The sequence below is a fragment of the Ixodes scapularis genome, unplaced genomic scaffold (assembly GCF_016920785.2).
Source record: "Ixodes scapularis isolate PalLabHiFi unplaced genomic scaffold, ASM1692078v2 PGA_scaffold1__304_contigs__length_218370807, whole genome shotgun sequence".
NCBI lineage: Eukaryota > Metazoa > Arthropoda > Arachnida > Ixodida > Ixodidae > Ixodes > Ixodes scapularis.
The window spans coordinates 194,593,859-194,737,722 of record NW_024609846.1 but is presented as its reverse complement, the minus strand read 5'-3'; the positions used below and the strand labels follow the sequence as shown (position 1 = coordinate 194,737,722).

The 143,864-nt window shown below is 45.7% G+C and overlaps 4 protein-coding genes, 2 long non-coding RNA genes and 3 pseudogenes across 11 annotated transcripts; 3 read left to right on the top strand and 6 right to left on the bottom strand.

Annotated features, from left to right (window-relative positions):
• Nucleotides 1-36,926: 36,926 nt before the first annotated feature.
• LOC120842374 lies at nucleotides 36,927-57,063 on the bottom strand. Of its 2 annotated transcripts, none has more exons than XR_006077827.1 (3): nucleotides 56,696-57,063; nucleotides 43,566-43,665; nucleotides 36,927-36,980 (listed from the first exon to the last, which is right to left on the bottom strand). XR_006077827.1 is itself a non-coding variant. In XM_040213471.3 (3 exons), the coding sequence occupies exons 1-3, from the start codon at nucleotides 56,768-56,770 to the stop codon at nucleotides 39,484-39,486; spliced, it is 564 nt and encodes a 187-aa protein (XP_040069405.1). In that variant the 5' UTR covers nucleotides 56,771-57,063; the 3' UTR covers nucleotides 39,461-39,483. The 2 variants fall into 2 exon arrangements, 1 of the variants encoding a protein (XP_040069405.1); XM_040213471.3 differs by lacking the exon at nucleotides 36,927-36,980 and adding an exon at nucleotides 39,461-39,872.
• Nucleotides 50,824-52,608, bottom strand: LOC115315807. The gene is made up of 2 exons (XR_005715916.1): nucleotides 52,427-52,608; nucleotides 50,824-50,966 (listed from the first exon to the last, which is right to left on the bottom strand). It is a non-coding gene; the product is annotated as an uncharacterized LOC115315807 (long non-coding RNA).
• Nucleotides 57,064-58,448: 1,385 nt separating the features above from the next.
• LOC120842344 (tigger transposable element-derived protein 6-like) lies at nucleotides 58,449-63,011 on the top strand. The gene has a single exon (XM_040502096.2). The coding sequence runs from the start codon at nucleotides 58,607-58,609 to the stop codon at nucleotides 60,161-60,163; it is 1,557 nt and encodes a 518-aa protein (XP_040358030.1). The 5' UTR covers nucleotides 58,449-58,606; the 3' UTR covers nucleotides 60,164-63,011.
• A 13,125-nt stretch (nucleotides 63,012-76,136) lies between these two features.
• On the bottom strand, nucleotides 76,137-83,256 carry LOC115324566. Of its 5 annotated transcripts, none has more exons than XM_040213493.3 (12): nucleotides 82,963-83,256; nucleotides 82,694-82,879; nucleotides 82,442-82,618; nucleotides 82,097-82,180; nucleotides 81,936-82,004; nucleotides 81,364-81,432; nucleotides 78,451-78,546; nucleotides 78,328-78,378; nucleotides 78,176-78,214; nucleotides 77,897-78,099; nucleotides 76,872-77,028; nucleotides 76,137-76,800 (listed from the first exon to the last, which is right to left on the bottom strand). In XM_040213493.3, the coding sequence occupies exons 2-12, from the start codon at nucleotides 82,875-82,877 to the stop codon at nucleotides 76,685-76,687; spliced, it is 1,245 nt and encodes a 414-aa protein (XP_040069427.1). In that variant the 5' UTR covers nucleotides 82,878-82,879; nucleotides 82,963-83,256; the 3' UTR covers nucleotides 76,137-76,684. The 5 variants fall into 5 exon arrangements, 4 of the variants coding, with proteins under 4 accessions (XP_040069427.1, XP_040069432.1, XP_042146952.1 ...); XM_040213498.3 differs by having other exon boundaries at nucleotides 78,451-78,519; nucleotides 82,963-83,254; XM_042291018.1 differs by lacking the exon at nucleotides 81,364-81,432 and having other exon boundaries at nucleotides 78,451-78,519; nucleotides 82,963-83,254.
• Nucleotides 83,257-86,554: 3,298 nt separating this feature from the next.
• On the top strand, nucleotides 86,555-88,435 carry LOC115324579. Its single transcript, XR_005715922.1, has 2 exons — nucleotides 86,555-86,590; nucleotides 88,240-88,435. It is a non-coding gene; the product is annotated as an uncharacterized LOC115324579 (long non-coding RNA).
• Nucleotides 88,436-92,114: 3,679 nt separating this feature from the next.
• On the bottom strand, nucleotides 92,115-102,222 carry LOC120842390 (annotated as a pseudogene).
• A 1,129-nt stretch (nucleotides 102,223-103,351) lies between these two features.
• LOC120842513 lies at nucleotides 103,352-106,837 on the bottom strand (annotated as a pseudogene).
• An 885-nt stretch (nucleotides 106,838-107,722) lies between these two features.
• LOC120842521 lies at nucleotides 107,723-108,631 on the top strand. Its single transcript, XM_040213654.1, has one exon. It carries the CDS (start codon nucleotides 107,723-107,725, stop codon nucleotides 108,629-108,631), a length of 909 nt encoding a protein of 302 aa, XP_040069588.1.
• Nucleotides 108,632-133,917: 25,286 nt separating this feature from the next.
• LOC115329618 lies at nucleotides 133,918-135,454 on the bottom strand (annotated as a pseudogene).
• Nucleotides 135,455-143,864: the final 8,410 nt, after the last annotated feature.

The window sequence follows — 143,864 nt, the reverse complement described above, 5'->3', positions numbered from 1 at the left end:
CTGAGAATAGAAGTACTGGAATTACTAAATACGACTTATTAATATGACGTTACATAGAACTAAACGTTTGTACGGAAAGAATTAAAAAAATAGGATATTTTAGTGACCTCAGAGAGACAGCCGAACGTTGGCAGTCGCTGTAAGTCTCACACAAGCGTCGTTCTAAAGTTATTGCACAAGTTTCGACTCTTTCTGCACTTTGCTTAAAGGAGCTATAAAAATATTTCTATACATTACTAAATACTACTCAGGATAACTCCCTAACGTAATAACTGCTTGAACTTGGCTTTGCTCTTTTTTCTAGGCAATGGCAGTCGCCAAAAAATTCGAAAAATATGAGCATCGTTCATCTCCTCAACTCGGAGCCAGAAGCGGCCACGAGGCCTGGTGCCTATCTTATGCCGCCAACGTTAATCATACCCCCGCGCTGGAATTTTAAAGGAAGAAAACGCGTGCTCAGCTCCAGGCATTGTTAGAGTTTGGCTATCTTCATCACCGCAGTGGTTGGACACGAGCCACTACCCAAATGCCTGCCAAGACATTGAGTGTTACGAGCCGATGTACGGTGCTCACGCAGTCCTCCTGTCCAATCCATGAGCCAACCTCGACTGTCGTCAGGCGGGTGGTTATGATTCTACAATAGCGACATCAAGCAAGCAGGGAAGGCAAGACTAAAAGAAATAGTCTCATTTAATCCTCGCAATTTCACCGCGACAAAGAAGCTTCTGAATTGGTGGTGGCCTGTGCGAGTATACTTGGGCCAGAGGACCAGTACGCCTCGGAAAAGTCATGAACATTCCAACCCGATGTCGTTTTACGACCTATCTAAACTTCACGTGGTGCAAAATGAAAGCAATGAAGGGTTGCGGTTAACAAGTGTCAAATAAAATTGTCGAATGAACACACACAAATGGAGGAGGCAATTCCTCAGAAATACTTTCAGCCTTTCCACTGTGGCGACGAAGGAAGACCAGCGAAGCTGTACTGTCGTGGGAATGAAGGAATGGCCGCCCGCAAGTCGGCAAGCCCGAGTGGAAAGGCTGGACAGCTACCGCTATCTATGAGCGACGGTGGCAACCAGACAACCGACAAGTCGGTTGTCTGGTTGCCGTCGTCATTTATAGATGGCGGTAGCTGTCCAGAGTTTAGTGTCATCATTTGTTTGCTGACGGTCACGACACTGAGGAAGCTAGCCCTTAACAGCTCTGCTCTATAAAGAAGTGCGCGCGTGTGTGTGTGTGGGGGGGGGGGGGGGGGTACCCTAGCAAAAATTCTAATAGAAATTTCTAATAGCCTATCGGTTTATTGACACTTTGTATTAGTCTATTAGCTCTATTAGCCTATTAGTTGTATTAGTCTATTAGTAGTATTAGTCTATTAGTAGTATTAGTCTATTAGTTATATTAGCCTATTAGTTGTATTGGTCTAGCCTATTAGTTTTAGTTATATCGGCATGCTATTTACCTACTGCATTACGTGGCTTGCTAAATGAGAGTACACGGTGTAGCTTGTTTAAGATAATACAATTTATTCTCCCATTCATACAAATCTCACGTTCACGCAAACCTCTCAATTTAAATCAGCAATCTTCCTAGCCAGAAGCTTGTTCATCCCTGCCTTGCAAACCTTGCGTGTTGTCTCGTCGGTGCAGGTTGTGTCCACATAGTGCCCAAAGAAGCCTGAAAGAGATAATGAATTTGCAGTTGAAAGTGACAGTATCCATAAGAGATAATTTGTATGAGCACCAAAAGGCTATCACAAGGTGGTCCAAGCCAGAGGGACACAAACTGTTTGGGCCTCCGACCACTAAAAACAATTTAGCAGCATCCGGTAACCCTCTTTCGAACCATTTCTGGGCTAGATTTGGAAGCTCTCGCAGGCCCCGCAACCTCCACTTCATGCACCTGAGTAAGGAGTTCTGGCAAAACAACCCGAGAAGCAGCTCGCATTGGGATCACTCGACGAAAGAAACCACCGCTCGATTGGCTGACAAACGCCGTTTGGCAACGGTTCGAGTTCTGTGATATATCGCAGAAAAACTGATTATCACATTTTAATACGAAAATCGGTGGCGCAGGATTATAATGTTTAGGTTCTTGGGATGCACGACGCATGACCAAGAGTGGACTATCTCAGAAACCTCTTTGGTGCCCCTTTAAGGGAAACTCGCAGCGCTAAACTGTTTAGACTATTTGCAAATAATTATAACTTAAAAAAAAAAATACTATTCAATTAAGATTACAAATTGAGAGCAATATTGAATCTATTCTCAGAAATTTTAATTTTTGAGCATCCCTACTCGATATCAACTAATTATATTTTAGACTGAAATAGGTAGAATTGGGCCTCCGACCACTTGTAGTTCAAAGCAAATGTTTGTATGAATTCTTTTCAGTTCCTTTACCATAGTACACTATTTTCAGCTTGACAAAGATTTACAGAGGAAACTGCTACGGCAGGTAGTTAAGAAACCTGATACATAAAATTTTCGGGAACAGCATGCACATTTCGAAAGAAATACCTCCGGACCATCATCCCTAAGAGGTCTTTCATACGTTTTTGCCATTCTTTTTGTACCAAATCTACAGCAACCTCACAGAACCGCTGAGAAAAAAAAGCACGTCGTAACTGCGAACGGAACAGGCACTCTAGATACTACAAATGCACCGCACACTAAGATAAGAGGTATATATATAGACTAAATTTCATGCTTTGATACTTACCACGCATCTTCATGATTTGGGCTCGAAAATAGCCAGTTGATTGGTGTCCTTCCACCACACGTCGTACCAACGGTTGGCGTTGAAGTCCGTAAGTCCAACTGTGCTCAAATTCTTTATATCGTTACACGGAATAACGACGTTCGCGTCGCCGTCCTAAAACCAGACGTAAACATGCATGTTTCCGCACAAGTAGACAGGATAAGATTTTTCCGACACACGTGTTACTTTGCATTTGGGGGGATTCGGGGGATTAAGGACTGCTGTCAATTTGAAGTTTTGAAGGATGTGCAGTATGCTGCCGCTGCGGCGCCACCAGTGCGACAACTACCGTCACGTGAAAATTCACGTGTTGGTACGAAATAATCTTAAAATACAATTTGCATTATAATACTTATGAACAAATTTTGCTAATGTTTCAAATGCCGCCCTGCAGCCTCCAATTAACTCGCAGCCGCAAAAACGAATGCCAGCAGTGCAAAGGTGACAGGGATAATAGCAATGAAATCCATTCTGGTAGCCACTTCTATCCATAGCCATAGATCTTCCAACAAGGAAAAATGGCGGACAATTCGGGCGGTTCCGTGGCGGTTGGCTCCTCGGATGTTTCAGGTCTTTCTCGTTCACACCAAAATGCCCGCGTATGCAAACGAAAAAAGTACCTGGAGCCTGGCGCCGAATACCGAGAACAACGAGTACAGCGCAGGAAAAGAGCAAGCGCTGCCGTGCCGCAGGCAAGCGCAGCGGCAGTATACCGATATCGCAAGAATGCGACGGCGAATCCGGCGTTCACGGAGCCTACAGCCACAGAGCCTACACATCTTTTTCCTTGTAATTTTTTTTCCTCTCTCTGCTGTTATTGGGCACAACTAAGTTTCAATTTCGAACTTGCCGGTTATTTCTGGAACTCGTGGTTCTCGAAATTAATCAAATCTTCCAGGCTTTCCCCATGACACATATTCAAAACTTTTATAGAGCCATAAATGCTCCAGGTAGTGACGTTTTTAACCCATTTTGTATAGCGTTCAAGTGTTTCCTTAATTATCACTAGAATTTTCGTACCCCATTTTTCTATATGTATATTGAACTCCATTACAAAGGCAAAAAAGCTGTTCATGAGCACGAACAATAAATGGATGGATGAATGAATGAATGGTCCATCTTCGTTTTTTTGAGTTGTAGATCCAATGAAGACAATTTGTTGTGAACATTCACTCCTGTTTGATAAAAAAAATTACAAAGCAGAAACCTCTGTTTGCCAGCAAAGTATCGGCGGGGACGAGCTCACAATTAAGGGTTTCCACATTTAATAAATCTCAGTTATTCGTTCATACTTATTTGGTGGTGTCGAGTTTCAATTGTTCTAATATGCCCATTTAATATTGTAATAGAATATCTGTGCTACAAGTAGTCTAATGAGCATTCCATTTGTTTATTAGAATGTGTAAATTTGTCTAATTATTATTCTATAAGACTAACAGAATGATTGTATTAGTCTATGAAACTTTGTATTATTCTAATAGAAGGCATACATTAACCTAATAAATATTTCTATTAGACAAATACAGTTTTGTATTAGTCTAATACACATCTCTACTCATGTGATAAAGATGTATATTAGTCTCATAGAGATTCCTATTGGTCTCATACAAGTTGCTATTAGCCTTATAGGGATTCCTATTAGTCTCATAGGAGATGTTATTAGTCTCATAGGCATTGCTATTAGTCTTATAGGAGTTCCTATTAGTCTCATAGAAATGTCTATTAGTCTCATAGATATTCCTATTAGAATTTTTGCTAGGGTAAGCGGGAGAGGGGGAGTTTTAAAAGCATACTGTGTTGTAAAGGTTCCTCTTCCCTGCATCTTTGGCGCAGACCAAAAAGCGTGACTCCGGAAGCTACTTTGCTTGCAAAAACGCTCGTACCAAAAAGCACGTTTTTGACGTGCCAGACGCTCGCGCCGTTCCTAGTGAAAATCGTCTGACTCGCAACTAAAGGGTTGTGGGATCGAATCCCACCAAAAAATTCTTAATTTTTTTTCGTTAAGGCGAAATAATTACTTTCAAAAGTGAAATTATTTGAGACATACGGCGACCTTTAATTCGCATTACATGTCATGTTTTAATCACTCTCATTCCACGCGTGATGTCACGTTTCACATGAGCATTGTGGGAAACTTGAAATTCTTGCGCGAGGGTATGCAGCTCTCACCCCATGAACCTATCGACCCATCAGGATTTTCCAGTCACGCCACCGACGTCAGCTTTTTTGCGACATGAGCTCCTTAACGCTGTCGAGTTAAAATCATCAGTTAGCAAAGGTGATGCTCATTTGCAAATTAAATTGACCGGCATGTTGTCAAGAACAAACCTCAACTGCCAGGCTATGCCAGTTTGTTCTGCAGAAGAAAATATTCACTTGGGCAAGCGCTATTTTGGGCCAGATTCGATCTGAGTGTGAAGGTGAGTATAAATTAGAGTGAATAATTGCGATTACTTCTTGCTGCATGATTAGTCGCACGCATGCGGTGCTGAGTGTAAATAATGTTTGGTTAGAACAACAAGCATTTGGATTGCCGCACGGTGTTTCTATAAAAGAAATAGACTGAAAGGAATTATCCTAAAACTTTTGTAACATTCTGAAAATTTCATTGCTTTTAGCTCAGTTGTGTCGTCATCATATAAATATATATTGTGGAGTGTATTTTGTAAACCTTATTTCATAAGTAGCATGAGCACCGAGGTGCTCATTTCATAATTTTATGGGATGTAATTAGTTCCGTAGTTCAAGGACAGAATCGCGATTTCATTTTTAACACTGCGACACAAATTTGTACCAACCACGGGTATTTTAGGCGACCTACCACACTTTGCGACACCATTTTATACCGTGTAAATAGATCAGCTTGAACTTTAGAATTTTAGTTAAACACGAAGAAAGCACAATAAAATACAGTATAGTTCTAAATTTGAAGATGATGTATCTACATTTGTGTACCAACCAGCTCAACTTTTTACACTTGTACTTAAACATTTTGATTCAGGTAAAATATATGTTACTGGTAAACAAAGGGATGTTGAGTCGTATGAACACGACGTTATGTACGTTAATGTAGATTTTATTCCACTCTTGCGTCAAAATTAAATAACTGAATTTCATATTTTGGTACCTAAAACAAAAGTAAATTGGACAGACGATCGAAGAAACTATATAGCTTATCGTTTCCCGGCGCAAATAGTGTATATTGCAAGAACAACGCGAAAAATATATTCTCAATTTAGCGGTTCAAACCGGTTCGAACCGGTTCGAACCGGTTTGAATTGATATTTTTCCTCCCCGGAACTGAACCGGAACCGAACCGAAAGCCGTGAACCCGAACCCGAACCGAACCGATAAAAATTTCGGTTCGACACTCTGCTTCTGAGCAACCTTGACTAGGCTTGGGTACAAATGACTACCACAAGTCTCAAACTACTCCAGTGGCCTACCTGAGCGAAGTAACAGAGGGGCACTTAGGTAGTCGGTCACTTGTCCAGCAGCAGGTTGATGTGCAGTCTCCTGGTGTGCACTGGAGCTTAAAGAGGCAAAAACAGCCCACACAGTACTTGAAGCGGTTGCATTGTGACTTGGGCCTGTGCTGCTGGGAGAGTCTGGAACATGCTCCTGCAGTGCTGGCGCAAGCTCTTCTGCTGTGGTCGTGAGCAAAGCTCTTGCCCATTTCTTTTCACTCTCTGTGATGTAGCAAATGTTCTTATACCGTGGGTCGATCAGCATTGCAAGTGCAGGCACAGGGGACATTTTCAGATCAGGAAACCTTGTAGCGAGACTACGTGCAAGACTGTAAGCAAATGGTGCTGCTCCTTCACCTCCGGTTTTGTGCTCTTGAAGCACGACATGTGTACAGTGAAGCAATGGAATCACTTGTGAAAGTGTGGTATACCTATCAGCCGACAACTGTGCCATGGCCTGTTGCAGGGGATGCAATACTTTTACTACAGCAGCAATTAGTTTCCATTCTTTTGTGCTTAAGTTCTCCACGGAATCCGACTCAAAAAGTTCTGCGGAAATAGGGGCACACAGTTTCAACAATTTTTCCATCATTGAATGTTTGCTATTCCAACAAGTGGGGACATCCTGAATCACTTCCAGAGCATTCATGTGCATGTCCTCCTGGATCTCGATGAGTCGCCCGCGAGCTCGTGCGCTTCTCTTGTAGTGTCCCACAATGCATCTTGCTTTTGCACAAAGCTGAGAGAAGATAGCAACTTCTTTTTTTGCGTCGTTAATGCACAGTTGCAGCGTGTGTGCAAAGCACTGGAGGCCCAACCATGGTGACCTAGCGACGGCTGAAACAAATCCTTGGATTGTCCGTGACGACAAAGATAGGGATGCTGTCAGGAAGATCCCACTCTTCAACGACTGTTCGGAGGAAGCCCTAGCAAAAATTCTAATAGAAATTTCTAATAGCCTATCGGTTTATTGACACTTTGTATTAGTCTATTAGTTGTGTTAGCCTATTAGTTGTATTAGGCTATTAGTTGTATTAGTCTATTAGTTGTATTAGCCTATTAGTTGTACTGGTGTAGCCTATTAGTTTTAGTTATATCGGCATGCTATTTACCTACTGCATTACGTGGCTTGCCAAGTGAGAGTACACGGTGTAGCTTATTTAAGATAATACAGTTTATTCTCCCATTCATACAAATCTCACATTCACGCAAACCTCTCAATTTAAATCAGCAATTTTCCTAGCCAGAAGCTTGTTCATCCCTGCCTTGCGAACCTTGCGTGTTTTCTCGGCAGTGCAGGTTGTGTCCACATAGTGCCCAAAGAAGCCTGAAAGAGATAAGGAATTTGCAGTTGAAAGTGACAGTAGACGTAATTTGTATGAGGGCCGAAATGCAATCACAAGGTGGTCGAAGCCAGAGGGACACAAACTGTTTGGGCCTCCGACCACTAAAAACAATTTAGCAGCATCCAGTAACCCTCTTTCGAACCATTTCTGGGCTAGTTTTGGAAGCTCTCTCAGGTCCTGCAACCTCCACTTTGTGCACCTGAGTAAGGGGTGCTGGCAAAACAACCCGAGAAGCAGCTCGCATTCGGATCACTCGATGCAACAAACCGCCGCTTAATTGGCTGACAAGCGCCGTTCGTTGTTCGGCAACGTTTTGGGTTCTGTGATTAATCGCAGAAAAACTGATTATCCTATTTTATTACAAAAATCGGTGGCGCAGGATTATAATGTTTAGATTCTCGGGATGCTAGAGCCTCTAGAATAACGCATGACCAGGAGTAGACTATCTCAGAAACCTCTTTAGTGCCCCTTTAGGGGAAACTTGCAGCGCTGAACCGTTTATATTTGCAAATAATTATAACTTTTTTTTTTAATACTATTCAATTAAGATGACAAATTGAGAGCAATATTGAATGTATTATCAGAAATTAAAATTTTTGAGCATCCCTACTCGACATCAACTAATTATATTTTAGGCTGAAATAGGTAGAATTCGGCCTCCGACCACTTTACTCGTATTTCAAAGCAAATGTTTGTATGAATTATTTTCAGTTCTCTTTGCATGTTACACTAATTACAACTCGACAAAGATTTACAGGGGAGACTGCTACGGCAGGTAGTTAAAAAACCTGATACATAAAATTTTCGGGAACCGCATGCACATTTCAAAAGAAATACCTCCGGACCATCATCCCTAAGAGGTGTTTTACATGTTTTTGCCATTCTTTTTGCCACCAAATCTACAGCAACCTCACAGGGTCCCTGAGAAAATCGCACGTCGTAACCGCGAACGGAACAGGCATTCTATAGACGATACAAATGCACCGCACACTAAAAGAGAAGAGGTATGTATATATATATATATATATATATATATAAACTAAATTTCATGCTTTGATACTTACCATACATCTTCATGATTTGGGCTCGAAAATAGCCAGATTGGTGTCCTTCCACCACACGTCGTACCAACGGTTGGCGTTGAAGTCCGTAAGTCCAACTGCGCTCAAATTCTTTTTATCGTTACACGGAATAACGACGTTTGCGTCGCCGTCCTCAAACCGGACGTACACATGCATGTTTCCGCACAAGTAGACAGGATACGATTTTTCCGACACACGTGTTACTTTTGTTCAACGTTCTTTTGTTGGGGGCATTAAGGACTGCTGTCAATTCGAAGTTTTGAAGGACGTGCAGTATGCTGCCGCTGCGGCGCCACCAGTGCGACAACTACCATCACTTGAATTCATGTGTTGGTACGAAATAATCTTAAAATACAATTTGTATTATAATACTTATTAACAAAATTTGCTAATGTTTCAAATGCCGCCCTGCAGCCACCAATTAACTTGCAGCCGCAAGAACGAACGCCAGCAGCTAGGCACCAAGTGCAAAGGTGACAGGGATAATAGTCAATGAAATCCATTCTGGTAGCCACTCCTATCCATAGCCATAGCCATAGATCTTTCAACAAGAAAAATGGCGGACGATTCAGGCGGTTCCGCGGTGGTTTACTCCTCGGAGGTCTCGCTCACGCCAAAATGCTTGCTCATGCAAACAAGAAAAGTTCTTGGAGCCTGGCGCCGAATACTGAGCAACAACAGAGCTACAACGCAGGAAAAGAGCAAGCGCTGCCGTGCCGCAGGCAAGCGCAGCGGCAGTATCGATATCGCAAGAATGTGCCGGCGACGGCGAATCCGGCGTTCACGGTGCCGGCAGCCAAAGAGCCTACACATATTTTTCCTTGTAAATTTTTCTTCTCGCTCTGCTGTTATTGGGCACAGCTAAGTTCCAATTTCGAACTTGCCTGTTATTTTTGAAACTCGTGGTTCCCCAAATTAATCAAATCTTCCAAACTTGCCTCATGACACACATTCAAAACTTTTATAGTACCATAGCTCCATGTAGTGACGTTTTTAACCCATCTTTTATAGCGTTCAAGTGTTTCCTTAATTATCTCTGAAATTTTCGTACCCTGTTTTGCTATATGTATAATGTACTTCATTACAAAGGAGAAAGCTGTTCATGGCGTACAAAAAATAAAAGGATGAGTGAATTAATGAATGATCCATCTTCGCCTTTTTGAGTCGTACATCAAATGAAGATAATTTGTTGTAAACATTCACTCTTATGTTTGATAAAAAAATTTACAATGCAGAAACTTCTGTTAGCCAGCTAGAAAGTATCAGTGGGGACGAGCTCACCTATAGACAATTAAGGTTTTCCACATCTAATAAATCTCAGTTATTTGTTCATATTTATTTGGTGGTGTCGAGTTTCAATTGTTCTAATATGCCCATTTAATATTGTAATAGAATGACTGTGTTACAAGTAGTCTAATGAGCATTTCATTTGTTTAATAAAATATGTAAATTTGTCTAATTATTATTCTACAAGACTAACAGAATGCTTGTATTAGTCTATGAAACTGTATTATTCTAATAGAAGGCATATATAACCTAATAAATATTTCTATTAGACAAATATAGTTTTGTATTAGTCTAATACACATCTCTACTCATGTGATAAAGATGTCTATTAGTCTCGTAGAGATTCCTATTGGTCTCATAAAAGTTGCTATTAGCCTTATAGGGATTCCTATTAGTCTCATAGGAGTTGCTATTAGTCTTATAGGAGTTCCTATTAGTCTCATAGAAATGTCTATTAGTCTCATAGGCATTGCTATTAGTCTTATAGGAGTTCCCTATTAGTCTCATAGAAATGCCTATTAGTCTCATAGATATTCCTATTAGAATTTTTGCTAGGGAGTGCTAAACGTTCTCTGCAGTGTGCTCTTCAGGCATTTCCTTGCAGGCTAAAGCGTGTGCTGCACGAAGTCTGCATCCAGTACGTGAACGGTCGCGCACACATAACTGTTGCCTGCTCTCGAAGTCCACCCATCAGTTGTCAACGTGTAACACTCGACTGCACCTTCGAAGATGGCTCGAATATGCCTTTTCAGTTAAGATTTTTTCGCAGCGTACTAGTCTGGAATGACAGTTCTTGAAAACGTTTTTCGCGACGGAACAACATACTCTGGAATCGCGTACTTGATCATGTCTATGAAACTTTTGCCTTGAACCACTCTGTGTGGCTGGAAGGTGTAGAGGGCGTGTAGGCACAGTGAGCTACGGGGCGCCCTCTAGGGTGTAAGTAAAAAGGGTGTGCATGAATAGACAGGGGCTTTTTCCGTCCGAGCACTCGGAGCGTCAGCTGTGTCACTCTTTCCTCCGCGGCCCTCGGCTCTGGCCATCACCTCGGCCGCCTCGGCTTCTTCGTGCTGACGGGCTTGCACCAGTGCGTCGTCCAGGGAGAGGCTCGGTGTGCGGCACAGCTTGTCCGAGAGACGAGAATCCGCCAAACCCACGACGAAACGGTCGCAAACAAGACGGTCTTCAACGGCTGGTGACGGATAGTTACACTTGCGCACCATGTTCCGAAGGGCCGTGAAGAAGCTGTCGACGGTCTCGCCTGGCTGTTGCGTCCGCTTGTGGAACCGGGAGCTCTCGTACACCTCGTTTATGGGGTGCACGAAGTAGCTTGTGAGCCGGCGGGTGACTTCTGCGTAGGGCTGGTAGGCCTCTTCGTCGGACATCAGCGAACTGAGGACGATGCGTGCCCGTGGACCCATGCAATAGAGGAGGGTCCTGACCCGTGTCTCATCCGGCGCCACGTGCATGTCGGTGGCGAAGGCGTAGTCTTCGAATTGCTGCAACCACGGAAGCCACTCGCCGGCATTGTCGAAGGAGAACGGGGCCGGACTCTGGAGACTGGCGGCAGAAAGGGCAGGAACCGGAGCGTCCTTAGCAGCCATGTCGAACCGCGCAAACAGGGCACCCCACTCCTGACACCATGTAGTGGGCGGGTTCGAGCCGAGGCGGCTCGAACCCGCCTCGGCTCGAAGCCGAGAGCCCAGAGCCGAGGGCCGCGGAGGAAAGAATGACACAGCTGGCGATTTTCTTGGTCATTTCCTTCGCCTTCGGTGCCGTTGGTTGTAGCTTTGGTTTGAAGACAGGAAGAACTTGCTTTTGTTTCATCTTTTCTTGTTGTCAGGCCCTGGTTCTGCTGACGCTGAACCTAGTAGGCTTTGTACTTGCCAGGATGCCTCTTCAGATGAGTGACCAACGTCGTGGTCGTCCCAGTGAGTCTTCAAAATTGATCCACAGGCTTGCAGCGTGCGGCACCCTTTTCGGAGAGCTTGGAGTAAAAGCTCCAAATTGGGTTGGTGTACGTCGAGCACGAGGCGGTGGACTGAGAATTGCGTTCGTAGGGCTCTGAACAAAGCCGATCACGCTCTGAAGAGCACACCATCGACGTCATTTTGGCTGTTGAATTGGCAGAAGTGATGTCGCTGGCAATCGGTCGCCAGATGTGTACTGAGTTCGGGTGAACAAAATGGTCGGAAGCTTGCGCCACCTGGCGGGAAATCAAAGCCTGAGTATTCGGAAAGGTAGAATAATTCAATATTTTCGAATAATTTGATTTTGTCGAATACTTAAATCCGATTCGAGGTGAATGCCAAATAGAACAGAATTCGATGGGCTATTCGAAATAACTGAATATTCGCTCATCCCTACATTCGAGCCTTGTTTTTTTTTTAAAAATTTAAATAGAAACGAGCACGCCGACAGCTAACGTCGTCGCAGCCTCCACAGGGCGAATGGAGCGGGTTGGGGAAAAATTCTGTCCTCGCCGTGACGTCACCCCGGTTCGCCGTAAGGGGGCGCCACGCAAACTTCTCTGGGCTAATAGTATGCATAAAGCATGCGCGCGCGCGCGCGTTGATGCTCGCTGCTGGGAAGTGTGTTCGTCCTTGGTGTGGGTTCTCCTGCTGCGGTGTTTTTGGAGAGGATGCGATTGCTGCAAACTTATTACTGCGTAAGAATCTGACTTTTGAAACATTGTAGAATTGTCACTCCTAGGAGCCGCTCTACACAATGCCACACAAAGGAGGCTTAGACTGCAGTGGAAGTGACTCGCGTTGACGCACCTGATCAAGTTTTTCAAAGTTCGGATTTAAGTACATGGTAAATAGGGCTGATGGCAACTGGCTAATCTACCGAAGGAACAACAGGGACTATCGAGCCTAATCAATTACTTGTTTATATTCTATGAATTTTGCTTACCCTCTGTGTGACGAAGGTTTCGTGCCACTTCAGCAAATCACGGTACATGAAAACGGCATGATTACATCTAAGGTATACAGCTCACTAAAGGGCATGGGTGCCACAAACGAAGCTTGAGCCATTCTTTTTCTGAAGTGACTGCACCGCCTACTGCAAAACCCTTCGCAAGCCCCATATTTTCGAGAATTACAGAATTCGTGAAAAATAAAGGCACGCGAACACCTCAATTGTTTTGAGGCCAGAAATCAAGTCTTCAGAATTCGCAAAAGTTAGCGGCCGCGAATAGGTTCCAATGCCTAATTTGCAAATAATTGGTATCGCAAAAATAATGGATTTTACGTATGCAGTATTTAAAACGATCAGGAGGACGAATCATGCGATTTTCTCAAAGATGTATCCGGCCGTTGGGGTGCACGAAATTTCAATCGTGGCATTGTTAGTGAGTTTCAGATCGACAGTGTGGTGATCCCTGTTGAGAGCCGACGACTGCAGTACGTAACTCCGCACGTGTAGTCTTGTCAACGTGGTCGTTAGGGCCGCAACGCTGCACTCAATAATGTGCCCGGCATTTACAAGTTGTTCGCCTTCGACAGGGCATTGCTTTTCATCAGCAATGCACTCCATAATAGTATGCAATGGCATTGAAACTGAAACAAATAACCGCATCACGACAACCACAGTACCAACACTATACAGTATAGACTACTTACAACGTAACCGCTTATAGTGCAGGACCGGGCTTTTTTGCAACGCGGCTTTTTTAAACCACCGGTTCGCCTCCCATAGAACTTCATGTAATTACATACCGCCTAAAATGCAGACGCGCGAAGGGAAATACCTGTTATAGTGTGGTTTTTGGAACAGCGCGCCGACTGACCGGCGCTGCGAGCTCGCTTCTCTGTGCGACACTAGATAACGGCGCGAGCCGCGAGCGGCACTCACGGGGCAAGGAGGTTGCTCGAAGAAGCGGGGAGAAGCGAAGAGAGAGGTTTCAGTTGTTATAGCGACGGAGGGACGCACGCACGTGTCGTTCACGTGCGTGCGTCCCTCCGCTTCGTTGGAAACAAACAACCGCAACGACAGACCAATCGCAGGTCGTGGAGAAGTGTTAGCGCGCGTTGCATGCCGGTCACGTGCCGGCTGCTTCTATCCGCGAACATGGTGTCGGTTGTGATCGTCGACGTAGATGGCGTGGTGGAAGCTAATCGTTCCGCGTAAAAGCGCTATCCTTGACTGTGAATTTTCGTTGTGTGTCGCTATGATAACCCAGCACGTACTAGAAGGGAAGATCCACCTACTCGTGCGGCAATGTTGTAACGGCACTCTCAAGACGGCAGCATTTCATGCCTGTCACTCTCAAGACGGCAGCATTTCATGCCTGTATAAATGATGAGAATTTTCACGTGTTTTCATCGCCGGAGAAAAGTAATTAGGGTTAGCAATCCTGAACGCTCGCAACGTCCGTCCGCAACCCGCAACGCCGTTAAAAGGCTGCGCCAGGCAAAAGTCACTCATTTCTTTCAAAATGTGTGACACACTTGAGAGGGAACTGTACTAGTCTGGTGAAATAAAGACTTTCCTCAAACTAAGCTTTATTTTTCATCTAACATAAAATAAATTCTTTTACAAAGGTAAGTTGTCTGATGGCATGTATTTTGGCCTGAAAAAGTGATGTTTTGGTTATAGCGCAGTACCGCTTATAGTGCGGATTTTCGCGACTCCCGCGACATACGTTATATGCGGTCTGCACTGTATAACCATCTGGCTTGGCATTCCTTGCCTTTGCGTGTTTCCACTCTCCGGAAGAGATAAAATCTTTTCTAAGAAACAAGGATTCGCAACGTAAATAGCCAAACTTCGTTGTGGGTATAGGAAGTTCAAGGATTGTGTGACCGCAGGCTATTACAATAAATTTCCGCCCAAGGCGGTAGTTTGGAGTATCGAAGGAAATGTGTGGGGGAAAGTCAGCTTGCCTGGATGGCAATGGCAGTGCAGCAGAGCTGCAGTACAATGGACTTTTCCTGCCCTTGTTCCAGACAGAACCGTTTATTCTACGTATTCTGCCCGGAATAGAAAAAATTGAAAAGAACACAACGAAAACAAATTCTTCGAAAACTCCTAAAAAATTGGCACCAGTCTACCCGTAAAAGAAATGCAACTACAATACAACACAACAAAACACAGGAATTGCAAAGAACATTACCAAGTATGCCAATCATGTATAAAAAATTCAAGTAAAAAAAAAAGGGGTGGTGGGTGAGCCTCCCAACCAACCGAGATGAGTGATGGAGCTATGCCTTCATGAACCGGTTGAGGCAGATGAGGGAACCGACCAGGGCACGCGAAGCGAGCCAGGCCATGTCGCACTTGGAGATACCTAGGCTGGCTCCTCCTCGGACTGTTCCCGTGCAGAGCATGCTGCGAGCCCCGAACGCCAAGCCGACCGCTGTCACGACCTTATCAGGGTACAGTGGCCGCAGGCAATCGTACTTGGCACTCTTGAACTCGCACATTTTCCGCAATGACTGTGGGCGATCGTCCCACGAGACTGCGACGTCCGCGATAATGACCCTGTCGCCGTCTGAGATGATGATGTCTGGCTTGAGCCTGATGCCTTACGGGCTCGTGATGAGTTGTTCTGTGTGGATGATTGCCTCATAATTATGCTTGCTAACAAGCCGGCATACTTGTTTGCAAATGAAGTTGTGACGCTCCATCCTCGGGAGCTTGATGGACACACACTCCTGAAGGATATGAAATGGGGTTTCTAGTGAATGGTGGCACCTCCTGCAGAGTCGGGCGGATGGATCCGGGTTTTGATGGTGAAGCAAGTTGCGGTCGGGTAGGTGTTGGTCCGCAGACGCAACGCCTTGATACGGTCTCCGTCCTTGAGGTGCCTCGAGTCGTGCTGGAGCCAGGTGTTCCCCAGGGGCTGATCCTGAGGAGCGAAAGGATCTTTGTTCTGGTAGGCCGCCTGGGTTTCCCTCCACCAGTCCTTCCTGGACTGCCCCAGTGCTGCGGTTAGTTCCTTGGCGTCTGTGAGGTCGGGTGGCACTCGCAGCTGGGAGGCGAGGCGGCAGTGGTACGGCCCGAGGGTGGTGTTGAGGAGGTGGTCGACGGCCCTGCTGCCTAGGCGAACAAGTCGTGCCAGTGCCTTGAACTGCACCTCCTGGGCCACCTTCTCTATGTTGAGGCAGCCTAGACCTCCATCCCACGCTGCGAGGTGCATATGAGTGTTGGGAAATGACAGTGGAAGATGGAGTAATGTCTTGATGTGGATGCGGAGTGCTTTGTCAATGGCGGCTGATTGCCCGGATGAGCCCAAGATGGAAGAAGCTGCGTAAAGGTATTTGGGCATGATGAGGGTGTTGATGCAGCGCAGCTTCTGGAATGGTTTGAGTGACGATGATTCAATGAAAATGAGGTCGTCCTCGGCATGCTGTGAATGAACGACGGGCCGCTTGTTGATGAAGAAGTCAATGCCGAGGTACCGGATGGGTGAGTTGATAGGGGTTGGATGAACGGGGGTGCCAGCCACGGTGATTGATGGGAGGTCGTAGGTGATTGCCGCCGAGGGTACTCTCCAGCCAAAACAAAGGGTCTTGGCTGGGTTGAGGAAAAGGCCCACCTCGGCCAGGTACTCCTCGGTGGACTTGAGAAGGGACCTAAGTCCTTCATAGCTCAATGAGGTGAGGATGAGGTCATCTGCGAAGGCGAGCGCACCGATGGTGCTGTCCCCGACGTCCAGGCCGGCCGAGTCGCGGTTGAGGTTCATGAGCAGGGAGGGGGTCCAGGACGCAGTTAAAAAGAAAGGGCGACAGGGGATCCCCTTGTTTAATCCCCTGTTTAATGGAAACCCTAACACCGTTCGTGACCCCCCCTGACCAGAATATTGTTGATAACCGTGGTATAGGTCACGAACCACATCGATGTACTGAGGTGGCAGTCCCCTTCCTTTGAGGACTTCAATGATGGCGTGATGGCTGACTGTATCGAAGGCCTTCCGGACGTCAAGGCTCAGGCTAAGAAGCTTTGGCGTGCTTGCTTCCTCGCCTTCATGAGTGCCTGGAGAATGATGATGTTAGATGATGCGCTCCGGTCGTCTCCGAATCCACCCTGAAGTTCATGGAAGACGTGGTCTTGCGAGAACCGCCGGAGCAGCGCCCTGGTGTAAGGGCGCAGTAGGATGGATGAGATGGTGATGGGACGGAAGTCCCCGCCGCTAGTGGCCGAGCGGGACTTGGGAATGAAAACCCTCTTGGCCACCTTAAGGTCGTCCGGAAGTGAGCGAAGGCCAACCAGTTAGTGAAGATGATCGCGAGGATGGCTGGTGGAATCTTGGACACCTCCTTAAAGGCGGTAGCTCAAAATTTTCTTCAGCGTGGCAGAAGATTCCCCCTCTTTTCTTTTTTTCCTCCTCCCCTTTCCTCCTCTATTTTCCTCCTCGCTTTTTACGGCCTTCTCGCACGAGTGCTAATGGGCTTACCGGCCCCCCGACAAAATCTCTGTAACCCTTCAAGGTTCTCTGCTTCAATCCCAAACACCAGGGATTAGCTAGGCCGGCTGGATATGAGCTCGGAAGGGTTCGGCTGGCTCACTTTTCTTCTTTTTTTGCTCTTTTTCTGCAGCTCTAAAACACACTCAGATAGTCAACAGCAGCTAGCCCAACAACAAGTTCTTTTACATTCAGATACTTCCGCATGCGGCCACACACGCTACAACACCGCATATTTATCTCGAGTGAACGGAACTTGAACCTCACAGCAGAAGGAAAAAAGATGGGTATTTTTATCCGAACTTTGAGCTCTACCCAGAGAGTTGAACATTTGTCGTTCTAACAACGGCACACTGAAGAGTGGTTGTATCACTATTGTGTTTTTGTTTTGTTTTTTTGTTTTTTGTATAAAGTAATAATCATGAGTAATTACAAGTCAAAGATATTGCAGTTAGAGGGACACAGTCTGACCATTTCTGGGGCATAATATATAGGTTCGTACTACAGGTGTTTTCTAGAGTGACGGCCGCCTCGCTGAAGCTACTAAAAAGAGTAAAAACAAACTTCCATAAAAACTGAAACGGTTTATGGTATATTTATTCTATCTTCAGCCTTTGAAAAAAATTTCTTCGTGGCCAAATGTGCATTTAGTTTCTGTCAGCAAATGTAACTGAAAACTTGACACCCGGCAAATATCTTGCGTATCAGCAAAGAGAACGGGAAACACGGAGATTGAACCGCAAAATCACAATTTTCTTTGCATAAAATAGTGCAACTAGCAATAGTAGCCATATTATGCCATTTATTAAAAGACAGCAGGTATTACGATGTTTTCATTCTCTTCTGTTCGCATTTGTTCGCTGATGAAGAAATGGAATGCCCCTGCAGCCTTTACATAATTGTTTGCGGCTTTGTCAGGGTGGGCGAAGGCCATCTCCAAAAAAACCCAGGAGTTCGGAAGGTGTACTACTGCAAGTTTTGGGGCTGCTTGGCTAATTTAGGCGTCTGGCGTTCTCTACTTAGAAAAGAAGCGGAACAGCGGTCAGCTCAACGTCTTCACCAAGCGGGAAATCATGCCGAAATGTGTCCTTGAACACGTGCGAGATCTTTACCCGAACCCAGCCGGGATTCGCCACAATTCATCTAAGAAAAAAAACTATAAAAAGTGGTAGGCTTAAACGATTTGGCAGTTTTTGAATATAGTCATGCGAACTAACTGTCCACAAGTACGGAAAGAAATGCAGTAGAAATGCAGAGCTCTATTGTGTTCTTTATGTCCATACTTGTCTTTCACGCTGTACGCCAATTAAAATGAATTCCGCAATATCTGTAGATTATGCCTGGTTATGTTGTCTTTAAAAGAAAAGTAATCAAGCAAGTTTGGTATCGCACCACAATTTGTGCATATACAATTTTAAGTGGAATTCAAAGTCAATGTGTTGTCCCGTCCCCTGTTTTTACGTATATAACTCTTTCTAAACCTACATCATTACCAACGCGCTCACTAAGAAGTTTTTCAAAACAGTACTTCCGCGGGAAATAATGCATCCGTCGTTCTTTGTCTTCCTGAAGCTATGAACTACCGATCTCGGCTACAGGACTTTTGGGTCCACAAAATATCATATCAGTAGAAAATTCGCCTTTTCTACCATAAGTACTGGAAATCATTTATTTTTTAAACAGGTCGGGTAGTGATGCGTGTTTGAGTGTAGGACCGTTGACTGGGCACTGGTTTGCGCCAAAAGTGCAGTGCTTCCTTTCATGCTGCCCGCGACGAGTGTTGAAATTTGAATATAGATAGAAATAAAATCAACTGACACCCTTAGAATTATTTTAAACTTGCGCGTTCTTCAGGCATTAAGATTTTGATCGTACCTTTTATTCATTGTCTTCGATGAGGGAACGACTTGCCGAGGAGGCCGCGCTGTCCGCGTACGCGGCTTGACAAATAAGGTCTCGAATGCTTTTCACGAATCTTTAAAAACCAAGCATAAAAATGAAAGACGCAGCCACTTTACGCCAATGAAACCAACTTTATGTTTTGGGCAGACGTCTTGAGAGAGTTGCAGTATTTTTAATTATGCCTAATAATTTAAATGTTTAGGACGAAGTACCAAACTTTTTTAAATGTATTAAGAACCAAAATGTCAATTGGAAAGTTCTAGAGCTGCTTGAGAAAACCTTGATTAGCTGTTTGCAACGTGATACGGCTCGCGTGGCTTCCTTCTGACTAGTAATAAAGCTTATGAAACATGACAAAATACCCCGTGATAAAGCGCTCGCCCCATCATAAACTCAATTTCGAATGTCCCGAAATTTGTTTTCATAGACTGGAAAAAAAAAAAAGAGATGCATGCAAGTCTCGTGCCACACGCTTTATTTATATCAGAAAAGAACTGCCCTCTGTTTTATATACAACGTTTATTTTTTTATTTTCACCTACTAGATATTAGAAAAAACGTGGAAATTAATGTTTTGTGGATGTGAGCTATACGGCCAGGCGAAGATTGGGTTCAAGAAAGAATGCAACGAAAACCGACTGATTACCTAACATTTGTTAATGAACTTTTTGATTATAAAAGAAAACGGGATAGTTGATTTATAGTGTTGTTGGGCGTAATCGAAAGCCACCAAATTGTCCAGTGAAAATTAGCGCCATTGCGGTTTGTGTAGGTGAGCTATACGGCCAGGCGAAGATTAACTTCAATAACGAACGCGACTAAAACCGACCGATTGCCTAAAATTCGCTAATTAACCCTTTAATTTGAAAAGAAAACGGCATCTTGCATTTAAAAAGTTGTTGGCCATAATCGCAAGCCACCAAACCGTCCATTCTTAAAAAGATGTAATGCGCGTACACTATTATACGGCGTCCTCCTAATTTGGGCGCGAAAATATAGTTCTGATTTTATGTGGGCTCCATCTCCGCGTGGCACAGGCTAACGCCATGAAGCCAAAGCGACAAATCATTCGCATCGCTGTGACAACGCCACTGTAGAAGGGGCGAGGAGTGCGGTGGCTGAAAAGATTGCGGTAACACGATTCGCGTCCAAATTAGGCTTTTTAGGACGCCGTGAGCCGCTTCACGTCCACTACATCCCTTTAAAAATGAATGATTTGGTGTCTTTGATGACTACAGATAACGCACAAAGCGCAATTGCATAACTCTGACGTCTTTCTTAGAAAAATGACTAGTGGTTTAAAAAAAAATCTCTCTGTATAAGCACGATTGTAGGGCAGTTCTTTACGTCCGGCGACATCATTACGGCATGGAAGGAGACGTTGACCACATACTCTGTGTATGATCTGTGGTCACTGTTTTTTTGTGTTTTTTTTTCTTACGAGAAGGAGCAAACATTTTATACCAAATAAAATAGATTTAGCATTCACCAAATTCGGTTTGTTTACTCGATTCCAATCGATATTTGATTTGATTACACTTATTTTGTACCCGCACATGCCTACTTTATTCCCTAATGCAGTGGTTCTCAGATGGGGGTCCGCGGACCCTTTGGGCTCACCGAGGTCATTCTAGGGGTCCGCGAAGCCCTACCTCATCAGTCAAGCCCGCCAATAAAAGTTGTCTTTTTTTCAGGTCGAGAAGAAATGTTTCAGTTTTCGGGCGAGTTTTATCGTGTGTATACGTCAATAAGAGAGGTCTACTTCACACTAGCCCTTAGTTATATCCATTTATTAAGTCACTATTATATTTAACCCTATACATTTCCCCTGTCCTCACCACGAACGGGGTCCTCCATCATCTCCGCCGATCCACAAGGGGTCCGCGAATTATCGACGGTTGAGAACCGCTGCCCTAATGAGTTACAAGTGATAATTACATTGTTTTTTTTTTTGTCGTGCGAGGTCATCACAATTTATTATTAATAATCGGAGCTATGCGATTACGCGGAGGAGGCGCATTTGAAGATATTCAAAATTGTTCTGAATACACAAACAACTTCAAACGTCTTGCTGTTTGGGTCCTTTCCTACACGCAGGACCAATAATAAAGCCAAAACTTTATACAGGAGACTATCTCTATCAACTCAACGCGCAAACACGATGTGAAGCGTGTCTGCGTACGTTGGAAAAGAGATACCGGCGAGCAAACTATAGCGTCGAATGTCCATGCATCAAAATGTCCGTGCACCGAAATATCCGCGCACCGAAAAGTCTTTGTAGCAAAAAGTCCGTATACTGAAATGTCTGTGCACCAAAAAGTCCTCACCGAAATACCCTACAGCAAAACGCTCTACACCGTAAAGTGCTAGACCCACTACGGATGGAATCCTCAGTCACCTCTGCCGGTTTACGAACCATGATGATTCAGAACCACTGGTCTATGGAGCGCCATCCCTGATATACAGAAAACGCCGCTCGTGCTTCCCGTTGTCGCCATGAACCTAAACAACGAAAGATGCCAAATCAGATATTTATATTAAAATTGATACTTCAATGACTACTTCTTTGAGCAGAACAAGGCATTTGTGCTCTCACAACAGCAAAGAATCGTCTTCCAAACCAATGCTAAAAAAGAGCCAATGCAACTCGTTGGGAAGAGCAAGTGCCAAGCTCGCTCAAAACAGCTACTCGGTTGGTTCAGCTCCTTGTCGCAGGTGTGCCGGCTGGCCCTCTGGATAATCTTTTCAAATCCTCGAAGCTTTCATTTCCTCCACCCCAAACTTGTAAAAAAAAGAAAAAAAAAAAAAGGCAGCTGGCAAAAAAAAAAAAAAGTCGGAAAATGGCGAGGAGGAAACGAGAGGCGATTTCCTCCTTTCACAGTGGCGAGAAGGAAAGTGAGGGTCGGGTTCCTTCTCTCTGCTTGCGGGCCGGCCTTTAAGGGTAAGGCCATCTGGGCCGGGGGCAGTCTTCGCGCCTGTGTTTTTGAGAACTTCTCGGAGTTCTCAATCGGTGAACGGCTCGACCTCGATGTTGAGTACGGGGTCGGATGTTATGAACCCGTCGACCGGTCTTGATGGCGTAGACATGAGGGGGCTGTAGACACGGTGGAGCTCTCCGAGGAGGACTGCTGGATCAGCCCCGTCCAGCCGCAACTCGTCAACGAGTACCTTAGGCCCCAGACTGTACAGCCGTTGATGTTCTGCGTAGAGCTCGCGACAGCGCTGGTTTCGGTTCTTGGCTGGACGACGCTTCCTCTTCTTGCTGCCCCCGGTGCCCCCCTTCTTCGTTGATGAAACGTTGAAGTGATTCATGATGTTAACCTCGGCCATCCCAGCTGGCTGGCTGTGGGGTGCTTCCTCAAGCCTGGCGTTGTTGATGCCTACTCTCCGCAGGTCTTCTTCTATCTTGATAGGGTCCAGCAGTCCATGTGTGATGGTGACAGGGGATTGGGAAGTAGGCTGGGTGCATACGCCGGTAGAGCTGGCGCCGTGAATATTGCCTGGTTGGATGGGACCCAGTTGCTCGGGATCCGCCTCCCTCAAAGTCGCCAAGATCCTCTTGTATCGGCGTGTGCTCCGTTGCCCCGTTATTCCCTGCCAGGATCGGGTGGTGAATGTTCTGGCGAGAGCTATAGTCAGTTACAGGTTAAGAAGGTAGCGGCAAATGCCCCTCAAAGGGAATCGGATATCCCTCCGCCACCTTTGCATCCAATAGCGTCCCGCCGTTTCCGTGACGTCGCGGACAACGCGCGAGGAGGGTCTTGCCTTTCTGTACATATTTGCTTTATCTTTCGACTTTGACTTAGCATTGTGGAAGCCACGAGAGGGAGATTAGAGTTCTCCCCCACCGACGGAAACAAATACGACTTTCGGGGATTAGCTTCCCCCCGATGGATACAAAGGCTGCTTTCAGGGGCTCGGTTCCCTCTCCGATGAATACAAAGGTCGCTTTCTTAAAAAGTGGGATCGGAGACAAGTGGGAATCCATTGAAGCGGAACAAGGAGCGTTTCCAGTGAACTCTTCTTTCGACTGCGGAGGGATTTGAAACGGGCGCATCACACTTGTGGGAGGAGCTTCTACCTTCTTGACTTGTAACCGACTATAGGTTCATGTGAGGGTGGTTTCCACATGCGATCTCCGCCCTGGCCAGTGCCGTCAGTTCCGGCATCGTCCACCGCGCGTGCAGGTTGAACTCTGCCGGTGGAGGAGAGTTCACAGTCTCGATGCTCGATGGGACCTCTGCGATGGTGGAGGCAGTAGATGGAGCAGGAACGACGACAGCTGGCGGGGTGCCTGGCGAGTGGGTGCAAGGTGATGAAGGCATGAGTGAGGGCAGCGCATCCTTTTCCCGTTGCCTCTCGAGCTCCCTACGCATTGCCTCCGCATACTGGGGCGTCTGGCGGTGGTCTCGGACGCTCTGCCATGATCTTGGCACCAAGGCAGCGAGCTCCTTGTTACTGCGCATGCACGAAGGTGCCTGGAGCTCGCACAGCACAAGTGCTTCTGTCCCTATCTGTCTAGGTCCTTGTGCCTGGTGTAGGGGTGATTTCTCGGGGGGTGCCAGTTGCTGGAGAAAAATCCCTCGAACTCTCGCCTTGTCGCTGTGGTCTTGGCGTGCTGACGGGTGACGAGGATGTGTCTGTCTGCACGCAGGAGTCCTCCTCTACTGATGGTAGTGGTCCCTTTGGAGTGGTAGTGTGGGGCTCGCCCTGCGTAAGTACCTCCGAGTCCTGCTGAGGTAATCTGCGTCGCACCTGTTCCTGCTGCAGCACGTCTCTATAGAGCTTCCGCCCCCTGATACCCTTGATAGTTTGCCAGGATACCCCTTGGCGAGTTCCTTGTTAAACTTCATTTTGGCGGGCACCGTCAATTCTTGGACCGCCAATGTTCTGACGTCCTCTATTGTCCATTTGCCTGCTGGTGGGAGACGCAAAGCAGGGGCGCTGCTCGTGGACGCATCGACATGCCCGCCCTGTCGGAGCCTCGGGAAAGGTCTAGGTGCTCCCTCTCGGTGCGACTTGGAGGTGAAGGAATGGGCGGAAGCCCGTTGCTGGCTGCACTGCGCGAATCCTCGTTCGTCCCCATGGTTGAAGCGGGTGAGACTAAAGGTTTCTTTCGACACCTGGTGTAATGAGATGACATGGAGGTGCTCTTGGTATATGTTTTGGTGAGGCAAATGGAGCATCTCCAAACGAAGTGACAACTATGAGTGTGTTCGTAGTGCTCCCCCAGAGAAATGCGGGAGGTTAATCGTTTGTCGCGCAAGTGGCAAACGGTCTCCTCTGTGGGATACAGCCTCGATGGTTGATAACGCACTAGGTGATGGGTGAGTCCCTGACATGCTGAGATGCTGAATTGAAGATAAAAAAATGAAACACTACTTCTTCCCCAGCCGCGTGCGGCAAAAGGGGATTTCTAATTAAGGGTAGGCTATAAGGCCGAGTGGGAGTGGCTGGTAAGGTGGTCTGTGTTGTACAGGCAACGATAACTTGTCCAAAGGGTACAAAAGTTACCAGAGCACTAGACTATACAGTCGTGCAGACTACGCCACTACATGTAGTGAAAACCAGCTAGTGGCGCCCTGCATAGCCCCGTAGTGTAGATCCGATCTACAGGGGTGCATGCCGAAGCACACACAAAAAAAAGAGTAAAAGAATTGCATTTTTCGCGGCAAAGTGCCGAACTGCCCTTAATTACGAACGACAACCCCCCAGGAAAGAAAAAAAACAAAAACTCTTTGGTGGTTAACCACTTACCCCTGCTGGTCAGACAGAGGCGGTGAAATCCACGAGAACGGGTGGAACGTACCGGCCCCTGGTGACCGCCGGCGCAACTAGACACAGTCGCGGGCACACTCAGTCCGCGCGCAAAATTCGGATTAAGAGCCGGCAAAGCTGCCTTGAAAAAAAAACAAGAAAAAAAAAAAACTTAAGGCAGTGGAACCAGTGTCGTTTTTGCACGGTTCAACGCACTGAGACTTAAAAAAAAACGTTCAAGGTACCAACCAACTACCAACTAGCACAGAGCACTAACTCCGGCAGCTAAAAACTAGCAACCGCTGAGGGGTGAAGGGGACCCAACGGCCAGCTGCTCACGGTTTTGGAGATGTGCTAAGATTGTGCGTAGTGGACTTGGTAGCCTCTGAAAGACAGCGGGGGTAGTGCGGCGGTCTCCGGGTGCACACAACAGTCTCGTAAGGGTGCAGACCTGTCTGAGGACACGACCGGCGGAAAGTCGGCGCGCGAAACAAGCGCGGCCGACGCGAAGGAGATCGTGACTGAACTTTCGAATGGTCACTGCCACGCCAGCACCGTAGGGGTAGCGGGCGGACACGTGGCCGTGAAAACAAAACCCACCAAGGTTCCCAAACGTGGGCACAACTCGCGCCGCGGTGCGGCCAGAAAATTAACTTAAAAAAAAATTCCCACTAAATGTCACCTAAGCGAGAAATCCTTGAGGGCGCTTTAAACCAAATTGAAAGGCGATTAAGGAACAGTTAATAAAGAAAAAAAAAAATCAAAAAGGAAGGGGAAAAAAGATTTCCCCGCTGCTGGTCAGACAGAGGCGGTGAAATCCATGAGAACGGGTGGAACGTACCGGCCCCTGGTGATCGCCGGCGCAACTAGACACAGTCGCGGGCACTCTCAGTCTGCGCGCAAAATTCGGATTGAAAGCCGGCAAAGCTGCCTTGAAAAAAAAGAAAAAAAGAAAAAAAGAAACTTAAGGCAATGGAAGCAGTGTTGTTTTTGCACGGTTCAACACACTGAGACTTAAAAAAAAATGTTCAAGGTACCAACTAACTACCAACTAGCAGAGAGCACTAACTCCGGCAGCTAAAAACTAGCAACCGCTGAGGGGTGAAGGGGACCCAACGGCCAGCTGCTCACGGTTTTGGAGATGTGCTGAAATTGTGCGTAGTGGACTTGGTAACCTCTGAAGGGCAGCTGGGGTAGTGCGGCGGTCTCCGGGTGCACTCAACAGTCTTACAATACAATAGAATACAATAAACTTTATTTTTCCAGAAGTACTGGAGGGGTCCCCAGACAAAAAGCTGCTAAAAGCAGCTTGACTGGGTCTGGGTCCCCCTTATACATGGCAGCAGCTCGGACAACAAACATATAAAACACTTTACCATGGTGATAAGAAAAATAAAACAAGGTCACATAACATTGGAGTAGCAGAAGAACAAAATTAGCTATGAATAGTTAAAACAGTAGGTACGTAAGTCTTTTTTGCCAATTGTGCAGATGTTTATGTTGTTCGTGGAACATTTATTTAACACGTACGGTACTTTGTAATGCAATGATTGGAGGTTGTAATTAGTGCGGCACCGAGGAAGGAGCCAAGTGTCGACACGGCGTGTGTTTAGATTACTTTCACGTTTCTCAAGTTCAGAAATAAAATACAAAAAATCTATGAGTGTTGGCGATGAGAAACGAAGGGTACAGAGTAAACAATAATTATATACGCGTTCTACAGGAAGTATTTTATATCTAGAAAATAATGGTGCAGACCCGTCCGAGGACACGACCGGTGGAAAGTCGGCGCACAAAACAAGCATTGCAACCAGAAGCTCGCTCTGCGCCTTTGTAGCATAATATTCAGCGTTCGCTAGGAGCAATGTCGTGCTCGCGGTAGCCTGTAGTAATGCTATGTTAAAGCTGCCTATTTAAAGTCATCCGTGTTTTTAGTGGTTTAATTTATTGCTCTATCAGAATGAATTATTTTAATATAGTGTACATTTGTGCGCCATGTTATTTGCAGTGTTTTAACCTGCCTCGCCGAAACTGCCCGTTCTAATCTCGTCACGGACGAGGCTAACACAGACATGCTTAAAATGGTTTGAGCATTTCTTTATATGCCTTTGCAATTACCTGAAAGCAAGCACACATATTCAACCTTTAAAAAGTGCATGAAGCAAACGGTCATGTTCCTTGTAACGGCCTTAAAATATACCGTTCCACGACCAGTTTTCTCCTACTTAGAATAAACTTTTTGTAGACCGTAAGCTGCTGTACATTACTGGTGGGAGCATTTGCCGTTACATTGAGCACAGATTGAGCTGGCGACGACAAGGCCAGAAATGATTTGCAGTGTATGGAATAGTTAGGGTTCCGCGTTTTCGGTTTCTATTTTTTCAAAATTCGGCGTACATTTTTCGGTGTTTATTTTAAAATTCAATTTTCGTTTTTTTTTGGCGTATATTTATGCCCACCAAAATTTATCGGCTTTTTTCGGTGTATATAAAATAAACACCAACGGACACCGGATCAGATGATCCTTGTAGCTCTGATATTTTTTATCACTTAAATAATAACGGCACAGATATATTGAGAAAGAAATGGACACTTTATTTGGCAAATGTGTGCAACTGTAAAGAATCAATAAAAAAAAACAAGTAAAAACAAGTCAGATATGAAGCCTATGCCCAAAAGAACATGGAACTTCACCTTCTGTATATCAGTATTACGTGATCGTATTACAGTACACACACAGATGTACTCTCCCAGATTCTTTTCGTTGATCCGCACTCTTTCCTGTTAATATGACACTGAGCTTCGAGAATGCCCTCTCAACGCTAACACTGGACACTGGCAGGCTGAGGAGATGAAGCGCTGCCTGACCCAAAATCGGCCAATCAACCAATTGTGAGCACCAAAAGAGACACGGTACGACGTTTTGAAGCACAACACAACATGCAGAGCTTGCATCGAGTCAGTCTTCCTTACAACGAGTTTGAAAACACGCCCGTACATGGCAAAGTCATGGGGCATTTCAGACTTTACGTTCCGATCGATGATGCGCACAATAAACCAAAATGTCGTGATGGCATCCATGTATCCCATACATTCGGACACGTTTCGATAGACACTGTCGTTCCACTTTTTCGCCACGGCTCTGCGGTAGGACTGGAAGATTAAAGTGACCGTTTCCGGTTAAAACTGATTTTCAGAAAATGGACTCGACATACTTTTATCGGTTTTTATCGATTTAAATCGAAAAAGCCGAACCTAAAAACTGAACTTTTTCGGTTAAAACCGAATTTCCGAAATTGAATTCGGCGTACTTTTATCGGTTTTTATCGGTTTAAACCGAAAACTCCGAACCCTAGGAATAGTATATGAAATGTGCCTAATGAAATTAGACATAACAGTTCCTTTGTGCAACTGCTAGAATTCCTATCTTAACACGCTCACCTTTTTTTAACTAAAACTGCTTCACGCACGAACGTGGCGACCAGAACCATCTGGTAATAGCAGCACCAAGGCACTAAGGCCGACAGTCCCTGCCACCGTCTTCACACCGCCACTGTCGTCCCCTCTCCTCTGGTTCTCCGTTCGTCCGTGAGAGGGCGAGTGACGGGGTGGTGTTGCGAATAGGCCTTTTTACCCCCCGTCGCATGGGTGCTGCCATTTTAAAATCGCGTGTCGTGGCCGCCATAAGGGGCCTTCAACTCGTTGCTCCTCTCTATTCTCTGCAGCTTTCCAAAGTCATCGTAATAATGGTTTTTGACACGTTTCACGGTGATATATTGCCTTGCTTTGTGAAGTGACGTCTGATACTTTTACTACCTAAAAACTACATGCTGTCATGTGCACAACTTCTGCACTCGATTTACTAGCGTATTTTGACTATTTGCACCATCGACATTCCAGATACATGCGAGAAAAGGAATCGGCGTTAGCACTGGCACACATTTAGTATGTTGGGAGGCCAATTTTTTTATGAGAATGCAAATTTCCTTAAGGCGTACTGGCTGAATAAGAAGCGGAAGGCATATTTATGATCATGCATTTATGATTTAAAAAAAAAAAGATGTCCAATATAGTCAACGCAAGGAGCTACTGTGCATGTTTCTTGAAAGCATCGAACTCTGCCTTCATAAAAAAATGATGGAGTTATATGATGGAGTAATTTTTATGGTATGCTGTAATATTCCGAGAGAGAGCCCGCCTAAAATCGATAGCAAATATGATGAAAATTAGGGGTAAGATAACTTTCGTTGCACCATAAAAAGAAAAAAAAGTTGATAAAATACTGTAACTGGTGACAGGTCAGGAACGAAGTGGAAGCTTTTCCCACCCCTTTCCAATTCAGCAGAGAAAATGCTGGAGAGGAGACTCCTCTTCTCCAACGTTCGCTCTACTAAAGTGGAAAGAGGTTGGAGGAGCTTCCACTCGTTCTTGACCTGTCACCGACTATAGTTTTAGATTTCGTGACCCTCAAAACGTGACCGCAGGAATGGGCGATGAACGAAAGACGACTGTCCTTCCAAGTAATTTTCGCTTATCTCCCGCCATGGTTAAGCAACACCGTTTTTGTACTGGGCTATCTTTTGGTGCTTTAAGAAATATAGCTAATTGTACCATAAGTAGGGGTGGCTATCTTTTGGGGGTGGGGCATCTCTCAGGTATTACGGTAAACATTTGTTTGGTCCGTTTATTCATGAATTTAAAGAAACCATACATTTTGCTAGGTCCCATATCTGCAGTCATTAAATTTGCTTAAGATATCAAATTTAATTTATTTATACACAGAGGGTTGGGCCCCTCGGGTGAAAAAGTGTCAAAGACAGCGTGGGAGTGTCTGGCAGAAGCGCCTGAGGCATGCAATATGTGATGCCGAAAAGAAGCCGTCTGCGCGGAAATCACATGTGTGCAACATTGTCAATTCTCTTGCGCTATTTAATTTTATTCCGCAAATTGTATGGAAGACAGACGTCAGACTTAACTGGATGGGTTTGTGCAGTTAAGTCTTATGTCTATAATGTCCACATAGCACAGTTTCCTAAGGTCAACATTGTGAAATTCTGCTAATGAATGTTTTAGCAGGGCTAATCTTTAAGAGGATGGATTTTCAGAACATCTCTTGCAACTTCATTTTTTTAGGGAAACTGATGGAGACATTATCGCTTCCTAATTGCATTTTATGCGTCATTTCAAGGGGGGGGGGGGGAGGGGGGGAACGGTGACCACTAAACTTGCGATTTTATTGTAGAAGGGCTAGTTGGTTGTTGGTAAGCATTATACATGGTTAAAGACCGACGACCAGTTCGCGCTTTCCACTTTTCGCCCGCTTCCTCCTCTCCCTCCTACCCTTTCCACCCACGCCCGCCCTTCTTGGTCCCTTCTTTCCATCCTTCGCTTCCCTCGCCCGAAGGCGTGGAGAGGAGGGTCTTCTGCCTTGCAGAATCTCGAGTCTGGTCGTCGGCCTTTAAAGCCAGCGAGCAACGTAAGGAAACTGTAAAATACAAGAGACTGTATCCTTCTAGTTTCCTCACGTTGCTCGCTGACTTTAACCATGTATGATTGCGAGTTCATGTGTTTTGTGCGATTCAGCACATTGTTTTTCAGGTTGTCGATCTCCTTTTTCACTGTGCTTTCATGCATTAGTCTATTCCTTAGTTTATTTTTATGAAAAAGTGTCAGCCGGTACGTCCAGTACGGTCGTAGACATAGCTACTCGTCCTCCGGCATCATTTCAGGGAAGAAAGAGAGAAAAAGACTGGAGCCCTCCCCCCCCCTTCCCCCCCCGTTTTTCCTCTTCCGACGCTACTGGTATGGTTGAACGCTCCTCGACCTCAAGTTGTGTCAGCTTCTGTGCTTTTTGCTCGGCGTTTCTTCCGTCTCGGAAAATAAACCTCCAAAGCAATTACAAACTAAAGCATTGTCAAGGTGCAGGCGAGCTGGTGTATGTTGATCATGATGCAAAATCCCTTGCAGGCGAGCTGGTGTATGTTGATCATGATGCAAAATCCCGAGACTGGGAATGAAATTCGAAAGAAATAGTGCAAGAAGAAAGAGAAAAGGGGACAGGACAACGTCTCAAACTCAGCTGAGTTGAGTTTGAGACGCTGTCCTGAGCTGAGTTTTCAGCTGAGTTGAGTTTGAGACGTTGCCGTGAGCTGAGTTTGAGACGTTTTCCTGTCCTCTTTTTTCTGTCTTACACTTTTTCTTTCAAATTTCATTCCCAGTATCAGGATTTTGCATCATGTACAAACTAAACTTACTATTTGCCAGCGTCACTCGGGCGGCGTTCGAGCGGAATACTACCAGCGTGCAGGGGGGCAGGGAGGCAGTTTGCCAGATCGCTTCAAGGTTTTTTTGAGCCTTAACCACCTGCCTGCCCCTGGCCGTTTCGAACTCGATGAGTATCCTTAAACAGTGCGTTCGTGTGATCACTACTGCGTGATGCACGTTAAACCCCTCCCTTCCCCCCCGGGCTGGCGGCCACAATTACTGATCTGCACTCGCAAATAATCCAGCACATCTGGGACACTCGTCTCATTTAATTGCCTGACCAACTTCGCGCAGTCTAAATATCACACCCGAACATTTCTACACCTGATTTCGTGAAAACCAGTAAGGCGTGAAAACGTTAAGCGCTGTTCACACTCTTGGGATCGAGTAAGACAGAGAGAGACCAGACCGGTTTTTAAGCCTTTGGTGACTTCTTAGGATTGGATGCGCTGCAGCCGAGCTGGTCCTAAGAGATTGCAAAAGGCTTAAAAACCGGTCTGGTCTCTCTCGGTCTTACCGGGTCGCAAGAGTGTAAACAGGCCTTCATTTGAAACTGAAACTGTGGCGGAACATGAAAACCGGACTTCGAACTTTGCTCACTTAGACTTAAAAGAAATTCAAAACCCAAGTGTTTTTTTTTTTTTAATTTAGCGCTAAAAGAGAATCGAAACCTTCGAACTTTATGTAGAAAGAAATTCGAAATCTTCGAATTTATTGAACTTTATGTCTATAAGAATTCAAAACCTTCGAATTTTTCGAATTTCAGATCCAAAGAAATTCGAAACATTCGAATCTCTCGAATTTCAAGTTAGGAAAGTTTAAAATCTTCGAATTTCTCAAACCTCAAGTAAAAACATATTTGAAATAATCGAACCCAAACTTTTAGAAACCGTGAAAGCTTCGAACTTTTTGAATTCAAAACTCCACGATTTTTGAATGCTGCGAATTTTTCGAATTCGAATCTCCGTACGGTCGAAAAATATTGAAACCTTTCGAATTCGAACATCAGTTTGGTTCGAAAATATTAAAACCTTTCGAAATCGAACCTCTGGTGGTTGGCGGCATCCCTAGCAAGCCATATCTACACTTGCTCCTCTAACAATATTAGTAGTTTTCTTAAAAACTTTTTTTTTTCTTGTAAGCATATGAGAATGGTATGTTAGCTTTGGAAAATGAAATGTGACTTTATGAAACCATGATTAATCAATGTAACAAGTTACTTGTCTCTTCCTTCCTGGATACGGTATTATTTCGATTCAATTTTCGACTATTCAAATTGCCGAACACATATGCGGGCATGCATAGGTGCTCAGTGCCCTTGAGGACATGATGCATTATTTTTCCCAGTTTTATTTTGTACTTTACTAACCAGGAAGTATTGTGATACTATAACATAACATTGTTCACCAAGCTGTTTTCAGAATAACAATTAACAAAGCTTAAGAAAGCAAAGCTAGTAATGTGGCTGTAAAAAAAAGAATTTCTTGCTGCAAAACTTTGAAATGTTTTAAAAAGGAAAGAATAGATCGAGGAACTACAGAAGAGAGGCAGAAAAAATCAACAAGATAATTTTAAATAATTTATTCGTATGGCAGAAAAGCACTCTAGTCGAAAAAAGAAAAAAACAAAAAAACAAAATGTCCTGTAAAATAGTCAAAGTAGAAGTACTGGGTGCTCACAAGCACTTGTCAAAATGAAGAGACAAAAACTATATAAATAAGCAATATTAGAAAGTCTACGGAAACTTAAATTTTGTGAGTGTGAGTTACAGGTAAAAAAGGTGAGAAAACAAAACAGTGTTATTAAGAAAGATGCTACCAAACCTTCGCTGCCGTTCACAAATGTTACCACACGCGCTTGGGTCTCCTGGATCTCGGGTGTAATCTCTAGGAAGCTTTTAGGTTCTGTCAGCAATTTTTCTTTCCTTTATGCTATCTGTGAGTAGAAATTTGAAGTCCACCCGACCATTTGTCACCGTTTCTCATAGGAAGAACATAATTTTCTTGTCTCCAATCTCTTTTTTTGTTTATAGAAACTTGCACTGACAAAAATTTAATACAGTAAATGCACCACCTAAAGAGACCTCCGTGATATCTTTTTTTTTTAAGGCTGAATACCATTTGCGAACATTAAAATGACAGCATGCCTACTCTGCCAGTGCGCTCTTTTAGACAGCAGTCCTGAGGCGCTCGAGCAGAGCCATCCTGTTATGTTGCTGCTTCGGACTGGCCTCTACATCGGCAAACACCTCGAGCAGCGATTCGGGGGCAGTTTCCACCTTCCTCTTGCTTGATATGCCGGCCGAAGCACGCTGGTTAGGGGGCGTGGCCATCTTTGAGGCAAGTGAGGAGGGCCCTGCCTCTGCCCCTCACGAGATTTCAAGCTCGCTGCTGAAACAATTTTTTTTGTATGATGCTACGTTTACTATACGCCTTTCGAGTACTTAGTCAATCTGTCCTTCCTTCTCTATCACCCTTTCCGGCACCAACAATTAGGTTGGTGTAATGCGGTGCTCCTTCTCGAGAATATCAGAAGCTTACTAAACCACAGAAATGGCACATCTAGAATTGATCAAAATGAAGGGTTTGCAAATGTACATGCTCCTTATATTTGAAATGCACATGAAAATAGACCCACCTCTGTTTTTTTTTTGATTTGGCGTTTTTGTAAATTTTTTAATAACTTCCCCTTGTTCTCGGCCTGCTCAGTTATGATAATCCCGCAGAACTCCGGCAACGCTGTCGGCCAGCTGCTGCCACAGGGCTTGTTTGGTCGTAAACATGATTGTTACTATTAGCGTGTTGTAAAATAACCCGGCAAACGCATACCTGAAACCTACCTTTGTTCCGAGACTTTCCTTTTGTTCCTTGTAATAAATACTTTTCATGGCACTCCACAGCTGCTTGTCGACGTCCGCCGTGGACACGCAGGCTGCAGGACAGCTGGGTCTGTGTCTGGCTCGGAGGACAAGATGAGCGTAGCTTGGATAGAATTATGAGAGCATGTTGGTTAAACATCTTGGCATGCAAACGCAAAAGGAGACAAGGGACACACAAAAACACGTCAGACAGACAGCGTTCAACTCGCAACAAGTTTATTCTTTCCTCCGGCGTGCAGCGCCGGCGTGATCTTGACAGCGCCCCTGCTGGCTTAAAGCCACGCTCATCCCTCTCCCACCCCCGACCGAGGCTACCTATCTCCTTCTCGAGAGACCCTTCCTCCTTTCTACTCAGATTAAGGGATTTGTGACTCGTATTGTTGTCACTTCTCTGTATGAGGACTACTTCTCGTCCCAACTCGTTTTCCACCCTAACGAATATAATGCGAATATAGTAAACATAGATATATAATCACGAGGTCATGACTGGTGTTAGCCAGTCATTTACCACATGTAAGCAAGGCTGCGTAAAGCCTCGCTTACGTTTGGTGAATTTGGGGAGCGAACATGTTTATTTTCGTTTATGCTCACGCTATCTCAAAACCGGGGAACGGGACAAGTAACGGCTGCTGCTGTTCAAATGGTCGTCTTGCAGGGACGACTGTTTGTTGGCAAGCCTTCATTGAATGTACATTAAAATGCTGAGCAAGTGTCCATTCAAAATTTGAAGATAAAAATAAAAAATAGGGATAGGCACATGTGAGGTCATCATTTTGACATATATATGTACTGTGCATATTTTTCCAGATGTTTCAAATTTTGGGGGTGGGTGCTTAGTGGGGAATGGGTGGATACACGGTATCCTGCGGTAAGTGCGCAGTTTCCACTGCAATGTTTGTTCCCAGCACTGAGGCACCCTAATGCATAAGGAAACCGTCATCTGATCCAAACCACCGGGACTTTGTTCCTACGGTGTTTGCACACAAGTTGCCACTCAAGAGAAATTTATTGACAAAAACCATGAAAGTATGAGGTGCAAAGATATACTAATGGCATAAACAAGGACAAAATTATACACAGGATAACTGATAGGCTAGCACTAGGAGATATATGACGTAGCTGGAGGCCTCACCGCTAAAAACAGCCGAAAGGCCGGTTCCGCGGCAGAAGCACTGATATTGTGATAATCACAGTGGCAGCACGCCCCCCAAGGATTAGGTGTTGGGAGCAGGTACTGATGAAATCTATGTGCCAGCACTTTAGGAACCCCTCCTCGAGGGGAAAAAAGGGCGCCCTCGAGGTGTTAAAGCAGAAGGGAATGCAGCGGGCTAGGCATTGGGAACATACACCCAAATGGATGCCCCCGGGCGACAGCAGTATTCCAATTTTCCCACAAAATAAAGCAGGTGGCTGCAAACTCAAGTCTGGAGCTGCAGTGGCGTGCACGGAAGTGTCTGCCTTGTGGGAGTGCAAACATGCGGCTGACCAGTGTCCAAAATGTTCGGGCAATGACACAGTCAAACAGAATGTGTACATTTGTCTCTGGAGCACCGCAGTTGGAGCACAGTTTGGATGCCGAGAAACCGCACTGTGCGAGGCGATCCTTGGTGGGCAGGACACCCCAACCGAGCCTCCGGTGAACATCCACCACGGCTACGGGGAGGTCTGGGGACAGGGCACATGCCAGGCGGTAGTGCGGCTCTGCACCTGGTGGAGGAAGGGGACCTCTGGTGCACAGAGAGCCTCGTAGAGACACAAAACCGGTGTGTCGAGGACATCAGAATCCGGTACGTTGGCCATGAGCTGCTGGGGCAGAGGTTTCCAAGCCCCCAAGGCACCAAGATACGCCGGTGAGTGCCGAGCCAGTAATAGCCGATTCACACGACGGACCAAATCGCGATTTTCGTCCGCGGACCGTGTGCCACGTGACCGGCACGTCACCGATTCCTGCGATCCGCGCCTCCTCCGCGGAGGCGCGGACTGATAAAGTCGAGCGCCTTTTTCACTCGCGGACGTTTGGCGGCAGACTGACTTGGAAAGCATTTAGTCTGGCAACGGTACATGGTTTTCTTGGTATTTTGCTTCTGTGCGTTCAAAACAAAAATGGCGCGTCGTTGCGATTTGTGCGTTTGTTGGTTCATTTCGTCGTACGATTCTTGGTTCCACGCGTGAGAGAAACTCCAGAAACTTTGTCCGGCTGACGCGACGCAGGTTCCGGTGCTCCTCCGGGTCCGTGGCAAGAAGCTCCCGTCAAAACTAGTCAAGCACGCCGCGATAATTCTTGCACGTCCAATCAGGATTTCACCGAGCAAGCCCTCTCTTGTGGATGTGGTGTGCTTGAGTGTTGTGCACGAGAGCGGAGTGTGTGAAGGCATCTCCAAACGCCACTCCGCGAGCCCAGAAGTTCGTCGCGTCTACGCCGAAGCTTTCTCGGGCAGGATCATGCCTGTGTCACTGTCATGCTTTGGGTTAGTAAAGTTAGTGACGCTTCGCGCGAAGCCTGTCCCGGTGTTTTGTTCTCGATCTGTACGTAGCAGCGGCGTACGATTCTTTATCGCGGTAGCAACCGTCGATTTCTCTCTTGGACAACGGTGCTACTGTGCGATGTTGGAGTTTCGCGGCACTGTGGGGTGCGAACAGGTTCGGTCCGTCCTCACTGGCGTCTGCTCGTCGTCTCCCTCGTGTGGATGCGCTTGGGAGACGGACGAACCGCGGATATGTCGTCACGTGATCAATCCGTCCGCGGATCAGTCCGTCGTGTGAATCGGCTATAAAGGACGAGGCTGCAACCAGGGTAGTTGGACGATCCCAGCATCTCCAAGAAACTGAGAAGTGCAAGGAGTTGACTAAACATTACCAGACACGACAGTCCCCAACCCCCGACAATGCGAGGGAGACAAAGAGCCTGCCGAACTACAAGCTCCGTGCGCTGCCTCCAGAAAAATGGAAAGACTTCGAAGTCGAGGTGGCAAGCAATGGCTGCAGGCAGATGTGCAACGCGCACCACAAACCAGAGTTTGGCACAGAGTATGGACTTCATTATGTGTGTGCGGCCCCGCAAGGGGAGTGAAAAACGAGACACCAACGTAGCATGGTGCGCTACGCCTCCAACAATACCGGCCCAAGTGTCTGACAACACACCGGAGTAGTCGGAAAGGACGCCAGGGCCCGGACAGCTACAGTCATCAAGGTGCGGCCTAAAAGCGGGTCAGAAAAACTGCTAAAAAGGAGAGCCTTTCTCTTTTACATGTTCAGCTGGGCCCTCGAAAGGGGCATGCTCCTCGTACAGTCGAAATATAGCAATAAGGCTGTCTGAGTTCCGTATAAACAGCGAGACATAGTCCGCATAGCCTGAGACCTTCAAAGATTAAGGAGTTGGGCAGCTCCTATTGTGAGCACAGACACAGGAAACATGCTAAACTCTGCTGGGAGAAAGCTGGTGTTGTCTTCACAGTTCATACTCTCAGATAACTTAAACAACTTCCTAAGCATAATGTGCTTCAACCCAGCAGTGAACCGTAACACGGTTGGGTTGTCGTTACAATCCCAAAAAGGTTCTTGAGCGGGTTCTGCTGCAATCTGCAGGTCAAGAGGGGCTCAAAGATCTTGGTGGAGTTCGCCCCAAAGGGGGAGAACAGTCTTGGTTGTAACCTGCCATCCTTTGATGGTGTGGGGTTGCCGTCTGTCCGCAGAACCAAACCTCCAACTTTCTGTCCAAGGCAGGCACTGCTCAAGAAAGGAGGCATGTTTGGACTGCTTTTTGATTGCATAATGCAGCTTGTCTCCCAGTGACTTGACAACCGAGCTGTTTAAGCAATCAGAAGAGCTTGTCCATCCTTTCGAGGAAGTCAACTGTTGGTTTGGCTGCAGGTGGCAATTCCTTGATGGCAAGGAGTCAAGATTTCCACAGCAACTGACTCACGCATCACCTGTGTGGCATACCTGACTCATGTCAGTGAAAGGCTTCTGATAAATATGTTTTTCTGTTATTTTTTTTGCCAAACTGGATTTTAGATAATAATTAGGTGCAGCAGTGTTGTCAGGAGAAGTGTCATGAGTCATTTTGAACAGTGTTTTAATGTAAGTCCAGTCAGTAGAGTCTGATCCAATTTGCAATTTGTGAGCACGAAGGTTATTTCTTGTGCACTTCATCAGGTGTGGCATCTCATAGAGGAAATAAACTTTCGTGCCTTTGTCTTCAAAGAATGGCTCATCGGTTTTCACATTTAGCAGGCCAGCCAAGCTGACATTGTTTGCCCCTTGATCGCAGATAATAGCTTTGACAGTAATACCTGCTTCTTGCAGCTGTCGCCAATCAAGAGCGCCCGAGTAGCAGATGAATTTGTCTGCCTTTTCGAAATGGCAAAAGCCACAGGTTGCACCCAGTTCTTCACAATACCAGAGGGGAGTATCACCAGTGCCGTACTGCCCACAGCTTTGGTCCTTCTGGTGCCGTCATCTTCGAAGACAATTACGACATCATGTGCAATGTCATACTGCAGATGCCTCCTCAGGGAAATATCGTCGAACATTAAAGAACATACCCGATCAGTGGACTGCCAATTGTGAGTTATACTTTTGAGCTTAGGGCACAAGTCATTAATCCTGGTTTCATGGAAATAGATGACAGCCACCTTCTGAGGGAACTTTCCGTGGGCAGCTCATACACTCAAGATACAGGACCCTGTAGGCCTTTGGCCCGTGAAAGTAAAGGTTCACAGCAAACTACGTTATCTCCTCGGACCACCTCCTTCTTTTTTTTGCTCAGAGATCTGAGCTGCACCTGGGCCGATAGCAATTTAAAAAGTTCTTTGGAGACATAGTCTTTAATGTTAATCAGGGCTTCGCATCTGGACACCTTTTTGGAACCTTCCATTCCTCAAAGCCTTTCGATACCTGTCGCTTGCGCTCCAAGGTTTTGTCAGTCATCTCTGTGTTTGGAAGGTGAAGACTCGCCTCCTCCGCCCAGCCTTCTTTAGAGCTACCTTAGGAGTCGTATGGCCCCCTTGGGAAGGACACCAGCCAGCACGAAGATATTGGACAAATAATGGACAAATATCGGTCAAAGTTCTTGAAGAAATAACGGTCCTCTAATGATTTGCACCCCAGCTCCAGATCGGTCCGATAACATGAACCGATCACGAAAGTTTTGTGACCAATATCGCCAACTGTTTTCTGGCCGTCATTTAAACCGTTTTACAGCCGTCTTTCGGATTGTTTTGTGGCCGTTATCGTTCCACCATTTTGAGATCGAAATGGCCATTGTTGAAATACGTAAGAATGTGAATGACTATGACATCAAATGTGAAGTCTTTTATTTTTAACTGTTTATGGACGCATTTCGGGGGGAATCTGATCTGTCCGACCACCTTCGACTTGGACAAGGGGTTTCGGAGGGAATTGGTTGTGAGTGCGAGGCCCAGAAGCATGAGGGGGGCTGCTAGCGCTCCCAACATGGTGAGAACTGCAGGCTCCACCATCCTTGTGTCGGCCACTCTGAAGGCCGCCAGACTGGCAACTGCCAACTAGGGTACGATGGGAGTCGGAGAAGGATCTGCCCTTGGGGGCGGCCCGCAGCTGTCGCCCTCCTTCCTTATCGGGCGCAGATGTTAGCCACTTTGACAGAGCCCTTTCTATGTCCCGAGTTCTGTTCGGTGGTTCTTGTTCCTTGTTCTTGTCCCCTCCTCTTGGGTGGCGAAGCCTGGCACAGGCAACCGCTGTAAAAATAGCCGCAAAGAAATACAAGAAAGGCTTCACTCGCGAAGCATTTTATTGATGGCATAACCATTATCGAGTGTTGGGCACGAAAGTAATCCCAAGGTGACAAACAAATAACTTCTGAAATGGTACATGTTAGCAAATTAAACCATCAATGCGATGAGTACAAGGAATCCTAAAGTCAGCTGAGCAATGTAGCTTCCAAAACAGTGTGTGTAAAAGCGCACTAATTTTAACCCTATTGTAAGCTAACTTTTAATGCCACTTCTCTATAATTAAGTTTTAGCAACATAAAATAAAAGTATTCTTCAAGATAGGTGATTATAAAAATAATTTAATGGAAATATTACGATTGGCCGGAGTGCGTCCACAGCTGCTGCAGATGCAATGCCTTCCATGTGAGGAAAGGTGAGCAGAAGTATAAACAGTGCCATCGATGCCCTATCTCGAAAGTTGTGTGCAGTGCTGGGAAGGGCACAGGCTCACAACTGTTAATAGAGGTGGTTTGCACTTCCTCTTCTGCAGCTAAAGCATTGCCCAGGCTTGTACACATGTGCCAGTGGGGTTTTTAGTACTGCCTACAACTTCTGATGTAGGAAAAACAAAGTGCCTAATTACACTGTACTGGGGCAGACTGTAGCAGTGTTGCTCAACTTTTTGTGACAACGTTTGCATTGGAGGAATGTGAAATGCTGTGAGAGCCACAATAGTTTTAAAAACTTGTGTAACAGTAGCACACTTGAAAAGTCGCAGTAGAAAAGTGAGGACAACATATGTAACAATGTTTAGTTTTTAAAAGAGGGCTAGAAGATTACCACTTTGAACATGTATATGCAAATTTGAACATGTTTGGGCTCAACTACCCTATTTCTTGCAAAACTGTAATATTGTGGATGTTAGGAAATAAATCGTTGATACATCGCACACGTAGTGCAAAGCCTGCAGTTCTCTGCCAAGAAGAAACGCTAGCTTTTATTGCCATCTTAAATGAGCGGAATACAGCTGAGGTGCTCGGTGAGGGCGGCCCCCATCCTAGCCTTGCCTAGTATGACTTGCGCATCCGAGGGAGTCCTTAAAGGCTTCGGCGCAAACACGAACGACGCAGCTCCTACCTCGGTGCCGTTCCTGCAGCTGTGCCGGAGCCTTTCGACCTCGAGGTCCGGTCTCGGTTGGCGAGGTTTGGTGAGGCGCGTTGGCGTCCTCAAAGAACGCCTCACGAGTGGTTGGAAACGGTCTCGCTCGATAAGGCGTGCGCACACACGTCACATCTGGTCAAGAGTGGCCAGGCGGCCCGGCCCAGAGCCCAAAACACATGGGTTTTGATATTTCTTCCGTCTCGTGACTTCTTGCACAACATCGAAGACGGAAGGCACAATCTTTATGCTTGCTGAAAGCATCGAAAGGCCTTCACGTGCGATGCACCGGAAAACGTGGTCACGCGGCGCGGCTGATGCTGGAAATGCGCATTCATGTAAACATTGCCGCGTCTGTTTCATTCAAAGGACGATTGGAGTCTATGCGCTGAAGTCGCATTCATGTAAACGTGGCTAGGGCGATTGGGATAATTAATTTAATGTAAACATTTAGTGCGTGAATATTTTTTTTGACATGTGAATGCTAACTTCACAAGAGCAATCGTCTTCTCAAAAATTTGGTACCCACCGTATTGCTCCCACTTGTTACAATAAAAATCAATTTGGTATAATCACATAATTAGCGAGAATATTTTGAAAACCTTTTGTATAATTTGAGATTTTCGTAAATTGAAACAGCTGTTTCTTTTGCTAGTTTATTGACGTTGGTAGCAAAATACTGGAAATGATCATAAACGTCTAAACAATAACCTTCTTTGGCAAATTGGTCTCAGGAGCCCAAGAAAAAATTTGGAGAAAAAAAATAAATATACCTAGCACATCATACATTTTTTTGGTTTACTGCAGTGGTATGGCAAATTTCCTACTTTGTTGTATTTTTAAATTGTTTGTTTGTGCTTCGCTCTTTCTATAAAATTTGCATGAGGTGCCTCTGATATATATTTTTCTACGATATAACGCACATTTTAGACACTACAGAATTTGCCGTAATATTGAAACAAAAGGAGCACCCATACAAACCCTTTAACTGCTTGATGACTTGGAGCATTGGTCGTGTAACTGCTTCGGTGGATGAGACGGGGGCTGTTATGTATGAACATAAGGTCCTTCCCGTCTCGGGATGTCGCCATGTTAGTCTGTTAGGGGCAAGCTCCATCACTTCTAGGACAAAATGCTTCGCAAATATGTTTATCATCAGCTTCACACCGAACCACAGGAACGTCAAAATTTGGAATATTTTTCGGACTAGTGGCGGTAGCTCAGGGATGATACAATGAACTGGCCAGAGTGATTTGGTTGAGCTTTTGAACACCTGCACAACATCAATGTTCTGCAGGAGTGAGAAGTTGAATCTGGACGAATCAGCAGGCTGTTCTTGATATCTAAAGCTGTCGACAATATCCTTAACTGGCTTGTCACATGTACTGCCGGAGGTTTTGCGGAAGTAGGCGTGTATTCTGTTGTCTTCAAGAAATGATCCTAGTGTGTCGGCTGAACTCATTTGTTTTAAAAGTTCCCTCGCTCCAGCAGGCCTGATCACAAGTTGGACAGACGGTCGCTTCCTCGGCTGGGTATGTTTCACAGTTAAGACAATAAAAGTGGTTACAAACTCCTTTTCCCCTCTGGAATTGTGAGAGGAGCTTAAAAAATTGTTGTGTCTGGAAGTGTGTTAGAAGACTAGCATTGCCGAGAAACCGGAGAGGATTTGGCCCAAACATTTCCTCGTTAGTCGAAACTTAAAAAAATACTACGAGAATTAGACAAGCCTCGGTGTTGGTGAAACGGCTGCCTTCCTACAGCAGACACTGATCAGGGTGATGGTATTCGGAAGTAACTGTACCGCCGTCCTCCGCTGAACTGTCCTCAGTGTCTGAGTTGGCGCAGTTGAACTTGCCAATCTTGCTCTTGGAACATGAAGCAGGGGGGCTTGATGAACAAGCTTGTCCACTGGAGTGTTGGCGAGATGTATACCTGCTGTGACTGAGACCCTCAGCTGATCCATGGTCAAGGAGTCTTTTGGTAGTGTGACTTGGGGCTTTTTCCCTCCGTTATTGGCAAAATACTCCGAAAGATAAGCCTTTGACCTTGCTGCAGGTGGGATTTAGAAATTGACTTTCTTTCCTTTGTCTTCATCTTCAATAAAAAACATTGGAGATATTTTCTTCATGATGATGATCTAGAACTTTGCAGAAAATCAGGCTCTGTTGAGTAGAGTTGTCTAAACACCTCAAACAATGTAATTCCCCAAAATAATTTAATTGAGGAGTGCAGCCACCCGAGACAGTTATCCATGCAAGACAAAAATGAAGCACATGGTGCTCTTGGTACAGCCAATGACAAGATATTGTTAAAGGAAACGGGGCAACAGAACTGTTAAGTTCCTGTGTGTTTGTAGCTAGAAATCACCAAAATTTTCTTCAGTTGATTAACTCGTCAGGAACTGTTGCAATTGTAAAATCAAACTACAAGGTTGTTCTAAAGGCCTATAGACCAGACAACAAATCTGTAAGTAACTTGTTCATTTCATCTGTATGGCGTAGCGTTTTGCACCGAGGACTAGCTTGGCACCATTATAAGTAAACTGTGAAGTTGGCTTACCGGCAGTTTTCCATCCGTCTAGTACCTCTTGTATGGGCCTCGTCTCCTGCTTGGGTTCATCTTGGTGCAACAGCGGTGTCAGGAGGGGCCCCCTTGATTCCTAAAATATGAAGCATGCAAGAGAATTACAGATTTCTGGCATACCTTTCAATATGAATTGTGATTCAGGAGGCATACCAAAGACAATTTTGGCATGCAGTTCATATAGCTTATGTGCAGTTCCTTAATTCTGTTATTGGTAGAACATGAAATATGATGTACTACAGCATATTTTTGTGTTACCACATCCTCACTTTACCAAAAGTGTTAGTGGCAAATATTTGAAGCTGTCTACAACTGCCAAATTCATGCACACTTCTCTGGGGTTTATGAAGCACTGAAATATACCAAGAGAATGTTTTGCAGTACAGAAGCAAGGGGTAAGGGTCCACGCGCGTAACCTTGTTGAGGTCGCAGTAGTCTACCACAAAACGATAGGAAGCATCGGGCTTTTCCTCGAGGAAAGGGAGGCGCGGAATTTTCGATAATGCCTTTATTGAGCAGCTCGTCCACTTGCCTCTCCATCTCCTCTCTTTTAGAGTATGGGATCCGGTAGGGGCTCTGCTGTAGACTGGCGCAGCCCCCGCCGTCGAGATTTGATGTCTCACGGTCTCACAACGACCGATGTCCGCTCTAAAGAGCGCATCCCGGTACTCGTCGATGAGCTCCAGGAGTCGGTTTTTTTCTTCGATTGTAATATGAAAAAAATCAAATTGGCTCAAGAGGTTCATCTCATCTGCCCAATTGCACTCCCCCGCTTCAAGCATTGTGGAAGTTACCTCCTCCGCTTCCACGAGAGTTCCCACGACCTTGTTCCGAGTGAGGTGTAATTCCTGGCCCATGACGTTCACAAGCTGCACTGGGACCATCCCGTCACTCCCTGTCCTGCCCAGCGCGTGAGCTCCTGATACGCCATTCACCCCGAGGTCGTGTATTTCGAGCACCGCGGGTCTCCCTGGTACGCTGACGGTACTTAACCTTCCCTCAAGAAGACATTCGCTCAAAGGCGGCAGCACACACTGTCTCAAGAGAGTCACCGCTACATAGGTGTCTCCCCCCTTGTGTAGTCTGGCTGAACGCCACTGTCTGTCCGTGGGGACGAATTGATGATGTTCAGCCTTGATTTGCCGATGTGCAAAACACCCTCGCTGAGGAGCAAATCGATGTCCTCAGCGCGGAGGACGTCTTGACCGAAAATTCCCGCAACAGGTAGCATAAGCCTGTTCGTGCAAACAAACCGTGCAGGTCTAATCTCGAGCCCACCCAGTGTCAACGGAACCTCGAAGCATCCAATGGTGCCACGCTCGTCTCCTGTGATCCCCACGAGCTTGCCCCCTCTGTTTTGCCTAGGGAGAACATTTTGCCAGTCGTTCACAATAGCATCCAGTATGCTTTTTTTTACTGGGCTTATATTCGATCCATTGTCGAGGAGGCAGTGAACCTTGGTCCCCCCGATTTCGCATTCATCAGTTTGGCACGTTTCCCCGCAAACGTTGAGGCCCCTCCCCACGGTCCTTCTCCATGGAGTTACGCCGATCGACTTGTTCGTCATACTGGCGGTTGGGGCATGGTCGGGCGAAGTGGCCAGGCGTCCCGCAAACAACAGTTCCCTTTGCCTCTTTGGGACGCAGTTGGCAGTATGTTCGCTCGATTTGCCTCAGCGGCGACGCTGAGAGATAAGCTGCGCTTCATAAGCCTCTCAAGGTGGTCTAATCGCTCGTGCAGTTCATCTACAACCCGGTCAGACGCCCAAACTTGTCGTACAACAAGCTCTGCGCCCCCGTTCACATGTTCGTGCCGCTCTTCTTTTGCCGCGACTTGCACTGCTTCGCCAAACGTCACCAGGTTTCGTGACAGAGTAAACCTCCTAACAGGGTCTCTTAGGCCCCCAACAAACTGAGATGGCATCTGTTCTTGAAGCAGCTGCTTCCTCATTGCCCGTTTTTCAGCGGCGCCCTCTGACGCGTGTTTTCCCAGGGTAGCATTTCTCAACGCACTCAGTCGCCCAGCAGACACCCGCACATTCTCCCCAACATTCTGTTTCGCTGTTAAGAATTTTGGAAGTTTCACATTCTGGGGCTCAGTGTCAAAACGTTCAAGAGCCAAGGCCTTAAAGGGGTACTCCGCCGATTTCTTCATGGTCCCTGATTTGCTTGAAATTTTGCTAAACTCGCCAAACAACATCGCCAAAATAGTATCCCAAATATTAGGTCAAAATAATTTTTTTTCACGAAGTTATTGAATTTGCAATTTTGGTCCTCACCGTGTTTTTCAAACTGAAAGTCTCTACTGGCAACAATGAAAAAGTGACGTCAGTGGAAGCGCTGCGGTTCACTCTTTGGACTGTAGAATTTGTTCCCAACTGATTCGAAGCAGTTTCATGGAATCAAATGAATGCTTTGGAAGCTCGCTCCAGTCCCCGCGCTCCAGCACAGAACAAATGATTGGCATATTCTATTTCTTAGACTGCTTGCCCGACTGGCAAGCTTAACCTTCCACTGACGTCACGGCCCTGAAAAGGGCGGGTATATTTGAATGTTTGTTTTTGCATCATTTTCATTTGCCCATTTCGCAATAACTATTATGAATTTCACGATACTAAATAATATACCAGAAAGGGTAAAGGCCGGGGAGTCAGAAAATATAGTTAGTTGAGGTAGCTCAAAAATCGGCGGAGTACCCCTTTAAACGCCGTAAAGGTTGTGATGGCAGCAACACTCTCGTCGTGCCATGCGAAGGCGTACGCAACCCCGACCATCTTACAGCGAGCAATTCCAATGAGCTGGCTATCTTGCCAGCTCATGCTACCTACTTGTTCCAAAATTCGGAAGAAATCTCTGATGAACACTGTGGTTTCATCGCCCATGAACGAAGGAACCATACCCCCAGTGCCAACATGTCTGAGTCATTGTCTCGCCTCTTCTCTCGGGTGCGGGCAGAAAAGTCTCACCAACGCCTCAGCGATTTAAATTAGTGGATCCCACCACTGCCACCACTTGTGACGACCCCCGTAGGGGAGGCCCAGACGCGCTGTGGTGGGCCCACTCTGAGGTGGGGAGAAACGAGGCAAAAACGATATCTCCGATTACAGTTTAATAATAGTGCTGGAAGTAGGTGCTGGTGCCGCCTGCAGCTCACCGAGCATCTAGGAGTTCTGGAGGTAGTGTCCCGGGCTATCCCTCCCTGGCGGTGCCTGGGCGATGTTGCTGCGGGGCTCACTGGGCTCGGGAGCTGGGATCGTTGGCGCCAGCGGGTGGCCTTGCCCTGGGTGTGGTTTGGGGTTCGGAGGGCTCGGGAGCTTGGGGCGCTGACACCGGTCTTTGTCTTGTGCACTCTTTTTCCCGCGCTCTGCAGCGTGCTTCCTGGCCCCTTTTCTCGTGCGCCTCCCCTCAAAGGTGGAGAAGATCCGCAAGGGTCTCTCAGCTGAGGGCCTGAAGGCAGTCAACATGCTAATTGACACCTACGGGATCGTCAGCACCACCGATGTTGCGCCATTAAAACCCAAAATCAATCAATCAGCACCACTGGAGAGCCCTTATGGCCACCTTCCACCGGATGGTGGCTGTCTTCTCCAGCGTGGCTATGGACTTTGCCAGCTTGATGACCTTGGGCCCAGTTTCCTACATGACGATGACCAGCGCCGTGCCCAACTAACCCCGCTGCCTGATGTGTGCAGGCTTCCCAAGCCTTATACCAGCCTAGGACCAGGATTACTCAATGGTGATGATGTGCGCGTACCTCTTCTACCAACTGGAGGTTTCTCTGGTCTTAAACCCTTAGTTCAAGAAGCTCTCCCACCACGAGCAAAAGAGAGTCGTGGAGGGGTTTGCCGGAGCTGCCATGCAGTCCACCTACTGCTCAGAGGAGCAACGAGTGCGCCAGATTCATTGCCACCCCCTGCGGTCTCTTTGTCCCAGACACCAGAGTTGGCTTGGCCATCAAAGACGCTGCCTCTGCGTACCGCCGGTACTAAAACTGCCCTTTTCAGGGTCTGTTTCCTCTACCGGCGGGCGGTAAAGGGTGAGCTACCTACCAAGTGATCCTGATGACAAGACCTCCTCATCAGTACAAAAAGGCAACAAAGGCGTAGTCCACTGGGGGACTAAGCCCAAAGCAGCTATTGTGCTGAATTGCAGTTTTCTTTTATGTGGTCTGCAATGTTTGAAGGCGTTTGTTTTACTTTGTGACTTTCTAGATGCGACAGTCACCTCGCAGCTGAGCAATGAATTAACAGAGTGATCGATCCAATGGGGGGACAGTGCCCAAACACACTCCTTGTGCTGGTCACCCCGGCGCCAAGAAAACGAGGCAAAGAGTAGCGACACGCTACTTTTGGCGGGGCATGAGACGGGACATTGTGGACTGCTGCAGGGCTTGCCGGTCGTGCAGTTTGTGGGAGATGTCAAAAAGCCGGAGACTGGCTCCCAACCAGGAGTTTGGGCAACTCACCAATCCGTTTGAACGCACCGCGATGGACATTGTTGGCCCGATGCCTGTCTCCATGGCCGGTAATAAGTACATTCTCGTCTTTGTGGACCACCTGACACGGTTTGCGGAGGCATTCCCGATGCCTGATCGAAAAGCGGAGACAGTCGCTGGAATGTTCGTTGAGAGTGTTGTGCTGCGTCACGGCATGCCCAAACAACTCTTGAGTGACCAGGGTGTGAACTTCATGTCACGGCTCACTGGGGATCGCAAAGTTGCAGATGACCGCATATCACCCAGAATGTAACGGGGCTATAGAAAGACTCAATGAAACCGTCATCAAAACGCTCGGGCACTTCGTGGCACAGGACCAGCGCGATTGGGACCAATGGCTTCCATTTGCACTGTTCGCCTACAACACCGCAGTCCACGAGGGGACGAGGGAGTCGCCTTTCTTCCTGCTCTACGGAAGAGATGCGGTGGTACCCAGCCTGGCCTGCATGGAGCCCACGACAAACTACGGTACTCTCGACAATCACATAGCCGAGCTCGTGCAGTGCCTGTCTGTCGCACGGAATGGCGTCGGATGCGCTCGTTCAGGCGGCAGCGGCAAGAAAAACACGCCATGACAAAGTTAGCGTAAACCCTCAGTTAAAGTAGGCGACCCCGTCTATCTGCAGGTGGAAGTGTACAAACAAGGAACAATTCGGAAGTTCACTCCGAAGTGGTGTGGACCCTTTCGCATAGTAGAGAAGCTTTCTAACATCACCTGTAGGATCCGGCAGATCCACGGGCGTGAGAAGATAGTTCATGTAAATAGACTGAAGCCGGCCCACTTTTTCTGTCTTGACGCCGAAACAATGCAAGGGGTAGGAGGTAGCCGGCATGCAGGCATTCCTCATATCATGTTGGAGGGCCAACAGACGCCAAACCTCGCACAGATACCTCCAGGGGCTTCACCGGGTAGCACCGCCATGGGGACACGTATCGGCCCCCTTTCGGGTGCACCAGACGGGCTGACGCCGGTTGTGCGGCACGGGTATTCGCTCAGGAGCCGAGAATAGACCGTTGAGTGCAGACATCACCAGCAGCGAGCAAATTCTAGAGTGGATAATGGCCATTTCTGATGTGTCAGGGTTGACTTTTTGCATTTCTTGTTTCCCCTCATTGGTCGTGAGTTACCACCGTCTGGGAGCGCCTGCTATTGCATGATAATATCCAGGGTTAACCTGTAAATCTTAGCAATGCTGGCGTGGCTTGTACTGCCACTCATGTATCATTGATGCGTCTTGTGTGTGTGTGGGCGTGCGATTCTTTTCGGAAAATATTTTGGGTGCTGAAGTCCAGAATTTTTTTTTAGGAAATTCTTTTGAAGTGGGGCGGTTCTGACGTTCGTGGTGGCAATATGCGAAACACGGGATGCGGGAAGGCCACCTCCGGTGACGGCCCAGGGGAGAGAAGGGAAAACCGGTCGAAGGATCGGAGGAGACGAAGGAAGAGAAGGAGACTGGAGAAACCGGTCTTTGGGAGGATGTTGGAGGCATCGGGGGAAGAGCAGTTGCAGCAGGGAGACGCGTGGGGGAAAGGTGCCAGGAAGCGCGCTGCAGAGAGCGCGGCAAAAAGAGTGCACGAGGTGAAGACCGGCGTCGGCGCCCCAAGCTCCCGAGACCTCCGAACCCTGAGAAGCCCGGACCGCACCCAGGGCAAGGCCACCCGCTGGTGCCAACACTCCCAGCTCCTGAGCCCAGTGAGCCCCTCGGCAACCTCGCCCAGGCACCGCCAGTGATGGACAGCCCGGGACACTACCTTCAGAACTCCTCGACACTCGGTGACCTGCAGGCGGCACCAGCACCTACTTCCAGCACTATTATTAAACTGTAATCAAAGATATCGTTTTCGCCGCGTTTCTCCCCACCTCAGCATGAGCCCCCCACAGCGCGTCTGGGCCTCCCCTACAGGGGTCGTCACAATGGTTTCCTCATGTAACCTTTCAATCTGCGAAGACGTGTTCAACTGACTATTAATAATGTGACAAGGTGGGCTGACAATAACGGATTTCAGTTCTCCACGGAGAAGACTGCTTGTGTTTGTTTTTCACAAAAACGTGGTGTGATGCCGACGCCTTCGTTGACCATATACAGTGCACCAGTTTAGATAAAAACAAAGTATAAGTTTCTAGGGCTTATATTCGACTCCAAGCTCTTTTTTAGCCAGCATATCAAAACGCGAAAACAAAAATGCCATAAATCTCTTAATATCCTGAGAGTTCTCTACCACATGACTTGGGGTTCCGATTGACTGTGCCTTCTAAGAATCTATAGGTCGATTGTGCGGTCACGCCTAGATTATGGGTTTTTGGTGTATGGATCAGCGAGTGCATCAACACTGAATATGTTGGGTTCAATCCATCACGCAGGGATCCGACTTGCCACCGGTGTGTTCCGTACATCCCCTGTGCTGAGCCTCTACGCTGAAGCTAATGAAATCCCTAGCAAAAATTCCTATAGAGAATTCCCATAGCCTATCGGTTTATTGACACCTATGGGTGTATGGGCCTATAGGTGTATGGGCCTATAGGTGTATGGGCCTATAGGTGTATGGGCCTATAGGTGTATAGGCCTATAGGTGTATGGGCCTATAGGTGTATAGGCCTATAGGTGTATGGGCCTATAGGTGTATGGGCCTATAGGTGTATGGGCCTATAGGTGTATGGGCCTATTGGTGTATGGGCCTATTGGTGTATTGGCCTATTGGTGCATTGGCATATAGGCCATCTGCATGAGCACACAGGGTATGGTGGTGCCTTTATACATTTTATTATGCAAAAAAGGGTCTTGGGGTACACTTGCTCCTGTTATGAAGGCATCTTGACACTGAACACTGTCACAAACTGAGTGTTGAATGTGCCAGAGCATAATGGCATACTTGCTTGAAATCCTGAAATGAGCAGCAGAACAAACAAAAAGAGTTAATCGGCGGCATGGCAAAGGTGGAGGATGATGTCACCACAGAAAGTGATTAAGGCTAAAGCCATTCGATAGATGACTCGAGCATTTTTAAATTTCAGACTGAAGAAAATAAAATTAAGAGGCTGGATTTCCTTTGTTTTCTGTCTTCATCATGAGTCTAACTGCCTTCAAAACTTATTAGGTGTCAACCTTCTGAAGAACCTTGAAATTAAATAATGTAAAATTAATATCAGCTTTATGTTTATGGGATTCCTAACAACGCTTCATTTAGTTCAGTCAACAAATACAGGTATGTAAACTCAGATCAATTCGGGAAAGTCAGGGGATCGAAGTTTACCCCGTTTGCCTTAACAGTACCATCCGGTCCACTTTCATAACTTCAAAACTAGTCGCATGCTGTCATGCGTTTTATAAAGATGGCTATTTTTGAACCATTTTGACTGCAAAGGCATAGTGGCTCTGCATGAACCGAATACTATGGAAGTGTAACTTCTCAAATGAAATTAAGTATGATCAATGTAATCAATATACAGTGGGGCCACTTCAGTCCACTGCTAGACCAGTAAGACATTTTCTAAAGAAACGGATTGAAGGTAGCATTAAGGAACTTAGTAAGTGTGCTCTGTTGACATAAGCTACACTTTCTCGGATCATACCCGGAATGAGTGACAACTTTTCTCTATGCGACGCACAGTTCCAAACATAAGAACAGCTAAAGCAAGCACAACTAGCTAAAAAATAGCTTAACAAGCAAAAGTGAGCCGAGAAAATAGGGAGCTTTAGAATAACGAGCGCTAATTTATCTCGCGTTACGGACGCTAAAAGCGTTTCTCTGCCGGGCACCCAAAACGCAAGCATCTCACACTTAAAGCGCCACCAAGATGTTGCGATAGGTTTTATGTTGAAGTTAGAATGTTATATCTTAAAAGTTAAACAAGCTTATCGTTTGGAATAACATTTTTATAGTTGTTTTATACTCAATGCCGCATGTTTCTGTCACTGCCAAGCTGCTCTGTTGCACTTCCGAGGCCACGACGATCCACAACCCCGGCATGTTTACATTTCTGCCGCGATCGCAAGCACACGCGCTTTGATAGCTTTGAGCTCTGAATCCAACGGTATGTGACATTTTCTGTACGCTATGGCTATACCAACCGCGGTCGCCAAGTGCGACTCACGCAGTCCCAAGCGGGCGGCGGGCGTCGAAGACGCGATCAACGGAATGTCGTGGGCGCCGCCATTTGCGGTATCCACGATATTTCCGAGAAATAACGGGCCCCAAAGCCCAAGCCCCAATGCTCGTTTTGGGTCTGCGCATTCGCACTAGCGACGACGTTATTTATTCGAGGTTGCGGACGTCATTCTGAAACTCCCTAATGTTCAAACTTCCACGCGTCTACAGTAAACAAAGACCAAAAGCATGCTTACCAACTGTGTTCAGCTAGAGGTGCTCGGTAGACTCGCGTCGTGGGTCTTCCAAGCTCTTCTTGACCATAATCAACATAAGAGGAGACTTCACAGATAGGTAAACTTGAATAAATGAGCACATTTCCATGTCTAAAAGCATTTTCGTCCCCTGACAGAAACCCACCCGACGCACGACAATTCAACGTCGGGAAAAAAAAAGTGTGGTGTCGCTAGCGATGGGGTGCTGTAACTAGTACGAGCTCGATAGGAATAGATAACTGGGCAAGTTGGTGAGAATTCACGTTGAGAGACAGCGCGACCGGGACGAGGACAAAAAGATGGAGAGAACACAGGACAGGCGCCGTCCTGTGTTCTCTTCGTCTTTTTGTCCTCGTCCCAGCCGTGCTGTTTTTCAACAATATGAGCTCCTAACAAAATCGAAACCGAAACTGGCTGAATCGCGATGGAGGGGTGCCGTAAAAATGTCTTTTCAAACTTAGGAATAAAAGAAGGTGAATACAACTATTGTTATAAGCACATGAAATAAATGTGTAAATCGTGACTAGTACCGACTTGCCATTTGTTTTGGGTGAAATGGAGCAGGAAGTAGATTTCTTCGTTTCAACCCATCAAGATATTTTCTTTATTTTTCGTGGAGATTACTTTTATTTACACTTTCCTTGTAGTATTTTATTAGTAAATTATTTTGACGCACCAGGCTCCCAAGTTTTATTTAGAATATTGCCCTAAAATTCATTCAGAAAAGCAAGCATTTCATTATGCTATTTTCCTCTAAATTGTGACTCTGTGTGTCTCTTATTCTAGCATTATTTCAAGCTACAAAACTATATGAATTTTTATAACCCATTGATTTACAATGATGGTGTGTTATGTAACCTGGGCTTAAACCATTTTTGCCATTCGAAAATATTGAGGAAAAATAAAGCGTAACATTGTCGCATAATTAACTTGACTGATGTACTTTTATGCATGCTGTTCTAGTGTGGACACATTTTTTGCATTTGGAATAGATATTTGCACCACACAGCCCAGGTTACATAACACATGCATCAAATGGGCCGGTGTATTTCTGACGCGGACTATTCTGACAGACATATGTCTAATTTATTCCTATTGCTCAAATATAGACATGCACAATTGGTACATTCCTATTGAATGATTCGAGGTTTCCACTAGTCAAGGAAGCATTCCTATTTGGCGAACAAAACTTTTGGTTTGACTGATGAAGATTCCTAATCGTCCGATAAAGTCCTTATGGGACCAGTCTAAGTTTCTATGGGACCAATAGGAATGCCTATTGGACCGATCGGAATTTCTATAGGCCCAATAGGCATTCCAATGGGACCGGTACACACTCCTATGGGACCGATACACACTCTTATGGGACCGATACACGCTTCTATGGGATTGATACACACTCCTATGGGACCGATACACACTCCTATGGGACCGATACACATTCCTATGGGACCAATAAAACTTCCTATGGGACCGATACACACTCCTATGGGACCGATACGCACTCCTATGGGACCGATACACATTTCCTATGGGACCAATAGAGCTTCCTACGGGACCGATACAGATTTTTATGGGACCGATAGAAATTCCTATCGGACCGATAGAAATTCCTATCGGACCGATAGAAATCTCTATTGGTCCGATACAAATCTCTATCGGAATTTTTGCTAGGGATGTCTCTAGAGAAAAGGCGAGATGTCCTAGGTGTAATGTATTCCCTTGGGATACGGGCTGTATTACAACATCCATGTCGGGAACTAGTTGAGAGAACGCGTTTTGAACGAACCTTCCAAAGTAAGCCCACTGTTAGGCTTCCCTTTTTTTTGCGGAACAAAACCGCGGCTGTTTCAGCTAGCCTTCAGATGAACCCACCTGTTGCTTAGCTTTCGGGAACAGTGGCACCATGGGAGCATAGTTTGCTCATCACAGACTTGTCACTCACTGAGTACACTAAGGGAAATACACCGCCAGAAGTCTTAAAGCAGGAATTCTTTCAGCTACAAAATACATATAAAGGCCACACCAGCTTTTATACTGACGGCACAAAAACCGACTCTTGTGTCGGCTGTTCCGTGATTGGACCATCACTTAAATGTGTGTGGAGGATTAATTCCAGTGCAACTATCTTGACTGCGAAGTTAATGAATGGCTTTTCTAGCAGAAAAAATTTGAACTTTTCAGCTTGATGCATTTACCGTAAAATAGGTATTTTAATATGTAAAAAAAGTATAAATAGTTTAGGTTTTTTCTCTAAAAATTGGCTCTGCAATTGCTGGCTGGCTGTTAGAAATTCTACATGCTATAAAATAAAAAACTAGAAACGCTGAACTTAGTGTAGAGAGCAGGCCACCGAGCAGACAACCCTGTCCGATGCCCCAGCTAAGGGGGTGAGCTCTGTACAGTCGTCGTTAGCGAGAACACTGCTTCTGCTGCTGTCATGGTACAAGTCCTTGACCAGCTATTTGAAGGTGTCGCCGGCCCTCTGTGCACTGCTTCCAGAATGGCATTGTGGGGGATGCAGCTAAATGCATTGCTGAAGTCCAGAAAGGACACACAAGAATCCTTACCCATTGTGCATGTCTCATCTAGGCACCTTTGCAATATTCAACAATCTGGCATCTCATCATGAAGACCGAAACCGTTTTGCACCCTGCTCAAGATCTTGTGTTCGAACAACTAGGTTTGGACGGTCTGCCAGCACCCTTGAGTGGAGCTTGCCGCCGGTCATTTGCAAGAGTAAGAGCGAACACTGAAGGGCGAGGTCACTTCGGTTTCCCTTTGTGGAGACAAGTATTGTGTGAAACTTCTGCAACGGGTCTGGAAAGGTCCTCTACTGGTGGCAGATGTCAATTGCCGCCATGAGGAAACGACATCTGGGGTCGACGGCCAATCAGTGGTGCCAGGTGAACCTATCACCCCAGGATGGCGTGTTCTCACAATGGCGGGCCTTCTTCAGCACTTCACTCTTGGTCATGAGGTTGAGTGATGGCACGTCACCGGCTGGCTACCACTCTATGAAGAGGCTGGGGGTGTTGTGCAAATTTTATTTTAAATCGTATGCATAATTTGTCTATGAAGATACAATTGTGGTCATATTTCTGACAGGCTTTCTACTCTGAAGATAGGGGTGAACTATCATTGGAGTTAGAAAACAAACCCCATATTTTCTTTTATTGTATCTTAGCATGGAAGGTTATTCGCGTATCTAGAGACACAGCCTGTTGCGTAAATTAGTCATACCACTTGTGGTCTAATATTGTTTTGCCCCTAACATGTTCTCCCTCCTTGATAATTTATTTCACTGTGCGTGGGATGCTCGGCACGCTCTTTGGAGCCCGCCAGACATGAAGAACAATCTCTCCACAGCCCCAGAGGATGGGAACACCCATGCAGATCACTGCCAGCTGTGCCAGCTTAGGGTAATTGCATGCTTTCATTTTTTTTGCAAAACGCTAGGATTTTATCGTTGGTGTACCCGGTATTCAGGTATGCGCCGAGCTCTGATTGTTGTTCTACTTCGACTGGGCTAACAAGATCCAGGAGCTGGAACATATTGTGGGCATCCCACAGCGTGGGAGGTGCATCAGGAGGCCGCGATGGCATGCCACTGGTTCCAGCAACTGGTTCGGTGTCATCACCGGAATCCGAGGAGAGAGATAACAATGTGCCGGTAAGGTATAAAAAATAGGACTCTACTGCACTGTCGTGCGTTTCAAGACGAGTAGAGTCAACACCACAAATGGTAATAATAATAATAATAATAAATGGCACGTGTAGCTGCAAAAAGTTAGATATTTTGGTTGGTCAAAGCCTGCAAGGAGTTATGGGACAAGACCAAGCATTAAAAAAATAATAATATTTATTAAGCGAAAGCATGCCTCATTACAAAAATTAGGTCTGCCTAAGCTAAAGTAGAGCTTGTGTGGCGCGACTTTGCAGTGGAGGCACATCCGACATTAACGAAGCTGCGAACCTGTTCCCCCGAATTTCGGCATTGCCACACCATGACTGAGTGCAGCAACAGATGAGACCCAAATGCTGCGTCAGTGTTCGGCTCTCGTGTTCAATTAGAGCCTTAGCGGATGCTGGGTGCCCATTCGCTGGTTCCGCGGTGCTTTAGTGTGATGATGTCTTGCAAAGAAAGAGGAGGCAGAGAAGACGCTTTGATAACTGCAGGTGGTTTTGGTTATTTGGGGTCACACAAGAGGGGTACCGTGATGGCACTGAGTGCGACAACAAGAGACTTACGTTGTGGTCCAGAAGGGCGAGTGGCACACTGGTAGATGACGGCCACCCGTGAAAATAAAGTAGAGCAGAGCCCATGCGGGCCTGCGGAAAAGATGAGGGTCTTGCATGACGAGGTGGTGACCGGCGGGCCGGGGGGCATGGGAGCCATGGAAGGAAAGAGACATCAGGCAGGGTGAACTTCCAAACACATACTGTTTATGTTACAGTAAACAACATGGGGGTCAAGCGCCCCGGGCCATTAGTCTGAAGGCTTGGACTCAATGGTGGCTAGTGGTGCTACCTGGCTACAGTAGATCCCTGTGGCAGTTAATGGTGCCATCTATGTAGCGTGAAAACTTAATTGAAGAAAAATTAAAATACAACATCTTTCCTTTCCTTAGAAAAAAATTAAACCCATATTCTTTCCTTTTTTAGAAAAAAAATGCACACCTTTCCTTATACAAAAACAGCAAGGTGTGTTCTCTTTAAAGACAAAAAACGTTGCACAGAGAAGAGGAAAGACTAGACTAAATAGACAGCATCAGTTAAGGGTATTATATGAAAACATATTTAGAAGATGCAAAGAATGAGCTAACACTTGCAACAGTGTCGCCTAAGCGACAAGAAATGCCGTTTAACACACATGACATTTCATAAGGCCAGAGCTCTAAAGGCAGAATAAAACAATAATTGGACAAAAGAAATTGGGCAGAACACTGGGCGTGTAGCCAGTTAACACTTCTTACTGCATGTTGCGAGAAAGAAAAACCAAACACTTCACATAAAAGCATGTGAACATGCTTGTTGACATGTAAAACACTGAAGATAGTCATGTCTTCCGAAATGCAGTTGTCACCCAAAAGAAAAAATTCACTGAGGTTGGCTATGAGTAGTGTCTATTGTTTTGTCTATACACTTGTCGAAATTAACCTAAGAGTTCCTTTATTGTGACCACATAGTCTTTAAATCGTCCCGGCAGTCTCTGGGTTCAACGCGGGCGACTCTCTTACCGGGGAGTAGATGTGTCTGGACCCTGGGTCTGGGTCTCTGGAGGATCCAACCTGGATGTCGGCTCACTGAGTGTTGCCGGCGGCACTCCAACAGGGAACGACACTGGCACTGGTGCACCGTCAAAGGAGGTGCTAGAAGTTGCACCTTCAGTAGCAGTCTCTGTGCAGCTGGATGACCAGCGGGCGTCTGACCAGCTGTTGTCTGCCGACGTCCCAGGAGACAGGTTCTGCTCAGGTGACGGAGCATTCTCTTCAAAGAAATCGACTGGCTGTAGAGGTGCTCGGTATGTTTTTGCAGGTTTGTCCTTAGACTGGCAGATGGTGCAGTGTTGTACATATTGTTTGATCTGTAGAGATACAGTCGAGCCCACTTATAACGGCCCCACTTAAAACGAACGTTCGGTTAATACGAACAATTTCTCATCCCCAAACATATTTCGCAAGAATCCTGCACAAAACGGCCCACTTTTAACAGCCATTTCTGAGCGCAATTCTCGGATAGAACGAACGAAACGGCGCTGACGGCGCCGCGACCTTGGCTGCCGGCGGAGATAAGGCAGGGGAGAGGAGGCGCAAAACGCGGAGGAGCACCGGCAGCGCAACACCCCGACAGCGTCGGGTTCTTGGGGAGGGGGATTGGGAGGGAAGAGGGAACGAAAGGGGAAAGCAAGACAATCAGGCCTCCCAGCCCAACGCTTTGCACGCGTTCTGCTCGAAGCGTTGGGGCCGTGTGCAAAGCCCCCTTTTTTTTGTGTGTGTTTTTTTTTTTTTTTTTTTTTTTATTTTGAGTGTTGGGGTTTCGCGGTCTTTTGTCTTTCGTTCCGTCTGAAGCGTGTTGCCTCTTGTCGTTTGGTTTCGGCATTTCGGCTCGACCTCCGCGCAATCGTTCAGTCTACGGTCACTCGCCGAGTCATCGATCGTTATGTCGGACATTGCTTCAACTGCGAAGAAACGCAAGGCGATCGACATGGGCACGAAATCTGCAATCCTTCAGGAGCTGAGCGCAGGGGCGAAAAACGGCGACCTGTGCAAGAAATATGGCTTATCGAAGTCCACCATTTCGACGATCGCCAAGGAAAAGGAGAAGATCATGGCAGCAATGAGCATGAATGGTGACTGCAGTGCTCGAAAACGGCTGCGGCCCGCCGCGTACAAAGACGTCGAAGACGCTCTCTTCAAGTGGTTTCTCGACGCAAGAACTATGAACGTCCCCATCAGCGGACCCCTGCTGCTTGGGAAAGCCAGGGACTTCGCGTTTCTCCTGAATTTCACAGAGTTCAGCCCTGGAAACGGATGGCTCCATCGCTTCAAGGAGCGCCACGGGATTGTTTACAAGTCCATCGTCGGGGAAGGGGCATCCGTGGACATAGAGAGAGCGGAGCAGTGGCTTGCTGACAACCTGGACGAGATCTACAGCTACAGTGAGCAAGATGTCTACAACGCGGATGAAACTGCATTGTTTTACCAGATGAGGCCTGTGCGTACGCACGCGTTAAAGGGCGACAAATGCGTCGGTGGGAAGCACAGCAAGGTGCGGATAACTGTGCTCCTGTGCTGCAATGTAGACGGCAGCGACAGGCGCTTGCCGTTTGTGATTGGAACGGCGAAGAAACCGCGCTGTTTCACCAACCCCCTGCCCGTACGGTACCGAGACAGTGCCAAGGCTTGGATGACTCGGCAACTCTTTGCCGAATGGCTCACGGAGCTTGACAATGCCATGGTCAAGCAAAAACGAAAGATCCTGCTGATCCTGGATAATTGCTCAGCTCATCACGTGAACCCACAGCTGAATGCTGTGACTTTGATGTTCCTCCCTCCGAACGCCACTGCCAAGCTCCAACCCCTCGACATGGGGATCATCAGAAATTTCAAAGTGTGCTACCGCCGCCGCGTCATCGAAAGGCTGCTCATCGCAATCGGCCGACCAAGTGCGCGAGGGCCTCGGCTGACAATTTCTCTCATGAACGCGGTGGAAATGCTGAAGGCCTCCTGGATGGAAGTCAGGTCTGGCAGCATCAAGAACTGCTTTCGAAAAGCTGGGATTTCGTTTTCTCCTGCGGAGCAATCTCCTGCGGAAGCAAGCCAAGACGATGCGCAAAGCATCGACTCGAACCTGTGGACCCAAGCCGTTGCTGCTAGTCTGACAGAGGAAGGGCAGACGTGGGACGACTTCGTTGACGCCGACGAAGATGTCATCGTCTCTGAGAGCGCCTCCGATGAAGCTATCGTGCGGGAGGTGCGGCAGGACATCGCGGCGTCCGACGACGAAGAGGACGACGAAGACGACGTCGGCGATGGGGTTGCTCCCTCACCTCCGGTTTCGACAGCGACGGCTTTGGGGCACATAGCTTCGTTGAAGCAGCTGGTGTACGCACGGGGACTGAGCGATGTTCACATCGATCAGCTGAGCAACCTGGAGAGCGCTATAATTGGATCTGCACTGCGGAAGCAAACAGCGATTACGGACTTCCTTGAATAAACGCCATGCACATCGATCGCAGGTGTTGCGCTTTCCAATCCGTGCCGTGCTTACTTATTTATCTTGAATTTTAAGGGTAAGTCCATTTATAACGAACTTCTCTTTGAGCGAACGCGTTTCGTGTTGTAGAAGGGTTCATTGTAAGCGGGCTCGACTGTACTTGAGGCCACCAGTAGATTTCTTTGATGAGGCCTGCGGTCCTTGTGATCCCTTGATGTGTTTTGTGCACTATCTCGATGACCTGGTTACGCAGACTGATAGGCATGACAATCTTTTCTGCTTATAACAGCAACCCATCCACCTGCGACAGCTGTTCTTGGACTGCGAAGCAGGGCTTGAACCCTGGAGGCAGCTTGTCTTCAGCTGGCCACGTCGACGAGATGTACTGCATGACTTGCGGCAGGATGGGGGCCCTGAGCTGTGTCGTCTTGGAAGTCGCGCTGGTTCAGCGAGGCGCAGACAATTGAGACCACTTCTTCTGGAAACTTTGGGCCATTTTCGGTGTCCTTGGCAGGCAGAGAGGACAGTGCATCGGGGACGGTGTTGTCAGTGCCCTTGCGGTACTCCATAAGGAAGTTGTAGTTGAACAGGATCGTCGCGAAGCGATCGTTGGAACACGACTTTTGCGTGGAAGCAGCCCAAGACGGGAATCGAACCCTTCATGTAGTGCACCAAAGTGCGCGGCAGCTTTGATAACTTGATGCGGCCACTCCGATTGATGCGGTTAAAACTCGCATCCGACAGATGATGCGGTTAAAACTCGCATCCGACAGAAGGGAAACTTCAGCATCGGTATCAATGAGTATGGAGAGAGGGAAACGTTCACCTCCACATCGGCCGTGAAGCTTCGGTACTGAGAACCGGGTCGTTGCTCCGGGCGACCCCACCGTTTAGACGCTGGGTCGCAGCTCGTCGTCGTCATCTGAGAGCGTGACGACGCCTTGGAAGGGGGTCCTTGTTGGACCAGGCTCTGCTTGCTGACGCTGGTAGTAGTTGCGGACGGAGGCCCGCTGCCCGGCACGAAGGGCCACTTGACGTTGATCGTGGTCGCCTCTTGAACGACTTCGGCACACGTTGGCGAAATGTCCCACATGGCCACATGAGAAGCACGTAGCTCCGGATGCCGGACATTGTTCCCTCGGGTGGCTTCTTCTACAACAGAAAAATTATCCTCCCTCTCAAAGGAGAGGACATGCGCCGGGGGAGGGTCACATGGGTACGAACTGGCCAACGGGCGAGAGGGAGCTCACGGTTCCCGGTGGTTCAGACGCGGCGGGGAAGGAGGGAAGGGCCGATCGCGTCTTGACGAAAGAGGGGGAGGCTCGTGTCTCGGAGAAGAGCGAGAGGGCTTGCATGTCAACTAAGAAAGGGGAGGTCGTTTGCATCTCGGAAAAGACCCGCGGCGGGGTGGCTGCCCGCCATTTTGATCATCGCGGTTGCGATGGCGGCCATCTTGAGTGCTCTGTACCACGTGCGGCGCGTTCGGAGTCGAGTCTAACGACAAGCGTCGGAAGAGATCGCAATTACGAGATGTCCGCACGAACTGCTGCGCTAGCTGGACAGCACGCTCGAGGCTAGGTGCCTTAGCTCTGCCGGTCTCTGATTAGACGATCTTGCACTTCCGTGTTACGGGTCCCCGAAATGAACATCTCCGCGACGCGGCTTTCCAAAGCCTCGCCGTAACCGCAGAAGAAAGCTAGGCATTTGAGCGCCTCAAGATACCCGAGGACGATCTCACGTGGACCCTGTACCCTCGTGACGAACTCTCTACACTCAACTACGACTTTTTGAGTGGAAGCGAAGTGGGTGTCTAGAATGGACAACAGAACGTGAAACTCGTCCTGTGCCGCGTTAACGGCTAGACCCGCCAAGTCCAATGCATCAACTACGCGATTTCCTTCCTCTCCTAAGATGGATAACAAGATCGCCCTCTTCCGTTTCGGCGGAAAATCTTCGTAGTCGGTCGCCTCTAGGTAGTTCAGGAAGCCGCGCTTCCATGTGAGCCACGGTATTACCGGGTGTACGGAGGAAGTCGGCAGGAACGCGACCCTGCGCAGCCGCCATCTTGGACGCAACAAACAAAGGCGCCCTTTCTTTAAAAAAAATACATGTCCCGTCTAGACTCGGAGTATGGCTCGTACAAAAAGAGAAACACTGCGATGGGTCATCGTTATACAAAAAAAAAGAAACAAAAAAAACAGGCTCCCGCCGAGGGACTCAAAGCAGCACCGGCTGCAAAACGTAACTGGCCTAAACGGCAGCAGGTTACGAGATGCGAAAAAATAATCTCATGCTTGTTTGCCATAAATGTAGCAAATGACGGCCACCCGTGAAAATGAAGAGCCAAGCCCACGCGGGCCTGCGGAAAAGATGAGGGTCTTACACGACGAGATGGTGACCGGCTGGGCCGGGGGCGCGGGAGCCATGGAAGGAAAGAGACGTCAGGCGGGGTCAACTTCTGAACACATACTGTTTATGTAACGGTAAACAACATGGGGGGTCAAGCACCCTGGGGCCATTAGTTTGAAGGCTTGGGCCCAATGGTGGCTAGTGGTGCCACCTGGCAACAGTAGATCCCTGTGGCAGTTGGTGGTGCCATCTATGTAGCGTGGAAACTTAATTGAGAAAAATTGAAATACAACACACACCACACTCTAAAATTCACTCCTAATTGGGAACCATCCCCCTGCTTTTGTTTGTGTCTTGCGTCAGATGAGAACACCATTGGCAGTACCTGTTTTAATGATTGCCCAATATTAATTTATGTTTCCAATATTGTGTGTGTCCGTAATACATCGCTTAACACCTCCGTGTTTACTTCTACCGCAAGGCTTAGGAATTACGATAGATCGATAGATTGCTAAAATGGTTTCACCCTAACATGATATGTGCAAGAGCAATGGCTATGTGAAACGTCATGCTCACTGTTAATACAATGTTCAGGTCTTCGAGACAACCATGTTTTAGGTCTCGTCATGCACTGGACATGCCCTGTATGTCGCTGTGAACAAGCCTTTGCATGATATGCGGTGTACGCGCAGGAATCTTTTAATGTATTTAGAATAAGTCACGCTCTACATCTGACTACACAAGTGGAGCAGAAAAGCTCATAGCTTTTCCAGAAAGTGAAGCAGCTTCTTGACAACTGTCGTTGCGTCTGCCGCTGTTGACTTCGGCAGCCCTTCGGCGAAAGTTGCCTGAAAGACCCTCAACTTTTGTCGTGGGTCTAGAACACTTGCTGCAATGATGTGCTCATCGTACAAAAGAGCCGTAAACCTTTTGCTGAGCTCGCTTATAAGCTGACTTGAAGCTCAATGAAACTGAAAATAAAAATTGACGAGAATGTTCCAGTTCCAGTTCACATGAGTGTGATTGACATACACTGCGTGACACAGCATGAACAGGACATCAATCTTTTAAATCCGTGAGAACACATAATCACACTAGTTATTTCAACGACAGGCGTTAAATCCTCATAGAAATGCATAAATGCCGGCTGTTGTTTGTTCGTACTTATAGTGTCGCAGTCTGTACGCCAATGAAGCTTTTATGTTTATAACTAAAAAAAGGTTGAAGTTTCTGGATGGCCATTCCGTGTTGTTCTGCAGTAGTTCAAACACAACTATGCTATCATTCAAGCGATGGAAATGCAGCTTTTGAAGCTCTTTTCTAAAGCTTCCAAAGCAGAGCTTCTGGCCCTACAAAGCTGGAAGCTTTCCAAAGCTTCCAGGGCATTCGTTCTGGAGCAAGCTTATTCTTAGTTTGAAAACACGCCGTGTATATTTTTCGATTGTCTGTGACCGAGTGTTTATGTTCACAGCTCCAATTGATTTTGGTCTGGAAACATGTCAACTTCAAGCACATGCTCGGAAGCGTTCTTGTCGGCACTCGTGGTTTGCATCCGTTTGCTAACCGGAACTTTGGAACCGCAAGCTTTTTACTCAATAGGGAGTTTTAGTAGGCCATATTGAGAGACGTGCTTCCGAGCATGCTTCGAAGTGCCAGCACGAGCTCCCGATGCAGGTATCGTTTCCTGAAAACATGACCTTCCAAACTCGCTATTTAGCACGCCTTTAATGTCGAATTGCACAGCCTCCTCTACACGCTGCTTTTAGGAACAAGTGGTTGTAGGACGAGGGTTCACATATCTAGAGTGTTTCGATAAGGGGAATGCAATTGAAAAAAAAATGCCCACGCGGTGACTGCATTTATAATCTATTTAAAAGCTTTTGTGCAGTGCTGTGAGAAGAAATGCCAGAGCACATTTAATTGATCTTTCAGACTGCAATTGGTTTTGTGCACGAAGCACCTTGCACAGCTGAGCCTGCGCTCAAATGCATGCGATCATTGCACTTCATGTTGCAGAGGTGGGGAGCTAGGGGCGGCTGGACGGAGACATTTTTTGCTAACACCCGAACCACTCATTAGAGCTACTTCGAACACACAATGTCTAAATATACAAACAGTGTAAGTTGTTTTCTGAGACACATTAAAGAAAGATATATATATATGGCACACAAAACTAAAATCGGTTTTGGAGCTTTAGGTAAATAAGAATAACATGGCATCTTACGCTTCCACTGGGTAGCTCTTTATCTGAGTATAGCATGTGCTAATGCAGAGGTGCACAATCGCTGACGTTATTTTGTCCCCTTGAAGCCTGTCCTGGCCCGAGGAGTTTCATTGTAGTCCTGCACGAGTTCCTCGACTGCGTTGAAGACACCTGCCTGCAAGTTCGGCAGCGGGTCAGAGTTTATCAATAATATGAAATGTGATAATTTTCTGCTTTGGTCTACCTGTTTGAATAGCCTCCAACCTTGGTGAACGTAGATATGCAGAGAAAGGATAAAGGAGAACATAATTTCCAATTGATAACATGCTCTTAGCACTTCTATGTATACTGTTAATACAATTATCTCTCTTTCGCAAGGAGAGAAATAATTGTATATAACAATATACACAGAAGTGCTTGAGGCATGCTATCTGTCAGAAATCAAATGAAGCGCATGAAAAAAAAAAATGGCAGCTTGCAGAAGGCTTTTATTAAAAAGGTTCATTGGAGGGGGGGCAGTGGCTTATCACAGGGAGAAGAGACAAAATTGGCAAGATCAAAAACGTGAATATTGTAAGTGGTTGCGTTTTGTTTGTGTGGGCCAGTATGATCCCGTACTTAAATCGAGGATGCAGGCGAGCTGGTTTAATAATGTCATCTACAACCCTAGAGAGTGGAGTGTGAGTGAAGGACACACAGAGGACAACACAAACCTCCGATTTCTGTTGTCCTGTCCTTCACTCACCCTACTCTCCAGGATTAAAGATGATCCCGAAAATCGGGTCTTTGGGAACATTGGTGTCGTTAGGTGGAAGTGATATTAACTTCTATAGGTCTGCTCCTTTTAGCTGCCAGCTCGCCTGAGTCCTACCTTACACTGACAATACCCGTGCACGCTATCTCATGTTATGTTTAAGCTATTGTGAGATATCCAGTGTGAGCAGACATGTATGACATGTCTCTATACATGTTCAAACTGCATGCTAAAATTTTTAAACGACGTCAAAAGTGCATGAGAATTGGACAATGAAATGTGCCTATGTGTCTACTTTGCCGCAGCGCAGCAGGTGGACCAACCGTTTTTGAGTTACGAAGTGCGTGCCCACCGACTGGCGAGGTGCAGGGAAGCGTGATCTGCACTGTGACAATAAGCCAGTGAAACCTCATAAACATTGCCCGTGCACCATATAAAAGTAGCGTTGATATTTTTTCGGGCCGTGTTACACGCCGAGCACATTCGGTATGGAGGGCGCTCGGCAAATGATGTGAGTATATATGGTTTCCGGACATTTCATTGAACATTGTTTCAAAGAAAAGGGGACGTTTCATTTAACGCCGTTTCATCGAACTGCTGACGGCCGTTTCATCAAATGTGTTTTTAATTGCCAAGTTTCCTTTTTTATGACAATATAAAAATGTAGGGTGCCCTACACTCGCGTTCGAGGTTTTTCAGTACTAGTTTTCCCGAATTCAGGAACACCAATTTCCTTTCCTTGTTCCTTACCTTGCGTAAGAAAAGAAAATGGGCTCACTTAAGGAAAGGCGCCATTTCATGTCAGAAATGTGCCTCGCCCTTTCCTTTCAAGAGGAGCAAACATAGAAAACCTTCATTGTGTGAGGAAAGTCTGAGCATGTCCGGTGTCAAGATTATAGTACATTTTTATGTCTGAACTCGGAAATGAGTTTCTAGAACAAGTAGATTATAAAACAATTGCCATGCAAAGTGTTTTGGAACTGTATGCAGCTGAGAAGGCGAGTGTTTGTTTAAACAAACATATGTTTGGCTTGTTTTGACTGCACATTGCGTCCTCGTTATTCTTGTCTGGCAACATGCGACGAGCACTTTGTCGGCCTTTTGTGCTCGCACTACTTCCTTGGTATCCTCGCTTTTTCACTCTTCAGTATCTTCTTTTTCCTCAAGTTCTTGTCGTTTTTCTTCCACGCATCAAACAAGCCGAAGAAGTTTTTCTTCGGACAAGAAAGCCTTGCTCGTGGAGCTAGTGCCGAAATACAAACTGATAGTAAGCAGAAGCACAAATAAGTCGACGGCCAAGGTAGAGGCGGTGGCGTGGGCTGCCCTGACCATCAAGTTCAACAGCACTCGAGGGTTCTACAAGCGGGACGAGGCACAGCTCAAGAAGTGTTGGGACAATCCCAAGACGTAATTGAAAAAAAAAAAGAGAAGACCATTGAAAACCAGTATTGCATCGCAACAGGTGAGTCACCTTTCAAAACCATGTTAAAGCAATAATACAGGCAAGCTAGTTACACAGACAGTGTGAACTCTGCACTTGTCCTTCGCTCGTGTTTCCTTTCCTTCAGAAATATACTGGAGCTTCTAAAGAGGCTTATAATCAACCTTGTCAAGGGAAGGAGTTTGTCCCCTGGTCCAGACTTTATTCATTACAGTATGGTTCAGCATTTACATCCTGCAACATTAGATACCATTTTAACATATTTTTAACTGCGTATGGAGCAGTGGAGTTTATCCCATTCTCTGGAAAATGGCAATTGTGATTCCTACTGGAAAGAATCCATCATTACCTTCCAGCTACAGGCCCATTGCACTCACCAATTCCTTTGGAAAAACGTTTGAACGAATGGTGACCTCTAGATGGGTGTCTTTCTTAGAGCAGAAAAACTTCTTCGACAAATTCTAATGCGGGTGTCAGATGGGGCAATCAACTGTTGATCACCCCTTTCGCTTAGAAAAAACAGTCGGGGATGCCTTTGTAAGCAAACAACAATGTTTATAGGTGTTCTTTTATATTGACAAGGCATTAGATTCCACATGGCGATACGGAATTTTAAGTGATTTAGTTTCAGCCGGAATTCGTGGGAAAATGCTAGCTCTTATCAAGAGCTTCCTCGATGAGTGCTTGTTCCAAGTGAAGCTGGGCACGACACTTTCTGAAACGTTTGTCCAGCAGGATGATGTTCCCCAAGAGTGTCATTTTGTTTCTGATCAAAATGAACTCTCTTAGACAGGTTCTTCCCCGATCTCTCTCCTATGCACTTTATGTTGATGATGTACCAATTTCCTGCTCTTCTTGTAATTTAGCCATTTGTGAATGCCAAGTTCAACTAGGTATTAAAGGGCAACTCCGGTCCATACTTTCGATTTTGGGATTATGGCTGTTTTTAGTGCAGTTAGCGCCCCTGAATTGCAAGGTGTAATTTTTTTCTCGTTATTGTGCGTAGTTTTAAAGATATCGACGTCTCAAAGTTTTGTTTGGGGCGCGGCCGACAAAACCGAAACTAGCCGCTCGAGGTTCCGGCAACACTGGAAATCAGCCGCTATGTGAACGTGACGCCAAGATCGTCCTCGTTCAGCGAGTACGCAGTCCTAGCGGCACCTACCTCTGTTGCTCTAGCCGTCTAAAGATAGAAGGTAAGCTGATTTTGTTTTAATTCTGTATACGTGGTAGTCATTAAGCATATGTAGCAAGAGTTAGTGCGTATACCCAAAACCTAGCGACTGGAAAACCCGTCAACTCGTTCGGTGGCGTACTCGGCGGCCGCCGCCGCGCGTGCGCTATGCCGTGCCGTACTCGTTGCTTGTATACCCAAAAGCTAGCGACTGGAAAACGAGTGAACTCGTTCGGTGCCGCACTCGGCAGCTGTCGGCGTACGTGCGGTCTCCCGCACTCGTCGCTAGGCCTAAATTGTCATCGGGGCTCCGTGGATGGAGCGGCGTTGCTCTACGCCGCGCTGCCAGTGACGCACAGTGCTGGCGCTTTCGCGCGGCGGGTCATTCCCAGACACGAAGCTTTGAGGCTCTCCGGCGCGTTCCGCGACAACCGAACAGACGCGTGTTAAGCTGTAGACGTCTGTTTTTTCGTTATTTTTTCCACAGGCGTGTAAAAGCTGAATTTGTAAGCTACGACACTAATTCACCAGATAAGTTCGTCCAGGTAGTGAATCTTTGTACAAATAAAAAAAAAACTTGCCGCACTAAAAAAAAAGAAAAGTTCTTTGGGCAGTCATTTTCTTCTCAAAGCTAGCAAAAGTTTAAAGGAAAACAGAGAATGTTAGCAAGGTGAGAATACTTGCTTTCCCTTCCGCATTCCCACCCCCACCTACAACAATTGTTTTTATTAGAATACATAAGATTTTAAGTTCTCCTTCGTAACTTTTGACTAAAGCAAGTGTTTTTTTTTATTTTTTTTTCCATTTTTAAATATTATATTTACCTCCAGCCGACCTCGGGCAAATTAGAAAGTTGTAACTTACAAATCCGAACTTTCGCGATTTCTTTTAAGTCCCTTGTGGTATTCACAAGCGCAATGTTAATACTGCGAATGTTTATATCGCATGAGCTTCACGCGCCGGCTGTTCGCTAGTAGTCGTTACGGACCTGAATACTATGCACGAGATTGCGTAGTAAACAAGCAGTGACGCAAAGCAGAACATTGTTTTCCTTTTCATTACAAACTTCAGTGTTTGGAGCTAGTTAGTGGTTGTACTCTACATGCCCACCATTCCCCATTCAACAGACATTCAATGGAGCGTGAATGCCCAATCTTCAACACTGCACTGGACAATGACTGTTTTATTTATTGATCAGGATACTTCTATCATGTTTACCTTTTCTGTACATGTACGATAGGCAAGAAGCGACGGCACGGCATCCTTTTTAAGCCTCGACCCCTTCGCTGACAAGCCACAAGCAACCAACACCTGTAGGTTTCGTTCGTAACTCTCCGGCGAAAAATGATCGGAGCAGAGCTTCGATCTGGGGGTCGACGTCCAAGGCTTTCCAAAGTCCACTCGTCGAACAGCGTTCACCCACACCTTCTCCGATTTCTGATCAGTTTGAAACTTGTGAAAGAGCACCTCCGGCTTGCGCAGCGGCTTGTTTGAGCAGCCCACAGCGCTACAAGTTGTACTCGGCATCTTTCGAGGAACAGCTGGGCAGTCTTGGGCGCACCGAGTTGCTCGCTAAAACGAGTCTAGGAGTCCTCACAAGCAAATAAACAAAAGGCTCTACCGAAGCTACACGGGCTACAGGTAAAAGCAACGGCTAAACACGCAATTACAAGCCGAAGTGGCGGTGATAGCGGCACAAAGAAGCGCGCGCGACGGCTGCGCCGTGCGCCCGTCCGGAACGGAGGAAAAAAGGAGTACGATGTTGACATCACGGCCCAATGTTGCTTTAGCGATCGGCAACCCGCTGGCCGCCCGCTAAGGAGCAGCGGCTCGCGGCGGGTCGCGTTTTTGTTATCGGCATTAGTTGAGAATGCGGCGTCCCACGGACGTGAAATTTTGGCTGGGGTCGTATTTTGTGTCACTAAAGCGATACCAGTAATTTAATTCATTTTGAGTTTTGGCCGGAGTTGCCCTTTAATGGAATGACAGGTTGGGCAGACGAGAATGGTTTCCGTTTCTCAGCAGAAAAAACAGTCTGTGTTCTGTTTTCTGTTCGAAGGGTTATCATTACAGAACCCTCTCTAATTTTGGGAGGTCAGACGCTAAACATACATCCTGAGCATAAATTTTTAGGGGTTATTTTTTATAAGAAACTTAGCTTCTGTGGTCACATCTTGCAACTAAAAAAGAAATTCCTGCTAGCATTGAATATTTTAAAAGTTCTTTCTCACTAGTCCTGGGGTTGTGACAGAAGACGCCTGCTGCGTTTGTATCGGTGCCTTGTTCGATCGAAATTAGATTATGGTTGCATGGTGTACGGGCTCGGCTCGGCCGTCTCTTTTTCGGATCTTGGATCCTGTCCATCACCTGGGACTACGACCTGCAAGAAGGCTCTTCGAACCTCTCCAGTTTCCAGTCTCTATGCTGAATCTAATTAATACTCCGGGAAAAAGACGTCTGTTCTTGGGCTTTCAATATCTCTTAAGAGTTCGTTCCATGCCTCGACATCCTGCACTCGAAGTGTTTCTGGACACGCGGTATGAAAGGACCTACCAGAACAAGCCTTCTGTTATACCTCCCTTCCCTCTGCGACTTAAATCTGATGCCAATACTTTTGCATAGATATATCAAGTCCGGTAGCAGCGCTGCCCAGCCCAGGTGCACCCTGGAACATGAAACTAATTCCGATAAAGTTTTCTCTCTCCAAGTATGACGAGAAGAATGTACCAGCGGTAAATCTTAGGCAAGAGTTCTTCCAAATCACCGAAAACTACAAAAACCTTACACAGTTTTACACGGACGGAATGAAGTGCAGGATTGTAGGATTGTAAAGCGGCTCAGCACTCGAGCCACTATTTTCTCGACAGAGTCATATGCCCTACTGGGAGCTGTGGACACTATTATCAAAAGGATTATCAAGACTGGCGTAATTTTCGCAGTCTCTCTCTCGGTGCACTCCGTGCACTTGCATTCCTAGATAGATCAAAAAATGCTTTTATTCTGGAACAACATAACATGATTTGAATGGCCACAAACTCCAACTTCACCATACATTTTTGTTGGGTGCCTAGCCATGTCAGTATAGCCGGTAATGAGGAGGCTGATAAAGCTGCCAGAACATGTCAAGAAATGGACACAGAAGTTCCCTGCATCCCATACCTGAATTACAGGTCATTATTGAAAAGGTAGATTCAAAAGAAATGGCAGGAGGAATGGGATACTGAAGTCCACAATAAACTCCACCGCGTGAAACCTGTTCTTTCTGAATGGGCCAGTTGCCGACATAAAGAGCGTTCTTATGAAGTTGTTCTTTGTCGCCTGAGAATTGGCCACACTCACCTCACACATGGCTTCCTTCTGTGAGCTGAGGATGCTCCAACGTCTGAAGAATGTGATGAAATGCTCCGTCTTGCACATTCTCATTCAATGTCCGAAATATCATGAGGAGCGTCGCTCCAACTTCTCACGGTTTTGTTTATAACCGTTAGGGCTTGAATATTTTTGCCAAATGTGAGCTCTGTGGATAATTGCATTGTAATACATCAAAGGGATGGGCACTGAACGGAAATTTGGATTTCACGACTTAATGTCGCAGAAGCGTTGAACGGGACGTTACGACCTCCAGACCCTTATTCGTAAACTAATGTCTCAAACGGATGGACATATTTTTGAAAAAGAAGGGCACCATCAAGCAAGGACTGACATCATGAACCTCCTGGAAGAGTTGAGAATGAGGGGAAGTGGCCTTGCTCCTATCCTCTCCTCGCTTCGGTTCACCAGCTCGACGGGACGAAGCGAGGAGGAGAGGGAATGAGAATCGTGACAGCCCATGTCTTGTCGGCCGTGTTCAATCGCATATTTCTTTTCCAAAAATACGGCCATCCGTTAGACATATCGCTGTACTAGTGGTATTTTTGGGCTCTGCAGTGTCCCGCCCAGGGTGGCCAGTTTCGCTTATTATAAGCGGATTTGGGCTTCTCTTTTCACTGAGTCGCTGGTAGATTTTTCCAGTCGCTTGTCGCGTTTTTCGGGCTTATTCGAGATTTTTTTCGCAAATATTGTTATTTTATTGTTCGTCATGCTCCTTGACAGCGCGTTTGTTGTCAAAAACACGAAAAACAGCATGACCGTTTGGTGCTGCGGTTAGTTGGCGCAAGCTACCGTCCGTCACAAAGTACAAAACAATTACTAGCCATTCACAAATGTTTTGCCGCCTTGCCCATCTTGCAAGTCGGCAGTCGCGGTCGTCGTGTCTAGTGTCTATTGTATATTGCGCAAAATGGCTTCGAAGTGGTCGAAGTATGGCAAAAGATATTGCAAAGATGTGGAAAAGGAAACACAGCTTAAGGACTGGCTGCGACCAGTCACCGGAGACCATAGGTCGGCATTACAGGACCCACTCACTCACCATCACATCACAAAAATTGGAAGCCCATCAAAGCCATTTGCAATCACATCACAAAGTACACCACCGTTCAAAAGTCACAGCCCTTCACATCACAGACTTCAACCATGCGAAACACTCATAGCCAATCACATCACGCTCCCTCAAACTCGCCCCCATCACAGCTACTCACACTCATGAGGAGGTCACACTCACAGCCAGTCACTCACATCATGGCCCCTCAGAGTCGCCCCCATCACGGCTACTCACACTTATGAGGAGAGGGTCCCGCTCACGGCCCCATCATGGCTACTCACGCTCATGAGGAGGTCCCACTCACGGCCAGCCACTCACATCACGGTTCTTCAGAGTCGGCTACTCACGCTCATGAAGAAGAGGTCCCACTCACGACCCCATCACGGCTACTCACACTCATGAGGAGCTCACACTCACGGCCAGCCACTCGCATCACGGCCACCCTGCCACTCACAATCACGGTCTCGCATCCCCTCGTCGCGGGGCTTCGTCGCTATACGAGCCGAGCCAGCCGAGTGGGCCGGCGCCTACCGCTCTTATGTTTGTTTTGATTTGTTCCTAGTTTTTTGGTTTTTTTTTAGTTCTTAACATTGAACCAGAGGCATCCATGCCACGCAGGCCCCACAGCTCTACTAAAAAGAAAAAAAAAAAAGATTAAAAATAACTATTATAACAAGAAAAATGAACCCTGCAATGTTGTTTTTTTTCTTTTTTTCCTTTCAATTGCACCGCGCGAAACGGCGAAACCCACTTTCCCAAGGTCAACCAGATTCGGGACGACGACTGCCTGTTGTCCCCAGACCCCATCCCATGGGGAAAACCGCTCCGGGACAGGCAGGGAGCGTGTTCTCCGGCCAGCATGGTTGCAGCGCTGCAGGCTCAAAAGTCGAGACCCGAAACTCTTGTCCGCCGTCTTGTTTCCGCCCATCGAACGTCGTTTCTGGAGTGCAGACCGCGAACTATACACATTGAAATTTTACACGGTGCGGACTATCCGCAGGCTTGTTTAGTATCACAAAACAAATTTTGTGAATGAAGGAGTATGCTATATATATATTTATATATATATATATATATATACACAGTTGAACCTCGATGTAATGAAGTCGGTAAAATTCGCAATTTACTTCGTTACATTGAAATTTCGCTAAATCGAAATTTGGCTTTAGCATGCGAAAAAAAAAAAAAAAAATTCCGAAACATTTTACGGGTATGAAAACTCACCGAAAATGACATTTATTTAGGGGCAAAGTAGTCCGCGAGTTTTGCTTGCGCCTTGTCCGACAGTAGCAGCGGCGTCGGCGGCGTCATACGTCATACGGCGTTCGAGCGCCCAGAGCGCTTGCACGGCATCTTGCTGCCCATGCGACGCCGTGTACCTCCTCAGTATGTCCATTGCGTCGAGCACTTCCCGAGTGCTCGTGATCTCGGCAGTTTCTTCAGGGTGGCGTCCAAAACGTTTGCTTTCTCATCCAAAGAAAGAACTTTACGTTTCCTTATGGCAGCAAGCACGTGAGTGAACCGCCCAGTTGAAAAATAGAGCTGTTTAGTTTAGGCGGTGCCAATGTTTCCAACCGACACAGCATTCTTGCCCGCACAGTTTACTTGCCCCTTTGCGCCCACAGTGTGCTTGCGCCTTTGCTTTACATCACGCTCGCAAGACGATCAGTCAGTCAGTCAGTCAGTCAGATGGACCAAAACCCTTTTAAAACAGGGCGGGCGCTCCTAGGAGGAGTGCCTCTGGTACCGTAAATAAAATAAAAAAATAGTCACTTCTGATGTGCACTGTTGAGGTCGTTGAGGTTGTTCAGGCGTTCCGCTCTAGGCAGGGGGTTTCGCGGTGCGGCAAAGTCGCTCCCACGCCACTAGGCGGCGTTTTGTTGCGTCCGTCGAATGCGTGCGGTTTTTACGGTCACCGTCGTCACCGCTGCCCTCCTCGGCCTCTTCTCCGTAGCCAAGGGCCTGTTCTACACCGCACTGCAACGCGCTTTGCCCTTTCTGGTCGATGCCACTGCGTTGTCCCAAGATGTGTTCGACAGTCTCCTCGTCGCCGCCACAGAGCCCGCAGTTTGGGTCTTCTCCATAGAGCTCAAATCTGCGTCTCTGGGTCAGTAGGGAGCCCGTTCGAGCCTGGAACAGCAGCGCGCTGGCTCGGTCTCCCCGGTAGTGTGGGATAATCGGTCTTCTCCTAGATGGCACTGCCCGTGCGGTCGCGCGGTCGCGCCATCACGTCGCACGTCGCTCCCCCGCTGAAGTTGGCTCCCGCGCTACACGCGGTACAGTGGACTATGATGATCAGTGAATGTCAGTGGTGATGCTGTTATGCCGTGTTAACTTTTTGCTCGGCATTTTCTGGCCAGCCTCGCGAAATCCGCTTTGCCGCATGCCTCGCCGGCGCTACCGGCGCCGCATCCTCGGGCAGCCTAGGAACGTTGGAAGGCCTGTCCCCGTGAAGTAACCTATCAAGCGCTCGCGTTTGCGCATAATTTTTTTTTTTAACCACAATTTTTTTGCGAAGTTGTTTTTTAGAGTTGATTTATTTATTGCCTTCTATGGAAATGGCGCTTCGTTATATTGAAATAGCAGCAAAATAGACTTCATAGGGACTAAAAATACATGGGGTCTATGGGCAAGAAATTATGAAAAATAAAATACTTCGTTAAATCGAGGATTTCGTTACATTGAAGTTCGTTATATCGAGGTTCGACTGTATATATATACATACACAGGGTGTCACAAAAGAAAGTTTACACGGTCTTTTTTACCGCAAAAATAAACTAGGCATCGCCGAACGCTCATTCCCCGCCCAAAGGTAGAGCTAGAGGTCACAGCCAGATGCCAAAGTTTCAGCCCGATTCGATAACTTAATCAAAAGTTATTAGTGATTTTCTGAAAATTTCAATGGGAAAATGGCGACTGACGGTGTTTTCAAACACATGGGGCTCTATGGCACCAGAAACCGAAAGCGGGCAAAGATGGGCTCCATTTTCCCATTGAAATTTTCAGAAAATCACTTGTAACTTTTGATTAAGTTATCGGATTGGGCTGAAACTTTGGCATCTGGTTGTGACCTCTAGCTCTACCTTTGGGCGGAGAATGAGCGTTTAGCGATGTCTACCCTATTGGAAAATCCTGTATAAAATTTCTAATGGGTCCTGTATAAATATTTTTACCAGCCTATTGGATATGGGTCCCATAGATGTATACAGGACCCATACATTCATACAGGACTCGTATAAATGTACAGGACCCATACATTTATACAGGACCCCAAGCAACCACGTATGTCCGTCGGACGTCCGAACAAGAGCCGAATATCCATTGCCAGGGAAGGACGTCCGTCGGACGTACACTGGACATCCGTTTCCGTACGTCCAAATTCGGACTAATAGTGGACGTCCTGTGGATATACAGAAATGGATGTCCGAGGGCTGTCCATTTGTGGATGTTCGAACATATCCCAATAGGTATTGGGAAACCATTCAAAAACAGTTACTTAAAAGTGGTCCCATTCTGCACTAAACGATTATCATAACAGAACCTTTTTGTGCAGAGGATATACCTTTCCCTAATGAAGATAGGTTTGAGGCCCCCCCCCCCCCCCCCCCCCCAAGATTCTTTAACAGATTTGATGGCCCCTTCAAGATTTCCTGAGGTCTTAAGAGGTCCCATCACAGTATTTCCTGAAGTTCCATAGGGGCCCATCACAATTTTCTGCAAAGTCTGATGGGCCCTCTAGGATTTGCTAAGGGTTTGAGGGGCGCAATAGATGCTTTCTGGGGTCTCCAAGATCATTCAATAGGTATGACGGGGAAAAAAAGAGGTGGACACATCGGTAATTCGTTTTTTTTTTTTCAAGTGTTGTCCGAAGGTCCATTAATAGAGGCCTAGAACCTTAGAATTGTAAGCTCCTTTCAAGCTGATACTGTGTGCGGTAAAAAGAAAAACAGTATTGTATGTTCTCGACTACAAGTAATCAAATGAATTGTGATGCATGTGTACTACTTTTTAAAGTAATTTTGCAATCATTTGATTACATTTTACGTAGTGATGTCGCAGTGCCAGTTGGCCTTATGTTTCGTAAGCTAGAAGGAAACAAGGATGTTAGACAGCAAAATAGTTTTTTATTTGCAATCAGAACCAGGGCAGAGGCACCTTTCTCACACTTGAAGGTAGATGCCTACTCTCCCTTAGAAGTGGTGCACCTCTCCTTTGCGCGGCGAAGCCACTCCTTGACTTCCGTTTCCACCTCTTTTTTCGTAGACTCTTTGCAGTGCTTTGTCCGCTTTATAGCAGCTGAAAGCAATAGATGACCCTTATAGTACAACTTAAAAAGGCAGGGAATTGCGTTGCAAACTTCTACTTACCAAAGATCAATTTGTACAGCTTAAGGCTACGGAAAACCTTCCCTTTGCGCCCATCCATGCTGAACTTGGCTGCAGCTTCGTCACTAATCAGGTGTGCAAGCATAGACCTTACAGTTGTTTTGATAGACAGGTCCCCAAGGGAGGTCAGCTCCACAACCTGGAAGGAACGTACAGAGCACGACACAGTTAATACGAACAAGACATAGCCAGTTTTCGCTGTTTTACTCTGACCAGTGAAACGCTATCCCCAAAGCTACTTATATCATGGAAAGGGTTCATCTTGGGGCAATAACCTTGGTTATAAGAAAATGCAATCCTCAATTCACTGTCCATGCAAAATGCCAATGCCGTGTTTGAGCACATAAAACGTGGGGCTGGTGCCTGGGGAACGTAAGACATGACATAAGGAGCATTACGATACCCAGAAAGCAAGTATAGCCAAAAATGTTTGGCATTCAAGGTTAGCTGGATAGAAAGAACCTGAGCATGAATGGGTTTACAGCTTGTATTAACTGGGCTAGGCTTTACAATTAGCCAATTCACACCCCCTCTTTATCTCCGAGGCCAGTATGAGTGAACTGGTGATACCTTGAGAAAGATTGAATGAATGTGAGGGCCCAAATTTTATTTTATTTGGGCAGTTGTTTACACCTCCTAGTCATTGTTCTATCTCATTAGTCATTTCCCATGCTCTAAGATCTGGAACTGTGGGACAGAGTTGCCATTTGAAGAAATACGGAAGTAGTCAGAGCTTGCTCTACACTCATGAAATAATGCTAAAGTATAGCACCATTACAAACACCTTTGTTGCTTACCAGAGAACAGGCAGTCTCACCCCTTCGATGCATCTCGATTTAAAATCACAGCTTGCTCCTAGCTTATTTGTTATCTGCATGTCTTAACCTTAGCTGCACACTAGGGATAAGACATAACAGCAAAGCCTAGAGAATGCAAACACCAATACTTGCCTCAGTAAGTGACAAAAACTAGAGTATGGGCAGGCATTGATAACAGCAATTGCTTACCAAAGCCTCACTCGTGGCATCTGCAAGAGCGCCATCAAACACCTCAATTGCTTCAGGAGTGTCGAGGGGATCAACGAGGATCGGCTGGCTGGGCTCTACAACGAAACTCTCACGCGCTCGTAGCAATGTCGAAATCATGTCCATTATCTCCGTCTGCTGGCTCCTCATGACGCTCATCCCATTCAGCACCCGTCGCTGAAACTCTGCATGCAAAGAAAAGGCTTGAAATAAATATTGGCAAATAAAATTAGTGCAGGCAGGAGACAACATCCTACTTACCAGCAGCACTCAAGATCCTAGCAGTGGCCCGCAGATCAGCTAAAAAGAAAAAAAAAAGATGGCAAAAAGTCAAGAGCTTAGCCATTTCAAAACTATTCAAAGTTGTGCAACCATGCTGTGAAAGAAAAACAATTGAAATCAAATTAGCTTACCGCAGGTCGAAGCACTGGTGCTAGGCGTCATGTGTTGCATAGCCTGCAGTGCTGAAAAAATTTAATGAAGGACACACAAAATATCTTAATACGCAGCTGCAACACAATTCTGCAGTAAAGTACCTTGATCTAATCGACTGGGAGCCGACATCCTTGTCAATGTTTGAGATGCGGTTGAAAAACCACTGGCATCTACGAAGATAAAGACAACTGCAGGCGCTAGATGCAATAAGGGTACAAGGTGACTTGGATTGCTTCTCATATTTATTTATGTTATTTATTTATTTGGTACTTCTGAACTGCCCTTCAAGAGCCCGTGGGCCTACAGGAGGGTGCACCATGCATACATGCAAGAGCTCAAATGACACAGAATACAAAATTAAAAAACATGCCTAAAAAAGTAGGAAAAAAATTTACATATGTAATATCAACAGAATATGACCTCCGACAGTGGAAAACATACAGCGCAGAAACCTGTTGCCCCCATATCTGTTGTTTAAAAAACAGAAAGGAAAACATACAATCAATGTATACCTTGAGCAGGGCTCGCACGCTAAAACTTCCAGGCAAAAAAATATCCACCTCTGGAGAGTTCACTTTATTTAATATGCTAAAAGCCTACCGAAAAGTTTCCAGATGTGAGAAGTCACTTCGTTTTTGGCGGTATGGTGCTCCATACATTTGCTTGCTCAAATTTGATTACCGTAAAGTTCCGAGAGAACGCCCCCGCCCGAAACCTCGCCCACCCACCTTTTTGGACGAAATATATATTTTAATAAAGTTCCCAAACATCGCCCACCCCCTAAAAATCGCAGTAGCTTCGACGCATTCGAAAGCCCGGGAAGCCCCCGCCGCGAACATACCTCTGGAAAAACCGATGACTCGTCCGCAAACACCGCCAGTGACCCGATTTCTAACAAAAGAGAAGATCTTTTCCGGTTAGATTGATAAGATAAGGGCGAACTAGAAGTGAATCATTCAAGACGTCCGGGTACAAAGGAAAAGAAGAAACAGCTCAAGCAAACAAACTCCACACTAGTAGACAGTCATTCCTCTGCGTGCCCCGCAGCTGTTCACCTGCCCTCGCTTCCAGCATCGACCATGAGGAATAGCTACACCATCCAGAGAAAGGTGGAAGTTGTCCAGTGGCACAAGAAGAATGGAGACAACGTAAGCAAAACTGCAAGACATTTTGAGCTGGACAGGAAACGTGTTCGCGAATGGAGCACCAACTACCAGTCCCTTCTGCAGCAGTGCCACGGCAAAAACAAATTCAAGAGAGCCATCAACAACGGACGGCCGGTCTTCAGCGAAGAGCTCGATGAAGCACTCATGGACTTCTTGGATACCGAGCGGGCGGCAGGGCGAGCGGTGAGCAACCGCGTCCTTCAAGAGCACGCACGCAAGTTGGAGGTTCAGATGAACCTGGGCAACTTCGAAGCTTCGAACCACTACCTGGCCCGCTGGAAAGACCGCTTCAATGTGTCGATGCGAGTGGGGACGAACGAGAGTCAGAAGCTGCCGGCTGACTACGCTGACGCAATCTCCGTCTTCCGGAGGGCTGTGGGAAGCCTGCGCCTGGAGCACAGTTACTCCAACTTTAGTATAGCCAACATGGACCAAACCATGGTACGCATGGACTGCCCAGCCAAGCGGACAAACAACGTTGCCGGCGAATCAAGCATCCGCATCGTGAACACAGGCTGTGCGCGTCGTGGACTGACGGTTGCACTCTGCAACAGCTGCGGGCATCAAACTCCCGGCTCTCATCGTGCTCAAGGAACCGACGGGCCGGATCCCGCCAAGGGCACTGTTCGCACTTCAAATCCCAGGTATTGTCTCAATTTCCGCGTGCGGCCAATGTTACTTCTGGTTTGCCCAAACAAATTTCAGCATAAAAATAAGTTGAAAACATGCACTCACGCCTTTCGCATAAAAAAAAAAAAAAAAGTTTTAGGACAGCGTTGTTTTGTGAACGATATAAAAAGCGCCTTCCACATGTATTTGTGCATTTCTAGTAGAGGGCGCTGCATGGGTTCGTCACAAGTTTTGTTTTTTCATCAATACCGTCAATACTACGCGGCGATGCGGCGATGCTTTCGTGTTTGCGGCTGCTCCGGTTGTTGGTGGTTGGCTTTGCCGGAGTTTGGAATGAAACCGAATCTCGGCTCCTTTCAGAAAATGTGAGAGTGACCTGTTCAAGGAACGGATGGATGACTACGCCGGTCTTCCTCGAATGGGTGCGGAGGGTGTGGGGTGCCAACAAAGACGACGTGAGGCGGCTGCTCGTCTTGGACCAGGCGCCCATTCACAAGACAGAGGCAGCGCGGGAGGCCCTCGACGGGAAGGAAACCGACGTTGTCTTCATTCCTGGCGGGTGCACGTCTATTCTCCAGCCAGCAGACGTGTGCTGGATGAAGCCCTTCAAAGATGCTCTCAGGAATCGTTGGTCCTCCTTCTTGCGGGAAGGGGCTGTCACCGCCAAAGGGAACCTCAAGAAGCCGTCGCGTCAGGATGTCGTCAGCTTCGTGTCCGAGGCTTGGGCATCTCTATCGGAGGAGGCCGTCCTGACGTCGTTCAAGCGCTGCGGCATCTCAACACGCCTCGACGGCTCAGAAGACGGGGAGTTGAACCACCGCCTGGCCTCTGTAAGCGACGAACCAGCGATGGGGCCCGAAGCTCGGGAGAGCATAGTGGACGAAGTAGTGCAACTCGTCTTTGACAGCGACAGCGAGGAGTCGTTCGATGGATTTAGCGATGACGAGTGAGCAATAAATGCGTATGCACCGCTGATCTGTCAAATGCAGCCATTTTTTTTGTAGTTTTTGGCCCTTGGCCCGAAACTTCGCCCACCCCATGTTTTTCACCATTTATCTCTTAGTTTTGGGTGGGCGTTCTTTCGGAACTTTACGGTAAATATAAAACTTCACCCAGAAAGATATGAAAGAGATGGCGATTGTTTTTGCAAGCTTTGCATTTGAATTTGCACTGCTAGTGTGCGTAGCTCTTTATTTGTAAAACGATCATGCAATGTACCTTTATTTCGTGAACTGGGAGCCGGTGTCCTTGTTGACGTTTTAGGTGTCTGGAACGAACCACAGGCACCTGCGAAGATAAAGACAATTGAAGGGGCTACATGCAAGAAGGGTACATGGTGACATGGATTTTTCTCATATTTAGGTTCCTAGATGTGAAGAAAGCCACCTTGTTTTTGGTGGCATGGTGCTCCATATATTTGCTTGCCCAAATTTGATTAAATATAAAACTTCAGCGCTCACACGGAAATGAAATTAAAGTTAATTGGTTCTGCAAGCTTTGCACCTCAACTTGCAGCAATATGTGCATAGCCCCTCATTTGTAAAATGGCCATACATTATAGGTTGTTCGCACATAACGTCAATTTGGCATTTTGTTGTTAGCTTGTTTTTTCACACAAATTTACTACATTGAAGGATAACATCGTAACCGGTTGAGATGATGTCAGCGGTGCTCTACGCATTTGAGGGGGCGTGTCAATCCTTGGAATGCTCGAGTTTGGCACACGCCAGACAGCTCACAACAACAAAATGGTGGACGAAATTACGTCAGTGAAAACACCCTATAGCTACCTTTATCTTGTGGACTGGGAGCCAGCGTGTTTATCGAAGTGCTAGACGACTGGGACGAACCACTAGCACCTGTTTGGAGATGTCTGATTAAGTTGGGAATTGGTAACATTAGAATACAAAAAGCGAAAAACAATATAAGTGGTTTTCAGGAGAAACTGTACCTCGCATTAGTGCAGCTTGCGACATTTCACTGTGTATTGATCTTGCCGGGCTCGCACTCTGTGATTCCAGTCTCTGGCTACTGGCTGTGAAAAGCGACCAGAAAACCTCAAATTGTAAGATGAAAAAAGTACAAATTGATCTCCCAAAATATAAAAAATGCAGTTGTGCCCCAACCCCCTATATAAGCACATTGTTTACGTAAAACGACAGATCAAGTACGTCTGACGACACACCCTAGACTTATCAAGTGCCAGGTTCGAATTCTAAGCTAAAGGTTAAGAAACAGTTGCAACGGTCAACAAGGCTGTCAGCTGCAGAACAAAATAAAAATCAAATAGCGTTACGCGAGTTCTGCCGTGCGCAGAGCGGCATCGGGGCTTCCGGGAATTCATCCGAGCTTGAGTCGGACTCGCTCCAGCGTGTGGGGCGAAATCTCCTACGCTTTGGGCGTATCTCCTCGTCCGAGAGATCAGATGTGAACCGCGACCGCTCCAACTTAGATCGCCCTTCTTCGTAGGAATCTGTAGTTACATAAGAAAAAAATACTTACAATTAATGAACACTGCTGCACGCATGAAGAGATGCAATATACTCACTGAATAGTCCTTTCACAGTCACCTCGAACTCAGAAAACCCTGGTCCTGGTGGCCCCCCCTTTCGCACTAGCTTGACAGCCTTATCGGTGGACACCTTCGGCCATAAACAGTTGTTTCCCGTGACCCACGTGCAAGGCACGATCTCCACCTCTTGGGTTAGCCTAAATTCCACAATTGCATACATCCCTGAAAATGAACAGAAAAACTGATGTGAGAAAGTCATCAACACTAACCGGATCTAAAAAGTTATGCAAAAGCTAAACATTTACCTTGAGCTGCTGAAATGGCGGCGGTTTCACGGTACCGTCGCTTTCACCGACAGTAAAACGTAAAACTTGGTCGTGGTAACACCAGAGTCCAAACCACGCGCTCCTAGAGCCGACAATGCACAAATATCGATGGATTTCGTTGGCTATGGATTTTAACGGATATGTGACACTAGCGGCACCTAGAAAAGTTGAAAAGTACATGACGTCGGGGTTAAACATCAATAAATAAATAAATTGGTAGCGTTTGTTTTATTCGTACATTAGTTTGGTGACTCATAAATTTAAACAAATCTCCACAGACAAATTATAACTGCACGCACTGCACGGTCGTATCGTCAACGTCATCCCTCTACGCGTTGCATAACGCGCTGACTTCTTGAATTGCAGCTTACGCCAACACGCTCGTCAACAAGCAGTAAAATAATCGTGCCCAATTTTGAACAACAAACAAGAAAAGTAGCGAGAAGAATATTCTTATTGAATCATATCCCGTCTAACCACTCCCGCCTTGGCTGGCAACCCGAGTTTCGAATTTGTTCTTTTTTGTTTGTTGCTTTCGTGTCCACGTTGTTGCTGTCGCGTGTCGATACAACGGTGTCACGAAATTTTTTTATTTCTGTTTTAAGTAGTATTGTGTTTATGTCGCAGTACTGACGGACAATTTTACAGAAGAACTGTTCGTCTAGTTGAACCATCTGCTTGAGTTGTCCATTTCGGGTTAGTACTTGCTTTTCATACCACGTTGTTTTTTTCCGTCCCCGTCTGTTTTTGTGTAGCTCGAAATTCAATCCGTTCGTGTCTTCGTAAGAAGGGGTAATACGGACGTTGGATAGCGTTTCGGAACTTTGGTTCACCTAGTTGAACGGCCTACTTGTATCCATTTTTAGGAAAGTTTAGTCTCATTCTGAACCGCTTCGTTATTTCGCGCATATCATCCGTACCACGCTTTGTTTTTTCCGCCCTCGCCCGTTCCCGTCTGGCTGGAACTTCATTTCGTTTGTGCTTTCGTTTGTAGCCTCCTGGAGGCTTTGTGCATGCGTCTGGCAGTGTCGGGCAAGTTTCATTCACCAGACGGCCCATTTAGAGGAGTTAGTTTAGTCTTGTTATTTGAAGGAGTTTGAGTATTTCGCCCGTATCATCTCTAATGCACAGGTAATCATGCCCAAAGTCAAAGAAAAGTCCTACACACTCAAAAAAGCCTCACAGAAAACAAAGGAGATATTTGAAAACTTTGGGCACCCTTGCTTCCAGCAAGTTACACTACCTGTGCTAACGGATGCCATAGACAAAAATGGCTCATGTACATCAGCAGCACACACATGCAGTGGCAGCGTCTCTGCCCTTTTGAGTTCAGATTCATGCGGCAGCCAAGATTGCAGCAACGAGGGACTACCTGTGGCTCAGGGTGGTGATGCAGCAGCTCGGCTACCAATTACGCCCTTAGAAGTGGCACAGATCGAGTATTCGGATGCGGAGGAGATAGAGGATAGTGTGCCTTACTCAGCTCTTGCGAGTTACAGTCCTCATTCCAAGCCTACTTTCTCTGGCTGCGTAAACACGGAGCCAGTTGCTGGATCTGGTAATTTGGCTGCAGAACTGAAGACTTGGGCTCTCAAAGAGAATATTCCACAGACCGCTGTAACGTCCCTCCTTAAGGTCTTGAAGTCACGACCTTTTGATCCAGCATGTCTTCCGAACGATGCTCGCACTCTACTCGGTACACCTAGAGACACGATGCGTACTCCAGCTGTAACTGCGATGCCCCCGGGAGATTACTGCCATTTCGGGCTGGAGTACCAGCTGAGAAATATCCTCTCACATGCACATTTTGAAGGTAGGTCTATTGCCCTGTCTTTCAACATCGATGGATTACCCATTTCAAAAAGCACAAAGATGCAGCTGTGGCCCATCCAGTGCATGGTTATTGAACTTGGCAAGGCAGCCCCTTTTGTTGTTGGTGTTTTTGCGGGAGAGTCAAAGCCAGCATCGGCAAATAATTTCCTGGCTCCTGTTGTGGGCGAGCTGCTACAGCTTTTGTCTCAGGGAATGAGCTTCAAGGGGCAGATGATAGAGGTCTCGGTGAAGAGCTTTATTTGTGACGCACCTGCACGGTCGTTTGTGTACAGCATTAAGGGTCACACAGGATACTCGGGATGTCCGAAGTGCATTGCAGAGGGCACATATACAAACAAAAAGGTTTTTTATCCATCGAAAATTTCCACCCTGCGGACTGATGATTCTATAAGGCGCCAGACGGATCCCGATCATCATCATGACGTCTCAGCCCTGACGGAGCTTCCAATCGACTGTATCAGCACCGCGCCCCTTGACTACATGCATTTGCTATGTCTCGGTGTTCAGAAGAAGCTGCTCGGCTTATGGTTGGGTGGGCCCTTAGATGTGCGCCTTGGCCCTGTAGGCCGAAAGCGATTGTCTGACCTAAACCTTTCTTTAGTTGCACACGTGCCTGGAGAATTTGCACGTAAGCCGAGAGGCACAGCAGAGGTCGACCGGTGGAAGGCGACAGAGTTTAGACTTTTCCTTCTTTACACTGGGCCGGTAGTACTTAAGACCGTTCTGTCCCCTGACCTTTATAACAACTTCCTTGCTTTGCACTGCGGCACATTTCTCGTATCGAGCCCAACTTTGTGTCATCAGTACGTAGATTACGCAGAGTCACTTTTCCAGCACTTCGTGAAAACGTTCGCAGAACTCTATGGAGACGACCAGGTGTCTTACAACATCCACTGTGTCTTACATCTTGCAAGTGATGTGCGCAACCAAGGTCCGCTAGATACGTTTAGTGCGTTTCCTTTCGAAAATAACATGCAGTGCCTGAAGCGACTCCTCAAGAGTCATAATACTCCACTGGCTCAACTGTATAACCGTCTGAAGGAGCGTGAGGGCATGGCGGCGACTGCCAAGACACCTCTGGATTCTGTCCAGCTTGGAAAACAGCATACAGATGGGCCTCTCCCGCCCGATTGTACACCACCCCAGTACAAGTCTGCAACCTTTGCTGATTTCATGCTCGCCGTAGACTTGGCCAACAACTGCTGTATGATTGATGACGCTATTGTCCTCGTAGACAATTTTGCGCACTCTAGATCTACACAGGCGCCTTGCATCATTGGTCGAGAACTCGTCGTAAAGGAAAACTTCTATGATAAGCCATTTTTATCGGGTACCATTGGTGTTTTTGTAGCCTCCCAGCCTTCTTACACAAAATGCTGGTCATTGAAGAATGTACGTAAATTGGTCCGGTTGCCTTGGGGAGCGAAATCGGTGGTCATTCCACAGCTGCATACACTTTAACTCCACGCCTGGGGCCAGCACCATCCATTCTGCCACTGAAAGCTACAGGTATGTTGACGGTGTATGTGAAAATAACCCTCACTCCTGCCTTTGTCAACGTGTTTTCTTAGAGCTGCACGGTGGAGAGGGGTTTCCCCACGCCTGGGTCAAGCACATCCAGTCTGCTGCTGGGAGCTACAGGTATGTTGATGGTGTACGTGAAAACAACCCTCACTCATGCCTTTGTCAACTTGTTTTCTTAGAGCTACACGGTGGAGAGGGGTTTCCCTCACGCCTAGGTCAAGCACATCCAGTCTGCCGCTGTGAGCTACAGGTATGTTGACGGTGTACGTGAAAATAACCCTCACTCATGCCTTTGTCAACTTGTTTTCTTAGGGCAGCGCAGTCAAGAAGGATTTCCCCACGCCTCGTCCAAGCACCATCCAGTCTGCCGCTGTAAGCTACAGGTACGTTGACGTTGTACGTGACGATTGCCCGCACTTATGACTTTGTCAACTTGTTTTCTTAGGGCAGCACGGTCAAGAAGGATTTCCCCACGCCTCGTCCAAGCACCATCCAGTCTGCTGCTGTAACCTACAGGTATGTTGACGTTGTATGTGACGATTGCCCGCACTTATGACTTTGTCAACTTGTTTTCTTAGGGCAGCACGGTCAAGAAAGATTTCCCCACGCCTGGGTCAAGCACATCCAGTCTGCCGCTGTGAGCTACAGGTACGTTGACAGTGTACGTGACAATTGCCCTCACTTATGCCTTTGTCAACACAGGGGTTTCCCCACGCCTGGGTCAAGCACATCCAGTCTGCCGCTGTGAGCTACAGGTACGTTGAAGGTGTACGTGAAAATTGCCCTCACTTATGCCTTTGTCAACTTGTTTTCTTAAGTCTGCACGGTGGAGAGGGGCTTCCCCACGCCTGGGTCAAGCACATCCAGTCTGCCGCTGTGAGCTACAGGTACGTTGACGGTGTACGTGAAAATTGCCCTCACTTATGCCTTTCTCAACTTGTTTTCTTAGGGCTGCGCGGTGGAGAGGGGCTTCCCCACGCCTGGGTCAAGCACATCCAGTCTGCCGCTGTGAGCTACAGGTACCTTGACGGTGTATGTGATAATTGCCCTCACTTACGCCTTTGTCAACTTGTTTTCTTAGGGCTGCACGGTGGAGAGGGGTTTCCCCACACCTGGGTCAAGCACATCCAGTCTGCCGCTGTGAGCTACAGGTACGTTGACAGTGTACGTGACAATTGCCCTCACTTATGCCTTTGTCAACTTGTTTTCTTAGTGCTGCACGGTGGACAGGGGTTTCCCCACGCCTGGGTCAAGCACATCCAGTCTGCCGCTGTGAGCTACAGGTACGTTGAAGGTGTATGTGAAAATTGCACGCACTCATGCCTTTGTCAGCTTGTTTTCTTAGGGCTGCACGGTGGAGAGGGGTTTCCCCACACCTGGGTCAAGCACATCCAGTCTGCCGCTGTGAGCTACAGGTACGTTGACAGTGTATGTGATAATTGCCCTCACTTATGCCTTTGTCAACTTGTTTTCTTACGGCTGCATGGTGCAGAGGGACCTCCCCATGCCTGGATTTTGCACCATATGTTCATAACACACTTAAACTTCCCTTTAGATGACAGGGAATAGCTTTTCCCCGTCATCTACAGGTAGGTTTCAGTGTGTTGTGAATATGCACTCATACCTTCGTCAATTTGTTTGCTTGGCGGGGGAGAGGGGGAGCCGTAGCGGCCTCCCTCCACCGAGGACTAGCACTTCGTCACTCGTCCGGTTAATTTGCGATAGTTACCGGCACTGGTATCTTAAGCTTTTCTCGCTAGGCATGAGATTGCTTTTCCACGACACAGCCAATCTGGTAGATAACATAGGCTAAAAATACTGAAAAAGTCTCTAGGCACAAGTGCCATTCATATAGTCCAATTAATATAATTAAAGCATATTTCTTTCATTTGTTTACAGACGGACACTCCCTCCAAGGTCTGACTAGGACATGGGTCAGACAACAGCAAGACAGCTGCTAAATATATGGCAGAAGAGCTTTCCAGGGCAGAAAGGTATTGCACAGTTGACAAAAAGGGCGACTGTCGAGGAGTGGAGCCACCAGAAGATCTGGAGAAAATGCATACTATTAAAATTATCATCTTATTTCAATATAGATTTGGCTCATAGTCTTTCATTGGCACAGCATGCGGGCTAGGGTACGACATTTTGAACATTCATAGCTGTCCAAGTAAAGGGTAAAGCATAAAGCGCCGTTCACACTCTTGCGACCGAGAGACCAGACCGGTTTTTAAGCCTTTTGCGACTTCTTAGGACCGGATGCGCTGCAGCGGAGCTGGTCCTAAGAGATCGCAAGAGGCTTAAAAACCGGTGTGGTCTCTCTCGGTTTTACTCGGTCGCAAGAGTGTGAACGGGCCTTTAGACGTAATGCCCTAATCCCTAGGGATTTTGAGGCGCGATATTCAAAGTATGTCAGCTGAGGATCCCTGTTCGGATGTCCTTCGGATGTACAAAACTCTTACCTTTGTACGTCCGTCGGACGTCCACGGGACGTCCTTCGGATTTTCGCGGATGGCCCTCGGATGTACGATATATCCGAAAAGGATATCCATCGGATGTCCGATGGATGTCCAGTGGTTGCTTGGGACCCGTATCAATGTATGGGACCCATACATTTATACAGGTTCTGTATAAATATATGGGACCCATATACATTTATATGGGTCCTGTATAAATGTGTGGGACCCATATACCTATACAAAATCCGTAAAAATGCGAGATTGTTTGACCATTTGTGGCCCATATACAGCACCCACTCAACATTCGGGATATGTATCAGTGCGAGACGTCCATATGTGTAGATGAATTGCCTCTGCGTCCAATCTGTGGCAAGGTGTAGCAGTTGTGCTTGGCTTACAAGCCTTGCAAAAAATGCAACAAACAACAAAAGCTTAATTTATAAACAAGACCTCGTTTTATTGTCCTCTTTCACTTGACACCTGAAAAAGTATAGTCAACATTGGACACTTGCTGCATCAGAGCTAGTAGCAAATTATCCCATGCATCTAAAATGTGCCTGTCAGATTACTATTACATTAGATCAGAATATTATTTTTTGAATGGGAACCAATGTTGGCATCAACAGCTCCAAAAACAAGGCAGAAAAACTGCCTTACTCTGATCCTGTCTAAACACTGGTGCCACTTCCGAGTCTATGAAGAGAGGCTAGGAAGCAAAAATAGTTTCAACACCTTTGGCGCGCTGTTGCCAGTGAACTGTGAGCATCAACATTATTGCAAGGTTACATAGCTACAAGAAAGAGTTCTGAGAAGGCAGTAAGCTCTCCAAGAAAAACCTACCTCTTCTTTTCTGTGTTTTCAGGCACAATCACTGCCAGGCAACTGCAAAATATACAAACACACTGAGGGCAAGAATGAATTCCCTAGAGCAATGCTTCCCAAACTCTGGTACCCTGCAACCCACCAAATAGTGGAGGTACCCCCCCCCCCTTCCCCCCCCCCCCCCCTGCTTTTCACAATGCCACAAGCTTTTCGTTTCCAGTGTGCAAGCAGTTATACACAAAATTGATGTTCATGTTTTATTTCACAGCTAAAGTGACGATGCAACAAATTTTTAGCTTTCGTTAAATACTACATAGGATGAGTCCTTGAACCCAAAAAACAGACAACTTTTCTTCCAAGCAATGGCGGTCACAAAAATAAGTAGAGAAAAACGGGCAGCGTTCACCCCCTCAACTCGCAGAAACAACCAGCCACGTGATTTGGCGCCGATTATATGCTGCCAATGTTCATCATAGCCATGCGCCGGGCTTGGCAAAGCATAGGGCGCATGCTGGCCTCTGCACATTGTTAAAGCTTGGCTATTTTCGTCACCTCAGCGATTGGACACCTAGCCAATACCAAAATGTTTGTCGAGGTGTTCATGTCACGAGTCCAAGTCAAGCGCTGATTCAATGCTTGAATCCAATCGATGAGCCTCATTCAAATATTGTCAAATAGAGATCCCCTAGGATGTCATCCCAGCTACGATGTGATCAACTTTGCGAAGGAGAAAATGAAGGAAATGGGTGGATTTTATCCTTCCAATTGCACCGCTTTAAAGAAGCTTCTGGATGAGTAGCGTGTACAAATACACTTGGGTCACAGTGATGCCAGTATGTCTATGTAAAGAAAAAAAAAAACACTCCAACACAATTTCTTTGCACGGCCCTTTTAATATAGGCGTCTAAAGAGTAGAGCTAAAAACGGAAAAATAACAAATATTAAACCAACATGTTTTAAGCTCACAATTAAGCTTCTCTTGGGGTTGCAATCCAGTTTGGGATACACTTCGATTGAGAGATTTAGACAAGACATTTATATTTAAAACAAACTCTTTGAGGTCCAATATATCGAAGAAATATTTGCAAGATTGAAATTTAGCTTTTTTCAATATGAAAATTATGGTTGGGAATATATGGTGCTCATTCTGCTTTCACTTTTAGTTCTAGAACATCTGAGACACACAGAACATAACAATTATTACCACTGAAACCTCGGAACACATATGGAAGCTCTGATTATATAGCTACAAGGAATAACTCCCTGCAATTCCTGTACACTATAAGGACGCAATCCTTTATGCATACTGGTTTTCTGGAGTTAGTTTGAGTTCACCTTTCATGTGAAATACAAGCAAAGCAACAACTTCCTTAACTGAACATTTTTTGCTACACTGCCCTTCAGAAATAAGTGGTGCACGTATAATCGTAATTAATTAAATCCCATTACAACAGTGAACAATATTGTTACGGCCATGTAGCTAACCGATAGCTAGGCCTCGCCGCGTCAGCCACTTTCCTCCACAGATGGTAGTACATTGCGGTGAAACCTCCCCCCCACTTTTGTACATAGCGATGAAGCTCGACACAAGATTAAAGTGAAGCTTGACACATGTAATCAGTGAATTTTCAATTAAAATGTTCGCGAAACCCTGAAGAGCAATCGCCAAAATCGTGTTCGATGGAACTTTGTTTCAGAACTCCTGATCAATACTGCTGTGTTTGTAACTGAGACACCGAAATATAAGTGACAAAACCTAGTTTTTTTTCAGCAGATCTTAAAGGACACATGCAAAGGAAAAAAACATTTTTTTTTAGACAGCTTAGATGGAAAAAGGATGTCATAAAACGATTTTACTACGAAGAAAAAAAAATTTTAGAGCTATATTTACGGCGCTATACAAATTTGTAATTGGCGCTCGCGGGAGCCGCCGCTGGTCACGTGGTAGGCCCGCGCGCCGCCGCGCTGCGTCGCCGCCGCACGCTCAGCGTTGTGCGAACGCCGCTTCAACGAGTTTCTTTACGCCGCCGTCGCCGCCGCCGCACAAGTTTGTCTGCTTCGGGGCGCCGCTGCCGTCATCTGACCGGCGCACAGGTCTACCACGTCTGCTTGCGCGTTTTCAGGAGTTTCCTTTGGGCTCTAAAAGTTACTTATCTATCTTACTTTTTTGTTATACGTCAAACAAAAATGAATAAGTTACTTTTAGAAGCCATAGGAAGCTTCCGAAAGAGCGCAAGTACCACGTGACAAATATGGGCCCGTCAAGGGCCACTTTTCTGCGGCGCCCGCCGGCGCCAAGTACAAATTCGTATGGTGCCGTAAATATAGTCCTAAAAATTTTTTTTCTTGGTTGTAAAATTGTTTTATGATATCCTTTTTCCATCTAAGCTGTTTAAAAAAAAAATGTTTTTTTTCCTTTGCATGTGTCCTTTAATACCAAACCACCATGCTACCTGCAGCCTTGAATTGCTTCCACAAAAGAAATAAAGCATATTAGGCTCCTACCTCACTCTGTTCTGCAAGAAGGGCTCGCTTGATTCTGTGTCTGGAAAGAGAACACACATTGAAAATGAGTTAATTGTAATTTTGCATTAAACAAACTGCTGCCTGATCCACGAGGAATGTAGAGTCCTAAGCTAACCCTATGCATCGGCAGCCCCGTTTGCAATCGTAAAATAAAAAAGTTTTGATTACATTAGTTTATGTGGTATATGCAGTAAAGTCCATGTTACTAGTTAACCAATCATACATTTTTCATTTGCGTATTTGCCCCTGTAAACGAAGGAAGTGGTAAGCAGATTGGGCTGTCTAAATTGCACTTCTATTTCGAATGCTTGCACATTGCAAACCTTTGGCAGCGTCCTCTTCATTTGATGGCAAATTTGTGAGTTAACTATAATAGTGTAGTTATGAGAGTAGTGCATGGGTTATTTCCTAGACATTAGTACCTTCTAACACCAACTGCTTCGCTTCCGTCAACGCTGCTCGCCGGATTCAACAAAACCACTTGGACAAACAACCAGCCAATATTTTGCTTACATTTGTTTTCTTGCTGACAACTTATGATGTTCCGTATGCATTACTCACCACGGCCCAACCAAACATTCACAAGACCAGCTGAAAATCTGAGCTTTGACCACATGCATTGTGGACAAGATTCGACTTCCCGCGTTGCATCGCTTCAGGCTGAGTGTGCATAAATATTTTGCTTGAATCAAACCTAACACCCGGTTCATTAATCAAGCATCTGTAATTGTTGAGGAGCTTAATAACATACACTGCACATGCGTTCAGTAGAGAAAGCTATGAATAGATGCATGCCGTTTGGACAAAAGTCGACACAGTTAACCCTGCTTGGTATCGAGGGCTGTTTCGAGGTGGTTGCGACTCCTGAAAGAAATAAGGTGTCTGCAAAAATGTATTACTGGAGTAGCCGGCTCTTTGCTAAGTGCCAATATCTTCAGAAGTCAAATAATAAAGAAAAAACATACTTAATGTTTACCAGCTCCAAATTGTAGATACACACTTTAAGAGTAATGCACCTGACCTTGTTAGTTGTACCGAAAGGATTATTCTAACATGCAGCTCACCACTCATTTTAGCAAGTTTAAGATATATGCGCAGAACAAGTCGTCTGCTTCTTGGGCAGGGGTTGCGATGATATCATAAAGCCAAGCTCTTATTGGCTCATTGAAAGAAGTAGTGGGTAGACCTCAAGGCATCTAGCATTGAAGTCTACCCACTATCTTTTTTGATCAATCAATAAGAGCTCCACATCATTCTGACATCACCGCTACTCCTGAGCAAAAAGCACACGACTTGCTCTCCGCATGGAATACTGACACACAGATATAAACGACTTACTTCTTCGTTAGGTCATTGACCAGCTCAGAGATATACTTGTTTGTATTCTTCAGCCGGTCGGCCCGAATTTTAGCAGTAGCGACTGCTTTCTCTTCTGGCTTCAATTCTTTGTCCAGCATTATTTTGGTCTCTTGTTCTGTTGGATGGTCGCGTATGTACTTCTCCAACATGTCTGAAAACAAACAAAAACAGAAATTAGAACCCAGTCGAAATCTACTCGTTTTTTTCTGAGTTTAATTGACTCTGGAATCGGCATACAGAAGACTAGCGATAATTAAATCTCGGACATTTCATACTTTCAATTAATTCAAACAAAACTCAAATTTTTAGTTTTTCCCTTATGTTTTCAGCTTACTTCAAACTAGACCATTGAGTTAATTCATACTTCTGCTTGTTTGCACCGACAAATATGGGCTGCCTTTGCCGCCACTAGCTGAGCGCATTTGCATTCTTATTTCACCTAAAAATAGTCGAAAATAAAGCATATTACCATCCTGCACTTATCTAAGTGGTCAAAACCACTTGGACTACTCTGGCGACAGAACATGGCAATGCACAATCGTGTGTTGACGCGAGGAAAAGAAAAAAAAAACGTCCTCAGGTACGAAAGTGACACTTGGCCACATCTGCTTTTCCCAGCGTGCTGCTGAAGGCCGACTCCGAAGCATGTGACCCGCCTTTGTAGTATTTGCTACTTTGCAGCCACCGTAGCAGGCACGTAGCCAGGGGAGGGCCCATGGTGCCCGGGCCCCCTCGGAAATCTTCCATTTTGCTGGAGCCTCCTCTCCCCTCCCTCCCTTCCTCCCTCCCTCCCTCCCTCCCTCCCTCCCTCCCTCCCTCCCTCCCTCCTTCCCTTCCCTCCCCTCCCCCCAAACATAATCCTGGCTACATGTGTGCACCGTAGTGTAACGCACCACACATTCCCTCATTGGCTGTGGCAAAGTTTTCATCATGTCGCTGCGAGGTAAATACCAAACTCTCTCCGTAAAGGAGAAATTGGTTGCGATGGGAGAGAAGTTGATTCGGAAGTGAAGAAGTGTCACTGAAACATGGGATTACTAGGAGTACCCTGACTACCATTTTCAAAGTGAAGGACAAGCTTTTGAGCAACGCAAGCCGATTCGTACTGGATCAAAAAAGCCTTAGGGTAACGGCACACCCACAGCTTGAAAACCGAAACTTGGATTTCGCAAAATAAAGCTGCAGAAGCATTGAACGGGACACTACGAATTCCAAAACATCACTCAGAGATCGATATCTCAAACGGATGGCCGTATTTCTGGAAAAGAACGGAGCAATCAAGTGAGGAATGTGGCATCACGGTTATATTCAAACGGTTCAGAATGAGGGGAAGCGGCCTCGCTTCAGTTCACCAGCTCGACGGGACGAAGCGAGGAGGACAGGGAATGAGAATAGAATCGTAATGCCCCATGCCTCGCCGGCCGTGTTCAGTCGCGCATTTCTTTGAAAAAAAATATAGCCATCCGTTAAACACTGTATGAATGGTGTTTTTGGATTCTGCAGCATCCCGCCTATCGCTCCAGCCCTGTTTTGCGAGCTCAAAATTTCAGTTCAGTATCCCTTTAAGCGTGCACGGAGCTCCAATCTGCCAATAAGTGAACTGATCCTGCGAAAAAAAGCTGACAAACTATCCTTGCGGTTCGTATAAAACACAAAAATGAAGTTGTGATAATTCAAACAAAAATCTGTGGTTTTGTCAAGTATAGATTAACGAACATCTAGTGTAATTGCAAGTCTTAAACTCTAAAAGCATAGAGCGCTGCTAAACTCTTCTTTTCAAGAAAGCAAGCTTTATGTTTAGCTAAAACGGTTTTCATGATAATGTGGCATTATCACGCAATAAAAGGTAACTGATAAGTGCAGATATTTTTATGTATTACACAGTTTATAGACCTCACTGCAAACGTAAGCCTTTTAATTCAGCACATGATTGGAGAAATCAGCAATGCACCTGAGGAGCAATGTCAATTTTCCCAATTTCCCCACACTTTTTTTTACGACAGAACCAGTAGAAAGCACACAACCACTAGAGAGCACATCATTTCTATGCTGACAGTCACTGCAAGCATCTTAGAAAGTAATTATCTTACTGCGAACAGCAATCTTCTTTTCCGGCGTCATGGGAACCTTCCCTTGAGCACCCAGTTTTTTTAACCTGTTGCAGGGCCTGCCGTTCACGCTTCGTTCAAGTAGTTGAGGCGTCGTCCACATTGTCCTGGATGCATCCTTGGCACACTTCGAATCACACGTAGCTTTGAATACCAACTTCAACTTGCCACAGGGTATAAGAAGGTTGCACCCCACATGAACCTGGAAACAGAACATTGTTGAACATAGCCTACAAGATATGCATCGTAACTTTTAAGAACCAGACAACAAGTCAATTCAAGCCATGACAGTCCTTTAAATAAAGGTGCGAAGAGATGATCACCTCATCATAAGGTGTTCACAAGCTAATGATATGTGAAAGAATGAAAAGGGCTACCTTTTTTAATACTACTACAGTCGAATCTCATTAATTCAAACTATCTTAATTCAAACTAACATGCAGGTCCCATCCTATGCATCTCTATGGGAGGTAACTCCTGGTAATTCAAACATTGCTTTATTCAAACAAATTTTCGGCCCCCCTTAAGTTTAAATTAATGAGATTCGACTGTAGATAAAATATTTTCCTCCGACACCTGTATCGCTAGCCATTAAACATAATTGAGAACTGCAAGGGGTTTTGTTTACCATATACGTATGATCCTGCCACGTCCCCGATTTTAATGCAACGGTATAATGAGGAAAATACCAGATTCTACTTCGCAGATTTAGGATTAAACAACACATTGTTCATACAAGGTTTCATGAAACTCAAACTTTGCGATGTTGCACATTTTCCGAGGGGATCGGTGGCCGAGTGGGCCAGTGCACACCAGCTCAGACCACGTGGAGCGAAAACTAGCGCTGCAGAACCCAGGGATTCTAAGTACAGTTGCACCCCTGCCCGTTTCGATCTGGATGAGCATTGTACCGGCGTGTGGTCGTGTATCACTACTATGTGGTACGCGTTGAAGACCCCAGGCTAGTGGTTGTACTGCACTGGCTAAATTTCTCCTCTACAGTGGGAAACAAGTCGCCCATTGAGGCAGACTAAGTTCTAAAATGTATGAACATACACACATTGCAATTTTTTTTTGTGCACATTTGCCAATGCAATCATTGTTTAAAGGAACCTCCAAGTGAAATTCTTTCTTTTACATAATAAAACTGCAGCTGAAGGTTTGAAACAAGAATCCGAAAAGAGCAAGTTTGACGTGCTGGTGAAGCGGATATTGTAGCGAGTTTGTTCGACTCCATTCAACAAGTTTCGTTTCAGCCGGCACTCCCCGAGTGGCTGCACTTGCCGAGTCCATTTTGGGGCCAGCACATGCGTAGTACTGCAGCTGCTTGCACCAGATCGCCATCCCAGCATGCATTGCACACTAAAGTCGATAGTGATGAACAGCACAAGTTGAGGTGATAATGTCCGGTAATCTAGCACCCTTAGCAGCGCTACTTGGGTCTACTTTCTCCACCAGCGAAGTTGAAGAGCTCCTTCAAGAGATCAATAGCTTAAGAAGCTAACTGAATTGCGTCAATTATATGAACAGCATCATTGCTATGACGACAGAGTCTGTTTCACCTTACATTAGGCCGTAGCTAAGGATAAAAGCATGATGGCAGCTTGTGCAATTTAGCTGCATTCTTGAGCTAGGAGCTCATACTACAGTATAGACCACTTACAACGTAACCGCTTATAGTGCAGGACCGGGTATAACGCGGCATTTTTAAACCACCGGTTCGCCTCCCATAGAACTCCATGTAATTGCATACCGCCTAAGATGCAGGCACGCGAAGGGAAATACCGGTTATAGTGCGGTTTCTGGAACAGCCCGCCGACCGACCAACGCAGCGAGCACGCTTCCCTGTGCGACACTAGATAACGGCGCTAGCCGCAAGTGGCACTCGCGGGGCAAGACGCGGGGCAAGACGCGGGGCAAGACGCGGGGCAAGGAGGTTGCTCGAAGAAGCGGGGAGAAGCGAAGAGAGAGGCTTCAGTCGCCATAGCGACGAAGGGACGCACGCACGTGTCGTTCACGTGCGTGCGTCCCTCCGCTGCGTTGGAGAACAACCGCAACGACAGACCAATTGCAGGTCGAGGAGAAGTGTTCGCGCGCATTGCATGCCAGTCGCGGGCCGGCTGCTTCTATCCGCAAACATGGCGGCAGTTGTAATTGTCGACGTAGACGGCGTGGTTATGGTGGCTAGCATAGCGTGGTGGAAGCTCATTGTTCCGCGTAAAAGCGCTATCCTTGACTGTGAATTTTCGTTGTGTGTCGCTATGATAACCCAGCACGTACTAGAAGGGAAGATCCACCGACTCGTGCGGCGATGTCGTGGCGGCACTCTCAAGACGGCAGAAACGCTCATGTTGTCGTGTTGTTTACTTCGACTACAGTGGTGATTTCTAAGCATTTGTGTTTTCGAACATCGCCCGGATTTCTTCTTTGGAGCATTTCATGCCTGTGCTCAAATGAAGGTATTACTGGCGCGTACCGTATAAATGATGCGAATTTTCACGTGTTTTCATCACCGGAGAAAAGTGATTAGGGTTAGCAATCCTGAACACTCGCAACGTCCGTCCGCAACCCGCGACGCCGTTAAAAGGCTGCGTCAGGCAAAAGTCGCTTATTTCTTTCAAAATGTGTGACACGCTTGAGAGAGAAGCGAGAGAAGTGTACTAGTCTGGTGAAATAACGACTTTTCTCAAACTAAGCTTTATTTTTCATCTAACATAAAATAAATTCTTTTACAAAGGTAGGTTGTCTGATGGCTTGCATTTTGGGCCTGAAAAATTGATGTTTTGGTTATAGTAGTGCGGTACCGCTTATAGTGCGGATTTTTGCGACTCCCGCGACATACGTTATATGCAGTCTACACTGTATTTACCTACATTGCGGTCTATCATAAGGTGAGAAGCACAGTGCTTAGATCAGCCATGCAGAGCGTCGTTAGCAGGATTGCCCAATAACTTGTTTTGGGTATAAGGCCGCAAAGCAGAATATTCATATTTCCAAAATCGGCGTCTGTGCGCGTTTCATAAGTGCTGCCAAAAATGATGTCAAAAAATCTCTAATAGAATGGTTGTTCACCACATTTTTCGTCACAAATAGAAACAACTGGCACACCACTGTTGCATTTCTGCCTGCTACGTAGCCTAACAGCAAATTTGTTTTGGTTCATAGTTGGCACACGTACCACAGCAGAGATAGCAAAAGCATCGTGGTACACTCGTCAAGTGAACCAGGTCTCAGGGTAAAACTTATGTCGATGTGTCAAACAAACTCGCTATTACAGAGGTGACCACAAAAACGTCATGTCTATGGTGATAAGGCTGGCCACCTTACACCATGATTCTGTGCTTTGTTCTTTTAGTTTTTGTTTTCAATTTCGATTCGAACGCACACATAATTTTGAGTATATAATTTGGGGTGAAAAAAGCATGTTAGTAATGTGCAAATGCTGGATCCCTTCAATTTAGCGAAGAGTGCTTAAAACTGACTTAGATACCAACCTGTCCTTCGTGTTCTGGAATAGTGGAGTTGATGACCTGTTTGCAAAATCCTCGCCGAGGTCCTCAGGAGGGGGCTCCAGATGGGGCTCCGGGCGGGGCTCCGGACGGGGCTCAGGAAGACGCTCAGGAAGGAGCTCAGGAAGGTGCTCAGCCAGGGGCTCAGGCAGGGGCTCAGGCAGGTGCTCATGCAGGTGCTCAGGAAAGGGCTCCTCTCCCTCCATGCACGGCACCTGCCATAACAAAGTACACAATAAAACCACTTCAAACTATATTCCACTTGAAGTTGTTTCCAGTACTGGCAAAACCACAGGCGCAAGGACATGGTTTTCAAAAGCACTTTCTACATGCCAGTAGTCATGTATGCAGAGCATTTTGCTGTTCGACTCGTTCCCACCCACACTTTCATCAGTACCGAAAAGAATATGTCAAATAGAGCATAGGGTCAAGTAAGGTGTTCTCCGGCAAACACATCTTTACACAATAAATCATCAATATTCTGTTCAAGATGTATCAGAGATGAACCGGCTTTTTCATAAACAGCAATTTCTCACCAAGGCCCGAGCGGAGACATCGCTGATTGGTGGTCGATTCCTGGGAACCTGGTCACTGGGTCGGCTATCATAAAAATAGAGGCATACTGAAGTTACTCCGAACATTAAAATATTTCATAAGGAAAGTTAAACAAATTACCCCAGCACGCTGGTCCTTGCACTTGAAACGCTTAGTGGTGCAGGAGCTGCCTCTGCTTGAGCTTGTGGTCCCCTGACTTGGACATTAGCTCCTGGATGAACATCTATAAATATTAAGATTTAAGAAATCTGCAGTTTATTAAAACAACTATAAACAAGCCAATTCATCCCAAAGTGCACATACCAAACTTAAAGAGGAGGGTCCAGGACAAAGCTTTTCTTAACTGCCGCTCCTCCTCCAGCTCCTTCTTTGTAGCTGCTAGCTCCGTCTTCACACGTTTAAATTCTCTCTCCAGATCACCGTTAGCCTCCCTTTCAACTCTTAGCAGCTTCTCAGGGACAACTCCTTCGTCATCATCCTCACTGCTGTCGACACTCGGTGCCGCCCTTTTTTTCCTGCTCAGAATGTCGGTCATCTCCTTTTTGCGTGAAGCCCTCTGGGCAGACATCTGCTCTCGTCTTGATCTTGTACTGGTTGCCTGTAAAACCAATCTGTTACAACTGTACCATGACACACATAAAGTGGTTCAAGTCACCAGGCTCGATTTAAAATGGACCGTAAAAATCGACGCCTGCACGTAGCCATCTAAACTTTTCGTCAAAGGTGTAATTCACAGGTTGGTTTTTTCTTGTAAAATTACAAAGCGTAGCTCTCTTTCTGTAAAAAATAAGGCCAAGAAGTTGCCAGGGTCTACGGCGGGCAGCAATGCAGACGACAGTGGTCCGGTAGCAGGGTGTGTTTGGCGTTCGTATTGATAGATGGTGCTGCCTTCTTATCGCGACGTGCAGGCGTCGATTTTTACCACGGTGGACGGCTCGCGACCACCGTGGTTTATTAAAATGAATATAATCTTTTCGAAATGTACCTTCGGCTAAAAAATAAATGCGAACAATAAAAACAAACTTAAAGTAAAAAAACGTGTCTGCATAACGGCGGTGCTTTTGCTGCCAACGGATTTCGTCTGCGTGTCGTCTGCTTTCTCTCGCTGGTCGGCTGCACCTTCCGACGCTGCTCTCGATGCCATCTATCAATATCTATCAATACGAGCGCCAAACACACCCCGCTACTGGATTTAGTCTGGGTTGCCGCCCGCCGTAGACCCCGGCAAGTTTCTTGGCGCTACTTTTTACTAAAAAAAACTACGCTTTGTAATTTAACAAAAAAAAAAAAAAACCGACCTGTGAGACAGACACCTTTGACATAAAGCTTAGATGGCTACGTGCAGACGTCGATTTTTACGGTCCATTTTAGATCGAGCCTGGTGACTTGAACCACCTTATATAACTAGAGAATTACCTGACTGTCATTGATGGGGCCCTCGAAGATAACAGGCAGAGCAGTTGCCCTTGACTTTAAGATGCTCTTTATCAGTTCCTGCTGATTTTCTGGTTTTGAAAACAAACAAAAAATAAACAATAAGCACATGAAAAGTTAGCCCCTTCTAAGAAACCTCTACAGCAAGTGTGATAGCCGGACTAATGAATATCCATACTAACGGGCACTTTAAAGGAGTTCTGAATTATCCCCTTTAAAGAATCAGGGAATCAGCGCACGCCAATAAGTGCGAGGTCGCGACCTGATTCACCAATTCTTTGTGAAGGGAAAGGATGGAGGGACAGGTAAAGTGGGTAGTGGTGGAGTGGGTGGTGCTAGGCTGGAATGGGGGATTAATTCATTGCTTTGAAACTTAGTAAATTTCGTTTCACCACTGCGATACGTATTTCAATAAATTTGAGCTCGCTATGGGCCGACGCCAATTTTTTCGGCTCCTTTCAGAGGTATATACACGATTGCAAGTAGGGCCCGCGGCGGCCGCGATTTGGGTGGCACACACTTGGTCGTACGACGTTTAAGCCAAGGCCGACTTTTTGTCGAGACACTTTACGAATGGTCGGCCGCCGAAAGCGGTGCCTGTTTATGTGGGCTAGGTGGTGTAACGTTTTGTAATGAGGCGCCGCAGACTGTCGCCGTGAAGCGGCGTGAACGCCGCGGGGGGATGGGTTAACACGCGCCCCAGTGATTTGCTAAAACGTCGATCGCACAAATGACCGCTGTTCGCTAAAGCATAATTCGCTCCTGTGATACGGATCCCTCCTGCAAGAGCCTCCCGCAACACAGGCCATGTAACTGAGAATCTGAAAGACCATAGTTACTTCTACACGACCGTTCGTTACCAGTGGCCGTAACAAACCCTCTCGCTCGTTCACGTGAACATTTGTTGACAAATGTCTTACCTGCCAACTGAAGGATAAAGGCTGCGTAATAGCCTTCTTGATCCCCCGTCGCAGTCCTCCAGTAGGCTTCGTAATGACGCCCTTTGTCGTAGTCGACAACAGTCTTTGGGTTGAAGTGTCTAATTAAAGTCGCTGGAACAATAGCCTTAATATTGTCCTCAACGTACCGTACATGGGCAAACATCATTAGCTGTTGAAAAGAAATAAGCGCTGGAGATGGCCGCAACAACCACGTTGTTCGCGTTTAGGTAAACAAGCGCACATGTATTCACCACCGGTCAGAAACTGCCGGTGGCGGTGCGCCGGCGTTTTTTTGTTTTTTTTTTCTCCGGCGGCGGTGCGGCGCGGAGGAGAAACAATGTTATAAAAAATACTTGCACAAATAAAACACGAAAATGGTTAAAAAAAGAAAACACCAATATCAAGCAATAATGTACGCCGCGGTTACGATGCGCCGGCGTGATGTTTGTGAAATCGGTTAGCGGCGCAAGCGGCGTGACTGCGGCGGCGGCGGCGGCAGTGTGTCGCTCACACGCCGCACGCGTCTGTTCCTAACCAGTGTTGGCGTTGGTGGCAACACTTCGATAAAAGATTCATTATATACGAGCAGTCAGCGATTTTTAACGATGCATTCTACAGCAGGCCCCAACTTTAAACGTCTCTTGCTAAAAAAAAAATAACTTGAAATATGCTTTACGACATTTATAATCTACCTTTGACTTGTGTTTTTGCTATTTTTATGAACCACCCAACGGCAACCCGATGAAGTGAAATCCAAATCCAACACGAAACAACCATTAGCTTCACCGGCATCACATTTAGGAAGTGCGAAGTGGTTCGGGGTTCAGTCGCGCTATTATGTCTGCCAAACAGTTGCCGTTGGACGAACCACAAAATAAACGATCCAAGAAGGTGTACTTGGAACCAAAAGAACCTTTTAATGTTCCGTCATCGACACTGCACTACCGGAGCAGCCTACCCCGTGAATCTAGCGAGCCCGTTAGTGACAATCCAGCTGCTACAACGGACTTGAGTACTGACAGTGCGACTCGTGCAGCGACTGAAGAAGTAAGTGAAGACGTACCCTGTTGCGTTTTTGAAGACCTTTATTCAACCGCCACCCTCCAGCACCGCTCGTGCCGAGTACAACTCTGAAGTCCCATATGCACCAGGTTTTCTTTTGCCCGGCCACCGCACCCGCGCTCGTAGTGCCCTCTGGACACCACATCTTTCCCCTCCTTTTTAAACAAACATACCCAGCTGGTAACATCCGGCCATTAACAGTAAATAGTTTAGAAAAGTCCGTCGCTTTTTTTTTTTCATTCTTCTATTAGCCTTCGAGGCTTGCGCCGATCTCACACGGGATACCGTCGCTCTCCGTCACTATTATCTGCATCCATGAGCGTCTCAGCATCCTGGGTGTTACTTCTTGGCCTCGGGACTTCGGATGGTGCAGGCAAAGAGGCCTGTGGAAGGCATCTGTCGCCTGCGCTGTCTTCTGGTGTGCTGTCTGTCCAAGCCGTGGCAGACACCCCTCCCGCTTCGTCTGGACGAGACTCTGAAGGTCCCGAGTCTTGCGACGGTGCTCGGAGCAACTGGTCCTGATGCCTTCGCCATACCCGTCCCGGGGAGACTTGCACTTGGAAAGACACTGGACCAGTTTGGGCAGCGACTGTTCCTGGCTGCCACTTGTGACCACTTCGATAATCTCTGGCATAGACTTGGTCTCCTGCAGTGAAAGCCCGCTCTTGTCCTGGGTGTTGCCGCTGTTGGCGGTAGTGTGTGCTGGCCACACAGTCTGCAACTGATGGTTTCAGGAGGTCCAGTCTGGTGCGAAGATGCCGCTGTAGCATCAACTGGGCCGGAGACTCTCTTGTTGTCGGGTGCCGGGTGTTCCTGTACGATAGAAGAAAACGTGACAACCTTGTACGGAGGGGATGGCTCGAAGTTGTTTTCCGCAGATAGTTTTTCATGGTCTGAATAAACCGCTCAGCTAGTCCATTCGTAGCGGGATGGTATGGTGCAGACGTGACCTGGGCGATACCATTGTTCCTTAAGAAAGTTTGAAATTCCTCCGACACAAACTGAGGCCCATTGTCAGAAACCATGGTTGTGGGCAGACCAAACCGTGCGAAGCAATCTTGTACACACTCGATTATGACCTTTGACGTCGTAGACTCCAAGACAAACACCTCTGGCCATTTGGAGTGAGCATCCACGAGCACGAGGAACATTTTACCCATGAAAGGTCCCGCCAGATCCACATGCAGTCTCTCCCATGGACGTGTCGGCCATGCCCAAGGGTGCAGGGGAGCAGTGGACGGATTGTTTCGGTGCAGCTGACACATGGTACACCCTCCAATTTCCCTCTCAATGTCTTTATCCGGGGATGCCCACCAAACATAGCTCCTAGCCATTTCCTTAGTGCGCACGATGCCATAATGGTCCCCATGAAGTTCTTCTAGGACCCTTTTCTGCAGGGTCTTCGGAATCACCACTCGTAAACCCCACATGAGGCATCCTTGGTGGAGTGACAGCTCATTGCGGCGTACGTGGAAGGGTGCATACTCTGGATCGGTTGGCTTGCGTTCTGGGCCCCAACCATGCTTTACTCTTTCCACGATCTGACTTAGGAGGGGGTCTCTGGACGTCGCCCGTGCAATGTCTTTACATCTAAGAGGTACATTGTCAAAGTACTCACAGTAGAAGGCGAACGTTTCGTCGACGGCGTCTGTGTTGGGGTTGTCCGTTGCTTTTGGGAGTCTTGACAAGCAGTCTGCATTGGCATTTTCCTCGGAAGACCGGTGGACGATGGTGTAGCGGTGTGCGGCTAGCTGACAGGCCCACCTCTGGAGCCTCGCTGCTGTCATTGTAGGGATCCCGGTCGTTGGGCCTAGGATTTTCTGTAAGGGAGCGTGGTCAGTGATCAGTGTGAAGTGATAGCCATACAAATAGTAGTGGAATCTTCTTATTCCAAAGATGATAGCTAGGCCTTCTTTTTCTAACTGAGAATAATTCTTCTCGTGCTCAGTCAGGGTCCTAGAAGCAAAAGCAACTGGCCGCCCTGTTCCATCTTCAAACACATGGGACAGGACTGCCCCTACTCCATACGCCGATGCATCGCATGCCAGTATAATGGGTCGACGCGGGTCAAAATATGTCAGGACAGGTGCCGACGTCACCAGCTTCTTAAGCGAATCAAAGGAGTCCTGACAGTCTGTGCTCCATTCCCATGCAGCCTTCTTCTGCAGTAGACGATTCAGAGGATACACGGTAGTTGCTAAGTTCAGTAGAAATTTGCCATAGTAGTTAGCAAGCCCAAGGAATGAACGCAACTCTGCCTTGTTCTTGGGAGTGGGTGCATCTCGAAGTGCTGCTGCTTTATCCTCCATGGTTCGTAGACCATCCCGACTAATCACATGACCGAGGTAGGCAACTTCCGTTTGGAAGAATTTGCACTTCTCTTTCTGAAGACGCATTCCCTTTTCTTGTAATCGTGTTAAGACTGCTTTCAAGTCTTCAAAATGCTCACCCTTCGTTCTGCCAGTCACCAGGATGTCGTCCAGGTAGCAGGTGGTCTGCGGCAGCCCTTGAAGCACTTGATCCATAGTTCTTTGAAAAATGGAGGGTGCAGATGCTATGCCGAAGGGAAGACGGTTCACTTGGAACAGCCCCAACTGGGTGTTGATGGTGAGGTACTTCCGCGCTGCAGGATGCATCTCCAGCTGTAGGTAGGCTTTTGACAGGTCCAGCTTTGAGAAAAACTTCCCTCCTGCCAGCGTTGCAAACATCTCTTCTATCCTGGGGAGCGGATAGTTGTCGACCTCCAAGCACGGGTTGATTGTTGACTTGTAGTCGCCGCAGATTCTTATGTCTCCATTCTTTTTGACGACCGGCACGATGGGCGATGCAAACTCGCTGCTGTCCACCGGGGTCAGGATCCCCGCCTCCTTCAGTGCCATCAGTTCTTTAGAGACAGCTTCCTTCAGGGCGTGGGGCACTGGTCTTGGCTTGAGGAACTTTGGAGTGTGCCCACTCTTCAGCTTGAGGTGAGCTTCAAACCCCTGAAGACGGCCCAGATCGTCTGAGAACACCTGAGCAAAGTCCTTCAAAAGCGTGTCGACTTGTTCCTTGCTCCCCTTCTCCAAGCACTGGACAGCCTTGATGCTTGTCCAGTCGAGCCTCAGCACCTCCAGCCAGTCACGTCCCAAAAGCGGGGGACCCTTGAAGTCCACAATCTGCAGCGGTAACTTGTGAACCTGGTCTTGGTACTCCACTTCAACCTGTGCCTCTCCTACCGGCTTCACCTTTTTACCGGTAAATGCTCGAAGGACGACTCCACTTCTTCCCTTCACTAGATTGGGAAACCTTGTCTTGTACAGGTCTAACGGGAGTACCGACACCGCCGCCCCGGTGTCTACTTCCATCGTCAGCGGAATCGTGTTCACCTTCACTGTTACTTGCAGAGGCCGCGGACGTGTCCCCCGAAGCTCAAACATCTCAACCTCGTCTTCCGTGTCGACGTTCAGCGTCTTGACTTTTTCCCCTTGATTCCTCCGGCCTCGTGTCGGTGCTCCACGATGCTGAGAAGCTGCTGGCCCGGACTGCTGGCTCCTGCACACTCGTTCAAGGTGTCCGCATCTTCCGCACCTACGACAGTCTAAGCCTTTCCACCTGCAGTTAATTGCTGTGTGATTCTTAAGTCCGCAGTGCTTGCATTCGGACTTGTCCTGGTCCACCTTAAGCACCTCGGCGTCCGCGCTCCGGCAATGTAAAACTTGTGCGTTCGCGGAGGCGGCTTCCATCGCCACTGCGATTTTTAGCGCCTTCTTAAACGTCAGGCCAGCTTCCGACAACAGTCGCTTTTGAATGGAGTCGCTGATAATGCCGCATACCATGCGGTCACGTAAGGCTTCGTTCAAAGTGCCGCCGAATTCACATGTCTGCGCCAACTTTTTCAGCTCGGCTACGAACTCGAGGATACTTTCATTCTCGTTTTGGTTTCTTTTGTGAAAACGGAAGCGTTCCGCGATGACAAGAGGCTTCGGCGACAAATGCTCTCGCAATATGGCTACCAGCTCGATGTACGACTTGCTAGCCGGGATGTCCGGCGCCACCAAACTCTTTAGCAGAGCGTACGTCTTCGCGCCAATGAGGCTTAGGAACGCTGCCACTTGCCTTTCTGGTTTGACGTCGTTTGCGACGAAAAACTGGTCGAGTCGCTCGATGTAGGTTGGCCAGTCCGTGCCCGCTTCGTCAAACGGTTCAATTCGACCGAGGGTCGCCATGGCGTCGCGGCGTCACCGGGGAGTAGTGTGGCGGGCGACTCTTCGACGGGGCTCGCGTGGCTGGACGCTCGTCGCCAGTTGCGTTTTTGAAGACCTTTATTCAACCGCCACCCTCCAGCACCGCTCGTGCCGAGTACAACTCTGAAGTCCCATACGCACCAGGTTTTCTTTTGCCCGGCTACCGCCCCCGCGCTCGTAGTGCCCTCTGGACACCACATACCCTTTACAACTTTGTATCCAGATGCCTCACAGTTCAACGAGGTGGACGCAAATAACCTGCAGGACATCGAGCGTGGCGACGTGAACGATGATCCCGATGAAGGCCTTCAGGACGACTCGTTTCCTGATGCAGCACAGATTGTGGCGTGCTGCTTTGAAAGCTTGCGGCACGTAATTCTGCAGATGTCCAACATTAGCAAGGCAGAAGTGTTGGCCATGGTAATGACGTTTGTTACGTCTGAGAACCTAACGTGGAGTGGTTTAGACAACTTGCTGTCACTGATTAATGTTATCTGTGGAATGGAGGTACTTCCTCGTAACAAGTATCTGTTTAGAAAGTTGTTGGCGTCGAAGCTCGGGCTTTCAACAGATTTTTACTACTGCGAGTTCTGTGAAGGCTACCTACCTACACCAGAGGACAGGACATCAAAAATTATATGTGCAACATGCCAGAACTGCACCACCATCTCGGAGCTTCGAAGCAAGGGCAGCTTCTTCACCATCCTTGATCTACACGACCAAGTGCAGCAGATTATCGGCAAGACGTCAGAGGGGCTCTTCACCAACTTAGAGAAATTGAACGACAATTCTGAAGAGACGATATCTGACTTCACTGATGGAAGCCTCTACAAGAAACTCAAAACCAGTGGTGCATTGGAGTGGGGGGACTTGACCATCACCTTCAACACAGGCGGAAGCCCCATTTTCAAGTCGTCGAAGGCGTCTGTGTGGCCTCTCCAGTTTGTTATCAATGAAGTGCCGGCCTCCGAGCATTTCTTGGCAAGTGGAGTTGCTGGCATTTGGTTCGGCACAAAACATCCGAACATGTCACTTTTCCTGGACAAGTTCGTTGAGCATCTCTCAAACATGAGCCCCATAGTTTGGCAGTCAAATTCAAGAACAGTGACTTCAAAAGTCTACGCTGTATGCTCTTGTGTCGATGCTCCGGCACGTGCTGCCGTCCAGAACCAAGTTCTCTTCAACAGTTACTTCGGCTGCCCATGGTGCATGGCTCCTGGGGAACACATTGAAGGTAAATTATATCAGATGTGTTCAACGTGTTCTCGTTCCTTTTGTCACATTATCTATTAATCATATTTTTTTATCTTTAACTGTACCTGCCCCCTTGCTTGGTTGCCCTTACAAAAAGTTGCAACTTTTTTTTACCAGGTGCTATGAGGTATCCAGAGGCACAGCAGAGTGAAGTACGAACACACGAGCTCGTTCTCCGCGACATGGAGTATGCTGTTGCATATGACTCAACGGTAAATGGATTGAAGGGACCTTCTCCATTGGTGAACCTCAAGCACTATGACCTGGTGTCTGGCCAGGCATGCGAGTATATGCACTCTGTCCTTCTTGGCGTCACGAAGCAACTGACAGAACACTTGCTGGATTCCTCAAACTGTGCCGAAAGGTATTACATTGGTAAGTCTTGTGTACATAATGACCTCATGTTAAAAAAACATTTCAGAATGCGAATTTCCAAACTATATAAAATGTTAAAGGGGCACAGACACTCCCCCAAATGTGTATTTTTCTTTTTTTCTTGAATTTAATATGGTGTCAAAAGACTACCCAATCAATATTTTGCTACAGCATCGCTCATATTTTGAATAAAGTGAAAAAACGCAACTGCTGGAAACTGGACTGGGGAAGGGGAAGAAATGTTGAGGAGGAGAGAGTTGCCGGAAATCATGTAACTACACCCGACCGCGTTTTCTTTTCATTTCCTTAATTTTTCTGGTTGTGCAAAGCAGACGAAAAATGCGCACGTCAGAGGTCACATGACTTCTGCACGTTTTTCATGCTCTTACCAATTCGTGTAGCCGCCTCGGTGGCTCTGAGGCGAGAGTGCTGGCCTACAGATCCGCATGTGGCGGGTTCGAATCCCGGCCGAGGTGCCCGCAATCTGACTGAGGCTTTTTGCGGAGGAGGCGCCGTGTAACCGAGCTTTCGGCTGCACATCAAAAGATCCCTAGGTGGATCCTCAGTCCTCCACTGGGACGTGCCAGATGCCTGGTTTTGGTTTGGCACGTAACACCCCCAAATTTGATTTTGACCAATTCGTGTTCGTAAGGGTAAGGGATGCCTTCAGCCAGAAGGGGCACCGAGTTGGTGACGTCCGTGTGAATCAGCTTGGTGGTCGAGCGTGTCGTACGAAATAAATCTTAATTGCTTTGATTTGTGTACAGTCTCTCTTTCGAAGTTAGACAGGTTCGCTGGTACCGCAAACGGCAGTTCTAAAGCAGAGGTCCCACGCCCATCGTCCACTGCCATTGCTTAGTCCACATCATTCAGCCGTCCAGCCCGCGACTCCTGCGATACGACACCATTTTGAGAATGGTGCAGAGAATGCACAGGGTGCTTTCAGTTCTCTGTGCAACTTTTTTTCTCAATCAGCTTTCTAGAGGGCACAAATAATGGCTATCATATATTTTTCTATTTTTAATATTCCATGTGTGCCTTCGATTACTTACGACTGATTATATTTGGTGTGTGTGTCTAAACCATCAAGAATGGCACGTAAACACGGAGACGACAGTAAGCGCAATTGAAACCGGCGAGTTCTCGATCGGTGGTTTTCGGGCGGAAAGAAAACGAATTTCGAGCTGTAAAGTCTGTTCTGGATAGTTGGGCTCTCATATGTCATGTACAGATAAAAACCTTGGCAAGCAGAAATACCTTGTCAGTACCCCTTTAACTAAAAAGAAAAAGGGTTTGGGATTTTCGCAGACAATCGGGAAGTGAAATTGAAAAAAACAAACTTTAGTGTTGTTTACGTTGACATCGCCTTAGTTTTCGTTTTTAGGGTTCAGGTTATCAAAATTGTGCTTACTCCTTTTGCATTCCTCTTAAACCAGTTTATTCAGGCTCAAATCGAATATTTGACTCTAGCCAAAATAAACTTGTGTCAGGGGACTGCAAAACCAGTAACGGTTGATTTGTCACGTGAAGTGACAGGACCTTATGTGATCATGTAACCTTTCACGTGATCGCAAGGTTCACGTGACTGCATAAGCTTACCTGATCACTATGGGCATCCGTCGAAGTTATTTTAGTTTAGCTCTAGCTTGTGGCAAACTTCCTCAAAATTGCCAAGGGAATTCACAAAGCTAGACACGTAAGACAACAGGATATAGGCGAACACAGTATTCAGGTCCAGCTCTTAGCTTTGACTGGTGCTCCATTCCTAGCAGACAATGCCTGTGGGTATGGCACCAGCTCTTGCTGGCAGCAAATGATGGGCTCTTGCGTGAGTCTATTTTGCTGACACTTCCTTGCCATGGTGACGGTACCATAGCGGACAGACTTTAGCTTGCAGAATGTCATGGTAGTACCTTGAGTTTATGTGTGGATTGAAGTTCTTTGTCAATGTGTTTCATTGGGTGGAACATTTCACAGGAGGAAATCAACGCCAGAGGCTGGTTTTCTCCAGTGCCAAATATTTTTACAATGCCTTACACAAAAAGCATATTTTTAGACTGTAGTTTATTCATAGGTTTTTTTTACGAATTCAGATAGCTAAAGTATCAATCAGCCAAAAAAGAAAAACTTCCTTTTATTTCAAGAAAACATCTCTTCCCCTAGAAAAGACATAACTTACTGAAAAAGCTTAGTAGCCGTTGCTATTAAATCAGCACATTTGGTATGATCATTAGATAACCCATTTGTTTGTAACATATTCAGGAGGTCCTCGAATGCTCGACACTCTCAACAAGCTCCTGATGTCTATCCGGCCACCTCACAGCATCAGCCGTCTGCCCCCCTCCCTCTGTGAGAGGAGCTATTAGAAGGCCAACGAGTGGCACAACTGGTTGTTCTACAGCGTTCCGTGCCTGGAACAATTTCTGCCTCACCGCTACTGGAAACATTGGTGCTCTTTGCGGAGGCCATCTGGATTCTTCTCTCAACTGGGATTTCGCAAGAAATGATCGACCATGCTGGTAGGTTTGTTCTTGCCCACACAAAATATTATTCCTTCTCAATCGTTCTTATTTCAGTACAATAGTAATTCCGTCAAATACTGCTGTCTGTATGGAAGCGATAAAAGTAGTTAAAGCAAGCAATATTTGTGTATTATGCCAGATAATTATTTACTCCAGGCATTCTTTATTTAAACTAAAAAAACATTGTTTCTCAATTGATGAATGTCTGTGTGCCAAACTTTTATTTTTGCTAGAGGGTTTCTTTTTATCTCGGACTAAAAGTAGTAACATAGGAAGGGCACTGAAAAAGATGTTAGTTGTGGATAATGTTGAAGAATGTAATGGATGCCAGGAAAAAATTGCTAAATGATAATTAGCAAGCTAACTTCTGAAAAGGCATTAGGTAATATTTCAATTCTTCGTCGTCGTTGGCATATTTTGATCAGATAGCTTTTGGTTCCTGCAAAAGATGCCAACGTTGCAGTACAGCAGGCAGTCTACTCCAGTTCATTCACATTTTGTGACTACATTTAGACTGCACTGGGCAAACATGCTAATGCTAATGTAGTCCCTTTGCTTATCCTGGGTGAGGAAGTAATATTTTTTACTTCAGAAAGGTGTGTCCTAGCAGGAACTGTACCCTAGCAGGAATTATCTGCTTTTGATTCTGTATGAAGCTTCTCATTGATGGCTGATGGCAGCTCTCCTCAAATCGAGAGCACTTCTATAGTACAATGTGCCTTGTGACACTTTGGCTTATCTGTGCCCTTGAATTTCGCTTATTTTTCAATTTACAAAAATAAGGGGCTTGTATTACACTATTTCAATAAAGTGAATATATGTTTGCATACAAGTTCTGGATGAAAGCACCATGGCAGCTAAAGTTAAAATAGTCAAAGCAGCAGATAACATTGGGATAGCAGTGCAACAAAGCCTGAAGCTGAAGCTATAAATTTAAATTTAATTGATATCATTGACCCCCGCAACCGAAAGGGGTGTCACTAGGTCTGCCCACACATAAATGGTAGCATAATCTGCATACATCTCCATAAGTGAATCCTTCATATATGCTCTAAAATATTAAAGGAAGCATAATTTAATGGGGCTCATATACTTTTTATATCAGGGATGGCCAAGCTGCGGCTCTTCGCGTGTTAAAGTGCGGCTTGCGGCTTCCCCTCCCCCCCCTCCCCCACCCCCCCCCCCCGCACTTCCCTAAAAAGAGAAATGGAACGCGTCCTAAATCGAAAGACAGGTTGTGGTTTGGTAGTCTTGCGCTACTGCTACCTTATGTTTAGTTGGACCGCTTTTGACTCGGATAGATTGAAAGTAGTTCGAGTTTCGTTTATTGCTCTAAACAAAAGTTTGCCCCCCCCCCCCCCCCCCCCGTTGTGGCCTTGGAAGTTTCGTGGTTTTGTTTTGTGTGCAGCTCTTAGGCCGGGTCAGCCTGGCCACCCCTGGTATATATAATTTGATTTTATGTGTGGTAGCAGGTTGTACACTTGCAGCATCATTGCCGGTTTGTGTTATCTTGATGAAATTTCAGTTTAATTTTTGAGTTAAAGGGACACTGACAGGGTATTTATGCTAGGCAAGGTTTTTATTTGCACATGACAAATGAGAGCACAACTACCCAGAAAAGAATTCACAGCTCGAAATCTGTTTTCTTTCTGCTTGAAAACTGTGGATCGAGAACTGGCCAGTTTGAGTCGCGCTCACCCTCTTCACTGTGGTCATGTGCCATTTTCTATGGTTTAGACACAACCACCAAGTATAATCAAACTCGTGGGTCATCGAAAACACACACTTAATATTTAAAAAAAAAGATGTGATAACCAATTTTTTGTGGTTTTAAGAAACTGCAAATACATTGATTGAAACAAAACAAAAAAAGTTGCACTTCCGCCAACTCTCTCCTCCTCTATATTTCTTCCAGTTTGATTTCGGTTTCGTGCAGTAGCGTTTTTTTACTTTATTAAAAATATATGTGATGCTGTAGCAAAATATTGATTTTGTAGTCTTCTGACACAATAATAAATTGCCTGGCAAAAAAAAAAAAAAAATTTGGTGGTGTGGTAGTGTCCCTTTAAGCACCTAAATAATTTTTAAAGTAGTATCTGTGCTGGATTTTATGACAGTATACCATGAATTTTGACTTGAAATCTTTTTTTATTTTAGATTCACTCCTGACGAGGTTTGTGGAACAAATGCCACGGCTGTACAACATCAAGATGATGACTTTTAACGTGCACAAACTCCTACATCTCACAAAATCTGTGAGAGAACTTGGGCCGCTTTGGGCTCACTCAGCCTTTGTCTTTGAATCTGGTAATGGAAGGCTCGTGAAGTGTGTAACGGCTGCCAAAGGTGTGCCTCTACAGATCTTGGAACGCCTATGTATGGCACAAGAGGTGGAATTGCTGCCTTTGACGTTAAGCGTCTCACCACACGTAAAGGCAGTGTGCGATAAAATGACAAAGCACCGGCTTGTGCAGGTGTCCTGTGAAGTTGATGGGGCCACAATGCTTGGTCAGGCCAAACTAGTTTCCAATTAGGCAGCTTGTGAAGAAGAAGCACTTGTTGAGGCAGGCTACTCTTCAACTTTCTTAGTGGGGGAGTACTTCCGTTTTGTTTACCAGGGAAACATTTACACAAGCAGGCAGTATACTCGTGAAAGAAAGAGCAACAGTACAGTCATGATTGGACTTGACTCAGTGTTTTATGTTATTGAAAGAATTGTGGAAGTCTCTACTCCATCGAAGACATGTTTTATGTTGTGCAAAGAAATAGTGACTATTGAAGATGGAGGCTACCCAAGTCATGTACAGGAGTGTTTTATTTCACAGAGCAATATTATTAAGGCTCTCCCTTTTTCCATGATATCAACTGGATGTATTCTTGTTGATCTTGGAAGCAAGGTCTTCGTTTGCAAGCTGCCGAACAGGATTGAAAGAGACTGAACTTATTCGAGTTGCACATTTTCTTTTGTGTTCATTTAGGCCGTCTGCTAGTCGCGCACCTTCTGTGTTTGTTTATGCCTCGAATACCCTCACGCGCGCAGTGATGCGATTGACCTGAGTGATTTTGTAAAACCTCTTGGAGCTGCCAAAAGTCTATTATGGAGCAGCAAAGAGTTTTTTTGGAACACAAGCACACACTTCATTTTTATTCATAGCACTGTGAATATTATATCTTAAGATTCATGTGTACCTTAAGATTCATGTAGAACTTCATAATAATCGAGATTGACATGTGAACGATAAGTATGCCTTTTTAAAACAATCCAGTCAAAGTCAATGTTTTTCCCAAGCTTCCTTCTACTGGTTCACCTAATTTAGTTTTAATTTATTCTATTGACTGTACTTCAAACAGATAAAAAATATATAAAGATGGCAACTTAATGAAGTGCGAACAAAAATAAACCTATAGAGTAGTTTGTATAAATTTTCTTGTGAGTGCCTTCGCTGAATCCCGAATTTGAAAGAAATAATGCCAGAATACCGCAGTCAATCATAAATAACAGCCACAGTTAAATTCAGACATTTTTACTGCAACTAAGAGCCGTTACATTAACACTCTCGAAGTTCCTTGATTTAATATACCCGACGCTTGCATGTTTAACGTTCCACTCTGGGGGAATGCTTTCCCTTTAGCACTCGGGTGCACTGCGGCGAAGCAAGATAAGCAAAATTTCTTTGCTTGCTTTGCATTTGCCCCTTCACTGCAGTACACAACTGTGTGGTGAGAAGCACAGAGCGGACAAGGAACAGAACAGATATTGCATAAATTCCAAGTACTGTGAGTGTTTGACACCAGAGAGATAAAATAGGATAGTGTTATTTGTGGTAAAAATGGAAAGTTCTGAACATTCGCACGAGCCTACCATTAAGACTTGGACGTGTAGCGGGGCATGATCGTCGTTGTATTTTTAGTATTAAGTGAAATCAAGTTTTGGCACAATATTGTCTCAAGTTCCTCACATTTGGGCTAAATGTTGAAGGATACTTAGCAGCTAGGGTAAGCCCTTTGGTGCAGTTTTGTGCAAATGGCGCAGCAATCGCATCACTGCGCGCGTTTGTTTACACCTTGTATCCACCACTCGCAGTGCATTCTCAGCGAATTCTTAGTGGAGCCCGTTTATTGGCATGCTCCCTCTCGATATTTTCATACTTTAAAAACACATTTTGGTTCACTTCCTCACCATATTGCTCTGTGTTCAAATGGCTTTGATATTGGAAAACCTACCGTAGAATACCGCACATCCGCCCATTCCCAAATTTGTAAGATCTGAGAAAATATGCACAGTCCATTTATATTTAAAACTGATGACCGGACAAGCCCCCATCCCCCATTTTTTTGTGATTATCTCCAAAGTTTGAGTGGGTGCTTGCCCGGTATTTTATGTTATACAGCATGTTGTGTTAGATAGCTTATTTGACAATTTGCTTGGCTCCTTATGCTATGAAGAGGAAAAGAAGACGCTTACAACGCTGTTTTATGCTTGCTTTTTCAACTTGCAATATGTATATGTACATCTTTGTGTGTGTTACTTTGCCAATAACTCTTTTTGACTACTTTTTGTTCATATCCCAATCACATTTTATTTAGTATGGGTGGCCTACATAAAGAAACTCTATAAAGCACGAATAAATTGTTCCTCGCAGTTCAGTGAATGTCAAAATTGTTGTATGCATGTTAGTGTAAAGTTGGTGTTTCTATGATGGCATCTGGTGTTTTCATTGTAAATGGGAAATTTAGCCAGTTCAGTATATTACTGACCTGGGGTCTTTAACATGCATCACTCGGTAGTGATTACACAATTACATGTTGGTTAATTGGCCGCAGGGGACACCTTTCTGTGGGCAACCAGTCGTGTAATGGCGGTATTTGATTGACTTCCTCTAAGGACTTCCTTCCATGCTGTCACCTGGCGGTATAAAGGAAGTGATTTACTGCACGAGTTCCATGATCCATTTAAATGGGAAGATGTATGACCGACTTCCTGACTCCTTTCCGTGCTGTCACATGGCGGTATAACGGAAATGATTCTTGTCCGAGTTCTGTGAGGCCATACAGGAATCGACGTCTGTGAGGGTTCTTACAGGAGCTCTCGCGGCATAACGGAAATTGAACTCTGTTTGGCTTCACATATTAAAACCTTAAAGGATTCGACTTCCCATCATATTCCCGTAGACATAAATAAAAGATGAATTCTCGTAAGACTTCTTTATAGGAATACATAGGAAATGCTTTACCATAAGAGATCCTGTTAAAAAGGTATAGAGCAAATGCCTTCCTTTAAGTTCGTTTACAGGAAATGCTTTCCTTTAAGATTCCCTGTAAACATTTTTTTACAAGAATCGGCTTCCTATAGGACTTCCTGTTGAAAAATATACAGGAAACACCTTCCTTTAAGATTTCCTGTAAACATTTTTTACCAGACTCGGCTTCCTGTAGGACTTCCTGTAGAAAAATGTACAGGAAACACCTTCCTTTAAGATTTCCTGTAAATTATACTACAGCTGTAAAAAGTTTACAGGATTTTTCAATAGGGTAGTTTATTTTTGCGGTAAAAAAACCGTGTAAATTTTCTTTTGTGACACCCTGTATATATATATATATACACAGGGTGTTTTTTTTTATTCTTACACATTTGTTTAAAAAAAAAAACGTGAAAGCTACACTAATGCGGTTTGTGCAGGTGGGTTATACGGCCAGGCGGGCATTATGTGAGTGGCTAATCTTTGCGATAGGTTGGCTAATTAATTAGAATTCGTTAATTAACTTTTTAGTTAGTGAAAATAGACATATGGTTCCAATTAGAAACTTGTAGAGCATCATTGAAAACCACTAAATCAACTATTTTTGGAAGGATATAACGCCGGGGCAGCATTTTACAGCGTTCTGTAAAAACACTTCATTTGGACGCGTTTCTAGATTTCGGTTTCTTATCGGAGCGCATCACCGCGCCCGCGGTCCTGCTCCCCAGTGGCTGAGACGCGCAACACACGTGCGCCCTACTTCTCTCCATTCTACGAAGGAGGCGAGGAGGTGGCTTCGCGCCGCAAGCACCAGGGAGCAGGATCGCGGGCGCGTAGATGCGCTCCGATAAGAAACCGAAATCTAGAAACACGTCCAAATGGAGCGTTTTTATAGAACGCCGTAAAACGCTGCCCCGACGTTATATCCTGCTAAGATTAGTTGATTTAGGGGTTTTCGATGGTGCTTAGCAAGTTTCTAATTGAAACCATATGTTTATTTTCAGTAATTAAAAAGTTAATTAACGAATTTTAATTAATTAGCCGACTTATCGTAAAGATTAGCTACCCACATACTGTCCGCCTGGCCGTATAACCAACCTACACAAACCGCATTAGTGTAGCTTTCACAATTTTTTTTGAACAAATGTGTAAGAATAAAAAAAAACACCCTGTATATATAATGTACAGCGAGTCCACCCCCCAAAGCCTTTTATACTCTGCCCCCCCCCCCCCCCCCCCAAAAAAAAAAAGATATATCTATTTATATATATATATTTCTTTTAAAATTAAGCTATGCATTGTTGAATGTTCATTCTCCGCCCAAACGTAGCGCTAGAGGTTCCAACCAGATGCCAAAGTTTCAGCACTAACCGTTATCTTCTGAAAAAATTATTTTTTTTTAAAGTTGTAAATGGGAAACTGGGACCGATTTTTGCCCGTTTTCCGTAAGGCTGCATAGAGCTCATGTATCCGAGCCTTATGCTGAGAAAGTTCGGCCGATGGGTGGAGCTTGTGACCCGCTAAGTCAAAGGCTCTGGCTAAATCTAGTTAGAATAAGCCGACCTCAAGATGACACAATATATGTGGCTTGCACATGACGTCGTATCCGATGCCCTCCAGACAGAAAGGGGAAGAAGGAGCTCCCCTCTTATCAGGATCCTCCTTTGTGCCTCCCGGATTAGCACAGGCGTCGCTATTCTCGTCCCAGAAGATTATAGAAGATTAGCCTGTCGCTCAAAATTCTTACAAAAGCAGCTTCTCTCGCCTTCTTTTTCCTGGTGTTCAAAAGTATGCGATGTGACGTCAGTGCAAGGAGCCTATAGAAATTTGTTTTTGTTTCACTACGCTCTGAGCGAGCCCACTTAAATTCGACGTTACAAGGAGCGTTACGGAAACATTTCTCGTTCATCGGTATTCTATTACGCCTGTAATTCATAACTGCATTAAAAACCGAACGATTTTTATCAATCTCTAATAACAAGACTTACAAAAAAAACAAGCTTTTTTCCCCCTTTTCTTTTAAACAATCAAAAAGAGTCAGGCAATTTAGAGCACGTGTTCGCAGTTTCGCCATGGCAAATGCTTTCCACTGTGTTAAATTGTGGCGGTGGTGGAAATATAGAAAATTGCTTTTATAGAAAAAAGGGGAATAGAGGACGGTAATATTTTTTGGAGATAGTTGCAGATAGAGAAGACTGAGCAATTGATTGTGTTGAAACAGATGTCACGGCAGACATGTAGTGCCTAATTTAGAGTGGGTCATGTTTCAACACAATATTTCATAAAGGAGAAAACATGACTAAGAGAGAGCATGACGTCAACCCCGTAGCTTCCGCAAGCAATTATCTGGTGGAGGAGTGCCCTCTCCTGATATTTTTAATCTCTTCGCTTGCACTGACTGAGCTAGAAGTTACGGGAGTTCGAAATGGCTGTGGGAAAGCTGCACCTAAGATGCGTCATCTGCTCGCGTTTCTGGTCAAAATAAACTATCCCTCCCATTATTTGTTGCGATACAAATTAACAAGAAGAAAATTTGGGTAATGAACTTTGGAGTTGGGAGTTGAACATTTCTTGCAATGCTCAGAGAACATACTTCAAGTAAAATACAGCTTTTACCTACTTCAAGTGGTACTTTAAGCACAATGTACTTTCCTAACCCTGCACAAAGGTTCCGTGTTGCTGTCGTTGTGTTTGAGTCTCCCAGATTAGTTTACACCAAATGGCAAATGCCATGAAGTCAACGAAAGCTGTCTACGCTTTACTCTGCTAGTGCGGGCATCCAAGAACATATATGTAGCTATAAAAAAATCGAGCGTGCCTGTGGTGAAATGTCAGCTGTAGTGTTGTCATGGCTTCTCGATTACGTTTCCGTAATTGTGCAAAATTGACTGCTATGATACGCACGTTTTCGCAGAGGTGAAAAAACATACCTCAATATTTCTTTGGTAAGAAAACGTTAAACGCAGCTGCGTTCGTTCCGTGCCCGCGCCCGTTTTGATATGAATACTGCACCATTGTGCGATTCCCCAAAAACTTTTCCTCGTGCACATACAAGCCGGTCCCCGGCTTTTGCCATGCGCGGCTCTTGTACAAGAAGGACTTAATATTTGTCATTCGCCTCTGAAATCCTAGAATAGACCCTTAGGACACATAATGCAGGTGAAGGTAGGAGGCCTTCGTTATAAGCCGTTCTTAGGGGAAACCGAAAGTTCACCAAAATGTGCCTTAAAACGTCCGGAAGGGCTGAAAAACGTCCCATTTTTTCGGCAGAAAGTTGTGTGCGGCAAAAGCTGAGACCTCCTGGTCTACGATAGGAGAAAGGTTTTGATAAGTACTGCGTGATTTACATAATAGATCCCAGATGAGGAGCCGTCCTGTAATTAGTAAATCGCTCGTCTACAGCCTGACCTGGTGTCATCATTTCTTAACGGCAGACCAACTGCCTAGCTGACTAAGCACCTGGCTTGTGCTAAGTAATAATAATCAATCAGTTGTGGGATACTTGTGTTTACGTTAGTGCCAAATTAGATTGGAGGCGTATTTCGCCAGATGTATCCTGTCATGCGGTCAAACTAGACTCATGGCAGTGGTGAGCATCAGGGGCTTTAAGCGGCAGACTTAACATGTGACAGCTTTCAGATCACCGTGTAGGAAGGTGGCGCTGCTCAATTTTATTTCTAGATTGCTTTAACAGTCAGCAGGTGGCGCTAAAAGCAAGGCATGTCTCATATATTGTAAACATCAGAGATGACATCAAAACGGCTTTGTTGCAGCACTGCTCCACTATTTGGTTCCAAAAGCCGTAAGGGCATGTGTTTTATGCATTGACTAATCCACACACGGGACAAGGCCTTTGCATTGTTCTTTCTCCACAGCATGCTTTAAACGAAACATTAGTTGTCCGGAGTCACAGCTGGCTATTGGTCGCGCCAAGAGAGAGACACGGATATAGCAAGCGTAAAAGAGGGAGCGAATCAACAGTTGTGTCGCCCGTTACCGCACCCTCTGTGTTAGGTCAGGGGGGAAAGTAAGCAGACGTAAGTAGGGAAAAAAATATTGACTGAGAAAATCAAATTTATTTAATTAAAATCACATATTTCTTATGTAAATCAGGTTTAAAGATTTTTAAATATATTATTATCCTTCATAGTTTTATTCAACATGACAGATTTGTTATCTGTTTCAAGGGGCCTTAAACCTCGAAACAACTGTCCACTCAAAGTAATGCATTCTAAATTCAGTTACGAATTTAAGCACAACTGAATGAAACACACTTTGGATTTTGTTATAAACCGCTTACTGCTTCTTGATGTAGGGCAAACATATTTGGGCTTTAACAATGGTGAATATATTTAATTGCCCTAAGGCATACATCAAAATATGATTCACTTGAGATAAATATTAAAATCTTGTAAAGAAAACTTTCGAACGTTCCTAAAATGCCCAGATCTCTCACCATAAAATGCTTTTTATAAGTGTAGTAAAAGAAAAATGTCTGTCTGCGCCGGTCAGTCAGTCACATTAGCTAATATTATACAAATGCCACACATATGAGACTCACCGCGTTAGAGAAATAATGACAAAACTGAGGAACTGAAATGGCTTGTCGGTATATTCTACCCGCTGATGAGGCTGAAAAAAGGTTCAAGGGAGAAAAAGGGGGGGGGGGGGGGCAAAGGTGCTCCTTTCTCCTCCTCTCACCAGCTTTTATGTAAAGTTATTTATTTCAAGTTCTGAACACTATTGAGCTATGGAATGCAAAGCGAAAAGGTAAACCCAACACTGATTTGTGCTTACCTCAGACATGGACCACTTACTTTTTTTCTTCGCAGTGGCAAGAAAGGATTCTTTCCTTATGAATTGGTTATTAAATATCAGTCACAGATAAGTGTTTAAATTAAAGCTACCGAATGACAGAAACTCCAAATCGAAATAAATGCTGTTTTACGGAATAATATTTGGCGGAAAGGGTTCTTACAAATTGAAGCAGCAAGAAATTATGTGATTATAATAAACTTGTCTTTTTCTCTACACCCTGCTTGGAAGTGTGTTGGTTAAAGCCCCTTTATAGAGTTCCTCAATGATGCTGTGCTGGCGCAGCACACAAGCAACATTCAGGCACTTTAACCCTTGATATGCTTTCTTATACTTTAACCCTTGATATTCGAAAAAAAAAAAGAAAAGGTGCCAATAAACAGGGTATACACGCCTCGAGCAGCTCTTGGAAACAAGTGGTGGCGGAGCACTGAAATTGTATTAAAATGTGCTATTGATCGAGACAACGTTTCTGTTCTAGCACGTACAGCCTTTATGTTTCTCGCACGTCTGAAGAATAATGTTTGTCGACTTTAGTAATCGCGAATCGTTATTTATCGAATGTTATAGGCGTATTTGTCGCTGCTTGTACTTCTGGCTCATGTGAGAACTGCATTTGTCAGCTTGTGCTGCCAATGCACAGCTTAATCACGTGCCTTAAATTAAAAAAAAAAAAGGAAATTGACGTTTACGCGTTCGCTGAAGGGCATTTAGCATGCCCCAGTGGTGAGCTGAGGATTAATTTCGACCAACTGGAGATCTTTCGGAATGTCTCCGAATTAAGCCCATTTTTTGTTGTGCGATTGTGCGTGTAATATTTGTACTCGTGAGGCATAACTCCAGTGAATACAGCACACACTTGAAGTGTCATTCACGGTTTATTATTATTATTTTCTCTCCGCACGAGTGACCTTGCAAGCGAAAATTGCAAGCACCATGTGAAACGGAAATTGAAACCTAATTAATATGATAAGATTTCGCTTGCGATGTCTGAGCTGCAACGTTAAGCATCGTAGCTTCCACCACACTTTTATGGCCGCACAAGCGACGACGCAACAACAAAATCTTACTTAAAATCGTACAACGTGTATCAAACATAAAAGCTTGATTGTGCGAAAAAGACATGTGCAAAAAAAGCAACCGCAAATTGCACGCAACCCGGAACACGTGAAAACTGTTTCATGCCACCTTTAAGATACTAGAGTGTTTGATGTTAGCAAATAAAATATATCGTTCTGTTAATAGCTTTTCAGAACGGAGGGAGTACAGGCGAGCTAGTTAGGAAACGATTGTGAACCCTGTATCAGGTTCACAAGTATGTGGTTACAAGAATACAGCATGTAAGATTTCTGTCCGATAAATACCAGCCCACAGTTCGTCTTGCAAAATATGGTGTGTAACTATTGTTTTGTGCGTGTTCAAAATTTGTGTGAGTTCCACATGGTTTTTCGCACGTCTGTTTCCGCTGAAACACGTGTGCGGAAAATCAACTGACAATTGACAAAATCAAAATTAAAAACGTTCCCTACCATTAAAAGGACATTCCTAGGTACTTGTGGCACAGCATTTGCATATGCGCGTTTAATGGCAGCATATTTGCGATTTACTTGAAGTAAATACCTTAATTGTTGTTTAAAACGGGCTGAACGATTTTCCATGTTTCGACGTTTGTCCGATTTTCGCATGGTTTTCTGCACATCTGTTTCAGCCTTTACAAGGCACCTGGCTTCATAATGTTCATACTTCCTTTCACCTTAGCATAAATTAACTGCGAAGGCTGTGCAAGCGCAAGTGGCTAACCTTAATTACATTGACTGGAGCACTCGCTACTCGAGCACTCATGCAGAAAGCGAAGCTTCATCAAAAATAACTGGCTCGCGCTTTTAGCATTCGCGGCTAGCAATAGTCCATGCTAAGGTTAGACAAAGTAGCAGGTGTTGAGCGCGGACATCGTTTTGTCCGTGGACACGTGCTTGGAGACGTGATCACCTCGTTCCTTGATTTGTTTAAACAGCGCGGTGTTCAGCGTTACTGCCGACGTAAACCAAAATAAAAATTAGACTTACGTCCGACGTCACTTTACCCCAAGGTTTCGAGTTGCGTCCAAGGGAACTCGAACTGAATATTAAAGTTACGTCCGACGGAAATAAAAGTTTAAGTTACGTCCTGTGTAACCTACGCAACCTTGTTGAATGTTCCACTTTATGGCTGACACATGACATAAACCCAAACATATCGTGAATTATTATTACGTTACGTCCAATGCAGCGTTCATTGGTTAAAATCGCGACTCCATTTGTACCTCCAGGTACAGACGCCCTTCACATTATTTTATTTTTTGCGTTCTCATGTTTTTCCTTTTTTTTAATATTTCCCTTTTAAGACGATTTCTTGCAACACTTTCTGAGAATCGCGGACTTTCGAAGCAATTATTAAGAAAGATAGAATGGTAATGCGATACGAACGTGCTGTTTACAGCAGCAGGGTTTCCAGACTTGTTGAAAACTGGCACAATCTTCACGTACCACTCAAGTCGCCACGCGCACTAGCTTTGGCAGTGTTTTTTTTTTTTTTTTAGAGTGTTTTAAATAAAGAGTTGTTTCGAGGGTGCTGCCCGGGTGTGAGAATGACAATAGACCCTTCGCGTTTAGCCAGATCAACTATGCTCTCAGCCCGAGCCAGCACGGGCTACAAGCAGGTGAAACAAACGCGTCAAGGATAGCAAGACGTGTTTTCATATTGAACAAATATGCAATAAATTGTAAAGAAAAGATAGAAAGAAATGGTATGTGACGGGCATCGAACCCACCGAGCTTCAGCAGCCTCGATGTCCGAGGAACACGTTCTAGCCCTCTCAACAAAGCTGAAGATTTTTTCCTTTATTGCATTGCAAGAAAGCAGGTGGTACAAATTCCATATAAAGGGCACTGCGGCACATTTGGCAGCGCACATTAAAAAAAGGGCCACACGCGCTCAGCCACTCGGGCTTCTCAACAAAGCTGGGGATACGGATAGAGCTGAGATTTTAACCGATTCACGAATGCTGCATCGGACGTAACACAGTAATAATTCACAATATCTTTTCTTGTATTTATGTCATTTATTGGCTATACAGCGAAACATACGCGTAGGTTGCGTAGGTTACACAGGACGTAACTTTAACTTTTATTTCGGGTTTCGTCGGACGTAACTTTACTCTTTATTTCGAGTCCGGTCGAACGTAACTTTAATTTCTATTTCGAGTTCGGTCGGATGATGATGACAACATTTAATTTGCCCATAGGCGGGGTCAGGTCGGACGTAACTTTAATTCTCATATTCGGTTACGTCGGACGTAACTTTAATTTTTATTTCGGGCCCCGCCGGACTTAACGCTAGACACCGCGCTAAACGCAACCTTTTTAGCGCCCGCCCGCCTGGAAGTAAACATTCTCGCCCACCATCTTCGATGACTCCATTTCTATAGGTATATTTGTAAGCCCCGCTACTGCCAGTTTTTCCCGAGCCCGACGTTTCAAAAGCTGCGCGAACACAACTCGACGCCATGAAATTACTGGCGAACAAACTTCAGCTCCTTGCGCTGCGAATGCCACATCCCCAGCCCACGACTCCTCTTTTACACGCGGAAGACGCCATACTCCATGTTGGCTACACAAAAACCTACATTTTTGCTTCTGCGACGCCTAAGCACCCCCTCAAGCTCATCCATCTGCTCAAGCATGGAAACGCAATGAAAACTCAACCAAACACAACAGTCGCACGTTCACAAAAGAAAAAAAACACTTCCCCACCTGCACGGTCCGCACCACCCGTGCCATCAATATTTCCCCCTTCTCTTTCGTGACGCCGCTCAGCCAGCTCAGCTCTCCAAAGTCAAGCTGCACAATTTTCGCAAGAAACGCCAACAGCCAAGCTCATCTCAGCGTCTGAATGAACTCCTGAACTCACTCACAATCCCGAACGTTTGAGAGTTCACAGGCTCACTCCCCATCAGATCACGAACCCATCACGTTCACGATGCTACTCACAATCTCATCACAAACTCATCACGCTCACGAAGTCATTCACCACCTCATCATGAACGCATCACGCTCACAAAGTCACTCACCGTCTCATCATGAATTCATCACGCTCATGAAGTCGCTCATGATCACATCATGAGCTGATCCGAGGTCACGAAGTCACTCACAATCACATCATGACCTCTTCAAACTTCACAAACTCGCTCACAGCCACTCACAATCACGCGGTGAGTGTGAGTGAGCGTGAGTGAGCGAGTTCATGAGTGAGTTTGCCGAGGTATGCCGGAGACGATAAAAGAGCAGCGTGCAAGTGCGAGATCCGCGCTAATCATGCCGACTTCGTTCAGCACATGGCAACAGAAAAACACGCAGGAGCTCTTGGCCACTTTCCGGTGCTCGTTTGACTACCATGGGCTTCACCAAGTCGTCGCCTCCAAGAACTATACCAGAACTGGAGGTCAACCTGGCATGTTACTCAGCGTGCCATGCCACTATCCGGCGGATAGTGGCATGGCACGCTGACTTCGTATTTGAGCCAGTTCTCTTTCTCATTTTATTATTATTAAACTATTTTGAAGAATGTGTGCATTTATTGAACTTTTGCTTGTTTTGGGCTTCTTCACTGAGGTCACGCCACTTTTTTGTTTGGCTTGGTTGGGGACGACTATTTGCTTATTCGCTCGGCCGCATCTGGCCACCCTGGTCCCACCTATCGCCCCATCCCTGTTTTGTGAGATCAAAAATTCAGTCCAGTATCCCTTTAAGAGACAAAACTTTTGCTTTCTACTTAAAATTTGTATATCATTTCACCTGTGGCACGTTGTGTCTAGTTTCTGCCAAAGAACATGCTTAGACCTTTCACTCCGAAAAGATATGTTGCATTTAAATAAAACATACAGCAAACAAACGTCTGTGGATTTTTAAATAAAAATATATTTGTTAAAAGAATAATTTTTTATCACATTTTTCAGCACTTGACTCTATCCGAAGTAAACCTGTTTCAAGGAAATGCTAAACTGATAACAAAAATCAATCGCCAAAAGATCGAAACAATCAACAAATTTTCTAGTTTTACAGCAAGGAAAGCATTATATTTTTCTCCATTTCAGTCTAGTAATTTCACCACTATCTTTTGCTTCATCTTAAGTCCAGGCGCAGTCGACGCTACGAGCGGATGGAACTAATCAGACAGCATCTAAAGCGCATCATTATGGCATTTGTGATGTTTCTGTGCATGTTCTATCGTCACTGAACCAATCAAACACACAATGCCCAGTGACTTGCAATTTTGATGCTGCTTGATTGGTCCCATTCGCCCGTACCGTCTGCTACATTTGGACAAGAGCTCAGACGAAGTACTAGAACTAATCTATATTTGGTGTGCACAACAGGATACTGCTCGCAAATCACACTGTGAAATGGGAATACATATGTTAGCAGCCAAAGATAAGTACAATTCGACGCCAACTCCTCTAACAATCGGCACGGTTTGGTGAAGTGGACCTACCAAAATCCCTGTTTTTGTTTGCTGTCTCCTGCATTCATTTTATCACCAAGTTTGGCAGGCTTCCACAACATTCAAAAGTATAAATATATTTTGTAAACCCAAAGTAAACATGTAACAATTTAAGCTTGTGAACTATGTTTTAACTTTTACATGCAGTAGCTCATACTCACATGTTCACATCGAAATAATTGACCACCGTGCTTTAAAGTTAAAATAATAGAGACAAATATTTCTGACATAACTGCGCTTTTAAGACGTATATTAATGTCGGATAAACGCTCATGAACACCCTGCACCGCTCGACAAGAAACGTTTTTTTCACGTCGATTTCAGAAATTTCTCTCGCGTAGTTGCGCTATGGACTTCCTTCTCCGACATTGTGACGTAACCACTCGGAGCGCTACGGCCTTCTCTTCTGGGAGGTGTTGGAACAACTCGCCTCAGTTTCACAAAGGGCTGTGTACAGCTTATCCCTTCCTAGGAAGGGATAAGCTATTTGAGAAGTGGCCATTGCTGTACAAAATTTAACAGTTTCCTGGGTGAGTTGTACCATTCTCACGACCTTTTTAGGGTATTTCTGCATGATGAAACATTCCAGGATTTGTAAAGGAACACCATTGCTGCCACTGACAAGCTTCAAAAGCTGCTCATTCCCTAACAAAAAAATACACGTTGAGTGTGTTTTTGGTCCAAGTTTCTGCACACTACCAAATATTGCAGTTGATGCACATTGAATGACATTACTTGTGCACCATAGAGTGACCACATGACTACAACAAACTGTCAGCCGATCATAGGCCGTTGCGATGTCCCGGTTCTCCACAGCGTTCTTTAAAAGGAGGTAGACTGAATTAACCAGGAGGCAGATGTCTCGGTACCTCTAACAAATTATTTTCAAGCAAGGGACTGCATAGTGGAGAAGCCACCCTCTCCACTGGCTAGCTTTACAGTACTGCTTCTCAAGCAGGGATTGGGGTAGACTGGTGAACCACTATGGGGGTTCGATCTGCAAGAGGCACCTGTCAATTTTCGCCAGTGTTGATGGGCCCTAACATAAAACTCTGACCCTGTAGAAGTAATTCACAGCTCGCACAGGTGCTTAACGATGCCCTCCAAAACAGAATGCATGTAATTGGGGTTTACGCCCCATACAAGATCAAACCCAGACTGGCAGGTTCGTAAGAGGCGTTGATCCTCTTGCGCCATGGTGCAGTGCACCTTCTTGTATGGAAGCTGCCATGTCCTGCTTGACGGCCTCCGACGTCCCTTCTGCTGGCATCCTGAGTTTTGTAATTTATTTATTATTTACTTCGAATACCCTCAAGGCCAGTTGGCATTACAGGAAGGAGTGGGGCTTAGTAAGGCAATTAGATATAATGCTCCCAAACAAGGTGCCGTTGCTGATGGTGACGTTATCCTCCGGGAGGTCGTTCCAGCTCACACTGGCGTCCGGAACGGCAGAATAAAGGTAGGCCGTTGAGTTGCATTTGGGCCGGGCTACCTTGCAGGGATGACCAAACCTCGGAGAGATGTAAGTAGGCGCGTGAAGCAGGGAGTGATGTAAGGTAGGGTGGTAATAAATCTTATGCAGAAGACAGACAGGAAATGTTACGACGAACAGAAAGATTGGGGATGTCAAGCTGGGTTTTCATGGCAGACACTGTCACTGGAGAAACGTGAGTAATCGGGCAGGATGAAACGAGTGGCGCAATTAATAGACTTTGTTTTCTAAAATTACTTGACGAGGATTCCAAATCGAAGCTGCATATTCTAAGTTATGGTAGACAAGAAAAGTATAGAAAAGACATTTGAGGACAGGAGAGGCAGACTTGAACTTGTGGCATAAATATCCTAAACTGCAGTTAGCTGATGCTATGACAGTATTAATATGAGTATGCCAGGAGAGATCAGAAGTAATGTGAAAACCGAGAGATTCTTATAATTGGTAGAAGTAAGGGTTGTATCGTGGAGAATGAGGTTCGGCTGGGGGCAAGATGTAGAATGGGAGAAACCCATGCATTTACATTTATCAATGTTAAGAGTCATCTGCCACATAACACACCAGTCTGCTATTTTAACAATGTCTGTTTTTAAAGTTAGGGAGTCGTTATGTATATTAGGAAAAGGAGAGGCCTGAGGATAGTTCCTCGAGGGATGCCGGAAGTAACAGGAATGGCAGTGGAAGTTGTGTTGTTAGCATAAACAGACTGAGAACGATTAGATAGGAAAGAAATAATCATGCCAGTACTTGAGGGTCAATGCTGAACGCAGATAATTAAAAAAAAGGTTATGTGGGACCTTATCAAAGGCTTTAGCGAAATCGAGAAACGGAGCTTGAGTAGGATAACCGGAGTCCATGTTCTGAAAGAGGTTGTTAGTAAGACAGGTTAGTTGGGTCTCACAGGATAGGGACTTCCAAAAACCATGTTGAGAGCTGCAGAAAAAGTTGTTTGAATCAAGGAAGGTATGAAGATGTTTGGTGATGATATGCTCCAGAATTTTAAAAGATATGAATGTTAGGGAAATTGGCCTATAGTTGAGAGGGGATTTTTTAGCACCGCCTTTGTGAACCGGGACGACCTTGCCAAATTTCCAATCGGGTATCTCCCAGTCTCCAGTGATTCTTTGAATATTCTGGTGAGAAAAAGGGCAAAGTCAGTTTTCTGCTGTGGAGTACTTTAGAATTTATATTATCAAAGCCACAGGACGAGGATATTTTTAAGGAATCAATGATTTTAACAATTCCAATAAAATCTATAATTGGGTCCATTGGGAAGTAATCACATGAGACAAGGGAGGCATGATTGGCATAGGTAGGATCAGTAAAAACACCTAAAAGAACATTATGAAAAAGGGATGGGAGTGCCAGATCTCATTATTTAGCTTAAAAAAAGAATGTGGTTTAGGATTCACAACAGACCAGAATTGGCGAGGGTTACTTCGCAAAGTACTAGGCAGTGTATCATAAAATATGTTTACGCTCACATAGCTCAATTTTATAGACCGACCCGCGGAGCGGCTCTGTTTACCAACACGGCCGGAAAACCGCACATGCGGCCGGAAGGCCGCATGTGGGCAAAAGCAGCCCGGCTCACCGTGTTTTCGCCATTGCGTTCTATGGCGTGCGCTCGTTGTTGACGTTGTAGGGACGCTTGTATCTTTATTTGTGCGTCATATTTCCTCACAAGGTATGTCGTATGCTATGCCCGACTATTTGAGCTCGTGGCCCGAGCCTGAATGGCAGCAGTATCGAAACAAACTGCGTGGATGGCGTTGCCTACGAGGATCTGTACGCCGTAAACAAGGCCTGCTGTACTTCCGACGTAAAGTTGCTACCATGGAAGCCGGCAGCTCACGTCGTCGTATATTTAGTTTTTTCGCAAAGCCAGTTCGCGGCCTACACGGTGCAGGCGTACAAGTCTCTCGAGACCTACGATTACTTCGAGTCGGTTTCCGCACTGCCGGCGGGATCAGCAGACTCTGGGTCTGCGGAAGTGTGTGTATTCATTGATTAAATACACACATCATCTTCAAGTCAAGGTATGATATTTTTCCTACCCTCAGAACCACAAGGCATGACAATCAGTAACGGTTTGTCCGTTCTGCAGTCTTGGCGGTAACAGGTTACAAGTAACGGCGTTGTTAGTAACGCGTTACTTTTTTCAGTTACGTAGTAACCTGCTCGTTACGTTTTTGACACAGTAACGGGTAACATGCTTATGTTACTATTTCAAGTAACGTAGTTACGTTAGTCGTTACTACTTCCCAAGTCTTAAAGAAATTACACTTCAATTTTTTCCGTGTTTCAGGCGTCAAGCCATGTTTTTCTCCGTTTTTTCTCGTAAGTATTTAGGTGAAACCGTAAAAAGAGATAAAGTAATTATGTTCAGTTTCTGCATGAACATAATGTTTCTTGATATATGACTTGTATCGTCAAAACCGTAAAATGTGTTAAATTATAATTAAAAAAAAGTAACTCGGAAGTAACGTGCATTAGTTTTTATCGGTAGCAGTAACGCGTTCCTTTTATTTTTAGGTAACGTAGCTCAGTAACGCGTACCTTTTATTTGCAAGTAACGAGTAACGTATTTCGTTACTTTTTTCCGGTAACGGCTACAACACTGCGGTTCTGTCACCGATCCCCTTCTGCTGGGTAGCACGAGCGTAGCAGGCCTCCGACGAGCACTTCGCCAGTGCTTTGTGCTCGAACACCATGGGAACAAAATCCGGGTGGTCGCGATCAGACAACGGTTTCCCTGCACATAAGCAAGCCTCGGGACGGAGATTGAAATGGAAGCCGCAGTTGCCTTCAAGAAAGTGTTTGCCGCACAAACGGTCGTTTGCGCGAGGCGACTATTCTTTTCGATCTACGGATATTATCTACCTTCCATGCCTTTCACTCTGCCGGGAACTTGTGGAAACTCACTTTGCTGCTTTTCTTGCACATTTCTGTGCAATTAACAGCAACACAGCTTCGCGGCATGCTGAAATGCTATGACGCCCATGCGAAACGTGCGTGCTTTTGCCCACACCTCCCGGCTCCGGTGCGATCGCAGCGCCGCCGCAGCTTGGTGACGTCAAGCCCGCGTGTCGGTCTATACTTACTGGCGCAATAATTGTATCGCAACCAAGATTCAGGCGTGTTGACAGATTTGGCTGTACGAAAGAGTCGTTTCTTTCGGTTAGAGAACGGAGTGAATGAGTAAAGCATGGGCTTGAGACATTAGATTTGATCACAGCACAAGGAACGTAGACCTCTATAAGGCCTTGCAACTTTCTGGCGTAAATGCCCGAGACTTGGAGGCGAACCGGATCAGTACGCTGTTTGGCAGTCCTGCACTCTCAGGTTCATGTGGTACACAATCACATGTTTTAAACAATATATCTAGTTGTACAAAAAGCATTCTCCAAGTCACAAATATTTGTATTACCAACAACTACCTCCAAAATCTAATCTTTTATGAGAGATCTTTGTAAGTTGCTAATTTTTTACTTTGTCTGCATTCTTTTTTTTTGTAAATATGGTCGGTTTATTTTGGCATATTTGAGATGTCTCCTCATTGTTACATTGTTCCTCTTGTTAACCTTAAATTGTATATATGGTAGCAACTATGCTGAAAATTGTCCTGGCGGTAGTGAAACATAGATATACCATTCAACAAACAAGCAATGTGTTTGTTGTCATTTTCGGAATCATCTGTTTAGTTGACAAACAGAGGTTTTACTATCTTGCCAAATTGAAGTAAATATATATTTTGAACTTTGAAACCATTCATTTGTTGTCACTTTTTGAGTCATTACAAGGGTTTACTTGACAAACTGAGAAGGTGTACTTTCTTGAAAGTCTGGTAAATCGCAAACATTTGCCAAATTTTCCTTCAGTTAATCACTTTTGTAAAGGCAGTAGTGGTGGGGAGTATCCGTCAAGTGCAGTGTGCCATGTTCTCCGGTGCTCATCTGATGATAGGAGTCTTTTCGCTCCTTCCATTGGCAGTACTAAGCAAACCTCTTGCATCATGCAGAGAGCCTTTCTTGCTTGTTAGTAGCTAGAACTCCCCCAAAAATATAAATTCCAGACTTTTCTGTGTTGCCACATTCACTGAAGTTGGGCTTAGCATAAACTTGGAAGCAGTCGGAAAACAATTGCAGGGCTCCTTTCAAAGACTGCCAGAACGCCCACCTCCAGCATGTGCTCGTTTCCTTCACCGGGCGTAAGGTGGGGAGGTGCACGTGCATGCTTGTTATGAAGTTCAGAAATCTCACGCAAGAGGTGGAACTTTTTGAGCAGTCTTAACCTTTCACCGACTAGAGTAGCTCGAAGTGTACTAGGGATGACCAATGTGTGGACCACTGCAAGGACCACTTGCATCCAAGCGGTCTCAACTGCATCAAGTGGGACCACTTTGAGTATCGTCTTATTCTGCAAGTAAGCAAGGTATTCTGCAAGTAAGCAAGGCCTATGTATTCGTTCAGGCGTACAATGTTTGGTCTCGTTCTCATTCCTACGGCGATAGCAGCACCGAGGGGCAACTATTCACGCTAGTGACTAACAATTGCTGTGAAATAATCTATGAAAAGCAACGTTTGATTATCTCTATACTAATGCCCAGTCTTGATGCAAACCACATTTCCAAGGTTCCGTTTCGCTGTCTGTATGCAAAGTGTTCGACAATGCCGTTTGACCTTTTGTGTCGGAAAACGCATCAATTTTGTTGTACCAAAGCCCTTGAAATGGTTATCTCCTTTTATTCCATTACATCCAGTAAGAACATCAATATTTCTATGAAGGACGTCAAAATAATATATAAACTATTTCGACGGGTGCACGCCCTTTAGAATCACAGTCATACACATGGAAGTAATTTATGTTACTTTGACCACGGATTGTCGAATTAGTCGCTCACTGCCTATTAGTAAATAAAATGAAATAATGGGAAACCAACCTTTGTCAATGTGCCACGTCGGAGAAGTGCTTTGTGTGCCTTCGGTTCTCATGTGGTGCTCGACGCCTGGGTGACGGTCTGCATATAGGCTTGTATTGTAAAGAACATGAAATAGCAGATAGCTGGTTAACCTTACAGAGAGCCAGAAAAAAACATAGGTGGGTAGCCTATATTGAAAGTTTTACATACCCGAGATGAAAGAGCCAATGGTGAAGTCTTCCTTCTTGAGCTTGGTGAGGCCACGGACGAAGGCCACCTTTTCCATGGCATTGCTTGAGGGCACCTGATCTGACTGATCACAATGTGTATGCATTTATTAGTTCAACAGTCACCATACTGCAGTCTGATTGCAAGGTTCTTATAAATATCACCCTTAAAGAGACAATAAAAATGATTTTTAATTATTGTAAACAAAGGGGTATGTGACACAGAGTAGGCCTTTTGTTTTGATTAGTAAATCTTACCTCACCAACTTGCACCTGCTCAATGTGAATGACCTTCGTGGTGTTCGCCTCGTTGAAGCTGTAAGTGCAATATTTTGCTCTAAACCCCGTCGAGTAGCAGCACCCGTCTCCAGGTAGGTCTATGGTCTTGGAGTCCTTGTAGGAGCTCAGAGTTGTGCCGCTTGTAAACCTAGCTGATAAGAAATTATGTCTTGTAAGTTAGGCTATGCCATTTTTTTATTTTAGAACCCCTTCCTATACCAGCTAACCTGCTTCACAGCGGGCAGCAGGCAAGCCTGCTGGTGGTAGTGGAAGGTGCGCTCCGAGACCGTTGCAACGATGATGGACTTGAGCAACCGCAGGGCAGTTGGAACAGGTTCTCCTGAGAACAGAATTTCCACACAAATCGAGATATTGCCTGCTGCTTTGCCACTCACCTGAGGTTGGCTCCACCACCGCTCCACGTGGTTTTGTGCACAGGTGCTCGTTATCTTGAGTGCCCTGGACTACCATGGTGCTGCAGGAGGGGCAAGGCAGGTGCGACAGACTTTGAAGAGCTCTGGGAGGCGACCCTCAAATACAATAACTTTGCGCTCCTTCTGGGGCGGCACCTGTTCACGGTCGCTGAAAATGAAAACACAACTGTAGCACACACTTGAACTTCGCTAAAAGTGTTACCTCATGAAGCTTTCGTCTGCAGAGAGCACATAGCTGGTGTCGGGTTTGCCAGGACCATCAGACTCGTCCATATCTTTGTTTACCATGTAAAGACGTTTGAAATGGTCATGAGTTTGCATAGCATAGTACGGACACACTTCCGAGTTGGCTGTCCTGTGACAGACATCTTTGAATGCTAAATGAGGGCCAAGCTTTCGTCTCGGACCGTAACACCGCAAGAAATGTGTGGTGTGACTGTTTCCTTCTGATGTAACCATCTCATTGTCTTTGAGGCATGTGCAGCTCCTCACCTGGGTCAGTGTCACAGTCGGCTTCGAAACGGATGTCCGACTTCTTCATGTTGGTGCTCGTGTTGGTGCCCATGTCACTGTCTGAGGAGTCGTCTGACGTGTGCTCCAGCTCATTATCGTCTGCATTCCAAGGCCTATCCAGCTGTTCATTCTTACTTGCCCTGCACCGTGGTTGCCCTCAGGTGGTATGGGCGTGGACCTGCGACGGCTGTCCTGAACATCACTGCTGAGCTGGTCCGGGGATCGCAGGCTGGAGGTCGTGCTGGGGATTGAAGAAGGTAGCCGAGCTTGCAGTGCTGTGGCAGGTTGCACTCGACTAGGAAGCGCTCCTGGGGACTTTCCGCCGGTTTGTGGTGTGGGGGCACCGAAAACAAATGTCCGGGGGGACGTTTCCCTTTGGTGTAACCATCTCATTGTCTTTGAAGCATGTGCAGCTCCTCACCTGGGTGAGTGTAGCCCTCGGCTTCGAAATGAATGTCCGACTCCTCAATGTCGGTGCTCATGTCACTCTTTCCGTTGGTGCCCATGTCGCTGTCTGAGGGGTCATCTGACGCATCCTCCACCTCACCATCTTTGCCTGCATTCCAAGAGCTATCCAGCTGTTCACTGGGACTTACCTGCCACGCACTGTGGTCGTCCTCAGGTAGTATGGGCGTGGACCTGTGACGACTGTCCTGAACGTCACTGCTGAGCTGGTCGGGGGCTCGCCGGCTGTAGGTCGTGCTGGGGATTGGCGAAGGTAGCCGAGGTTGCAGTGCTGTGGAGGTTGCACTGGACTGGGAAGCGCTCCTGGGGACTTCCTGCCTGGTTGTGGTATAGGGGCAGCCGCATTGCACCCAGGGTCGCCCTGTGCAGCTGGATATGGAACACATAACTTAAGCTCAGTAAAAAGACCACATGAAATGCTGCCGAGGTTCCAATCTATTCCTAAAGCACCACCCAGTTAAATATACCCATTGGTTCCAATTGGAAAGTCAGTTGGTACCAATTGGAATCTGAGAGATCCCAGTTGGAATCACTGAATCCAATTGGTTTTGGCATTACCATTTGGTGAGTCCAATTGGAATTGAGATTTCCAATTGGAACCTAATCCACCAACTGGCCATTCCAGTTGGGATGCATTTTTCCAACTGGTCATCCCAGTTGGAATAGTTGTTTCCAATTGGTATCCAGCGATACCAATTGGGTTACATTTTTCCTATTGGTGACTCCAATTGGAATTTAGATTTCCAATTAGAACCTAATCCACCAACTGGCCATTCCAACTGGGATGCATTTTTCCAACTGGTCATCCCAGTTGGGACAGTTGTTCCCACTTGGTATCCAGTGATACCAATGGACCTTTTCCGAGAAGCGTTCTGCGCACGCGCGAGCACCCGATGCCAAGCGGTGGAAGTCGGCACGAAAAATCAAGGAAATTCGGAATGGGGCTGTAAATCGACGAGTAGAACACGTAATTGCAGCATATATATAATTGTGGTACACAAAAAAAGAAAGTGTACGGAAAGAAAAACACGACTTTTGGGTGGACGATACGGATTTCCCTTTTTAAAGTCGCGTTACGCCTATCTCGTTGCGTTGGGCACGCGACGCTGCTCAGAGAGCGAAGCAACTGGTAACGTAGCTCCCATTATCGATGGTAGCGCAGGTAGGTCACTTCGATTTTTAGTTCGTGCTGCCACCGCCTGGTGCCGTCGGTATTTGGAAAAGGTCCATTGGGTTACATTTTTTTAATTGGTTACCCCAAATGGAATGTTTCCCTTTAGAATCTGTTTTGAGATCCCAAATGGAATAGCAGTGCCCAATTGGTATGTGATATGCACCAATTGGCCATTTATTGAGTATAATTTCAATGTATTAATTGAAACAAACTACTTCCAAATGGTAAATAGTCTTAATGGGATTTAAACCAATCATTGGACATTCCAATTAAGGGAGGACACTATTCAAAAGGGTCAACTTTGCAAATGCTTATCTGTGTATGCATAAATTGTACGAAAGATTAGTTGTATTTATCAGGAATGCACTGACCTTGTTTAGAAAAACTATAACTGGGAAAACTAATGTAATACGCAACATTTTTTTTTCAATGCAACTGAGAAAACAAATTTTTTTAAAAGTAATTTATTTTATACTAACATCACGTTGACAAATCAAATTGATTTTTTTTATTTGTAAAAAAAAGAGAAAATGTCACCATTGCATTGCCCATTAAATTCCAGTTAGCAAAAACAATGAGTGAGCCCTTCTTTTTGTGCCCTTGCAAAGTGAAATTTATGCCAAGAAGTGGACTGGAGAAAAATGTGTTCAAAGTGCTTGAACGTCTGCCTTTTCTTTAGCCTCAGTGGACACAAAATAATTTATAATAAAATAACTATGCAGTCAAAATAAATGAAACTTTCTGGAAATATTCTCTAGATGTTGGTGAATGTAAAAATAACCTTTAAAAAAAATTCGTTTTTTTTTTCTTTTTGTATTGGAGGCATTGAAACAATCTTCTAAAATTTCTATTAAAGAGTTTTAGTTGATCATTTCGATGCCTCCGATAACGATACCCGATACTCTGACACCTTTTTTGCGCATGCATTATATCAGGTATCGCTATCGGATCTGATCGGATCACCTGCCCATACTTTTTTAAATCTCAAAATTAGGACAATTTGCATATAAAAATTGAAAGCGGAAGGATTTTTTTCTTTGTTTTGCATCGTGTTGTAATCGATTTCTTAAATATCGCGTGTAAACTTTTTTTCCCGCTAAAGTCGGCAGGAATCGTTGGAAGCATCTGTGCACACTGGGCAAACAAAGATGGCGTCCGCGTATGATTTTTATGCGCACATGGCTCCAATCATACCGATGGCACGCACGACATCTGTTGCATGGTTACAGTAGAGATTCAACAAGTCATGCTTTATTGCTGCGAGTGCTGAGTAGTGTGGTTATAATTACTTCATTTGGCCTGCCACCTCATTGGAGCGCGAAGGATGGATAACAAAGTTTAAGGGAGCAAGGTAAGGAAACTTCTTTGTTTCTTTTCTTGATGCTGCTGCATTGCAAATAGGCGATTTCTGATTAATAAATATCCTGAGACACTTCTAGCTATATGGTCAGAGCAGGGTAGGAGCCTGAATGAATGAAGCTCTACAAAACATAATCTTTTAAGCTGTCAGCTTGAACGTCTTTGTTACCCAGTGTAATGAAATGTCAGTGAAAAGAAAAGTTTTAGGCGCATCTAAAAAAGGAACAATGGATTCCTCCTGAAAGCGCTGACTTGCCACAGTTTACCATAATTGCCATAATTTACTTTTGAGATTATGTCTTAATTTACTTTTTTTATTATTAGACAGAGTGAACACATTAAGTGTCATGCTTTCAGAAGTTGTACTTATGGTGTGAGCAGTTACTAGTTAATAATCCTGAGTGCATTGTTAATGAATTACAGTTTTCAATGGAAAATGGAGTTGGTGTCACTTTCAGTGGGAAGATGAAGTACAGGTGTCAATTTTTAGTGGAAAAATGGTGGCTAACAGCTCTCGAATACATGAAGCTGAATGGTGCCAGTTACCAAAAATGGGCCCCATTCTTGTAATATTCTTTGAAAATCAGTTATAACTTTTAATTGAGATAAATTAGTTCTGAAACTTTAGCATCTGGTTACGGACCGCTGACGCTACATTTGGGGAGAACGCTGTACTTAAAGGGGCCGTGTAACAATATTTTGTCGAATGTTTCTCACTCTACACTTACTGGCACCAGCGGGACCCGAAATACTTGCACTCAATGCCACTGACCAAGGAGCTTCTTTGTTGCCACATAATTTAAAGAGTAAAAGCGAATACCTCTTCATTCTCTCCTTTGGTTGTGGGGAAAGTGTTGTCGTCATTGTCAACAACATCAATCCTCAAGAAGTTGCCATAAAGCTTTGTGATACCCACAGCGACAATACTTAAGTGTGGCCCATACAGTGGACATGAGCACACGTGAGCATTCTTGTTGAGCTTAAGACAATACCTCGACATGCAATCAAGTAGTGGCTCCGCTCGTGCTCAGTTATTGCGACGACAGGAGTAGCCGAACCTTAGCAATCTGTGGAATTCATTGTGTGTGCTGTGCTTTGCCAACCAGAGCGTGTGGGTATGATAAACTTTGGTGGCATGTAATCAGCTTCAGATCATGTGGTCACTGACTCTCTCTGCGAGTTTAGGAGGTAAACGCTGGTAGTTTTTGTTTTTTTTTCTTCTGCAACTGCCATGCGTGGATAGAAAATCTGTGTTTTATAGGTTGTGAATGTCAATGAATAATCAAAAGCTGTATTTACTGAAAGTACAAGGCTTGTTGTACTGCCCCCTTAATGACGCGTCGAGCATCCTACAACTTTGACCTCATGTGAGCCAAGTGTTTACCCATTTGTTGTAGGTCTAGACTTTGCTACATTCTTTCACAATGCTTCTTAGATATGCAACTTAACTGGTACAAATGTTCGACATGCAGGAGGCAGAGCTGAGCATGAGATGGCGATCCTGTCATCAACTGCATCCAAGTTCCGCGAAACATTGGTCTCAACGTTCAATCTGTAATATTTAGGTATCCTGCTAGTCAAAATAAAGCTTTCATTTGACATATACTCTTCACTGTTCTGCATCCTGTACATACAATGAATGTCCAGTTAAGCTAATTGCTTGTTCTTGCTTCAAGATTTGTGCCAATGAATGGTAGCTAAACACAACTTGTTACACTTCCAATAGGGAAAATACTAATTGGTATTTTTATAATTGGGAGTCCGAAAACAGATGGTTATGGTTCCAGTTGGAATAGTACCAATTGGTTACGGTTCCAATTGAAAAAAAAATGCCAATGGGTATTTCTCCAGTTGGGAGTCCGAAAACACAGATGGTTACGGTTCCAACTGGAATAGTACCAACTGGTAATGGTTCCAGTTGGTAAAATGCCAGTGGGTTTATTTCCAATTGGACAAATACCAATTGGTATTTTTCCAGTTGGGAGTCCGAAAACACAGATGGTTATGCCAACTGGTACCAATTGGAAAAACCAACTGGACCCAATGGGTATTTTTAACTGGGCATACTTTAAGTATTCAGTCATACACACAGGTATGACAAAATCTGCAGTGTCCGCCTCTGTCGCCTCTGTTTGTGTGCCAACAGTTGCACGAGGGGCAGAGCACTTGCAGCAGTGAGCCTGCAACACAGATTACAAGAAGTATTATATATGGTCTAAATCTCTTGCGTGCAGTGGCAACTGTACCCATCGTCAGGTGAACAGGAGAGCTTCCGACAGCCTTTAAACAAAGGCTATGGCTTCAAGCACTTGAATGTGCTTCTTGACTGGCATAGTCATCCACAGGTGCAGCCGCTTGGTCTTTGCATGGTTGTGCCAGTTGCTAAGTGCAGAGGACATTATAGTGGAATGTGCAGCTTGCACCTAATGCACATGCACACTGGCGACCGAAATAGCTGCAGCAGAAAACTCGCTGCAGAGGGGCTTCCAACTCGGCTGCTGGCCTTGTTGGGCCGGTTATCAGCTGGTTGAATTGCACAAAAGAGAATGCGCTCTAAATTTTTGAGATTTTTTCATTCAATTCTTGGGGGGTGCGGACAACACTGAAGGCAAGTGGCCTGTTCCCGTAGGCGCTTATCACTGGTCACAGTGATGTAGGATGTTTGTAATTGTTGGATGCAAAATATTAACTTATGAGCTGAAACTCGCTTACCAGCGTTTGAGCTCTTAATGCGCCACCAGAAACCTTAGCGTAGCGTAGTAAACAATTATCCCTTGAAGTTTGACTCACTGATGATGCTGTACTTGCTGCTGTTGCACTCTGTAGTAATAGCGTCGGGACCACCCTGCGTCTCAGTCACGGACGATCGGTGCGCGCGGTGCGAATCTCGAAGGTCTCTGGAGCGAAATGACGCGAACATACCCGGACACATTTGTCGGTACGCGAACGCTTGCTTGCCTCGAGCCAAATAGCATTCAGCTTGTCATCTTTCGGGGCAGCATGGCTGCTGGAAGACTCAATGTCGCGATTGCTAATCCGGCAACTCTTCACAGAGCAACGGCGCCGGTTTGCAGGAGCTGACGTCTCCAAAATGTCAACATTTACACGTGCAAGAAAGAAAAAAAAAAGCACGCTAAGAAAGCAAAGTTGACCCAGGAAAACGAAAGTAAAAAACTGCGGTTTAAAAGCAAAAAAAAAAGAAAAATGCGTCGCTTTTTATTATTAACACTTGCGACAGCTGCTAAACACACACTACTTCGCTTCAGGAGGTCTCACTCAAGCACCTGGGTCAACACGAAACACTCACTTAGACGAAACAAATGAAGTAGGCGCGACATGCAGGAGCAGACTTCGGCTGCTTCGGCGGCCACGAAAAGAATGGTGAAGCTTTTGTTTGTTATGGTATGAATTCAAACGAAGGTGCCCGTCTTGTAAACCTTTTACAAAAAATAATAACTCTCATTACACGGGTTATTCTTTAAACGTAAAAATATGCCGCTCAAAAGGAAATTACAACGTATAACAAAGGTTTAATAACCAAGATCTAAGCTGTCAATCAAACTCAGCCAATGAGAAGTATAGCACCCGATCGGTGCAAAACGTCGCGGAACACCAACTTTGTGGCGCGCGATTTAAAAATTAAAACGGATGACATAGCCACAAACTAAAATCTGTCTCACGCAGTAAATATTGCTCTAAAATCTTTTTTTTTGTCGCGGAAACATTGTTTTTTGACATGCTTGTCCAAATTAGGCTTGTTAAAAAAAAAAGCTTTTTTCTTTGCAGTTACCCTTTAAAACCTCGACTAAGATATACGGCGTGTTTCACGAAAAGTGGACAAATTCCATGTTGCGAAAACTATGCGTCGCAGCTAAAAAAGGCTTATGTCGTTTTGGTCTCAGGCCAGGGCCTCGTTCAGGAAAATTGTTAAAGTTTGGGATAATTAGGTTAATTATTTTTGCATAATTAACTGTTTTAATATTGTGTTTAAGGGCATGGTTTCAATTAAAGCATTGTTCAACATCATCGAAGAACAATAAATCAACGAATTGCAGAACAATAAAAGGCACGTGCAGCATTTTACGGCTTTCTGAAAGACCGCACAACTTCGACGGGTTTTTAAGTTTCGGTTTGCAGTCGGAGGGAGCACTTCTCGGCCCCGACGGCACAGCGCCCCATGGAGAAGTAGTGCAACCAGCCTCTGCTGCGTTGCGTGAGGAGGCTGCGTTACATAAGCGCGTGCACGCGCGTGCGCACACATACATACAGATACACACACGCACGCACGCGCAAATACACACACACACACACACAGACCATTTTTCTTTTCATTATGGGTAGGCGTTCTTTCAGGGCTTCATGGTATATAAACGTACCTAAGAGCCACGTGTTCACATATCATCTAATCTCTGGGGAAAGCGATGGCAAGATTTGCCATAATATTTCTCTTTCTTTTGGGTGTTTGGGGTGTCTGAGACTGCTTTCGCACTCCTCAGTTGTGTCATAATCAAAGGAATAAAAGCGATAATCGGTCGCCTCATCTAAAAACGTTCTTGTAAATGATGTACGTGGTGAATACCCACGGCACACAAACAGCAAGCCGGTGGGAGGACAAGGAGAACGGTGGCAAATTTCTGCTGAGCGATGCAAAGTCTAGACCGTTATGCTAGAACGAAGATGTGATTTGTGTTTGTCGTTTGTGCCCCTTGTTCCCTTTCTCTAGAGATTATATTGGCATCCAAGCAACTGACTTGTGAAGAAAACCTTCCGTTTTATGGTCTTACTTGCTAGTTTTATCAGCCGCTTCTTTTTTTATCAAACCCCTAAACACCATATTCTAGTCAGTCATGTTTGTTCTAGTAAGGGTTAATTAAGTGCATCCGTATGAGCAGGAATAAGAAGTTTTTAATATCTTGCATTTGTAGTCATCAGGTAGAGAAAATTTGTTACCCGTAACTTAAATATTGGAATACTTTGATGTTTACTAAACAAGGACTTGGATAATTTGCATATCCTAATAATGAAAATTGTAATCAATTAGAATTGGACTTTATTTCATACTTATTTATTTATTTATTTATGTTTAATTCTAAAGGTTTTTTGGGGCATTACACAAAGGCAACGTGATACAAAGATTCGTACAACTGAACCAAGTGGCCAAAAAAACGAGACATAGATTAAAAATGCTGTTGCATGCTGTTTCATCTTGAAATAACTTTGTTTCCTACTTATGGAACATGTGATTTGGGTTGTCAAATAGGCGCGTTTTGTTTTCATGAGGCTTAAGTTGTGCATCTTTTGTTGACTATATCTTTTCTCTATTGAAATTCTAAGAGAAACCAACCCGCTACCAGGACAGTTCTCAATAGGCGCCAATCAGAGAAATTGCAATTTGGATTTTATTGATCTCCGATTGGGATCAATAAAATTCAATCGGCACTGGGTCACCTAATTGGTCAAACCAGTTAGACAGAACTTGCCATTATCTCTTTCCTCACGACAAAGTTTCCAAAGATCGCAATTTTGTTTTCAGTATTGCGTTGCAAAAAATTTTTCAACATTGCAATTTGAAAGGGGAAAAACATTCGTACGCTATTTAATAAAAAAATAAAATAAAAACAAAAAACAAAATTTAAAAAAATCTTGCTAGAATTAGTCGGAATTGCCGGCAGCGTCAGTGTACACTGGGCGGCAAAGATGGCGCCGTGAGGACGGAGGAAGCATGAAGCACATGGCGCCGATGGTGTGCACGGCATTCGTAGCATGGTTATGGCAATGATTCAAGGAAGTTCTTTAGTGTTTTACTGCTGCAGAGTGCTCAAGGGTGCGGTGATAATTACTTCATTTGACCTGCCAGCTTGTTAGAGCGCGAATGATTGGCAACAAACGTTTATGGGAGCAAGGTAAGAAATTTTCTT

Coding starts and splice junctions, on each gene's coding strand:
- LOC120842521 (XM_040213654.1), top strand. CDS start 107,723: ATGTCCAACATTAGCAAGGCAGAAGTGTTGGCCATGGTAATGACGTTT.
- LOC120842344 (XM_040502096.2), top strand. CDS start 58,607: ATGTCGGACATTGCTTCAACTGCGAAGAAACGCAAGGCGATCGACATG.
- LOC115324566 (XM_040213493.3), bottom strand. CDS start 82,877: ATGTATGCAATTGTGGAATTTAGGCTAACCCAAGAGGTGGAGATCGTG. Junction 82,619..82,693: donor GACTGTGAAAGGACTATTCA/GTGAGTATATTG, acceptor ATGTAACTACAG/ATTCCTACGAAGAAGGGCGA. Junction 78,215..78,327: donor CACCAGTGCTTCGACCTGCG/GTAAGCTAATTT, acceptor TTTTCTTTTTAG/CTGATCTGCGGGCCACTGCT.
- LOC120842374 (XM_040213471.3), bottom strand. CDS start 56,770: ATGGGCTCTGCTCTACTTTATTTTCACGGGTGGCCGTCATCTACCAGT. Junction 43,666..56,695: donor TCGCCCTTCTGGACCACAAC/GTAAGTCTCTTG, acceptor TTCATATTTTAG/GAATCAAGGGGGCCCCTCCT. Junction 39,873..43,565: donor AGACGGATGGAAAACTGCCG/GTAAGCCAACTT, acceptor CTATTTTTACAG/CGGTTGCCTGTGCCAGGCTT.